Genomic DNA, 144,179 nt, shown 5'->3' with positions numbered 1-144,179 from the left:
CTGGGGTTCTTGCTCCTCGGCTAGATGCCACAGAGCAACTTGGATGGCCTCCTAGTTAGCTCGAGAGTAATCCTCCGCCAAGATTGTGTAATCTGCACAAAATGCCAAGTGTTAGATCGGAAAAAAAGATCAAATACAAAAATTCAAACCGTGTTAGGCTGCTTACCAGCGCTCCCGAAATTTTTGAGTATGTACCAGCCCGGTATGCTCGCCTCAGTGTCCTCATAATTGTCGAACACCCATAGAAAGTCGTCGTCATTTATTTCTTTGTCTGGGTTACCCTCAATGAGTTTTGCTTGGCCCTTCCTAACTTTGAGGTACCAACAAAAGCCACCTTTATTTTTGCTAAGTGTATACTGGTGGAATATCTCGACAAGGCCAAGGTTCAAACTGAGGATCCGATTCAGCAAGGCTATGTCATTTATTATCTTATAAGTATTGTTGGACACTTGGGTTGGACACAGCCTAGTCTGCCTTAAAAACTCGCAGATTAGGGGTTGGACCGGGAAGGTCGCCTTCCACAATGGACATGACCGTGAAGGGGCAGGCATCTAATTTGCCACAGGCAGTGTCTCCTTTCTTGGCCAGCTCGAAATGGACATCATCTGGAATGTTGTATTCTCGACGGAACTCGGTAATTGCCCCAAGCAAACTAACCATAAAGCAGTATTTCCCCATTTATCCCGGTTTTATTTCGTATGGTAAATTTGATAGTAGCTCGGTCAAAATTGAGCAGCTCAGGTGATTATTTGCTTGATCTTTGAGCCTTACTGATGTTGATGTTGAGGCGTGCTTGGTCTATCCTAATTTCTACATTACTAAAAAATAAGTGCAAGTGTTAGCACGGCATCAAGTGTGCAGCTACCAAAATATGCCTAGCTTCACTAAAAAATCTCAGCTAAGCTATCAGTTTTATCTCAATTATCGTTTTATCTCGGTTATGAAGCTTAAGATGTTAGGCCGGCTCTAGGCCTGCGTCAGAAACGGTTGGCACTTATCTCTATTTAACACCCCTACTGGTTTCTATCGCGGTCCAAATCGTTTGAAAGGACCGCAAACACATCTTAGCTCAATTTGGAGCATTTTCAAGATCCAAAACCGAATTTTTGCTTGGTTTTGCCCAAGAATTACGTTGTTCATCCTAAGTACGAAGTTTATATACTAGAAACAAGGGGAATGAGGGGCATGGGGGCCCCATTCATGTTTGTGGCGCCGATTTTACTTAGGTTCTATGAGTGTCTATCAATTTTGCCCCATGAGAGGGGCGTCGACAGTATATCAATAGTCACAATGAAGAAAAAATGAAGAACTTGAAGAACAACGGATAAGGGAAGTGAAGAGGATTCAAAAAACTTACCAAACACAGTGTGGAACCTTGATCCGTATAGATGAGGAGCTTCAACAAAGGATGTCGAATCCAATGAAGCAAGAACAACAGCTTGGAGCGTGAGCAACAGTGACGGCAATGGCAGCGGAAGCTCAGAGGATTAAGGTTTCGCTTGAGAGAGAAGATGAACAGTGATGAGGGTTTTTGGGCTTCTTGCGCATATATATAGGGGGAAAACAAAAGGGCAACAACCTTTTGAATTTTCAGCATAATGATGACAGCAATGAGGTTGCACGGAGCGAATGGGGAAACACCACGTGGCAAGGAGATGATTGGTTGTCAGTACGATCAATGGGTTATCAGTACGGCTGATTAATTGATGAAAAGACAACCTGCACAAGTCTCAACAACCGGCCAAAATAGATAGCTCCATCAGAAAAAGTAATCCCACTCACGTTCAGCTCAGATGGGATTAAGGCGCAATTGAGAGGGAGATTTGTGCCGAACAGTGGGCCAAGCTTGCCCAACACGGAATATGGTATTGGGCCAGGTGAGGAGAGCCTGGGACACATCATTGGGCCATACTGGGTCCGCGCTAAATACGGTGCTAGTGCAGGACTGAGGTTATCCGAGATGTGTTTGGCCGAGCTGGACCAGTACAGAATATGGTGTCGAGACGAGCTAGACCTATACAGGATATGGTGTCGACCAGACCCGGCCAAGCTGGCTCAGTCGATGGGTAGAACTACCCCAGCATTAAGGCCCAAGGTAGCAGAGTCACGTGACGACTGAACTGCAGACTCTTCGGGCTACTGTTATTGAGGTAGGCGGTCTGTGGGATCGCGGTGTGTAGTAGAGATGTCGCGCAGCGCACCTACCTTCTGTCGATGCCAGGTGATTAAGGCTTTGGCTAAGCATACTACTTTTGATAGACTGGTCTGATTTAACCCGACATAAAAGAGGTCGACGTAATGCTGGTGGTTCACAAGCAATAGCCCAATTGGGTATTCCACGTGAACCAATAAAGAGTAGAGAGAAATCCACTCCTGGTATGCGTCGATATTATTTGGTGGTGCGACAAACACTGTTTGGAGGTTTTGGCCTCTACACGTGTAAGAAGTGTAGAGGAGAGCACAACCGCTTGTCTAGAGAAGGACAACAGAGGTAGTGCGCCCACAATCTCTGAGGCTGTATGGCTAGCCTTGAAAAGGAGAAACATGCAGACGTTAGAGGTAAGCAATTTTGTGTAACTCTCTCTCTCTCTCTACAGTGCCCTCTACCTTCTTTTTTCTCTTAGAAAGCTAATTTGACCGTCAGAGGGGTTTTCTGGCAAACCCACCCACTGGGTAGCTCACCTTGATTTTGTTACAATGCGACGAAGTTCCAACGGAGTGCGATGAGCTTGTAAGCAAGGAGGTACGGAGCGGGGCGAATATTTCTCTTCCGTACAATTACGGAGCAGGGTAAATATTTCTCTCTCGTACAATTCAAATTCATTTAAGATGTATGTTTCAATTACACATTATAGTCTTTTTAAATGTATTTTTAAATTTTGTACAAATATTTTTACTGTTTAATTTTATACTATATTTTGAGTTTGGATTTGCTAAAGTTGAAAATCTCAACTTCACGGTGAAGTTGATCTATTATGGGACTGACTTGAACCTATTTTGGTAATCTAAATCGTTCATCTCATACAATCAATTGAAAAAAGTATCCATTCAAAAAATCAAATTGATCAAATATCGATTGTCATACCATCATATCATTGTTATTCATACGGCACATATATTTTTAAGAGTAAATTACACTTTGTACCCTTGCACTTTGCACCAAATCTCACTTTAGCCCTTACACATGAAATCATGAAAGTTAACCTGTCGTATTTCTTGTCAAATCTCACTTTGGTCCTTACACATGAAATTATGACAGTCAACCTCCTGTACTTTTAGTAAAATCTCACTTTGGTCCTCATATGAGAATCAATGTCCCCTTTCTGTTATTCAATTGTTTAAATCATTAACAGAATCTAATCATATGATAAGAATGTGACTACGACATGACGGTAAGAAGAAAAAATCATCTACTTTTTTCACCAATACACACCTGATCTCAAAATTTACATCTAAATATGACTGTATTAAGCTAAAACAAAACACAGATTGTGAACATTTAAGAAGATGAACGCAGATTCTATAAATTGGAATCATGAAACTCTACTTTACATGGTAACACAGTTTTCTTCCTATTCATCTTTCTTGCTCTTTGATTTCTTTGTTGCATTTTTTTTATATTTCAAAAGTTCTACTTTCTTGCCTTTTCATCCCAATTTTTGCCATATGAATATATATATATATATATATATTATAACTTTCATGTGTTCATCACATAGGACAAAATGTATTAGTGGAAAATATAGATAATTTTTATCTCGTACCCTCATTTCGTTGTCACATTTTTGTCACATGACTGGACTTTGTTAAAGATTTTAAAATGAAGTAACAGAAGAGGGACATTGACACTTGTGTAGGGATCAAAGTGAGATTTGAGTAAAAGTGCAAGGGTTGACTATCATGATTTCATGTGCAATGACCAAAGTGAAATTTGACTAGAAGTGCAGGAGGTTGACTGTCATGATTTCATGTGTAGGGACCAAAGTGAGATTTTGGTACAAAATGTCGGGGTGCAAAGTGTAATTTACCCTTTAAGAATAAACCATCCATTTATTATAATATATATGTTATTTGAACAATTGATTGCTAATGTCTGATCAACCGAATTTTTTGCATGTATATTTTTCTTAGTTTATCATTTGAGATGAATGATTCAGATAATTGAAATGAGTACAAATTGGCCCATAATGAGCCAACATCACATGTAAAGTTGAGATGTTCAATTTTAGCAAATCAAAACTCATTGCATGGCAAGGAACTCAAGATCTTAGGGACATAAAAAGTTTTAAAAATAAGGTATAAAAATACGTATATTTTTTTTATATTCACATTAAATTACAAAACATAATAATTGTAAGATAATTTATTTATTAAAGTGAAACAATTTGAGTTATGTTTGATATTTTTTATGTAATTAAAAATATCTATAACATAATCAATATTAAAATCCAAAACAATTTATTTCTCCGTAAATATGGATAATTAACAATTTATTTCTACTTTCAAGGTATAACTTGTGATCAATCCTAGTTACAAGATATATATATATATATATTTTTCGGTTTAAATTTTTAATTTTATACTTTGATTACATCTTTTATAGACATAAAAAGGGACAACCATTTTAATTTTTTTTAAATAAATAAATAAGAAGATAACCCACTTGTCCCTTTAGGTCCATAATTGTTGTTAAGTATTTGCCTTCACTGTCCCAAAACAATCACAATAAAAAATTATACTGATTGGATTATGTTTTAAAAAAATTATACTCTAAAAAATAATAAATAAATAAAATGAAGAATGGAGAATCAATCGACAGCTTGCATTTCCTCTAGACTTGACTTAACCCTCTAAAAATAATAATAATAATAAAAAAATAAGACTTGACTAACTGATGACCTTAGCGAGTCTACCACCTTGACCAGATCAGAACTATAAGGTAAATTTTGTCTGATTTTCACCCGCGCACCTAATTCACATCATCAAGCGGAGACGGGACGAATGGGGAGGGGTGGTGGGGGAAAGATGACAGTGCCGGTGATGGTGGTGAAGGGCTGGGTGGAATAAAAAATTATGCATATATCACTTTCATCCCAAATTATTTGTTCGGTATTAAAATAAAAACTTAAAAATAATATATATTTTCTTGTTAATTATTTTTAAAAATTTCAATTTATGGATATATTAATTATTGGAATATTTCTAAATAAATTCTATCTCACAAACAAGTATTTCAATTAGTTCTAAATTTTTTCTATTAATCTGTTAAATCCTATTAATAGAGAGTTTCTTTTCGTGTGGTCCTATTTCAATTTTGGAAATGTTTTAATTGACGATTATACATTTTTTTGATGTAACACTCCAATGTGATAGGTATTAATGTGACACTCTAACTTAGCGGGTATGATGTGACAGTCCAAAAAAATTAAAAATTCCTTAGTATACTTTTTCTAAATGTAATAACGTGGCGGATATAATATAACACTCCAAAAAAATTAAAAACTCCTTAGTATATCTTTTCTAAATGTGACAATGTGCAGGTATATGATGTGGAACTTCAAAAAAATTAAGACTCGTTATTGTATTTTTTCCAAAAGTAACATGTGACACTCCAATGTGACGGGTATGATGTGACACACTTCAAAAATATAAAAATTCCTTAGTATACTTTTCTCAAATGTGATAACATGGCGGATATGGTGTGACACTTTAAAAAAATAAAAATTCCTTAATGTACTTTTTTCAAATGTAACATGTGATACTCCAACGCGATGGGTATAATGTGGTACTCCAAAAACACTAAAAATTATAATGTGATACTCTAAAAAACCTAAAAGCTCCTTAGTATGTAATTTTCTTAAATGTGACAACGTGACGGATATAATGTGACGCCCTAAAAAAGCTAAAAACTCCTTAGTATACTTTTTTTAAATGTAACATGTGACACTCCAACGTGGTGGGTATAATGAGATGCTCTAACAACATTAAAAACTTCTTACTGTACTTTTCTCAAATGTGACACTCCAACGTGGCAAGGATGATATGATACTAAAAAACTCCTTAGTATATTTTTTTCCCTAAATGTGACACTCCAATGTGGCGAACAAATGAATCATTACAGATTCAAAAGAATCAAATGGATCACAAGAAAAAATATGGGACTCTATGGGTCATAAATTCAAAATATGGAACTTATTAGTCAATCTCCCTATATTATTTTTAAGTTCTCATTTTTTGTATTGGACAAACAATTTGAGACTATTTCAATATTAAAAAAAAGGTTAGATTCTTTCCCAAAAAAAAAAATCACATGATAATTGGACTATTCATGATCAGATTATAGTTGAATCTGTTGGAAAAGCAGTTTGGAAACCATTAATAGGTGAAGGAGAAATTGACTTCAAAGTGCACCATTTGAGTATGATATAAAGACGAAATTTATTTAATTTAAAATTAAATTTATTTGTTACTTATTTGGGTCAAAATTCACTACAAGAATTTACACTTTTGACGACTAAATTTTTAGTTGCCATAAGTCATCTTTTAGTCGCCGAAACTTTTTAGCGACTAAATTTTTTGGCCGCAAGAGTAGTCGCTGAAAGATTGTCGGGAAAGATAATTGGCGACTAAAATTATTTTAGTTGTCAAATGTACTGAATGCCGATTAATTTTTTAGTCACCAAAAGTATTGAAAAAAATTACATCTCACCTTTTCAGCGACTAAAATTATTTTGTCGCGAAAAATCTTACTTATATCTCGCTACTAAAGATTTAGTAGCCAAATTTTTTTCGGTTCCTCCTATTATTTTTTTAGCTACTAAATATATTAGTCACCTAAAGTGTGATTGTGTTTTAGCTACTAAAAGTTTAGTCACCAAAAGTCTCAATTTTTCGCTCCTAAACTTGTAGTCGGCAAAAGTTTTGTTGTTGTTCATCAAATTTTTTTGGCTACAAAATATTTTATGTGACGACCTAGTATGCCATCTGTCTCTTTTCCTTTGTTTAACCTCGGATTTGTCACGTTAGTGTGTCGGGTCTTACTTGAAGCCTTATTAATCATCTGGGTTGTTGCGCTCGAAAGTTATTCTCGAAATTCTTGTTCTTGTTTCTTTAGTGTTGATTCCTACTTGTTTCGGAGGGTGCGAGGTCCGGTCCAAGGTGCCTAGAATTGAGTGAGGAAAATTCTGGGCTGGAAACCAGGGGCCGCACGTGCGAGGCCTTGGCCCGCACGTGCGGGAGAGGGGCCATACATGCGGGAAGTGAGGCCGCACATGCAGATCCAGGAGAGGTTTGGGGCTACACACTGCAATATATGCAGGTGCTGGAGGAGATGCGGCAAGGGAAGGCCGCACGTGCGGGGCACGTGCCGTCCGAAAACCTTATTTTTTTTTATCTTTTAGGGCTGAATGTATCTCATTGTTTTCAACACCTCTCTCTCTCTCTAAAAACATTTTTACTCTTCCTTCTCTCCAAAAACCCTCATCTAGCACTCAAAATCTTTGATTTCTTGTGATGCTTTGAGCCTAGAGTCATCATTGCTCACTAATCTTGAAGATCAAAGCTAGGGCTCCTCTTGGTGTAGTGGAAATTGAAGAATCTTCCATCTTGACTCTAGGGTTTCATCTCTTTCATCATCAAACATTGAGGTAGGGACTTCCTTGAGTTATATATACATGTTTTGCTAGATTGATGTTGATTTTAAAATTCTCTTGAAGTTATTTTGAAAGTTTGGTTTTTGGCTCAAGAGTGCAGAGATTTTTCAAAAGAGGGTTTAAAAATGTTTCAAAGTTGATCCTTAAGGGTTTCACTTTCATTAATTTAAGGAAGATGTTTTGGGTGGGTTTTCACTAAAGAAATGGGGAAATGTTTGGTTTTTAATGAAAACCCGTAGAAATTTGGGGTTTTCGAAAAATATGAAAAAGTTTATGGATTTATTTCTTTTCTTGTGATAAGAGAATGAATGAGAGTAGGTTTCATAATATGTTTTGCTAAATAGCAATCTTCTTGATATATGAAAAATGAGAAATTATTTTAACATTATTGCTAAATACTTGAACATGTATTGTTATGAGATGGGAAATGGTTGTGTACGATGGATTGTGAGAATTGTAAAATGTTGGAGATTAATGTTTGAAAACATCACATGAAGTCTTGAAGATACCAAATTGCTAAGAATTGTGCATGATGAGAAATTGTTGTTGCGTGTTGATGGCATATGGTTATTTTGCGAAATAACATTGAAGAGAGGAAATGGGAAATGTATTTGTTTTGATATTGTTATCAAGATACTTGAAAATGGAGAAATGCTACGAGGCAAGGAAGATCACTGCATTGCATTCGCATGAAATTAATTATTATGCATTGTGAATTTAGATTGGAAACATTTACTTCAAGAAAAGAAAATACATTGTAATAAGAACTATGGAAATGTGTATGGGGTAAATACGTTGGTAAGTCCGGTTAGGAGGTGTAGATGAGTTGATAAGTTGGCCTGAGTGTCCGGGTGAAAGACCAAAAACACGTGCGGAGGAGGTACCACTTCCCTTCCGGTTAGCAATCGGTAAAGTGGGTTATTGGTAATACTTGTTGAGCCTACTTGCAGACACCAACTTAGGGATTACCTGAGTCGTATTTACCGCTCCTAAGGATTAAAAAAATTGGAAGTTTGAATTTGATGAGATTGCAAAATGTTAATGAAAACATGGTGGTTTTCAAAAAGAGCATGAAATGAGATCATCTTTGAAATGGCATTGCATGGCATTTGCATTTGCATTAAATGTTGGAAAATTTGCATAACTGTATATACTTTGTAAGGATTTCTCTACTGGGCTTTATGCTCACCCCTATGGGATTTGGTACAGGTAAAGATATGGTGATCTCCCCAACTTGATGGCGTGGGCATATTTTTGTGAAGGGTAGATGACTCTATTTTGTTGTATATATTTTGCTAGCCAGGGGCTATACATGTATAGGCCCGAGAGGCCACTTTTGTGTAACCAGGCTTAAGCCTTGGAAGTTGTAAGCCTATGGAGGCATTTTATTTACTTTTGAGATTTGATACTTCACATGCTATAGATTCATGTGTTTTCATACCATTGAATGTATAAATCACATGTGGAACTTTTGTAATAACTTTTTTGATTTATGATGTAAGGGTTAGAGTTTTGCCATTATTATTTAGTGGATGTGGGTTGATGTATTGTGTATTTGGATTATTTTGGGGCGTTACATTTTAGTCGCCAAATGTCAGATTGTTTTTGGCTACTAAGGTTTTACTTGCCTAAAGTCTGGTTTTCTTTTTGGCTACTAATTTTTAGTCACTAAAACTCTGACTTTTTTGGCTACTAAGCTTTTAGTAGACAAATATATTGTGTTTTGCCTACTAAACATTTAGTCGGCAAAAGTCTCACATTTTTCGCTACTAAACTTGTAGTCAGCAAATGTTTTTTAATTTTTTGGCTACAAAATATTTTAGTTGCCAAATGTATGATTATTTTTTAAGTTTTAATGTCTGCCTTTTGTTGGCACAAAGCTTTGTAGTCACCATAATTGTTTCCCGAAATCTTTTTGTTTGGTTTTAGCTACTAACACTGAAATATGTATTTCCTTTTTTACTACAAATTGTTTAGTTGCCAAAAAATGCTCTTATGTTTTATCGCAAAATTCTAATTTCTCCACGAGATGTCTATATTTCGTGCACCTATAGTATGTATATAAACAAAACAATATATATTTTATCAATCATTCCACAATGTAAAATTATCAATCATTCCACAATCCATATTACTTCCAACCACCCAAAAATGAATAACTTTAAATGTATATATTCTATACAAATCAACTATTGTCCAAACTAAAATTATATTTCCATACAAAAACCCAACCCCTCCATATACAAAAAATATATTTACTACCATGCGATATGGCCATTTGGCGTGGTACAAATTACCATCGTAATCTGTACCATGACAAAAGGTGATCTATATGCCATGCGAACAACTATCAGTTGGATTACAAAAGTTATATGTATCAATAATACTAATCTACACAAAAGCAGAGGACGACATAGTTAGCAGGATTATACAAAAGTGTCAAGTGTCCTTCATAAATAAAAATATAGGCTATCCACAAGTCTACGCCAGCCATCTACAAAAAATAAAATAAAATAATTGCACCCATTACAAAATATCAATTGATTCACACATAGGAAAAAGGTTGTAATAACATGCATTTAAAGTAGAACAATCCATAAAAGCCTTTTTCATGAAAGATTTATTCCAAACTTGATTTCGATTTACAAGAAATACAATTTTTAGGAGCATACCTCTTCATAAAATAAATGCTTATTGCTAAAATGTTTTGGCTGTAAATTTATTTTAACTCTTCTCCATTCCCATTTTCTTAACACATTTACCACCCAAATGACCACCTTATATGATGAAACAATGGCATCATTTAAAATCAAAATGTTGAACAATTATTAGATGTCAAACTCTCCCTTTTTCGAATAAGTTTATGGCATTTACGGCAGTAACTCCCAACCTACGCATGCTAATTACATTTCTTCTGTTGTCAAAGGTCCTATTTGTCACGAGGAAGCAGGCCATGACATTTCTACGGTGGTTCTGGGGCTGTTTTGCATTTTTGCCTCCTTAACGCCCTTTTTCGATTAAGTTTTAGGCGTTTTCGACTCTAATTCCTAACCTACACTACAACAAAAAAGGTCTATGGTGACAAAAACGCGTGACGAAAAAATAGTTCGTCTCCAAATATACATGTTTTAGTGATGAAAATAAGATTTCGCCTCCAATTGTACTATTTTTAGAGACGAAAACCAAATTTCGTCACCAAATGCTTAAAATCAAATAAAACAATAGGTGACGAAAATTTTATTCGTCTCTAAATTTTATTTTTCGTCACAAAATAATTTCCCGCCCTTGGAAAATTTGGTGGAAAATTTGGCGCCATTTTGGAGATGAAATTTGTCGTCACCATTGTAAAAAAATTTAGAGAGGAAATAATTTCGTCTCCAAATGTATTATTTTTAGAGAGGAAAACCAAATTTCGTCACCAAATGGTTAAAATCAATAAAAAATACAAGAAATCTAAGCTATTGTGACAAAATTTGGTGACGAATTTTTTTATGTCTTAAAATTTAAGCCAAAGATGACGAAATATTAATTTTGTCGTTTGTTTTAATTTTTCTCAAAAGTATAGGTGACGAAAATAAAATTTTGTGTGCAAAAATGAGGCGCCAATTTCATTTGCATTGGCGCGAATTATTTTAGCTCATTGGAGACGAACATTTTTTGTCACAAAATATATTTTTTTTTGTGACGAATGTAATTCGTCGCCAATAAATTCCATACCTATTAAACGATGTCGTTGCATATTTCCATTTATTAGGCGACAAATATATTTTTGTCTGGGAAGGATAAGTTATGGAAGACGAAAATATTTCGTCATCAATAAACACTCCATCATGCAGACAATGTCATTTCATCTTTCTATTAAATAGGCGACAAATATATTTTTGTTTCAGAAGAATAAGTTGTGGGAGACGAAAATATTTCGTCACTAATAAATTCTAATTGATTGCGTGACGAATACATTTTTCATCTCATAAAGTTAAGTTGTGGAAGACAAAAATATTTCATCACCAATAATAAATTCTTTGTTCTGGTATTGAAGGATACAAAAATATTTTATCACTAATCATTTCTCTTTATTAAAATGCCATGGTTTTGTGTTTCGAAGCATTGAAACTGTGACCCCAAGAGATACACTCTAACGCTTATCACTCATTTTCATGTACACGGACCTTGAAGTCGTGACCCAAGAAGACACTTTCTACAAACCCTCATTTCTCTCTCGCACTTGAGTCTACTCCTCTCTCACAAGTATTGAAGTCGTGACTCAAGAAGACACTCTATAAACCATTTCTTCTATTTCGCGCAAAAGCCCCTCTCTTCTGTCTCACACTTAAGCCCTTCGTGCATGCCAACATTGAAGCTATTATCCAATAAGGCACCCTATGTACGCAAGCACTTTTTCTCATTGTCTGAACCAACTCTACCCTTTCCGTCTAGAACACCTATTTCAGAAAAATCAAAGGTCAAAACCTCTCTCCACAAAAAAAAAAAAAAAAAAAGATAATTAATGTAGCTATTTTTTTGTGAGAAAAAATACAGAGAAACAAATAATAAAAAATTTTTAATTTTCAAAATTAATAGAAAACATTATCTTATTTAGTATGGAGTTTTCAATAATTAATTTTTAAAATTTGGTGATAAAATTTATTTTCGTTTTAGAATGTAACCCAAACATGACCAAATATTACTTTTGTCGTTTCTTTTAATTCTTCTCAAAACTGTAGGAGACGAAAAAATAAATTCATCAGAAAAAAAAAGAGGCTCCAATTTTTTTTCTTGTTGGCGCCAATTATTTTAGCTCATTGGAGACGAACATTTTTGTCACAAATTTTAAAGTTTTTTGCGACAAAAGGAATTCGTCACCAATAAATTCGAAACTTATTAGACGATGTCGTTTCATTTTCTTATTTATTTGGTGACAAATATATTTTTTGGCTGGGAAGGATAAGTTATGAGAGACAAAAATATTTCGTCACCAATAAACTCTTCATGCTCATTTTATCTTTCTGTTAATTAGGTGACAAATATATTTTTGTCTCGGAAGGATATGTTTTGGGAGACGAAAATATTTCGTCGTTAATAAATTCTCCATGTGTCGTGTTGCATTTTGAGTGATTGTGCGACGAATATATTTTCGTCTCATAAGGTTAAGTTGAAGGAGACGAAAATATTTCATCACCAATAAATTCTCCATCCCTACACAACATTGTTTTTGTATTTTTGTTGATTAGGCAACGAACATATGAGTTTGAGATGAAAATATTTTATCCCTAATTATTTCTCTTTATTAAAATGTCGTCAGAAACTAAGAGATCACTCTCACCTTAATCACTTACTTTCACACACACACAAATACTAAAGTCGTGACCCGAAAAGACACGTCTACAAACCCTCGTTTCTATCTCGCACTTGAGTCTCCTCTCTCACAAGTATTGAAGCTGTGACTCAAGAAAATAATCTCTATAAACCATCTCTTCTATTTCGCACTAAAGCTCCTCTATTCTCGCCGTTTGTGCATGCAAACATTATTATCCAAGAAGACATTTTGTGCAAAGCTATTATTCTTTCTCATAGTAAACCCCTCACCACAATATGAAAATAATAATAATAATAATCAAACAAGGAAACAAAATACAAGAAATCTAGGCTATTGTGACAAAATTTGGTGCCGAAATTTTTTTTGTCTTAAAATTTAACCCAAAGATGATAAAATATTAATTTTGTCGTTTGTTTTATTTTTTCTCAAACGTATAGGAGACGAAAAAAATTTTCATCTGCAAAATTTAGGCGCCAATTTTATTTGCTTTGGCGCGAATTATTTTAGCTCATTGGAGACGAACATTTTTGTCACAAAATATATATTTTTTTTGTGACGAACGTAATTTGTCACCAATAAATTCCTTATCTATTAAACGATGTCGTTGCATATTTCCATTTATTAGGCGACAAATATATTTTTGTCTAGGAATGAGAAGTTATGGAAGACGAATATGTTTCGTCACCAATAAACACTCCATCATGCAAACGATGCTGCTTCATCTTTCTATTAAATGAGCGACAAATATATTTTTGTCTTGGAAGAATAAGTTGTGGGAGATGAAAATATTTAGTCACTAATAAATTCTGATTGATTGCACAATGAATATATTTTTCGTCTCATAAGGTTATGTTGTGGAAGACAAAAATATTTCATCACCAATAATAAATTCTCTGTTCTTGTATTTAAGAAGACAAAAACATTTTTTCACTAATTATTTCTCTTTATTAATATGCTATGGTTTTGTGTTTCGGAGCATTAAAACCGTGACCCCAAGAGACACACTCTGACCCTTATCACTCATTTTCATGTGCACGGACACTCAAGTCGTGACCCAAGAAGACACTTCCTACAAACCCTCATTTCTCTCTCGCACTTGAGCCTACTCCTCTCTCACAAGTATTGAAGTCGTGAAGCAAGAAGACACTCTGTAAACTATTTCTTCTATTTTCGCACTAAAGCCCCTCTTATACGTCTCACACTTAAGCCCTTCATGCATACCAATATTGAAGCTATTATACAAGAAGGCACCCTATGCAAAACTGACTATTCTTGCTCATAGTGAAGGCGCCTCTTGCATAAGCACTTTTTCTTATTGTCTGAACCAACTCTACCCTTTCCGTCTAGAACACCCATTTTAGAAAAATCGCAGGTCAAAACCCCTCTCCACAAAAAAAAAAAAAAAAGAAAAGAAAATAATTAATGTAGCTATTTTTTTTTGTGAGAAAAAGAAAACAGAGGAAAAATTAACAATATTTTTTTAATTTTCAAATTAATAGAAAACATTACCTTGTTTAGTATGGAGTTTACAATAATTAATTTTTTATTTTTAATCTATATGTTTTTAGTGAACATTTTTTAATATTATAATTTTTTGTTCTTTTTTTTTTAACTTTTTAAATCCCTTTAATTTAGATGAGAGCAAATTGCAGCAGTTGTCCCGGTACTTTAGTCATTGTGTCATATAAATGGTATGTGCCATATCTATATCTATCTATCTATCTATCGATCTATATCTATCTATCTATCTATCTATCTATCTATCTATCTATCTATCTATCTATCTATATCTATTTATTTATCTATATATATATATATATATATCTATCTATACTATATATTAAGCAAAAGGGGGTTTTTAACCCCAAGGCCTGTGGGAGTTTCAATCTCCTAATCCTAATTTTCTAATTTTTTGATTTAAAAAAAAAAAACCTCAACATTTATTGACTTCTCCCAACCCAACCTCCGCATTTATTGACTTCTCCCAACCCACAATCCCTTTTGACTTCTCTCATAATTATTGCAACACCCTTTTCAATTTCTCCCATATACTATGGTTACACACAAAAATAAAAAATAAAAAGATAAGAATTTAGCTATAGATCTCAAAAAGATATAACATCTAAATTTGAATTATGATTTAATAATATAATTATGTATTTTTTTTTATGTATATCTATCAAAATTTTAAATCACTTAATAGGACAAATTAATCAATTTTCCAAAATTATTGATTTTTAATTTACAAAATAGATTAAAAAAAACTATTGACTAATTTATTTATTTAATAACAAAAATATTTCATAATCTCTCCCTCCTAATCTCTCTCACAAATTTTCAAAAAAAAAAATATTAAAACTTGCATTCATTTTCTCTTCCCCAAAAAATCAGATAATATTTTCTTTTAAAGTTGTAGATATCTACCTATATTTTATATATTACATTATAACATAACCAAAAAAACTAAAAAACTAAAAAAAAAAATCTTTAAAGTTTATCTAAATAAACTTTAAATCAATAAAACTTACATGTCTATCACATATCTAACTCACATCATAACTTACCTAAATAATAATAATTAAAAACAAATGAAAATCACAGATAAATTAAATTTAAAAAAAAAGATACCCACAACTCCATCTTAAATAAATTAAAAAAAAATACCCGAATAGAAACCACACAAAAATAAAAATAAAAAAAGAAGAAGATATATATATCTATCTATCTATACTATATATTAAGCAAAATGGGGTTTTTAATCCCAAGCCTTGTGGGAGCTCCAATCTCCCAATCTAAATTTCTTGATTTTTTGATTTAAAAAAAATAAAAATCTTAGCATTTATTAACATCTCCCAACTCCCAAGTTTTACCCTCATAATAACACTTTAATGCATTAAGAACAAACATAAAAAAAAACTTCTTTAAAATCCAACACATATGAATTCCTTGAAAAGTTCCAACACATATGATTATTATCCCTCATAATAACACTTTAAAGCATTAAGAACAAACATAAAAAAATTTCTTGAAAAGTTCAACACATATAATTATTATCAAAATATTAAACTTTAATATAATATAATAAAAAAAAGACATTTAATTCCTTGAAAAGTCCAACACATATGATTGTTATCAAAATATTAAACTTTAATATAATATAAAAAAGGAAAAAAAGAAGACATATAAAAAAAACATTTAAAAATCACAATTCACATATATAGATAATTATAAACACAATAAAATAAGAGGGCATTCATGTCTACACTTTTTTTTATAAGATCTCATCCAAAATATCTAAAATAGACATAAATTTTTATTAAATCTATCTATCTATCTATCTATCTATCTATCTATCTATCTATCTATATCTTCTATATATTAAGGAAAATGGGGTTTCTAACCCCAAGCCCTGTGGGAGCTTCAATATCCCAATCTAAATTTCCTGATTTATTTATTTAAAAAAAAAAGCTCAGCATTTGTTGACTTCTCCCAACCCACTTTTTGACTTCTCCTATATCTACTCCTACGTCCTTTTCAACTTCTCTCATACACTATGGCTAGTGACGAGATTGTTAAATTATTTTTATAAAAAAATCTTTAAAAAAATAATTTGTATATTAAAAAAATATCTAAAACAAACATAAATTCTTATTAAATCTATCTATCTATATCTATATATTAAGGAAAAGGGGGTTTCTAACCCCTAAGCCTTGTGGGAGTTCTAATCTCCCAATCTAAATTTCCTGATTTTTTGATTTAAAAAAAAAAATCTTAACATTTATTAACTTCTCCCAACCCCAAGCCTTACCCTCATAATAACACTTTAATTCATTAAGAACAAGTATAAAAAAATTTTTTTGAAATCCAACACATATGAATTTCTTGAAAAGTCTCAACACATATGATTATTATTCCTTATAACAATACTTTAATGCATTAAAAACAAGTATAAAAAAATTTTCTTGAAAAGTCCAACACATATGATTATTATCAAAATATTAAACTTTAATATAATATAATAAAAAAGAAAAGACATTTAATTCCTTGAAAAGTCCAACACACATGATTATTATCAAAATATTAAACTTTAATATAATATAAAAAAAAGGAAAAAAACAAGACATTTAAAATAAAAAAATAAAACATTTAAAAATCACAATTCACATATATAGATAATTGTAAACACAATCCGTTCATAGCACGGGTGATATGCTAGTCTATACTATATATTAAGCAAAAAGAGGTTTTTAAGCCACAAGCCTTGTGGGAGGTCTAATATCTCAATCATAATTTTTTAATTTTTTGATTTAAAAAAAAAACCTCAGCATTTATTAATTTCTCCAAATCCCCATGTCTTTTGGGAGATTTGGTCAAAACCCCCCCTCATAATTATTTAATCGTTTTATTTACTATTTTAATGGTTCTTCTTTACAATTTTTTTTTATTATGAAAAAAATATTATTGTAATTAGATAGCATAAAAATATTTGTGATTTGTATGATTGAAGTTATCTCATTTTTTGATGTATTTGGTCTAGCAAAAAAAAAAAAAAAAATTATAATTTGTATTTGGTTTAGCAATTTCTTCTTTTGTGTACTATTTTAATGGTTCTTTTGATTGAAGTTATCTCCTTTTTTTATTTGTATTTGGTTTAGCCAAAAAAAATTATAATTTGATTTTTTAATATGATTGAAGTTAGATAAATATAAACACTCACAAAGAGAAAAATGTGTTTGTAGTTAGTTCAACAGTTCTTTTTTTTTAATGTGATTATAGTTAGTTCAATGGTTCTTTTTTTTTTTTTTAATGTGATTGTATTATAATTAGTTTAATGGTTCTTTTTTTTTCATTTATTTTTTTTATTATGGGAAAAATGTGATATGATTGTAGTTTGTTCAATGATTCTTTTTTTTAATGTGATTGTATAGTAGTTAGTTCAATGGTTTTTTTTTTCATTTATTTTTTTATTGTGAGAAAAATATGATGTGATTGTAGTTTGTTCAATGATTTTTTTTTAATGTGATTTAATCATTTTAACGATTCTTCTTTATAATTAATTTTTTTTATTATGAAAAAAATATGATTGTAGTTAGACAGCATAAAAATATTTGTGATTTGTATGATTGAAGTTATCTCCTTTTTTTATTTGTATTTGGTCTAGCCAAAAAATAAAATAAAATTGTAGTTTGATTTTTTAATATGATTGAAGTTAGATAAATATAAACACTCACAAAGAGAAAAATGTGATTGTAGTTAGTTCAATGGTTATTTTTTTTAAATGTAGATTGGTCAGAAGAATGTCTATACCTTTCAAAAGGTTAAAAAAAGGGGGTAAATTGCATTGACACCCCCTGAGGTTTATATTTATTACACTTCTTCCCCTCACCTTTTGAAAATTACATCTCCCCCCTGAGGTTTAAAGTTTCATTGCAGATTCCCCCTCAGCCCTTTCAATTTTTTTAAATACCAATTTTACCCTCATTGGGTAAATTACATTGACACCCCTCACATTTTAGAAATTATAATGCCCTCCTTAAGGTTTAAAGTAATATTACCAATTGCCCCTTGGTTAGTATTAGTTGAAAAAAAAATTCATTGAAAAAAAAATTAATTGGGAAAAAATTAATTGAAAAAAAAAATTTGTTAGTAAAATTTTTAAATTTTTGTTTAAAACCAACGTAAACTCATTTTTTGAATTTACGTTTTTTTCTCAAATTTACAAACTGAGACAACCATTTATAAACCAAAAAAATTATCAAACAAGTTTTTATGACAGTTTTTAAAATTTTTATAAATATAAATTGAAAATTGAAAACGAAATGGTTACCAAACAGGTTTTAGATGGTAAAAATGTCATAAAATTAACAAATAATTAAATTAGTTATCAACATAAGAAATGACTTATCAAAATATTCTTAGGCTATGTATGGTTTGATTTTTCGAAATTTTTTTAAAAAATTAAAAATTAATTTGGTTAAGAAATAAAAAAATAAAAAAATTATTTTCATTTTGTTTAAAAAATAATTTTTTTATTTCTTATTTCTTAACCAAATTAATTTTTAATTTAAAAAAAAATCTAAAAATCAAACCATACCTAGCCTAAGAATCTTTTGATAAGTCATTTTTTACGTTGGTAACTTATTTAATCATTTGTTAATTTTACGATATTTTTACCATTTGAGACCTGTTTGGTAACCATTTTGTTTTCAGTTTTCAATTTATATTTACAAAAATTTTAAAAACTGTCATAAAAGCTTGTTTGATAATTTTTTTAGTTTATAAATGATTGTCTTAGTTTGTAACCTTGAGAAAAAAAACGTAAATTCAAAAAATGAATTTTCGTTGGTTTTTAAACAAAAATTTACAAATTTTTCTAACAAAATTATTTTTTCAATTAATTTTTTTCCAATTAATATTTTTTTTTTATGATTTTTTTCCAATTAATAATAAAAGTTTGTATGACGTGTATATGGCGTGCCGTTAATACATCAATTACACACGACGCACATACGATAACCGTAAAAAATATTACACTTTTCACAGCGCACAAAAAGTCAGTCGTTAAAAATATTAAATTTTTCACGACGCACAAAAAGTCAACCGTTAAAAATATTAAACTTTTTATGACGCATAGTCTAAGTCGTTAATAATAAGATAAAAAAAATAAGCGCGAAAATATAAATTTTCTCCAAAAAAAAAAATGCGGCAAAATAAATTCTCTTATACGCTTTTTCCCCCAAGAATCTCTTTGGCTTCTAATTGGTTCTAATTTGGAAAGGGAACGTAGAGAGGGAAGGGTTTCAATCTCTGTAAGACCGAATCGATCTCTCTTGTGTATCTGAAATTAGAGTTAATTTGGAAAGGGAACGTAGAGAGGGAAGGGTTTCAATCTCTGTTCTAATTGGTTCTAATATGTCTATAGCTATCTATCTATCTATCTATCTATCTATCTACCTATCCATCCTATATATTAAGCAAAATGAGGTTTTTAACCTCAAGCCATGTGGGAGCTCCAATCTCTCAATTTAAATTTTCTGATTTTTTTTATTTAAAAAAAAAAAAAAAACCCTTAGCATTTATTAACTTCTCTCAACCCCCAAGTCTTACCCTCATAATAACTCTTTAATGCATTAAGAACAAACATAAAAATTTTTTTGAAATCTAACACATGAATTCCTTGAAAAGTCTCAACACTATGTGTGCTAATGACATTTCGACTGTTGTCACAGGTCCTATATGTCACGAGGAAGCTAGTCGTGACATCCACACGATGGTTCTAGGGCTGTTTCGCTTTTTTGCATCCTTAACGCCCTTTTTCGGTTAAGTTTAAGGCGTTTTCGGCTCTAATAATCATAGAGAGAAAGAGAAGTGTCATTTGGTTATTATTTAGCCCAGCTGTGCCAAAAGAAGAAGAAAAACCTATAACAATCAGGACATAAAAGATGTCTTGAAAGCTAGAAAATAAAGAACATGTGATAAGTTAAAACGTGCAAGTTTACCAGTTGTTATGAGGGCAGATCCTATCATAGCATTGCTCCAATCAGGGTGTATGGCTTTGATGAGTGCAGCTATAACAGCCACATGAGGGCAAGCCATGAAAGTTCTAGAGTCAAAGTTCTCCATTCACAAGGTTCTGTAGAATCAACCCAATTCCTTGGACTCTTTTGACCTCTAAGCCTTTCTCAATATTATATGAATACCCACTTAGACACAAAATAATTTTTCCTTTCACAAGCTCCGGTGAGAAAGTACCATCAAGGCATTGTCTGTAAAAATTCAACAACTCAAATTCAAATGATTCAAAATATCAATTAGGACTTCAACATGTCCAACATAAACTAGTTGATACATTTTGTCCAGCTTGAAGAGTGTCACTGTTTGTCTCTATGTATAGATTGAGGAGAAAACATTATGAATAAAATTCAATATAAGAAGAGTATTGATATTCAGGCACAAAAATTAGACCCAGTGTTTTTTTTTTCCTTGATGTAATTAATTATGATGGGAACAAAGATACAAGGCAAATGGATTAAACCTTTGATTCATTAAAAAATTTTGGGTACCCAAAAACGGTTAAGAGTTTCACAGTCATGCATTGTTTTTCTGTTTTTAATCAATATTCATAGATTCTATAAGCAAAGATGGGCCTGAACCATGCACCTTTCCTTGCAAGATGATCTAAAACTAAATGGGTGATCTTGTAAAACTATGTATAGCTATTTTGGAGTACAATTTGCTGCATCAAGACTGCCAAAATACTTCTGATAGATATGTTGATGACATTAACAACATCATTGTTCAGCTGCAAAATCAAACCAGCAATAGATGTCAGCAACGGTGAATTAAAATCCCAAACAAAACAACAGTAGAGAGAGAGAGAGAGAGAGAGAGAGAGAGAGAGAGAGAGAGAGAGAGAGTTAAGTTGTTAAACAGCAATCTTCCCAGTGTTATACCAGGCCACATGGCATAAAGAACTAACTTCACTTCTCAGTCATACCAAAGAAAAATGGATACCTGGTAAAAATAAAGAATTGAAATAATAATTTGTGTTGGTCACCTACCCATCGGAATCCTTCTTTCTCTTGAAGGGAAGCACCTGTCACACTTTCACCAGGATTAGCAATTTGGGAAGCTACAACATAAATCACAGCCTCAGGTCCATTATCAGTTTTCCAATTATTTCAAGAAAAGGAAAAATACATATTTGGTCAGATATCTTTGAGGTAGAACACTATTTAGGCCTCAAAAGTCTAAGAAAATGTCCACCACTGACTCTAATCAATAAACAAGTAGAAATACCAGACTTTTAACATTATCTCACATAACAGCCAAAACAAACAAACAATAAAAAATCAAAATTGAACAAAAAAAGAAAAAGGCATAGCAGAACCAAAGAAGAAACCAATCAAGTGATAAAAAATAATACAAATTGCAGAGACTCGAAAATCCCTAAGCTGAAAGCATTTGATATACATGCAAACACATTCCCAGTTAATGGTCTGCAAAGAAATTCGATTCAACCCCCTTGCATATAAATAAAATATTTATTTTCCTGATAATCAAGCTAACTTCAAAGTTTTCAGTGGAGAAAATGTTGAACCATGAAACCATGAGCATCTAAAAAACAGATAAAATCTAAAATCCCTACAATGGATTAGGGCTTTGAAACTAATGAGAGATAAGGGAAAAAAAAGGGGAAAATGTATCAAACCACTAAAATCAAACCCATTTTGGACATTAAACCCATAAAACTTTAGAAATCAAACCACTTCAACCAAACCCATTTTTCGAAATCATCACGAAATTAAACTAAAGAAATCATAAAAACCCTAGAGTAAGATTCAGAAATGAGGAAATAGAGAAAGAGGGGGGAGAGAGAGAGAGAGAGAGAAAGAAAGAGAGCGAGAGAGAGAGAGAGAACGAGAAATAGAGAAAGGGAGAGACAGACAGAGAGAAAGAGAGAGAGAACATGTGAGGATGCAGCAGTGCTGGTGGTGATTTGCTGTGATGGTGGTGGTGGTGGTGGTAGTGGCGAGAGACGGTGGTCTACGCTGAGGTGATGTGGGGTATGGTTTGGTGGTCATAGAGAATTTGTGTGTGAGAAAGAGAAGAATCAGATGTCTAAACATAGAACAGGGTGCCAATATTAAAATTCAGTTCCCTTTAAAATGAATTATGCCTTTAGCAACTAAACTAGCTATTTGTCGCCAAAAACTAATATATAATGACTAAAAATTTTGTAGCCACTCTTCATGTTTAGCTACTAAAATATTAGTCGCTGAAACTTGTAATTTGGCGACTAATTTTTTTTTTTTTTTTTGTCAAAAAAAATTGAGTAAACCACGACTAAATATGTTTTTGTCACCAAAAGTGGACATTTGCCGACTAATTTTTTGGTAGCCAAAGAGTAACGTAAAAATATGGCTGTTTATTTGGCGACTAAACTTTTTTTTGCCGACAATAATTAATATACAACGACTAAAACCCCATTTAGTAGCCTAAAATCTTGACTTACGCAGACTAATATTTTTTTAGTTGCCAAAAGGTGGCATATTCAACTACTAAATTTTATTTTAGTTGCCAATAAGTAATATATCTCGGCTAAAAAAATTTAGTAGTTATAGCCTAAACAAACACCGACTAATACATTTTTTAGTCGCCAAAAAGTTAACCTTTGGTGACTAAATTCTTTTTAGTCGCCAATTTTGGTCGCCAAAAGTGTAAATTGTTGTAGTGATTGAACCGAATTGGATACAAAATTCGAATTTGTTTGAAAGAACAATCATGTCGGTTCTTTGCACCTATTCCATGGAAGAGTTATGTCTCTTTTCTGCACCTATTCTATGGAAAAGTTGTGTCTCTTCATAGATTTGTCTCTTCAATGAAAAGTCATCATAACTTTTCAAAGAGTCACTAATTCACCTATATGCATAGACCTCCATTGCATTCATTCATAAAATTGGATTCATCTTGTGTTTCTTTTCTTCTGCACTCTGTCTTTTCTGTAGGAGAATTCTGCACAGTAAGGTTTTCCACACTTGCCGTGGTGGTGCTTCTTTTGTAAGGTTCGATCGTTGTATCTTGGGAGACGAACGTCCAATAAAAACTCGTGAGCACCACAGCAGGAGACGAATTTGTCTTAAGGAAATTGTGTCTAACACAAGCCTCGATCACATTTGGTTTTGTTTCCAGATTTTTACAATTTGTTTTGTAAGTTTTCTACTTCTCTGTAAGTATTTATGGTTCTTTTTGGTTTGGTTTTACCCAACCAATTTATATTATATTCAACTTATATTTTTTTTTAATATAATTTGGTAATATATTTGGTGCAATGATTACGTGTTTTACACCGTACACATAAGGAGTTTTTTCTTACAACTTAAGACAAATTCGGTATTATATTTTTACAGATTTCAAGTTATTTGGTTAAAATCTTGTTTCAATTTTTATATAGACTATATTTTCTGGTTTGATTTTTTTTTTAAAAAACTTTTATTTTATAATTCAATTAATTTGTCATGTACTGTGTGTTATCAAATCTGTTTGATACAGTCAGTTTGTGATTTCTTTCAACACCAAATGTGAAACGTCACCTACCATCAAAGTAGGCCATTTATAACTTTGACTCGTGGTGTTCACGAATCACGGCGATTATATGAAACACTAATAGTTTTGGTTTTGGTTTTCATGCATGTGTTATTTTCAAGGGGAAGTTATTGATAAGTCCAGACACAAAATTCAAAATCTATCTAGTCTCAAAACAAAATACTTGTACCAATTAGTCATATATATTTTTAATTGTTATCAAAAAAAATCTTATTTTTTAAAAAAATAAATAAAATAAAGATACTCTTACATCCCACCACCGTCGGACTTCTGTCAGACAACCATCAGAGACTGGCCAGAATATTCAACATCACTAGAAAAGTCAGTGGAATATCACTGAAAATTCACCGAAGGATTGTCGAAATATTCTAAATGTCACTGGAAGTCATCGGAATGTCTAGAATATTCGTTGGACGTCAAGAATGTCACTGGAGGCTCACCAGAATGTCTAGAATATTGTCGGGGGAAAAAAAGAATAAACTAAGAAATTAAAGTGAAAAAACATAGCAAAATGTGCTAAATACTGCTAAAAGAAGGGGGAAAAACAATCTAAGAACAACAAACAGCAACAATGAAAAAAAAATATATGTTATTCTCAATTTTTGTAGGGTTTAAGCAAATAATTTTTAATATTGATCAAACTGAAAAGCAAGTTTTGAAACTGTAAAATGTTACAGTTTCAAAGTATGATTTTATTAAGTATTTATCCTTATTAATCAAACTGAGAAATATGTTATGAAACCGCAAAATTTTATAGTTCTAAAGAAAAGTTATGAAACTGCAAAATTTTACAGTTCTACAGAATGATTCAATTTAGCACCAAAAAAACTAAAATTGTAAATTTTATAGTTTTTACCGCTTGTAATTAAAACTCGAAAACAACTTATTCAGAATTTAAAATTTTTCCCATTATAATATGAAGATAGAAGTGTATAGTACAAAAAAAGTATGAAAACTAAGAGATCGAAGGAAAAAGACAGATATAGAAAGATGCTTGCACTTCGACAACTATTTTTTGGTTTAGATCTAGCCGAATCTAACGTAGATTTGAGTAGATCTACATATCTTCTTTGTCAAAAACTCATCTCTTTCGCCGTCAGTGGTTTATATTTTTAATTGATTTAATTTTAGATTTTTGCCTCAATTTAGTTCAACTTTTTAAGAAAAATTTGATTAAGGTTAACCCACTGAGTTAAGTAAATTTATAATTTTGTTCTTAAAAATATGGCACATGACACTTACGTGTATATTTTTCACACACAAAAAAAAAAATAATCTAAGAGTTATAATCAATTGAACCAAATTAAGACAAAGTCGAAAATTCATGATTAAAATCGAACCAATTGAAATTAGAGTGACTAAAATAACATAAGGATCAAAGTATATGGACTACCGTCATAATTTGTCAAAGCAAATATTCTAATCTTTAAAAAAATATAAGATTATCCTTTTTTTTTTGATAAATATAATCTGATTATGTAACTATATGTCTGATCACATCTTTCATGTAGGAATTAAAATAATAATAATAAAAAATCTATTTTTAAATAGGGAAATAAGAATTAAAATTTATTTGGGTAGACAGATACATCCATTCATACAAGCCTAGCTAGCTAGGAATTCATATTCCAACACATAAAACTAGGCCTCCTTCCTTTATTCTATCATTTCAAAATTCTTAAAAATTTCTGACAAGTACATACTCAGAAATTCTTAACAATTTTTCTAGGTAAATAGCTTTACTGATTAATTAACCCACATCTTAATTAAAAGTAATATGGTACTTAGGCTGTTTGTTGGGGTAGAAAAGCCCAAAATTCCTCTCTGTTTCTTCTCCAGTTTTGTTGTTCTCATCAAACATAGCAAACAAGTAAACCACTATAGCCTTTCCAGGCCTCTTTGGAGTTCCACTCCCTACCTTCACATGCTTAATCATATTCTGATAGTAAGTCTCTGCATTCTGCTTTGTAGCTCCCTCATGGCCTTGAGACGGCCACCTGGTCTCTGATACCACGATCTCCACCCCGGGTCTGCCTGCCTTCTGGATGGCCGAGTACATAGCAGCCAATAAGGCATCAAAAAGGTTCTGGTAACCAGACGGATCACCTGAGCCAGTGAACAGGGCATATGGAAGAGTATTGTGTTGTGGATCACCAGTGTATGCAAAATAAGGGTATATGTTTGCTAGCAGTGGAGACTTATAGGCGGCTAGGAATTGAATGATCGGTACCATGAACAACTTCACACCACCATCGAAAGGACCTTGCGATGGTGGGTATGGGTTGCTGACTAGTGTCGAGTATGTTGCAGTTGAGACCTTGATTTGGTCCTGTTTTATTCAACAAAAAATGTGAACAATAAAACTATATTAATAATCTATCGATTAATATAATTGACATTAAAATTCTAAATAATATTTTTCTCAATAAATATGATCAAATAACTTAGTTACTTTGTACGAGCACGAAATAATGTTCTCGTATAATCCTGTTGATCAAGTTTGTGTTCCTCCAAACGTCGTCGATTTATTCCCTGAAAACACAAACATGAGCTAGCCGGCGGGTGTGTGCCGGATACCTTTCCGATGCCTAAGTCAGCAAAACAGACAAATAGACAAAAGCTCTGTGCATTCTGAAAATCAAAGTTGTGTTACCTCTACATAGGTTCTGTTGAGAGCTTTTATAGTTTTTGCCTGGCACAATCCTAGTAGGACTCTTGCTCCTCAATGTAGAGTCTTCGTAGGAATCACACTTGTAAAAGATAATGCTTATCCCTTAACACCCTTATCACTGCTTTAACCAAGTGAAATGGTTTTAGCTTAGTAGTATGACAAAACGACCAAGCTAATATTGCCATGTTCAAGTGGTAGAATTGACCGAGCTTTACCTAGCTCATATCTTCCCTTCATTGCCTGTACCTCGGTTAGGCATACTCCAACTGGGCTATTTACTTAAGACCGAGCTAACTATGCCCAATGGCGACCTTAGCTCAGTGCTATTACGCGTGATGCTTAGCTCGGTCTGAACTACACCTTGGCCCAACTCATTAGCTCTAAGATCGAGCTATATCAACCCTTACCCTGGCCCATTGTGTGGCCCAACTTACAAGGAAGGCCCTTCCTTAGCTCGGCCCAATTTACTTATAAATTACCCTCTCAATTGCCCCTTAATCCCATCTGAGCAGCACGATTGGGATTATTTTCCTCCAGTCGAGCTAAGAACATTCAATCCAACCAAACTCATATTCTACCGGGCTATCAAATAGTCCGGTCTATAAACGTCCTTTCAATTGCTTCTGCACATCTGAATCGCTTTCTATTCCATGGGCACGTGGCTGGCTCTCATTGGCCTAGCATAGCTATCACCACCGTTTTTGTACTCCGAAAAATTTGAACAGTCCCGCCTTTTTCACACGCTTTATACAAAAACCCTACATTTTGAACCAATCACTTCTACTATTCATCTTCTCTCTCTTGCCCTCTGAATCTTCATTCTTACAACCCTAGCACCCGCCAAGCTCGTGTTTCTGCTGGTACTGTTTCAATCTTCGGTCTCTCCATTTTGAACTGGTACGTGGCTCAAATCTTTTCTTTTTTCTTTGTTCATTTCACGAGCACGCATAGTATAGCAGTTTATACACATGTTTTCTGAAACACATTCTTGTAGTTTGAATACAAATCTTCAAAACCCACATACCCAGACTTCTTAATCACACTTTATCTGGATATTGCAATCAATCTGTTTATGAAATCCCTTTGATCCAAAATATTACTCCGACCGTGATAGGAGCTGGCTTGCCATAGGTGCATTTTAGACCGAATTAGAAGCCTCACCCATCGACTGAGTTTAAACTTGGAACCATCCCTTGCACTATGACTGAACTAAAAAACCATCATACCAATAACCGAGCAAAAAACTAGGAGCCTCTTCTTGTGCTACGACCGAACTAGGAACCCGTTTGTATTAGGTGTGCACACTACTGAACTAGAAAGCTTTAACCAATGACCGAGCTATAACTTGGGGCCAATCCGGCTCTCTAACTTAGTCAAAACCGAACTAAGAAGGGGATGCACCCTCCCCAGCTGAACTAGGTTTTTTTGCGTTGATTTTTCTTTTTTTTTTAGCCCGGTCCAGTGATCTAGGCATAACACTTGTTATTTCCACTTTGCAGACTTGTCTAGGCTGGCCAGGCACGCCTTTGCACCCTGCCCCTAGGCAGCTCTGCTCAACCGAACCAATCAAAGCCCCAGTCACACCGAGCTAGGCTTAATTTATTCACAGCTTTAAGTTAATCATGGGGAAATACCGATTCCTAGTAAACTCACCAACGGCTATTGCCGAATTCCACAAGGACTACAACATCCCTGATGACGTCCACCTTTCTCTAGCCGAGCTAGATACAACTCCATGGGGAAAACAGGGCTTCGTTCCCTTCACCGTCCTTTCTATCTTAGAGGCCAGACTCTGATTCCTTGTTCAGCCACTTTTATGTGAATTTCTTAGGCAGACTAGACTATGCCCAACCCAACTTAGCACCAATTCTTACAGAATAATAAATGGTGTCGCCGAGCTAAATCGCCGGCTTGGCCTCAACCTCGGTTTAGCCGAGCTATTTCACCAATACTCACTTGGCCAGAATGACGACGGATGGGTATACTATTTAAGAATAAGACGCCGTCGAGAGAAAATAATAAAAAACACGCTGGATAAAGACTTAAACGATGACGACTTTTTCTGGGTTTCTGGTAACTTCGAGGACCAGAAAGCCCAAATACCGGGATACCGTATTAACTGGAATAAAGGAGTAGTCGGTATGTATAGAGTAGCTCAGTTTTGTGCTTTCTTTACTCGGTTTAAAAATTTTGCACCGTGCTAACCGTTGCCTTTTTCTTTATGCAGATTTGAACCAGCTAAAGTTACAGTACCAAGACCCCAACCTAGAAGCTCTCCGCGTCGCACTTCGACATCCTGACCGAGGTTGGGCCGAGCTACTTAATTTTGAACCAACGTACAGATACAGCAGTAAGAGGAAGACCAGGGTGACAGATTTCCTTTTGGAACCTTCACCAGAACTAGATCCAACCCTTCCACAAATCAACCTTATTCCACTAACCGAAGAACAAGAGATGGCGAAGCGCCGAGCTGTGTGAGCCCTAATCACCGAGACAACTTCAATTCCAGACGGCGGAGTTCAGACTGAGACAACTCCAGCTGGTCAAACAATTGATACAGTGGTGGCCCTCCCAACAGCTCAAGCTTCGTCATCCCAGTTGAGGAAGCATGCTCACACTCCCTCAACTGAGCCACAACACCTTGTGGATGACGACGACACCTTGCTCTCGCAATCTACGCGACCGAGCCCAGAGCCCGTGGGTTCTGACCGGGATAGCCCTTCTAAATGGGCACCAAAGATAACATACAAGAACCGGCCTATTTCCAGCACCGATTCGGTGGTAGCAGACAAGGACCACTCGCTTGCTTTCAATCTTGCAAAAAGTGTGTGTCTGCCCGCCGACATGGAGCATCACAAATACCTCACCGAGCTAAAGGCCATCCGCTCGGCAACAAAGTCGATGGTGTTGGTAAGTTCTCCCTTTGCTAGTCTTTCTAGTTTACACATCTGTTTGCATGGTTTTAGTCATAATAGCTCTCTCCTTTTGCAGGCTATGCAGAAGAATCACATTGCTCATCAGCGCGTGCTTGAGCTCCGTAAGACAGCACGGCTGGCTGTTGCAGACGCCAATACCAAAATGGCCGAGCTGAATGAGGCCAAGAAAAAAATGACCGAACTTGAATCTGAAATAGAACGACTCACCGGGCTGGTTAGCTCGGCTGAAGCAGATAAGCAAAAGGCCCTGGCCGAGCGGAAAGACAAATATCTGCGCGAGCTAGTCAAGCTTGAGAAAAAGAAGGATGTAGAGATCGCCGAGCTGAAGAAGAGCGCGGATGATGCTGAGGATCGTGGTTATAAAGAAGGCGAAGCCACATATGTCAAGCAGTGCGAAGCTACGAAAGACATCTTCTTTAAATACAGCTGGAAGGCTGCTATTGCACAGCTCGGCCTAGGTCCAGAAACTGAGGTCTTTCAACACCCTCCTCCTCACTTTATCCCGGCTTATATGGCGGCATATGCCAACGCCATCCAACAAAAGTTTCTCCAGAAGGGGGAGGAGGAAGAAGGGCCGCCTGAGCTAGACAATGCTTTATCTGTCAACAAAGATCGCGGTCAAACCGGACAGACTGCCTAAGTGGAGCCACTAGTTCCCAGAACGGTTGACGATGCGCCTCTGACCGACGTACCTGCTGAAATCGGGCTACAGAGTGGCGAGACTCGAGTTGTTCTGGATGCAGATCTGGATGACCTCTTTGTTTAATTTTTTCTTTTACTGCCAAGAATTTGTAACTGGGCTAAAGTCCCACTTCTTGTAACTTTGTTTTGAATCTTTAAATGAAATCTTCTTCTTTTTGCTCGGTTTATTCCATACCAGCATTTATTTTTCAACTATGATTTGCATAAAGTTTAGCATTCTCATTTCTGGCTGAGATACTTATCTCGGTCTTGGAACCTTATAATCTGTTTGGTCATACCTGCCAACTCTCTATAGCCTAGATCCTTATCTCGGCTGAAGAGAGATAAATGTAAGGTATTCCTGCCAAACTCTTCAGCCTAGATCCTTATCTCTGCTGAAAAGAAGTAAATGTTGGTTATCCCTACCAACCTCTTCAGCCTAGATTCTGATCTCGGCTGAAGAGAAATAAATGTTGGTTATCCCTGCCAACCTCTTCAGCCTAGATCTTGATCTCGGCTAAAGAGAAATAAGTGTTGGTTTTTCCAGCCAACCTCTTCAACCTAGATCGTGATCTCGGCTGAAGAGAGATAAGTGTTGGTTTTTCTAGCCAACCTCTTCAGCCTAGATCCTGATCTCGGCTGAAGATAGATAAGTGTTGGTTTTTCCAGCCAACCTCTTCAGCCTAGATCCTGATCTCGGCTGAAGAGAGATAAGTGTTGGTTTTTCCAGCCAACCTCTTCAGCCTAGGCTGAAGAGAGCTCAGTGTTGGTTATTCCGGCCAACCTAGAGCCAAGTGTTTGGTTATTCCTACCAAACTTCCTCAGCCTAGATCTTGATCTTGGCTGAAGAGAGCTCAACGTTTGTTATTCCTGCTAACCTTCTTCAGCCTAGATCCTGATCTTGGCTAAAGAGAGCTTAACGTTGGTTATTTCTGCCAACTTCTTCAGCCTAGATCCTGATCTCGGCTGAAGAGAAATAAATGTTGGTTATCCCTGCCAACCGCTTCAGCCTAGATCCTGCTCTCGGCTGAAGAGAAATAAGTGTTGGTTTTTCCAGCCAACATCTTCAGCCTAGATCCTGATCTCGGCTGAAGAGAGATAAGTGTTGGTTTTTTCAGCCAACCTCTTCAGCCTAGATCCTGATCTCAACTGAAGAGAGCTCAGTGTTGGTTATTCCGGCCAACCTAAAGCCAAGTGTTTGGTTATTCCTGCCAAACTTCTTCAGCCTAGATCCTGATCTTGGCTGAAGAGAGCTCAACGTTGGTTATTCCTGCCAACCTAGAGCGAAGTGTTGGTTATTCTGGCTAACTCTGCTTTCTTTACCCCTAGCTCACTAAAACAACTTTTACAGAGAAAAACAATTATGCTAAAAAGGAAACTACTTGTTTTATTTGAAAAAAGAAAAATTACAAGTATTTTAAAGAAAAGCTAAAAATAAAATAGTTTGAGATTGACAGTGTTCCATGGCCTGGGAATGGCCTTGCTGTCTCCATCTTCCAACTGATATGCCCCATTTCCTGCTAATCCAATCACTTTGTATGGTCCTTCCCAGTTGGGTCCCAACTTGCCATCTCCGAGTACCAAAGTGTTTCCCATTATTTTGCGCAGCACCCAATCTCCAATCTTGAATTGCCTTGGATGTACCGTTTTGTTATATTTTTTGGATAACTCCTGCTGGTATGAGGCAATGTGAACTAGAGCTTTTTCTTTTCTCTTTTTTGCTAGGTCAAGTTCTAAGGTTATGGCATCTCCATTCAAGTCTAGGTCAAAATTTTCACTTCTAATTATGGGGAGACCAACTTCCAGTGGGATTATTGCCTCTATGCCGTAGGCTAAGGAAAATGGCGTTTCTCCAGTTGACCGTTGAGGTGTGGTGCGGTAAGCCCATAGAACATGAGAAAGCTACTCAGCCCACTTGCCTTTTGCTTTCTCCAGCCGTTTCTTCAATCCATCTAAGACAACTTTGTTTGATACTTCCACCTGACCATTTGCTTGGGGGTATGATGGTGTAGAATTGTAGAATTCTATCTTGTACTCCTCACAAAAGCCTTTAAAAATTTTGCCGTCGAACTGAGTGTCGTTGTCAGATATTTGAGCCTTAGGTATGCCGAACCGAGTGATGATATTCTGCCAGACGAACTTCTTCACATCTTTCTCCTTTATTGATGCGAGGACTTCTGCCTCCACCCACTTTGTAAAGTAGTCTGTTGCTGCAAGAAAGAACTTTCTGTTATCGGGTCCCATTGGAAGTGGTCCTACTATGTCCAAGCCCCACATCGCAAAGGGCCATGGGCTAGTTAGTGGTAGAAGCTCTCTGGCTGGTTGATGTATTTGGTGTACGAACTTCTGACATTTCTCGCACTTCTTGACATACTTCTCTGAATCTACTTGCATGTAAGGCCACCAATATCCTTGTGAATTTGCTCTGTAGGCCAAAGATCTTCCCCCTTGGTGGCTTCCGTATACGCCTTCGTGTATCTCGAACAAGAATGTCTCGACCTTGCTAGGATGGACATATTTTAAGTAAGGTCCTGTGAAGGATTTTTTGTACAAGGCCATTGATGGGGAGAGCCAAAATCGCTGTGACTTTGCTCTTATTTTGTTGGCCTCTTTCTTCTCTACGGGTAAGACGCTGTCTTTTAAGAATACTATAATGGGATCCATCCATGAAGGGCCTAGTTCGGCGCAACATACCTCAGCTACTTTGGGTTCTTCAATGCTTGGTCTTGGTAGGAAGTCGATCAGTAATGGATGTGGGATGAATGTATCTACCATCGAAGCAAAGCCTGCTAGTTCGTCTGCTCTACTGTTTTCTTCTCGGCCGATCTGTTCTATTCGCACTACATCGAATTGCATGATTTCCTTCCTGACTAACTCTTGGTACTTGGCCATCCTTTCATCTTTTGCCTTGTAGTCGCTTGAAATCTGGTTTACTACTAGCTGAGAGTAACTGTAAACCATTAACTCAGTGGCCTGCATGAAAAGTGCTGATTTTAGGCCTGCTAAGAGTGCTTCAAACTCCACCTCATTGTTTGATGCTGGGAAGCCCAGGTTGACTGCTTGTTCCACTATTAGGCCATTTGGTGAGATGAGCACTATGCCAAGTCATGCACCGTGCCTATTGGATGCTCCATCCATGAAGAGCTTCCATATCTCTCCAACAAATAGCTTCCAGCAAGTGGAGGGGTCGGATGATGTCTTGGGGTCATGAGTGTTGATTATGTTTTCTTCCAAGTCCATGCTTACTGTTGGGGTTTGCTCTTCACTATCTAACTATACCAAGTTTTTACTTGTTGATGAGTCTTTGCTGGGTATAGCACGGCTTGCCTCTTCCTCCCTTTCTTTAATCTGGTATGCCTTGGGATGTGGCTGGGCATCTTGTTTTGGGGGTTGCGCAATTCTTGCGGCACTTTCCATCCTCTTTTCTGTTGTACCAGTCAAGTCAACAGGGCAGATATGATGACTTCCTGGTGTGAACTCTGCCACAAAGTCTGCCAAAGCTTGGGCTTTTATTGCGGTTCTAGGTTGAAACTTGATATCAAATTGTCCTAATTCCACCAACCATTTCAAGATTCGCCCAGAAAAGTTTGCCCTCTCAAACAAAGCTTTTAATGGAAAAGCTGTTAGGACGATTATGGTGTGGGCATGGAAGTAATGCGACAGCTTCCTTGAGGCCATCATCAAGGCTAAGGCCAGTTTTTCCAATGGTAGGTACTTGGTTTTTGCGCCCAGCAAGGTTTTGCTAACATAAAAGATAGGCAGGTGTTGGATTCCTTTCGCTCTAACCAACACTGCGCTGACTGCGTGCTGTGAAACTGTTAAGTACAAAAAGAGCTCTTCTCCAGGTATTGAGGTTACTAGCAACAGTGGAGAAGACATGTACTCTTTTAAGCTTTCTAGGGCGCGGTTGCATTCTTCATCCCACTCAAACTTGGCCTTTAATGCTTGGAAGAATGGTCGACATCCGACGACCGACTTATGAACCGGTTGAGTGCAGCAGCTAGGCCAGTGAGATGATGCACCTCTTTTACTGTGTTGGGCCTTTCTAGATCCTGGATTGCTTTGATCTGGGAGGGTGTACTTCTATACCTCGGTTGGTCACCAGGAAGCCTAGGAATTTGCCTAATCCTACACCGAACGCACACTTGGATGCATTTAGGCTCAACTTGTTCTTCTTCAGGATCTGGAACATTTCACCAAGGTCCTTGAGATGGTCCTTCTCATCCTTGCTTTTGACCACCATGTCATCTATGTAAGCCTCTATCGTTCTGCCTAACAATGGTTCAAACATCTTGGTGACCATTCGTTGGAATGTTGCCCCTGCATTTTTTAGGCCAAAGGGCATGACCTTGTAACAATATAATCCTGTAGGAGTTGTAAAGGATGTGACCTCCTGGTCTGGTTCATACATAGCGATCTGATGGTAACCTCTATACGCATCAAGGAAGCTAAGTCGATTGTTGCCTGCCGTCAGGTCTACCAGTTGGTCTATCCGTGGTAGGGGAAAACTGTCCTTTGGGCATGCCTTGTTGACTATTTTGTAGTCCACGCAGACATACCATTTTTCGTTCTTCTTTGGCACTACTACGGTATTGGAGATCCACCTGGGATAGTGCACTTCTCTGATAGCTCCTGCCTTCAGCAAGTTTCTCATTTCTTCCGCCACTATCTCGGCATGGTGGAGTGCTGATCTGCGAGTACGCTGTATAATTAGTCTGGCAGTTGGGTGGACGTTCAGTTGGTGACAGATGAAGTTTGGGTCAATGACAGGCATGTCATACGGCATCCAGGCAAACACTTCGATGTTAGAGGTTAAGAATTCCATGACCTCTATTCTCTCAGTGCTGGACAAAGACGAGCCGAGCAAAAAGAACTTCTTTTTGTTCTTTTCATCTATCCTTACCTCTACCAAGTCTTCCACTGCCTTCTGATCAGCTGCCTTGCCGACATCTGCAAATAGTTCATTGCTTTTTGGCTCTTCGACCATCTGTACATACCCTTTTGCAGCGGCTGCCATTTACTGTGATGAAGCACTGTTTTGACATAATTTGGTCTCCAAAGACCTCTTTAATTACTTCTACTTTGTTGGGGAACCACAACACTTGATGGTAGGTTGATGCTACCGATCGCATGGTGTGCAACCATGTCCTTCTAAGATTATGTTGTAAGTGGAAAGGACTTTCAATACCCAGAGTTCCACCTGTTTCGTCATGGTTCCTGCCTTGACTGGGAGGATTATCTTGCCCACTGGCCACTCTAGCATTGAGTTGAATCCAATTAGGGGAGATGTTGCAGGTGCTAGGTCTTTGTCCTCCAATTTCAGTTGTTTGAAGGTTTCGTAATGCATTATCTCACATCAGCTTCCTTGGTCAATCAAAATCCGCCTGATGTCGAAATTCTTAACGCGTAGAGTGACAACCAGTGCATCATTGTGAGGGCAGTATATCCTTGCTAAATCTTTGTCTGAAAAATATATGACATTTGTGGCCTCTATTCTCCCCCTTTTGATGGTAGGTTGTGCACTTAATACCTCCCTTAAGTGCTCAACCTTTTTTATCATCCCCTTGAGCTCACATACCCGCTCAGGTTCGAATATCCCATGTATTACGTTAATTATGCCTTGATATGGAGCGTCGACCGGCATCCCATTTGGGTTGTTGTGGTTCTGGGGGACTGGTTGTGTCCCTCATTCTATGTACTGGTCCAGGTGCCCAGCTGCCACTAACTCCTCCAAATGTTGTCTCAACGGCGTGCAATTTTCAGTGCGGTGCCCCTTTTCATCATGGAAGGTGCACCGAGACCTCTTGTCATAGTCTTTTTGTGCTTCTCCCAACTTAGCTGGCCATCGGATGAAAGGTTCATTATGTATCTCACTGAGAATCCGGTAGATTGGTTTTTTGAACACTATGGTAATGGAAGTGCGAACTCTTAACCTCCTTTTGTTTGGGTCTTCTCTGTTGGCCCACCTACCTCACCCATTCCTGCTTGGTTGTTCTACTGTGTTGACTTTTGCTGTAGTCTTTTTATCTGGCATTGCTGTTGTGCCAGATTTCATTTTAGCATGGATATTATCTTCCTCCACGCGAATATGTTGATGCACTCTCTCCATTAAGGCCTCCATCGTGAGGGGTGGCGTCATTGTGATTGAGTCCCTTAGTTTGTTACTGACTGGCAGGCCCCATTTGTATTGTGCAATGGCAAGGTTTGTAGGGCAATCCCCAATCTGGTTGAAGGTTTCCCAGTAGCGACTGCTGTAGGATCACAACGTCACCATGTCGCCCATGTCAATGAAGAGTAGCTGATCGATCTCCATTAGTGTCTTGGTGTTCGTTCTGAACCTAGTCACGAACGCCTCTGCTAATTGTGCCCAGAAGGCAATGCTGCTTTCTGGTAGCCTTTCGAACCAGGTTAAACCTAGGTCGCCAAGGCTGGATGGAAATATGATGCACATTAAAGCCTCGTTTCGCCGGTATACTGCCATAACCTGGCGAAAGTGGCTTAAGTGCATGTAGAGGTCTATCTTCCCCTCATAAGTGGTGAATTTGGGCTGGTGGAAGCTTGAAGGTAGTGGTGCGTTCTCAATTGCCGGAACGAACGGCGAGCTCTGTAACCTTGCTAATACTTTGTCTGTTGGTTCGTAAGCAAGACGCGACATTGGCATTCCTACCTCAACATTCCCATGCGTCCGAGGGGCCAACCGCTGAAGGACTGAAACTCTGCGCAGGTCACGTGCCCTAGTATCCTCCTTCCATCGGTCCCTTTCTTCAAGCACAGTTCGCAAGTCAGATGATCTAGGCAACTCCGTATGCCTAGATGACGTCTGGTGTGTGTGTGTGAGGGCCGATAGGTGCTTCCCTCAGTATATAACCTCTCAGTTTTCGTTCTCTCAGACCTAGAGTAATGAGTCCTGGAAGTCTTTGATTGAGTGTCGCCTGTTCTAAGGCTCCTACTTTCTGCTTGCGATGGTGTGGTACGCCTATCACGATCCTCTGAGTGGCGAGGGGACGTGTTGCCTTTGCGCCCTTCTCTTGTCGCCACCCCTTTTCCTTTTATCTGGCGCTTCATGACTCCATGTCTGTCGCCATCCTCCTTCTTAACTCATCCTGCTCCTTCACGCGATGCTCCAGAACTTGAGGGTCCATCCTCCGCCTCTGTCTTTCAGGACTTTGAGAGTGACGGGAGCTGCTAACACGGCTCCCCCTTGCATCCCTCTGGGGGTTCTGTCGCTGGGGTTCTAAATCCACCATGGGAGGGATAGAAGGCAAACCTTCACGCCTCCCACCCCCCTCCAGGGTTTGCCCATCAATAGCTGATTGCATCAAGTCTTCATTGTGCGCCATTGCTTCCAACTAGAGAGAAAAACTCAATCAAGAGGTTTTGTTCTTTCTGGAATTCCCACAGAAGGCGCCAATTGTACGAGCATGAAATAATGTTCTCGTATAATCCTGTTGGTCAAGTTTGCGCTCCTTCAAACGTCGTCGCTTTATTCCCTGCAAACACAAACGTGAACTAGCCGGCGGGTGTGTGCCAGATACCTCTCCGTTGCCTAAGTCAGCAAAACAGACAAATAGACAAAAGTTCTGTGTATTCTGAAAATCAAAGTTGTGTTACCTCTACATAGGTTCTATTGAGAGCTTTTATAGTTTTTTCCTAGCACAATGCTAGTAGAACTCTTACTTCTCAATGTAGAGTCTTCGTAGGAATCACACTTGTAAAAGATAATGTTTATCCCTTAACACCCTTATCACTGCTTTAACCAAGTGAAATTGTTTTAGCTTGGTAGTATGATAAAACAACCGAGCTAATATTGCCATGTTCAAGCGATAGATTTGACCGAGCTTTACCTAGCTCGGATCTTCCCTTCATTGCCTGTACCTCGGTTAGGCAGACTCCAATTGGGCTATTTACATAAGACCGAGCTAACTATGCCCAATGGCGACCTTAGCTCGGCGCTATTATGCGTGATGCTTAGCTCGGTCTGAACTTCACCTGGGCCCAACTTGTTAGCTCTAAGACCGAGCTATATCAACCCTTACCTCAGCCCATTGTGCGGCCCAACTTACAAGGAAGGCCCTTCCTTAGCTCGGTCCAATTTACTTATAACTTAGTTACTTCTTCTTTAATTGTATCTTATTCTCTGTAATTTGATCATACTAGTTATGAAAAACTAATTTCCTTTTTGTATATAATTTAAATTTTTTTAATATGTTTTATAGATATAAAGAGGACCACTACTTTAATTTTTTAGAAAATGAATCAACTCCTCGTATTGGACTACAAGGCCCAATAGAACCTCAACTATCCATCTTCTAATACTCTCTAAGTAGATGATTCATATTAGTTGAGCAAATATCGATAGTTATGTAATTGAATCAAATTTATTTTAAAAAACTAAACTCTCCATATAATTTCAAAATATACCATCCATTTTTTTAAAACCAATGCAATTCAATTATGTGACTATTGATCAAGTTAAATTTTTTTTATAGTAGTAAGTAACTTGCAAGACACTAAAAGATAAGTGATTCAGATTACCGAATTAGGCCCGGAGTGGGCCCACATCACATAAATTGACCCTTTAGTCCAAGGAAACTTCTTTATTTAAAAAAAGAAAAACCCTACATGATTGAGACTACATAATTTTGAAATGAGTAATGTTATTATGCTAGGAATCGCAAATGATTTACCAAAATTTCTACCAAATCACTCGCATGCCTCTAGCATTTTAGTTTAGAAATAAATGCTTGCCTGTAAACCCAAGGCTGCTATTGCATTGTAGACGCTTTTCATGGTAGGGAGGACGGATTGAACATTAAAGCAGTGTTGGCTTTGTTGGGATCCACTTCGTTTCCCACAGCGATGTACCGGAACTTGACGCCCGAGAAATAGTTTCCAACATTGTTTTGGACCCATTGTGATACGGCCGAAGGATTAGACCTGAGAGCTTGAGTTGGGGCATCGAGGACTAATTCAATGTTGGAGCCCCTCAGGGCTTCAAGGGTCGATGACTTTGGACCGTACATTCACATCCTTCCAATGCCGTTGGATTGGTAGAGTTGTACAACTTCTTGATCCAATGGTAAGTTGTCGCCCTGTTGTCCATTACACACTCCTATGGATTGTGCATCTGCAATGGTGACATTTTTGTGAGAAAAACGTTAAATATACCACAAAAAAAATTGTACAAAAAAATCATAAAAAATGATGTGGCAGTGATTTTTTGGAGAATTATGAAATATAATGTTAGGCATTTTGAGTTTTAATGAATGAATAAAAACAGGTTATCTCAGGTGTTATTGACTTAGACTCTATTTCTCATTCACTAAAATAGCATAAGCTTATTATATAATTTGTGCCATTCACTTTTTACAGATTATTTCAATATATACATATCTATGATACTGAATAAATCCACTTTGAAAAAAATTATATTTAACAAAAATGTTGACACCTGAATTTAAGATAACCATCCCGATAGCATCCCATTTGAAGAAGAAGAAGAAGAAGAAGAAGAAGAAAAGGCTCCAATGTGGAGGGACTAAATGGATCGAATATTCAAGATCAAGAAGGCATACAAACATGCCCTTAAACAAACAAATCTAAAAGATGGATCATTAAACGAAAATATATAAGAGAGTAATGATATACAAATAAAAATATTATATACAAATTGTATATAGAACGATGTGGTAGAATTATAAATTTAACTCTTTAAAATAAAAACAAAAAAATCTATTAAGATGCTTATTAATAACTAGGTATCCGGACTCTGAAGTTAACGGTCAAGTAACCTTTCAGTGGCCCCTTTGAGTTTGATGTTAAATCTTATTCTTCAGTCCTTACCGTTTGGCCAAATCCATTAGAACCATTACTAACATATCATTTTAGTGAATGTTTTTATATGAAAATTTTGAAAGAATAATATATTTTCCTACAGAAGATAATATATGTGTGCATGAAGTTAGCATTTTTATTATGCACTTCATAGTTCATATAGAAAAATGTTAGCATTACTATGCTTATGCTCGTATGTACGAGAGAGAGAGAGAGAGAGAGAGAGAGAGAGAGAGAGAGAGACCTATCATATAAATGGTAGATGAAAACAAAACAAGTAGCAATACAGAAACCAGAAAAAGTTCCATTTTTAAAAGTGGAAAGGAACAACTAAAACCACACTTCAATTATTATTATTTTTTAAATGGAAGAAGATGTAGAAAACACTACAATCTCCCCTATGTTATATAGAAAGCCAATTACTACTACTCTGTCTGGAGGACCAAAACTGTTGCCCTTTTCAAAACACTACTTTGAAAAGTAAAACTTCAATATGGTAGGTCAGTTAGAACAAGTCCAACAGAAAAACACTACACGAAAATCATTTGACACCATTTCTTATTATTATTATTGAGAGGGTAATTTACAAGTAAATTGGGCCGGGCTGGGTAATGGGCCGTTGTATGGGCCACAGTGAGAATGGCTGAGTAAAAGGGCCTTGTAAGTTAGCCCGGTCCAAAAGATCCTTGTAGTTAACTCGGTCACTGCGGTCAGAGTGATAGCAGTTAGCTCGGTCATACCCTTCTAAGCCAAGGTATTTTGAGCTTTCCTCAGGACCTTGCTACGGATTAGCTTGGTCCAAGCTCGTTATGGTTAGCACGGTCTCAGCAGGAGAAACCGAGGTACACGCAATGAGGGGAAGAACCGAGCCAGTTAAAGCTGGGTCATTTCAGCCCGTTTAGCATGGCTATGATAGCTCGGTCGTTTTGTCATACTACCGAGGTAAAACCATCTCACTTGGTTTAAGCAGTGAGGGGGGTGTTGAAGGATAAGCATTATCTTTCAGGAGTGTGATTCCTAAGAGGACTCTACATAGAGGAATAAGAGTCCTACTAGGATTGTGCCACACAGAACCTATAAAAGCTCATAACATCACCTATGGAGAAGTAACATAACTTTGATTCCTGAATTCACAGAGAGCTTTGGTGTCTATTGTCTATTATGCTGACTTAGGCATCGGAGGGGTTTTCGGCACACACCCGCCGATTAGCTCACGTTTGTGTTTTCAAGTGGAAAAGTGACGACGCTTGGAGGAGTGCAAGCTTGATCAACAGGATCATACGAGAAGAATTATTTCGTGCTCGTACAATTGGCGCTGTCTGTGGGAATTCCACAAAGAACAAAATCTCTTGATCAAGCTTTCCTCTCTAGTTGAGATCAATGGCGCATAATGAAGACTTACCGCAGTCCACTATTGACGGACAAACCCCAGAGGGGGGTGGGAGGTGCGAAGGTTTGCCTTCTATCCCTCCCATAGAGGATTCAGAGCCCCAGCGACAGAACCCCCGGAGGGATGCAAGGGGAAGGCGGGGTAACAGCCCCCGTCACTCTCAAAGCCCCGAAAGGCAGAGGCGGAGGATTGACCCTCAGGTTCTGGAGGATCGCGTGAAGGAACATGATTAGTTGATACGAAGGATGGCGGCGGACATGGGGTTGATGAAGCGCCAGATAAAAGGCGAAGGGGTGGTGATAGGAGAGGGGCGCAAAGGCAGTATGCCCCCTCGCCACTCGGAAGGTCGCAATAGACACACCACGCCATCACAAACAAAGAGTAGGAACCTTAGAACAGGTGACACTCAAATAAGGACGTCCAGGACTCGTTACTCCAGGTCTGAGAGAACGAGAACTGAGAGGTCATATACTGAAGGAAGCACCTATCGGCCCTCGCGCACGCACCAGACGTCATCCAGACAGACGAAGTTGCCCAGATCGTCTGATTTACGAACTGTGCTTGAAGAAAGGGCACGGTGGAAGGAGGATGTCAGGGCACGTGACCCGTGCAGAGTTTCAACCCTTCAGCGGTTGGCTCCTCGGACGCACGGAAGCGTCGAGGTAGGAATGCCAATACCGCGCCTTGCCTACGAACCAATGGACAAAGCATTAGCAAGGTTGTATAGCTCGCCGTTCGTTCAAACAATTGAGAACGCACCGTTACCTTCCGGCTTCCTCCAGCCTAAGTTTACGACTTACGAAGGGAAGACAGATCCCTACATGCACCTAAGCCACTTTCGCCAGGTTATGGCAGCATACCGGCGGAATGAGGCTTTGATGTGCATTCTATTCCCATCCAGCCTTGGCGACCTAGGCTTAACCTGGTTCGAAAGGCTACCAGAAGGCAGCATCACCTCCTGGGCGCAATTGGCCGAGGCATTCGTGACTAGGTTCAGAACGAACACCAAAACACCAGTGGAGATCGATCAGCTACTCTCCATTGACATGGGCGACAAGGAGACGCTGAGATCCTACAACAGTCGTTACTAGGAGACTTTTAACCAGATAGGAGATTGCTCCACCAATCTTGCCATCGGGCAGTACAAAAGGGGGCTACCAGTCGGAAACAAGTTGAGGGATTCAATAACTATGGCGCCACCCCTCACAATGGAGGCTGCACCAGCATATTCGGGTGGAGGAGGATGGCGCCCATACTAAAACAAAATCTAGCACAGCAGCGATACCAGATAAAAAGACTACGGCAAAAGTCAATACGGTAGAACGCCCCAGCAGGAATAGGCGAGGCAGGCGGGCCAACAGAGAGGACTCAGACAAAAGATGGTTAAGAGTCCGCACTGCCATCACAACGATGTTTAAAAAACAGATCTACTGGATTCTCAGTGAGATAAGCGATGAACCTTTCGTTAGATGGCTAGCTAAGTTGGAAGAAGCACAGAAGGACTATGATGAAAGGTCCCGGTGCACCTTCCATGATGAAAAGGGGCACCGCACTGAAAATTGCACGCCGTGGAGACAACACTTGGAGGAGTTAGTGGCAGCTGGGCACCTGAACCAGTACATAGAAGGAGGGACATAACCAGCCCCCCAGAACCACGACGACCCAAACGGAATGCCGATCAACACCCCACCTCCAGGCGTGATTAACATAATACATGGGGTATTCGAACCTGAGCAAGTATGTGAGCTCAGGGGAATGATCAAGAAGGCTGAGCAATTAAGGGAGGTACTAAGTGCACAACCTGTCACCAAAAATGGGAGAACAGACGCCACGAATGTCATATCTTTTTCAGACAGAGACTTGGCAAGGATATATTGCCCTCACAACGATGCACTAGTTGTCACTCTCCGCGTCAAGGATTTCGACATCAAACGGATTTTGATTGACCAAGGGAGCTCATGTGAGATAATGAATTGCGAAACCTTCAAACAACTGAAACTAGAGGATAAAGACTTGGCACCTGCCGTATCCCCCCTGATCGGATTCAATTCAATGCCAGAGTGGCCAGTTGGCAAGATAATCCTCCCAGTCAGAGCAGAAAGCATGACGAAACAGGTGGAATTCTGGGTATTGAAAGTCCATTCCACTTACAACATAATCTTGGGAAGGACATGGCTGCATGCCATGCGATTGGTAGCGTCAACCTACCATCAAGTAATGTTGTTCCCCAACGAAGCCGAAGTAATTAAAGAGGTCTTTGGAGACCAAATTATGTCCAAACAATGCTTCGGCACAGTAAATGGCAGTCGTGCTGCCAAGGGATATGCACAGATGGTGGAAGAACCTGAGAGCAATGAGTTGTTCGCGGATGTTGGCAAAGCTGCTGAACAGAAGGCAGTGGAAGACTTGGTACAGGTAAGGATAGATGAAAAGAACCCAGAAAAGTTCTTCTTGCTCGGTTCATCTATGTCCAGCATTGAAAAAATAGAGGTCATGGAATTCTTGACCTCTAACATCGAAATGTTCGCCTGGACGCCGTATGATATGACAGGCATTGACCCAAACTTCATCTGTCACCAATTAAATGTCCATCCATCTGCCAGACCAGTTATACAGTGCACTCATAGATTGGTACTCCACCATGCCGAGATAGTGGCGGAGGAAGTGGGAAACCTTCTAGAGGCAGGAGCTATCAGAGAAGTGCACTATCCTAAATGGATATCCAATATAGTGGTGGTGCCAAAGAAGAATGGAAAATGGAGCGTTTGCGTGGACTACAAAACAGTCAACAAGGCATGCCTAAAAGATAGCTTTCCCTTACCTAGGATAGACCGATTGGTAGATCTTACAGCAGCACACAACCGGCTTAGCTTTCTTGATACGTATAGAGGTACCATCAGATCGCTATGTATAAGCTAGACCAGGAGGTCACATCTTTTACAACTCCTAGAGGGCTGTATTGTTACAAAGTCATGTCCTTTGGCCTAAAGAACGCAGGGGCAACATTCCAATGGATGGTCACCAAGATGTTTGAACCATTGTTAGGCAGAGCAATGGAGGCTTACATCAACGACATGGTGGTCAAGAACAAGGATGAGAAGGACCATCTCAGGGACCTAGATGAGATGTTCCAGATCCTAAAGAAGATCAAGTTGCACCTTAATGCATCCGAGTGTACGTTCGGCGTAGGATCTGGCAAATTCCTAGGCTTCCTGGTGACCAACCGAGGTATAGAAGCAGACCCCTCTCAGATCAAAGCAATTCAGGATCTAGAGAGGCCCAACTTAGTAAAAGAAGTGCAGCATCTGACTGGCATGGCAGCTGCACTTAACCGATTGATAAGTCGGTCGTCAGACAAATGTTGACCATTCTAACAAGCACTAAAGGCCAAGTTTGAGTGGGATGAAGAATGCGACCGCGCCCTAGCGAGTTTGAAAGAATACATGTCTTCTCCACCATTGCTAGTAACCCCAATACCTGGAGAAGAGCTCTTTTTGTACCTAGAAGTTTCACAGCACGCAGTTAGTGCAGTGTTGGTCCGAGCGGAAGGAATCCAACACCTGCCCATCTTTTATGTCAGCAAGACCTTGCTGGGCGCAGAAACCAGGTACTTGCCATTGGAAAAACTGGCCTTAGCCTTGATGATGGCATCAAGGAAGTTGTCGGATTACTTTTACGGCCACACCATAATCATCCTCACAGCTTTCCCATTAAAAGCTTTGTTTGAGAGGGTGAACTTTTCTGGGCGAATCTTAAAGTGGGCAGTGGAATTGGGACAGTACGATATCAAGTTTCAACCCAGAACCACAATAAAAGCCCAAGCATTGGCAGACTTTGTGGCAGAATTCACCCCAAAAAGCCATCACATCTGCCCAGTTGACTTGACTGGTGCAACCGAAATGGGGATGGAAAGCGCCGCAGGAAGCGCGCAACCCCTGAATCAGGATGCCCAGCCACACCCCAAAACAGATCAGACTAATGACGAGCAGGAAGAGGCGAACCATACTGCACCAGGCAAAGACTCATCAGCAAACAAAAACTTGGTTCAATCAGATAGTGAGGGGCAAACAGCAGGTGTGGACTTGGAAGAAAACATCAGCAATACTCACGACCCAAAGACATCATCCGACCCCTCAACTTGCTGGAAGCTATTCGTTGGAGAGATGTGGAAGCTCTTTGTGGATGGAGCATCTAACAGGCACGGTGCATGACTTGGCATAGTCCTCATCTCACCAGATGGCCTATTAGTGGAACAGGCAGTCAACCTTGGCTTCCCAGCATCAAACAACGAAGGGGAGTATGAAGCGCTTCTGGCAGGACTAAAATCAACACTCAATATGAAGGCAACCGAGCTAATGGTTTACAGTGACTCCCAGCTAGTTATAAACCAAATTTCAGGTGACTACGAGGCAAAGGATAAAAGGATGGCTAAGTACCAAGAGTTAGTAAGAAGGGAGATCATGAAGTTCGAAGTAGTGCGGATAGAGCAGATTGGCAGAGAAAAAAATAACAGAGCAGATGAATTAGCAGGCTTTGCTTCGATGGCAGACACATCCATCCCACATCCATTGTTGATCGACTTCCTACCAAGACCAAGCATTGAAGAACCCGAAGAAGTCGAAGTATGTTGTGCCGAACTAGGCCCTTCATGGATGGATCCCATTATAGTGTTCTTAAAGGACGGCATTTTACCCGAAGAGAAGAAAAACGCCAACAAAATAAGAGCAAAGTCACAGCGATTTTGGCTCTCTCCATCAATGGCCTTGTACAAGAAATCCTTCACAGAGCCCTACCTGAAATGCGTCCATCCCAGGAAGGTTGAGGCATTCTTGTTCGAGATACACGAAGGCATATGCGGAAGCCACCAAGGAGGAAGATTGTTGGCCTACAGAGCAATTTCACAGGGATATTGGTGGCCTTACATGCAAGCAGATTCAGAGAAGTATGTCAAGAAGTGCGAGAAATGTCAGAAGTTCGCACACCAAATACATCAGCCAGCCAAAGAGCTTCTATCTTTAACTAGCCCATGGCCCTTCGCAATGTGGGGCTTAGACATAGTAGGGCCACTTCCAACGGCACCCGGCAGCAGAAAGTTCTTTCTTGCAGCAACAGATTACTTCACAAAGTGGGTGGAGGCAGAAACACTCGCATCAATAAAGGAGAAAGATGTGAAGAAGTTCGTCTGGAAAAATATCATCACTCGATTCGGCATACCCAAGGCTCTAATATCTGACAACGACACTTAGTTCGATGGCAAAATCTTCAGAGGCTTTTGTGAGGAGTACAAGATAGAATTCTACAACTCTACACCAGCATACCCCCAAACAAACGGCCAGGCGGAAGCATCAAACAAAGTCGTCTTGGATGGATTGAAGAAAAAATTAGAGAAAGCAAAAAGAAAGTGGGCTGAGGAGCTTCCTCATGTTTTATGGGCTTACCGCACCACACCTCGGCGATCAACTGGCGAAACACCATTCTCTTTAGCCTACGGCATGGAAGCTGTAATCCCACTGGAAATTGGCCTCCCCACCATCAGAAGTGAAAATTTTGACCCAGAGTTAAACGGAGAAGCCATAGCATTGGAGCTCGACCTTGCATGAGAAAGAAGATAAAAAGCATTGGTTCACATTGCCTCATACTAGCTAGAGTTATCCAGAAAATATAACAAGACAGTACATCCAAGGTAATTCAAGATCGGAGATTGGGTGCTGCGCAAAGTAATGGGAAACACCCTGGTACCCAGAGATGGCAAGTTAGGGCCCAATTGGGAAGGACCTTACAAAGTGGTTGGATTAGCTGGCAAAGGGGCATACCACTTAGAGGATGGAGATGACAAGACCATTCCCAGGCCATGGAACACTGCCAATCTCAAACAATTTTATTTTTAGTTTTTCTTTTAAGTACATGTAATTTTCCCTTTTTTTCAATAAAACAAGTAGTTTCTTTTCAGCGCAATTGTTTTCTGCTGTAAAAGTTGTTTTAGTGAGCTAGGGGTATTATATGCAGAGTTGGCCGGAATAACCAACTTAGCGTTCTCTTCAGCTCAGATTAGGATCTGGACTGAAGAGGTTGGCTGGAAAAACCAACACCTCTCCTAAGCTGAGGATAAGGATCCAGGCTGCAGGAGGTTTGGCTGGAAAAATCAAACACTTCGCTCTACGTTGGCCGGAATAACCAACCTTGAGCTCTCTTCAGCTAAGATAAAGATCTGGGCTGAAGAAGTTGGCTGAAAAAACCAACACCTCTCCTAAGCTGAGGATAAGGATTCAGGTTGCAGCACATTTGGTTGGAAAAACCAAACACTTCGCTCTACGTTGGCCAGAATAACCAACCTTGAGCTCTCTTCAGCTAAGATAAGGATCTGGCCTGAAAAGGTTGGCTAGAAAAACCAACACTCAGTACTTTTCAACCAAGATAAGGATCTAGGCTGAAGAGTGGTTGGCTGGAATAACCAACTCTTAGTACTCTTCAGCCGAGATAAGGATCTAGGCTGAAGAGTGGTTGGCTGGAATAACCAACCCTTAATACTCTTCAGCCGAGATAAAGATCTAGGCTGACGAGTGGTTGGCTGAAAAAACCAACTCTTAGTACTCTTCAGTCGAGATAAGGATCTAGGCAGAAGAGTGGTTGGTTGGAAAAACCAACACTTAGTACTCTTCAGCCGAGATAAGGATCTAGGCTGATGAGTGGTTGGCTGGAAAAACCAACTCTTAGTACTCTTCAGCCGAGATAAGGATCTAGGCTGACGAGTGGTTGGCCAGAAAAACCAACACTTAGTACTCCTCAGCTGAGATAAGGATCAAGGCTGAAGAGTGGTTGGCTGGAGTAAACAACTTTTGGTAATCTTCAACCGAGGTAAAAACCTAGGCTGAAGAGGTTGGTAGGTATTATTGGAGATTTCAAGGTTAAGACCGAGATAGGCATCTCGACAAGAAAATGTTATACTGCATTAAAGATTACAATTGAAAAGTAAATACAAGCATAGAAGCTAACCGAACTAACAGTTGAAACAACTGAAGATTTCATTCCAAATTCAAGTCAAAGGTACAAAAGTGGGGCCTCAGCGCGGTCACAAACTTCATTAGCAGCAAAAGAAGAAAAATAGAAAAATCAGAAGAAAAGGTCTTCTAAGTCGGCGTCCAAATCAACCCGATCTTCACCCAGAGGTAGCTCGGTGGAGACAAGCACACCTTGGTTGAGATTGGTCGAAGGCATCGCAGCAGTCACGACAGTTGAAGGTGGAATGGAGTCTACTGGAGTGGGAGAGATAGATTGGCGACCGAGCTGGGTGTTGGCTTCAGGAGCTTGATCCTCGTCGTCCTCCCCTTCTTGAAGAAATTTTTGTTGAATGGCTTGAGCGTACTCCGCCATGTAGCTCGGTATGAAGTGTGAAGGAGGGTTCAGGAAGACCTCGGTTTTAGGACCGTGACCGAGCTGTGCCACGACCGCTTTCCACCCACACTTGAACAATATATCCTTAGCAGCTTCGCACTGCAGGATGTAGGTGGCTTTACCTTCTTTGTAGCCGCGGTCTTCCGCGTCTTCCACCTTCTTTTCCAACTCTTTTATCTCGGCGTTTTTCTTGTCCTCAAGCTTGACCAGCTCACGCAGATATTTATCTTTTATCACGGCCGCAGCCTTCTGCTTGTCCGCCTCAGCCGAACTGACAAGACCGGTCAGGCGGGCCACCTCGGTTTGTAGCTCGGCCATTTTATTCTTGGCCTCCTTTAGCTCGGTTGGCCTCTGCCATGGCCTCCCTTGTGGTTTTTCGAAGCTCCAACATGCGCTTGTGAGCAACGTGGTTCTTCTGTAAGGCCTGCAAGAAGAGAGAAACAATTTTGAGATGAACCGAGCGAAAAGATGTTGAAATTTGGAGGAGGAAAAGGAGAACTTACCAACACCATTGATTTTGAAGCTGAGCGAATGGCCTTCAGCTCGGTAAGATGATCGTGGTGATCCATATCGGTTGGAAGGCAGACGCTCTTGGCCAGATTAAAGACCAGCAAATGGTCCTTTTCCGCGACCACTGAGTCGGAGTCAATGATAGTGCGGTTCTTGAATGTGACCTTAGGCACCCACTTGGAGGAGCTATCTCGGTCAGAACGCTCCGGTTATGGGCTTGGTGGTGTAGATTGGAGAAGGATGGTTTCATCTTCGTCGACAAGGAGTGGCTCGGTTGTGGAAGTCCGAGCACGCTTGCTTGGGCGGGATGATGAAGACTGATGGGATGGTAGGGCTACCTTGGTTTCCTGAGTTTGACCAGCTTGTGGTACCTCGGGCTGGTTCGTCTTGGTGATGAGGGCTCTAACAGCTCTTTTTTTTGCCATCTCTTGCTCTGCTGTTAATGGAATGAGGTTGATTTGTGGAAGGAAAGGATCAAGCTCAGGTGAAGGCTCCAACAAGAAGTCTGTCACTCTGGTCTTCCTCCTGCTACTGTATCGGTATGTCAGTTCGAAGTTGAGCAGCTCGGCCCAACCTCGATCAGGATGTCTTAATGCTGCATGGAGTGCGCCAAGGTTGGGGTAGCTGTACTGCGACTTTAGAAAGTTTAAATCTGCATATAGGAAAATTGCAAGGATTAGTGCGGTTCAAAACTAACAAACGGAGTAAGAAGGAAAAAAGTGAGCCGAGGTAATTATACTGGCTACTCATTTGTTCCAGTTAATCCGGTCTCCTGGTATTTAGGCTTCGTGATCCTCGAAGTTACCAGAGACCCAGAAGAAGTCGTCATCGTTTACATTTTTGTCAGGGGTGTTTTTTATTATCTTTTCTCGACGTGTTCTTATTCTTAAATAATAGACTCAGCCATCTTCGTTCTGGCAAGTGAATACTGGTGAAATAGCTCGGCTAAACCGAGATTAATGTCAAGTCGGCGGTTTAGCTCGGCGATGCCGTTTATTATCCTATATGAATTGGTGCTAAGCTGGGTAGGGTAGAGATTTGTTTGTCTAAGAAACTCACAAAGAAGAGGTTGTACAGGGAATCTAAGTCCGGTTTCTACAATGGAAAGAATGGTAAAGGGAACGAAGCCAGGATTTCCCTAGGGTGTGGTATTTAGTTCGGCTAAGGTAAGATGGACATCATCAGGGATATGGTAGTCCTTTCGGAACTCGGCCATAGCACCTGGTGAGTTTACTAAGAACCTATACTTTCCCATGTGGGTTTAAATTATGTATAAATTAAACTGAAGTGTTAGCTCGGTGCTGAGATGATATGGAATATCTCGGCTGAAGCGTTCAAGGGAGTGCCTGGCCACCTAAGTCTGCAAGGTAAAAAGGAAAAGTGTTAAGCACAGACCAGTGGACCATGCTAAAAGTAAACAAAGGTAAAATAAATGTTGTATTAAGCTCGGCTACGTGGAATAATATCTGTTCTTAGCTCGGTTTGAGCAGGAGGCTTTAGCTCGGTTAAGTTAATGAGAAGTTCGTAGCCCGGTTGTAGCTTATGGTGCAACATTTTTAGTTCAGTTTTGACTAAGTCAGGGAGCTGGTTTAGCCCCAAGTTATAGCTCGGTCAGTGGTTGAGGCTTTCTAGTACGGCATTGTGCAAACCTAGTACGGTTCACTAGCTCTGCTAAGTTAAGCAAAAGGTACTTAGACTTATTGAAACTACAAGTATGGCATGAAGTTTTAGTTCGGTTGTTTGGTTTGGCTAAGCTTGTACCTAATACAAACAGTATCCTAGTTCGATTGGAGTATGATTTTGGATCAAAGGAAATTTTTTTCAGATTGTTCGTGAGTACAATAGTTTTATTATGTGGGTTTTTTCCAGAAAAAGGAAGCAAAAATGGTATATGCTTTGAAGAACATACAAATAAACATGCTGTGTGTTGCAAAACATGTGCGAAATCGATGGAAAGGAAGTAGATTTGAACCACTTACCAGTTCAAGATGAAGGCACTGAAGACGGAAGTAGCAACAGCAAGAAACACGAGCTCTGCAAATGTAAGGTTGAGGAGAAATGGAGGTTCAGAGAGAGAGAGAGACGAAGATGAATAGTAAGAGTCTTTGATTCAAGAAATAGGGTTTTTTGTATAAACCTTGGTTTTGGGCGGGACTGTTCAAATTTTTCGGAGTACGAAGACGGCGCAATAGCTACGTTGGGCCAATAAGAGACTGCCACGTGTCCATGGAACTGAAAGCGATTCAGTTACAGCGATTGAAGAGACGTTTTGATCGGACAGGGTAGTAGCCCGGTGTGAATTTAGCTCAGTTAAAAGGCTAAAGGTTTTAGCTCGGCTGGAAACACGTAATCCCAATCATGCTGCGCAGATGGAATTAAGGGGCAATTGAGAGGGTAGTTTATAAGTAAATTGGGCTGAGCTGGGTAATGGGCCGTTGTATGGGCCACAGTGAGAATGGCTGAGTAAAAGGGCCTTGTAAGTTAGCCCGGTCCAAAAGATCCTAGTAGCTAACTCGGTCACCGCGGTCAGAGTGATAGCAGTTAGCTCGGTCAAACCCTTCTGAGCCAAGGTATTTTGAGCTTTCCTCAGGACCTTGCTACAGATTAGCTTGGTCCAAGCTCCTTATGGTTAGCACGGTCTTAGCAGGAGAAACCGAGGTACACGCAATGAGGGGAAGAACCGAGCTAGTTAAAGTTGGGTCATTTCAGCCAATTTAACATGGCTATGATAGCTCGGTCGTTTTGTCATACTACCGAGATAAAACCATCTCACTTGGTTTAAGCAGTGAGGGGGGTGTTGAAGGATAAACATTATCTTTCAGGAGTGTGATTCCTAGGAGGACTCTACATGGAGGAATAAGAGTCCTACTAGGATTGTGCCACGCGGAACCTATAAAAACTCATAACATCACCTATGGAGAGGTAACATAACTTTGATTCCTGAATTCACAGAGCTTTGGTGTCTATTGTCTATTGTGCTGACTTAGGCATCGGAGGGGGTTTCCGGCACACACCCGCCGGTTAGCTCATGTTTGTGTTTTTAGGTGGCAAAGCGACAACGTTTGGAGGAGTGCAAGCTTGATCAACAGGATCACACGAGAAAAATTATTTCGTACTCGTACAATTATTATTATTATTATTATTATTATTATTATTATTATTATTATTATTACTATTATTATTATTATTATTACTACTACTACTACTAAGTAGTTTCCATCATTTTTTTTACACTAAATAAGCTCAAAAAAACTTTTTTTTTTCTTCACTTTCCACCACTTTTATCCTAAATAAATTCACCTGTACAAATTTAAAATTCAAACAACACATAGGCTTAATTAGCCACGAATAAAATAAAATAAAATTTTTAGATGAACCGTGGAATTTAGTTCCATCACTGATTTTACCGCAATCTGTGGCCTATTTTGACACCAATTTAAGTGTTCAACAATGTTTTTTTGATTTTTTTCTATGTGCAGAAGTCTTAGGTTTTCAATAAATTTTTTAGGTTTTGACACCTTACACGGCACATCATGTTTCTAATGAATTTTTTTAGGTTTTGTTCCAAAAAAAAGAATTTTTATAGGTAACTAAACCAAAAAAAGATTTATTTTTTTGAAAATTTCTTTTAATTTTCTTCTTATTTTTCTAACATTATAAAAAAAATAATAATAATAAAGCAAATTTGCTTCTGTTTTTTAATTTTTAAATGGTTCCAGTTGGGCATCCAATTGAAGAGATGTTGGCTTAGTAAGCTCATTTCAAAACTCACTTTAGTGATTTGAATTGTTCATCTTGTAAGGTCTAATAAAATGATTATTTATATGAACAATTAAGTTGATTGAAAATTGATAACTATATAATTGAATCACATTAACCTTAAGAAAATGAACAAGTATAATACACTATTCATTTTTTGTAAGGCAAATGTGCTATAAATGTGTGATTAATGATATCTAATCTTTTTCTTTTTCTTTATTTTTTTATTTTTTTAAATTTTTTACATGAATATCCTCTTCATCAGTCATAAAAAAATGAATTATTCAACTTATTGAAATAACCCACAAAAATAGACACACCAAGCCTACAGTCCAATTGTGACATGAGAAAATTCAAACGATTATATTTGCCCATAGTTTCTGTTTAATTTTGAACAATGCTATATAAATAGAATTTGTAAAAAAATATTTATAATATTTAACATATGATTCAAATTCATTTAAGATGTATGCTTCATTTTATTTTATTTTTTAGAGTGTATGTTTCAATTACACATTATTATCTTTTTAAATGTATTTCTAAATTTTGTACAAATATTTTACTGTTTAATTTTAGACTATATCGTTTGAGATTGGATTTGCTAAAATTGAAAATCTCAACTTTACAGTGAAGTTAACTCATTATGGGACTGAATTAAACCTATTTTGGGGATCTAAACCGTTCATCTCATACAATCAATTGAAAAAATTATTTATTCAAAAAATTAAATTGATCTAATATCGATTGTGATACCATCACATATGCTTTTAATAATAGACCATCCATATATTTTAATGTATATGTGATTTGACCATTTGATTACTAATGTCTGATCAACCTAAGTTTTTGCATGTATATTTTTTTCAGTTAATCATATAAGATGAACGGTTCAGATAATTGAAATGGGTACAAATTGGTCCATAATGTGCCAACTTCACATGTAAAGTTGAGATATTTGATTTTAGCAAATCTAAGCTCATTGCATGGTAAGGAACTCAGGATCATATAGGGGCATAAAAAGTTTTAAAACAAGGTACAAAAATATGTACATTTTTTTTATATCCACATTAAATTACAAAACATAATAATTGTAAGATAATTTATCTATTAAGATCATCTCCAACGTATCATCAATTCTTTTATCAAATTTAAATTTGATGAAAATTCATCATTTTTTCTGCTCCAATGGTTTCATCAGATGAGAATCAAATTGAGGAAAGGGAAGAGAAAGCAAACTCAACGATTTATAGTGGTTCGGCACGCCGAGCCTACGTCTACTCTCCAAGTATCCTCCTCAGAAATTTCTCAACTATTCTTCAAATAGTAATTACACCACTAGTGTAACAACCCTGAACTGTGATTAGTCACTAAACCATGATTAAGAATACCTAATAAATAATTAAGAGGAAATTTTGAGTTAATCGCATGTGAATTATGTTATTTGTGTTTATATCTATCTGACGTAGGAATATTTGTTCGTCTTTCTGTTTTAGTATGTGAATTGAAGGCCTTATCGACATCCAATCACGAAATTGCTTAGATTAATGTGTAATTTGGAATTTGTAGGAATTTATGATAGGTTTAATTGAAATCTGATTCGAAACCAAATAATTAGAATAAAATAATGTCAATTGATTAGTTGTAAGTCTAGCTTAATTAAACTTCTTAATCAAGCCTATATAAGGCTTACAAACATTCTAGACTCATCGTTTTTCATCCTCCTTGAGACAAAAACATGAGGGAGAGAGAGTGAGTGAAGAGAAGTTTGAACTCAAGAGAGGAAAGCAGGCATTTGGAAGGAACTTTGGAAATTTGACCTTCTAGCTCAAAGGCATCTTAAACCCAATTGAACACCTAAAGTAAGAAATCAAGCATTTAGTTTTGTAACTAAGTTGGTTCATGCATGAATTCAAGAGAATCGAGCTAAGAGATGCAAGAACTAAGCTAAGAAGTGGAAATGAAGATCAATTCATACGTGCATGTGCATTTTATTGCATTTGGAGCATGTTTTCTAAGAAATTCTCGTGTGCATGTAACAAGTTGAACTTAGTTGTGGGAATTCATCGTGTTTTACATCATTTTATCTCATTTGATCATGTTTTGGAAGGTTAGAGTTCATATAAACTCATGCATGTTATGTTTTCCAAGTTTGAAGTTTGAGTTTGAAAAATTGGCATGCTTTTGGGTCTTGATTTTATGAAATGATCTTTAATTTATGATGTTATACAAATTTAGGCATATTTTCTCAAGTTTTGGGCCCAAAGGATGTGTTTTGAAACTTTGAAGTCAAGTTTTGAACTTGAGAAGTAAATCTGGAAATTTCAAAATTTGCACTTTTCGCTTGAGCGGTAGAGTCTACGCTCGAGCGAAGAACACAAGCTCCTAGTACTTTTGCAGAGTTGAGGGTTGGCTCGAACGGCAGAACCTAAGCTCAAGAAACCACTCGTATTTTTGAGCTATAGCTAGAGCGACCAAGGTTGCGCTTGAGCGTAAAATGAGAGCTCCCAGAAATTTTGTAGACCAAGGGATCTGCTCGAGCAACCAAAGTTACGCTCGAACAAATTACCCCGTTTCAGAAATTTTGACAAAAATTTTAAATGTACATTTTGGCATCCTCATTGCATCTTAGGCATTCCTAAGCCTTAATTAAGACATAATAATAGGGATAAGGTATAGAAACACACCGAGATAAAAAGGTAATAAGTTAAGCACCAACAGAGCCCTTGTTTCATTGTGTATCTGTTACATGTTTGTGTAGGTCACGCGCCATAGTTCGTCTGAACTATGTGATCCGTCTGTTTTGCGTTTGGACTTGTCTATGAGTAATAACTCTGTAAAACTATGTTTAACTTTAAGTATTTACTGAATAATATGATATAATCTGTTTTTTGAAATGCTATCGTATGATTAAATGAATAATTGTTCGAATTTTTGAAATGTATTCGTGGTATCCTTAGCATCATGTGATATTTTACATCCCTTTTATGGGTCATCAGCGAGTGAATCTTTATGAACGTCTCTGTGCACATGAGTCATCGAAACCATGTCCTATATAATTATAGGTCATCAGATTTGTTAACGCTAATGAATATACCACGTATGATCATATGCGAATTCTAAACGTGAATATGAATATGATTATGATTATGAATATGAATTTGTTTTTGAATCTAAGTTCTAATTTTTGAATCTGTTATGGACATCATTCATAAAACCTTTACTCTATTACTATTCACTGAGCTCCAGCTCATTGTATTATTTATGTATGTAGGTGATCAGGCGCATGACCAGGCTCTGGGTTGATTGCTTGGAGTTCTGTTAGGTCAGCCAACCACTGTGCCTCCCGAGAAGGTTTCTATTTTGAAATGGTCAAGTTTTGTGAACTATGTTAAGACCTTTGTTCTTTTGTTTTAATCTGAACAAGTTTTTGTATATTCTGTGTATTGGGATGAGTGCCATTTTGGTTTTATCTGCATCTGTGTTGGATGTTTAACTAATGTAAATATGACATCACATGTACATATTTAAGTTTTAAATTTCCTGTTCCATGTATGTCTGCACAACAATATGGACATTGCTTTTGATATTTGCTTCTGTTAGCCCCTTAATTTTGTTAATCCGTTCAGAGGCCTTTGGTAATTCCAAGATTACTGACTGGTTACGATGCTAAACCTATGGAGGCGGCTTTGAATCGTGACAACTAGCTTCACGGGTGCTAGTGAACCATTATAGACTGGTTTAGAATTCGGTGCCTAGTCACACTTGATTAAGTGATCTATCACAAAAACCACTAGAAAAAATAACCCAACTGGTTTTGAATTTGGTGTCTAGTTTCACCTAACTCAAGTGATTTTATCCCAAAAAATCACTCGCAAAAACTCTCTCTCTCTCTCTCTCTCTCTCTCTCTCTCTCTCTCTCTTTGTACAAGAATAATAAGCATAAGGGATAGAAAACCCTTCTACAATTTTGCTCAATTTCTCAACAAATTTTCTCACAGAAAATACAATTCAATGAAGCACAATAATATTTTGAGAACAAATAAATATCATAGATTTTTTTTTTCTTCTCTTCTTCAACACTTATTTTTCTCCAACCAAAATACTTCTTATATATCGTAAAATTATATCCGTTAAGGAAGAGAAAAGACGCTCATATCTGTAGACCGCCCGAAACTCTACTCCGCGCGCATGGGCGCGAATTGTTGTTCTTAGCTACTACAGTTCGGACTTGTGTCACGGTTCTGAATCTAATCTTACAAAGTGCAATGTAAGACTGATAAATCACCAAAGAGTCCAAATCCGACAAATCGTTTTGGAAAATCGATTTTAATCAAAAAGCGCCAAACATGGACTGGTTTACCAGATTTCAGAGTCGCCACTTAAATATTTTATTTTGAAAAAATTTAGGAAACCCTGACTCATGCCTAACGCCACGTGTCCGTCATCACCAAAGTTGTCTGGGCTCGGGAACTTGGGTACAAGAGGGGAAGGTCATGCAATGAGCACCCCCGCTCGCCCGATCAAAGGATCGGCCTTTACTAACACGATATGTTGTTTTTGAAAACACATGCGTTCTTATTCCGGTTTATTAGCTAGTTTACTATGTGATGCGCACAGCATACAAGTGTAGACTAAATCGCTCAAGTTGGAACAAAACATCTCATGTTTATTTGTTTGAAAATGGTTTGATAATGCTACTCGCAAGTAGGCTAAGACGCGGATTTGCCACCCTCGAGTGGGCTTAGAAAACATGATTTTGCCACTCCGCAAAGTGGGCTTAAAACTCGTATTTTGATGAATTGTTCCAATTCAAGCAACGAAGCCTTCATCTATAGGCATTCATGCAGTTAATCACTTAAGCAGTTAGCCTCATGGCAAGCATGCTATCATGGCAGTCACTTACACACATGCAATGATGCTAAAGCGTAAACACTCACAATGTACTCCGAGCCAAAAAAGAAGCTAGTTAGTAATCAATGTATGATCCTAGCTATGTCAACAATGCCTAATGCAACACATGCAAAATGCAACTAAAGATAGGCTCGGCTATTCTAAGATGTCATGTGAATGTAACTTGATAACATGTATTCAAATTGGTATTGAAATACAATGCAGTTTGTATGATGCGCCGAACCCGGTGCATGCAAGACAAATGAATGAATGCAAACATACGAAGCATAAGGATACTAATTGAAATATGCCCTAAAACTAACCATTGAAAGCAGATAAGTAAAAGGGAGAAAGAAATGGGGGTTGGAAGACATGCATCACACACACGCACACTTATTACAAAATTTGTCCTCTCGACGGAGGGTCCGAATAAAAGCTAAGCTATTCTAAGCTAAGCTACTTAAACTAATTATTACAAAACAAAGCTAATTAACTAACAAGTTAACTAACTAGTTATTACATTACAAATTGATAGCTAAGTGCATTAACTGCTTAAGTACAAAACCAAGGTATAAGCTAGCTTAAGCAAAGCAACTAAGTAAAGCAAATAAAAGGGGTCTCGGAGCGAAAAGCGCATGCATGCTCGGTCGCCTCGTTCGGAAATCCATCGCGATGCCCCAACTTGCCTCTGTTTGCACTTGTTCTCAGAACACTGTACAAGCTTCTAGATAGCTTCTACTCCATCATCGGAACCTCCAGGAGCATGGCCGACCACTTAGTGGTGTTGCCAACCACTTGCCGACCACTTGCCTTTGCTACAGACCAGAAAAAGTGATCGGCTAGCCACTTTTACTGGTTTGCTGACCAGAAAATGCTGTACTTCTTCAGTTTGCTGCAACAGAGAACAAAAAGGGGCATGACAATGTATTTGCAAGATATGTGTGCACAACCAACCTCCCTATGATTTCAAGGGAGTGCGGTTCTCAACTCTCGGGCCACCAACCGAGCATCGCAATGCACGATGACTGACTTGCCAAGATTGCACAATTCAATGTCAATGAATGCACAAATAGCACATAAAGCCTTAACCGCTATCATGCATGATCAAGAGGGTCGGCGACCGAGAAATGAGGCACATTTCATCACTTCAAGTATGAAACGTCCCTTGTTTCTCGTGTTTGGACTAACACCCTATCCAAACACAATGCAATGCAACATGATCAACCTATCAAAGCTAATGGCATGCAAACAATGCTAATGCAACATAATCAACCTAGTAATGCTAATGGCATGCAAACACAATGCAATGCAACATAAGCATACAAACAACAATGCAATATAACAACATGCAAACAACATGCGAACACAATGCAATGCAACAACATGCAAACAACATGCTATATGGACTTAAACCGAATATGGACAGACCTCAGTCATGCCCAAAACAGTGGCCAAAATGCTGAAATGATGGCATGAAATGTAAGATAATGTATGCTCATGCCTTGGCTCACCAATTAAGCATAAGAGCACAACTCTCAAACATGAAGGAGTGACGAATATGGAAGTGTGACAACATTACAATCTCTGAACTCATGTATGAAATGATGTCAAATCATCCAAACAACATGAGCATAGTATGCTAGGAGGCCTAAGGCACAAGGCCACCAAAGGAGACAACACAAGGGGCATCCAACACATGGCATAAATGAAGGAACCAATCATGAACAGAGCTGAAATAGGTCAAGACAAGGACCAAAACATGCTGAGATGGGAGCTCAAAGGTCTAGGCATGCATGCATACAAGCTAGGCCACAAACAAGGCAATAATGCATAACCCTTAAAGGCACTCAAAGAGTGAAAGAAGTGGGAGTATGGCAATACTATATGCTCTAAAATAACATGGTAAATGATGCCAAATCATGTACATGTCACAAATGAAGCATGCTAGGAGGCTCAAAGCTTGAAACTAGCATAGGCACTTGCACTATAGCTATGCAATACATGAAGCATATGACCAATGCAACCCAAAACAGTCCTAGAGCATGCCAAAACAATGCTAAAACATGTATGGAGCAAAGCCAAAACAAGCTAGCATGAAGGGTCAAAACATGGAGTATGCAAGGCCAATAAAGGGGATTGCACTACACCTACCAAAACCAAGCATAAGATGACTTTACCAATGAAAATTAGAGTTATGGCATGTCAAATTAACACCAAAAATGGGCTAATACCAAGTCAACACATGCTAGAATAACAAGCTCACTCACTAGGCATGCAAGGCTAGTAAAGAGGATTTACACTACAAGTGTAAGAAGAAAATGAGGGATGCTCTAACTAACCAAAAACAGAGTTGTATCATGGTAAAACATCACCAAAAACACACTGAATTGGTAGCCCAAAAGCCTAGCCAAGATGGCATACACGTGGGCTCATTTTTAAAGCATAAAGAACCAACCCTCCAAAGCATTGAAAGAGTGAAAGATGTGAGGGCATGACCACACTACATGCACTAAAATCACATTCCAAATGATGCCAAATCATTCAAATAGCCCAAGCAATGCATGCTAGTGACTTGGAAGCTCAAAGCTAGTGAGCTAGAATGCACTATGGCTATACAAAGCATGACATGCATGACCAAAACAACATAAATCAGACCTAGAGCATGCTGAAACATGGCCAAAAACTTGCTGAAGTTAAGCCAAAATCACACTAGAATGATGGTCTAAAGCATGATGCATGTTAGGCTAGCATGCAAGATTGCACTACAAGTGCGTGGAGCATGCAAGAGGCTACCAAACCAAACCAAAATAGAGCTAAGGCATGGAAAAATAACACCAAAAACATGCTGAGATATGGCCAAAACATGCTAGAAAGACATGCTCAAACATGAGGCATACAAGGCAAGGAACCAAGATACAAGGAGAGGGGATGACCCCCTCCTATTTGGGACCTCAAAACACATTTTCCACCACTGAAATTCCTCTGAGGTTTAGTGGTGAGAAGGCATGAGAAGTCCAAAAAGAGGTGGTCCCAATAGCTTAAAAGGATAGCACAAAAACAAGGCCAAACAAGGCACAAGAGGGGGTAAACCACCCCTCAACACCAACAAGGCCTTAAACAAACATTTCAAGCATGTGAAATCAGAACTTTTTGTAGTTAAGAGTTAGGCCTAAATTAGCATGAAAATAGGGCCAAAAGCTTAAACAAAATCCAAGGTTTAAGGGGGTAGAAACTTACCCTTGAAGAACAACTTTAAGGAAGCAACTCCAGCAACCTTTTTGGATCAAAAGCAGTCCAAAAACTCCAAAACCAGCTTCAAGGTACCTCAGCTCCAAGAGTATGGTGTTTCACTATGTGTTTGTGTGAAAAAGTATCAAGAAAAGGCACTTTCTAGCACAAATATGAAGAGAGGAGCAAAATAGAGATAGATGTGTATGTATATCTCCTAAGCAATTTTCTGAACCTGAGGCAAGAGGGGGGAGGTTCCCTCTTATAGAAAAACAAAGTTCAAGCTTCTTGAACAAGCTAAGAGCTTGGACCAATCCATCTATACACGTGTATGGAGGATGAGTTCTGTGCCCAACAGCTGCCACAGCTGGCATCCACAACACCTACAAAAACTCCAGGAAAGCTGCTGACCAGTTGAAGTGGTCGACCAGCTACTTTTTCTGGTTAGCCAGGACAAAAAGTGGTCGGCAATGGAGGAAAGGTGGTCTGCACAGAGATAGGAAGGTAGTGGCATGGCTGGAGACCACTTTTTCTAGCTGCAAACCACTTGTAGACCACCAAAAGTGGTCTACAAGGAAGAAAACTGGCTGGCAGGGAAGAAAAGTGATTTTCAGGGAGAGAAACTAGTCTCCAACTCTTATTCCACCCTCCAAGAAAGGAAAACAAGGTTTGTGCCAAAAGCAAACCAAAAATGATGAAAGAAGAAAGTCCGCGAGTCAAGGCGCGCAGCCGGAAGCCTCGAAAACTAGTCTGCGAGCACAAAAGTGGTCTACGAGGGAAAAGTGGTCTACGACCACAAAAAGCGGTCTCCCAAACCTCAGTGTCACTCTAGACCAAGGCAACAAGGCATGGTCCGAAAACCAGGCCAAAAGGAGAACGTTAAGCGGTCCCGAGACAAGGCGCGCGACCGAAGGCTCCAAAAATCGGAAACTAGTCTCCAAGAGGAAAAAGTGGTCTACGACCACAAAAGTGGTCTACAGATCTCTCTCTCCCTCCAGGGAAAGGGAAAAAATGTTTGGTTCAAAACCAAACCAAAAGGGAAGCAAGATAAGGCGCTCGGTCGAAGGCTCCGAAAATCGAAAACTGGCCTACCAGAGGGAAAAGTGGTCTACGGACCTCTCTCTCCCTCCAGGCATGGGAAAACAAGGCATGGTCTACAAACCAAGCCAAAACACAAAGAGTTCACAGGCTCGGAGGCAAGACACTCAGCCGAAAACCCCGGAAACTCAAAATGAGCACAAACATGCACAATCATCGAGCGCTCAAACGACGACGTCTGAGTCTTAAGGTCGGTCAAAAATGAGGTATCTACAATATTTGTTGGAGGAATGCAAAGAAATACGGAGCACAGGCATTAATTTCTCATTTTCAAATTTAGCAGGTGAAGGAGTCGAAAATATAGCCACGTCGCTTTCGATGAATAGTGAGACGCACCTTAATTTACTAATTTTGTTCCAAACCTTACGAATTTCAAAGGTACACAGTAACTTTTCTATTAAAAAATATATGATACACAGTAAAATCTATTTAAATAATGTTTATAACAAATACGACATACAACATATATTTTAACAGATAATATTTTGTGTCAAATAATGTAAAATACGCATATTAAAAAATCACAATTTATCCCATAATATTTTAGTCATCATCAAAATTAAACCATATGATTAACAATCTTCCCCTTTTTGATGATGGCAATCTATACCTGAATTTGACACAAAATTTCACAGAATAAATGCAACATAAAAAATTTCCACAATCATAATATAAACATTTATTTGCATTATATTTTCTCCTCATTTATTATCAATTCTTTGTCAAAAAATTTATATAAAAATCATTTTATATTTCTTCTTCCCCCTTTGACATCATCAAAATAAAAGGTTAATAGACAAATTATTTATAGAGAATGAAAATTTTTGGTGCCCAAAATGAAAATCATGTAAACACAGTTGATTAATGATAAAAGATATAGAAAATAATCTGAAAAGAATTTCTTTTTTTTATTTCTCCCCCATGATCGTTATCGAGATTCGCTAAAACAAATCATGCAGCGGTGCTTATAATGTTGACAAACAAGATATTTGAGCATATATGCATTGATGATTGTAGCTGTGATGTGTATAAAAAGTGACATAGATAATGTGTAAAGACACAAAACCTTCAAGTATTCTTAGAGAAAAAAATTTGTTCACTATCTGTGTAATCATGTCATTCCTTACCTTAGCAATCAATGGTTCTGACATGAATGAGGTGCCTGAGATTCAGGCAAATGAAAGGTTACCCATAGTGCATTCGCACGTTATTTCGGTAACTGAGAGTCCTAGTGTATTTGGTAATCATAGTGATACAGAGGCTATCTGTTTGGTTTTTATTCTTGGTAATCCCGTTTGACAAAACTCTTTTCAGTTGTAATTGTATTCGATCTTTTATTTCAGTGAGGCTATGAGTTTTAAATACGAATCAAACCCGAATTGTGCCTATGCAGAGGAGTTTGTGATCTTAATCCTATCATGTTTGCCATTTTGTTGTGTATGTCGGGGATCAAGTTGCCCAATTAGCTCGCGGGGGTCGAGGGGCAGCGCCCCCGATGCAAAAAGCAAAATTGCAGTCGAAGTTGTTTGTCCGCTCGAGCGGCCATTCTTGCGCTCGAGCGGAGATCGCGACCTTTTAGAAGTTTCACTCGCATGTAAAAGTACTGGGAGTTGTTTTCCATTCCTACACTCGAGCGTAGATCCGCTTGAGCAGCCATTCTTGCGTTCGAGCGGAGATCGCGGATCTGTTTTCTATAAATATGTGTTTCAGTTCGATTTTAGGGTATGACTTCCAGATCTTCTTCTTGGGTATTAGGGTTTTCATCTGGAGCTTCTTTACTTGTTTTCTTTGATATCTGTGAGAGTTTAATCATGAATTGAGTGAATTATATCAAAGGGTTTGTTTTGTTTGCTTTATTAAAAAAATAGAGAGTTGTTCTTCGGTGGATTCCGTGGAATTTGGGCCTAAAGCTTTGGTGGATTCTGGAGTGGCTCATCGTTGTGGATTCGATATCGACGTTGTGGATTCAACATTAGGCAAGACAATTCCAAGGTAAAGACTGTGGTGGAAGAGGCATATAGGAGTCGGTTCAATTCGGGTGTGGATTCACTAGGTAATTAAGAGTACACTTGTGTAATTCCTTTTGTCTTCTTAATGGATTGTTTTATAGCTTTGGCCCGTGGTTTTTTTATCACAATTGAAGGCGCTCCAATTTTGGTTTTTCCACGCTAAAACTGTTTTGATTGTTTGATTGGGATTGTTATTTACTGTTTAAAATTGATACATAATCACAAATCAATATCTAGGGGATATCTATATTTTTTCCCTATCAATAACACTATGGCTCTTAGTACACGGGTGATGACTGCAGTTTCCAATATGGCTCAATGACTATAAGCAAGAAGCCAAGAGAATCAACAATTAAAAGAAGATATGATCTATTTAAACAACAACTTATTGAAACTCGTCAAGCAAAGAGAATTATTGGGAGTAAAAATTCACAGTTGGAGAGTGCAATATTACGCAACCGTTATAATGCCAAGACTCATAGAGGTCAAAAATAGAGAAGTTCAAGTTTGAGAGGCTCATGAAAAACTATTAAGAGAAGTTAAGTGCAAAAAATCTGCGAAGCCTAGTAGAACTAACATGTAATCTCGAAATATTTTCTCCTTCTGTAATAAAATTATTAGCATTTCTCTTTATCAAAACTTTTCCTTCTTTCTTATAAAAAGAAATTTTGGTGATGATAAGGAGTAAAATAAAAATATAAAGTAATTTTAGAATATATCCTTTTTAAAAAAAAAAAAAAAAAAAAAACTCCCTCTAAGATTATACATGTGATCAAAAAATAATTTTCTATTCGGTTAAAAGTCTACCTTCTCTACTTTTAAGGTATAACTTGTAATAAGCCTTAGTTATGAGAATTTTTTTTTCTTCTTTTTTTTTGGTTCTATTCGGTTTAAATTTTTAATTTTATACTTTGATTACACCTTTTATAAATATAAAAAAGGACAACCATTAAATTTTTTTTAAATAAATAAATAATAGTTAATTATACTTAAAAAAAAATACTTTTGCAACCATCACAAGCCATTGCAAATAACAAAAATATAGTTGTAGGAGATAACCTGCTTGTCCCTTTAGGTCCATAATTGTTGCATTGCACGGGTATTTGTGTTAAGTCTTTATTTTCTTTGTCCAAAACAATCGTAATAAACAATTAGGTAAATTACAACACACTTTTTAAGTTTTTACTTTAAATATGAATTGTTTCATGTGATTCTAAAAGTCATATCCCGTCCCTTCAAGTTTATAATTGTATAAAAAATGATTCATTTTATTAATAAATTATCAAATCAATTAACAATTTTTAATGATATTATAAATATATTTTAATTAACAATGCAAGTAATAATATTGTTGTATAGTAGAGTAGTTGAGAATTTTATTTTATTTTTTGTTACTTCAGTCAAATAAAAAATTTTAACAAAAATATTTGTAATTTTTAATAATATAAGAAGTAATTTGTATTTTGAATAAATCTAAATAGTATTTTTGTAATTTACCTTAAACGATTATAATGATTGATTGGGTTATGTTTCAAAAAATTATACTATGAAAAAAAATAAATACACAAATAAAATAGAGCATCTTTTTCTGGTTAATATATATATATATATATGTCATTAATTTGGTCACAAAGACTTGACTAACTTATGATGACCTTGGTGAGTCTACCACCTTGACCAGATCAGAACTACCACCTGTAAAAAGGTAAATATTGTCCGATTAGATTCACCTACTTACCCATTTCACATCATTTAATGAGTAATGCTGGGGTGCTCGAAAATGAGCTCCCCCGAATAACCCTAATTTTATTTATTTATTTTATTTTTTATTTTTATTTTTATTTTTTTTTTTCAGAAGCAGAGAAGGAGAAGAGAAGAGAAGGAAGGAGGAGGAGGAGGATGAGGAAGGAGGAGGGAGGAGAAGGACTGGAGGGGGCCATAACCACAGGGGGAGGAGGAGGCGGAGGCGGGGCTGGAGTTGCGACGAGCTGACGGGCTGCGACGGGCGACGGGCTATTGCTGCGACGAACGGGCTGCAACGAGCTGACGATCGGTGATCGGAGCTGTTGCTGCGACGACGGCGGTCAGAGGTGGTCGAAGCTGCTGCTCCCCTCTCTTCTCTCCCTCTCCCTCTTTCTCTTCCTCTCCCTCCCTCTCCCTCTGTCTCGGACTCGTTGAAGAAGAAGAGGAAAAAGAAAAAAAGAAAAAAAAAAAGAATGTCCAAAACGACGTCGTTTTGGGCATTCGGGGATTTTTTTGGGGGGGGGGGAAATTCGAGCGACGAAGCTTTATTGTCATTTAATTTGTCTTTTTTCATCCTTTATTTTCTATCCCTTTAAAAATTATGATGTTAGGCAGAACGGTGATGGCAATGATGGTGATCTCGAAAGGGTGGGTGGAATGAAAAATTATAATTTATAATTTTAAGATATGAGAATTTTTTTTAGTAATTTTAAATAGGAATAAAATTTTAAAAAATAAAGGTGTAATGAGATAATTTTATGATACAAATAGGGGAAATTCTATTTCCACACACATACTTATTTCCGTGCACACATTTAATGATTTATTTTTTTATTATAGTTTTGTCCTAAAATAAAATTACTAAGGTGTCCTTATCTTCTCCACCAAAATCCTAGTTTCTTTAAGTCGTGCTAAAATCATTCATGCTCCAATGTAAGTTATGCTAAAATCGAAGTAAAATCTGCAAAAAATTCAGTTGCATGTATTAACAATTGTTGAATAATCTTAGATCGAAAATAAAACTAGAAGGTGCACAAGAACAAACATCAAGTGCGCACGATTGTTTCCAAGCTTTCAATCCAAATGTGGGGAAGTTGGAGAATCCACATTGTTCACCACCAGAAAAGAACCATTGGAAGAGACCCCACAGAAAACTAATCGAAAAGAACTTCATGAACCCATGAACCTGCTTCCTACAAAAGGATTGTTACTAATCGCCCACATCCACTAGGGTTTCAAGAGGGATATTTTTGGTAAAAAGAGTTATGCATTGAGTAAAATTACAAAATTCAAAATTAATTGGTGTGTGTATTGAGAGAGGATTACATCAACGAAATATCTCACTCCACATCCTCCAAAATATCTCACACCACATCCTCCAATAAATAGGTTAGGATTACATCAACGATTTATCATAATAGCCGTTGTTGGATCCGCATTTACAAATGTACCATGATGAAATGTACAAATGTATTTTTATGATAAAATTATCGATATCTTATTAACTTAACTTTTTATAAATATATTTTATTCGATATTTTTTAAAAATTAAATTATTCAAATGATTAAAATAGAACTCAAAATGAATTTCACAAAGGCACAACAGTTACTTGTGCACTGCGGACAATAGACCCCAAGTTCTTCGAATGTGAGATGAGATATGCAGGCAATTTTCACAAGAAAAAAAATAATAATAAAATAAAATAAAAAATCAACACAATGATGAAACATTCATCTCATATCAATAATTAAGGTGTTGTTTGGTAACACTTACGTTTTCAGTTTTCTGTTTATATTTACAAAAATTTAAAAAACTCAAATAAAAACTTATTTGGTAAAATTTTTGATTTATAAATCTGTGGTCTCAGTTTATAAATTTAGCCAAAAAATGAAAACACAAAAAATGTGTTTCCATTTTGAGTTTTCAGTTTTTTTTTTATCACCCAACATTAGCCACCACCCGCCACCATTTTCCACCACCGTCTTCCGCCACCACCACCCACCCTCTACCACCACCTGCCACCACCACTCACCACCCACCTGCGACCACCAACCACCACCCGCCACCACCAGCCACCTGCAACCCACTCGCCACTACCACCCATCCCTCGCCGCCACCACCACCACCACCACCATTACCACCACCACCACCACCCACCTGTCATCCACCCACCACCTGCCACTACCATTCACCACCCGCCGCCACCACCACCCGTCACTTACTTGCCACCACCACTCACCAGCCACCCACCACCACCAGCCACCTGCCACCCACCCGCCACCACCACCACCATCACCGTCACCCACCACCCACTCGCCAACACCACCCACTCGCTACCACTTACCACCCACCACCGTCACCCACCCACCCACCCACCACCACCACCACCTGCCACCACCCGCCATCCGTCACCCACTTGCTACCACCACTCGCCGCCGCCATCACTACCACCACCCACTCGTTACCATCCATCACCCGCCACCGTCACCCACCCACCCACCCACCCACCACACCACCCACCCGCCACCACCCGCCATCCGTCACCCACCCGTCCCGCCACCACCCACTTGCTACTACCCACCACCCGCCACCGTCACCCACCCACCCACCACCACCACCACCACCCGCCACCTACCCGCCACCCACCCGCCACCCACCATCGGCCACTCACCACCCACCACTTGCCACCTACCCGCCATCCGCCACCCACCTGCCACCACCACCCATCGGCCACTCACCACCTACCACTTGCCACCTACCCGCCATCCGCCACCCACCTGCCACCACCACCCATCGGCCACTCACCACCCACCACTTGCCACCTACCCGCCACCCACCACCACCCGCCATCCGCCACCCACCTGCCACCACCACCCATCACCCGTCACCACCACCTCCCATTCACTACCACCCACCACCCGCCACCGTCACCCACCCACCCACCACCACCACCCACCCGCCACCACCCACCACCACCAGCTACCCACCACCTACCGTCACCACTTTCCACCACCGTCTTCCGCCGCCACTTGCCACCATTTGCCATTTCTCACTCTTTTTTATATTTTTAATATTTTTTAAACATTTTGTCAATTACCAAACGCGTTTATAGTTTATGTTTTTCTAAAAATAAACAAAAACCAGTTTATAAAATTTTTGTAAATATAAACTAAAAACGTAAACGATACCAAACACACCCTAAATGTTCATGATGCTCATGTAGGTATTGTGTGACGTTATATATAATGATTGTGTCACATTATATAAATAAAACAAAAAAAAAAATTAAAAATCAAGAAGCAAGTTTTGGTCTTATTATTTTAAAACAAAGAATCTATCGGAGTAGTTTAAAATTTCCAATTTGTCACTGACATATCATTTTGATCATAAATTCAGTAAAAATAAAATTTTCCTATGTTCTTAAATTTACATTTTTTTTTTTAACAATCAAAGAAAAAGATATTATAAAATATACCGTTGCTCATAACAAGTAACATGTATTTATTAGTAGGAAATAACCTTTTAAGGAGATAACTAAACAATCTTTTGATATTGGAATCAAAATTTATAGTAATGCTAACTTTTTTTTTTTTTTTTTTCTTTTTAATTTCTTGATAGGTAGATACAACCATACAAGCCTAATTAGGAATTCTTATTCCAAAAATAAACCTAGGCCGTCTTATTTATTATTTTTTTTGAAATTCGACAATCATTAGAATAAATCTGCGAACACGAAAGGCATAAAATGTGTATGAAATTTCAACCATCTCAACTAATTGAAAGCAATTTGGTACTTACGCTGCATGTTGGGGTAAAATAGGCCAAAATGTTGCTCAGTCGCTGCTCCATTATTTTTGTTCTCATTAACATAGCAAACAAAACAAGTAAGTCTCTATAGCCTTTCCAGGCCTCTTGGGAGTTCCACTCCCTCCATTCACATGCTGAATCAAATTCTTATAATAAGTCCCTGCACTGCCCAATGTAGCTCCGGCACCGCCGCCATCAGACGGCCAGCCACTCTCCGACACCACGATCTCCACCCCAGGTCCGCCCGCCTTCTCGACAGCCCAGTACATAGCATCCAACATGGCATCAAAAAGGTTGTGGTAACCAGACTTATCACCTGAGGCAGTGAACAGGGCATATGGAAGACTAATGTCTTGTTGATCACCGTTGTAGGCAAAATAAGGATATATGTTTGCGAGCAGTGGAGACTTGTTGGCGGCTAGGAATTGAATGATCGGTTCCATGAACGACTTCACACCGTTGAAAGAGCCATTCGATGGTGGGGATGGGTTGCATACTAGAGAGCCGAGTATGTTGCAGTAGAGACCTTGATTTGGTCCTGTTGTATTCAACAAAAAAATGTGAATAATAAAACTATATTAATAATCTATGGATTAATATAATTGACATTAAAATACTGAATAATATTTTTCTTAATAAATAAGATCAAATAACTTAGTAAACTTCTTCTTTAATTGTATCCTCTTCTCTGTAATTTGATCATATTGGTTATGAAAAACAAATTTCCTTTTTGTATATACTTTTAATTTTTTTAATATGTTTTGTAGATGAAAAATGCTTGGGAGCACTAATTAGTGCTCCCACTAATTAGGTGGCAGTGGGTCCCGCCATTAATGATGTGATGTTTTGGTCTTGGAGTTGTATTTTTTTTTTTTTTTTTTACTTTTTTAATGCATTAGTGCTATTAGTGGTGATATTTTTAGTGGGATGAATCATTGTTGTTTATAGATATAAAGGGGACGATTACTTCCATTTTTTAGAAAATGGATCGACTCCTCGGATTGGACTAAAAGGCCCAATACAATCTCAACTGTCCATCTTCTAATACTCTCTGAATAGATGATTCATATTAAATTGAGTAAATAATTATAGTTATGTAATTAAATCAAATTTATTTTAAAAACCCTAAACTCTACGTATGATTTCAACTTATACCATCCATTTTTCTAAAACCAATGCAATCCAATTATACTCTTATCCCCATGTTTAATAGATATAAAGAGGACCACTACAATATTTTAGAAAACGGATCAACTCCTCGGATTGGACTAAAAGGCTCAATACAATCTCAACTGTCCGTCTTCTAATATTCTCTAAGTAAATAATTCATATTAAGTTGCGCGAATATCGATAGTTATATAATTAAATTAAATTTATTTAAAAAAACTAAGCTTTATATATGATTTTAAAATGTACCATATTGATATCATAACAAGTTAAAATTCTTTTACAATAGTAATCAACTTGCTAGACATTAAAAGATAAATTATTCGAATCACCGAATTAGGCCCAGGGTGGGCCCACATCACATAAATTGACCTTCCAGTCCAAGGAAACTTCTTTATTTAAAAAAAAAAAAAAAAAAAAAACCTCCATGAGTGAGACTACATAATTTAGAAATGAGTAATGCTATTATGCTAAGAACCCCAAATGATTTATCAAAATTTCTACCAAATCACTAACATGCCTCTAGCATTTTTGTTTAGAAATAAATGCTTGCCTGTAAACCCAAGGCTGCAATTGCATTGTAGACATTTTGCATGGCAGGGAGGACAAATTTAACAAACTGAGAAGTGTCGTCTCTGTTGGGATCCACTTCGTTTCCAACAGCGATGTACCGAAACTTGACACCCGAGAAATATAGTTTCCAACATTGTTTTGGACCCATTTTGATGCAGCAGAAGGATCAGACCCGAGAGCTGGAAGGTCGGGGTTGGGGAAGTCGAGGAGTAATTCAATGTTGAAGCCCCTCAGGGCTTGGAGGGTCAATGGATTTGGACCGTACATTCGCATCCTTCCAATGCCTTTGGATTGGTAGAGTTGTACAACTTCTTGTTGTCACCCATTTGTCCATTACACACTCCTATGGATTGTGCATCTGCTATGGTGACATTTTTGTGGGAAAAGGCTAAATATACAAAAATTTTGTACAAAAAATTAGTACAAAATTGTTGGTATTAAAGACACCCAAAAAATGATCTATAAACAATCACACATACAAATATTTACGTCGTTCGGCCCAATGTCTACGTCCACGGAAGAAAAAGAGAATGCACTATAACAGAGCAAAAATACAAAACAGGAGAGGAGGAGTATTTCACTCTCTCTACTCAACTTAGAGCTCTCATACATTTCTCACAACCCTCTCTTTTTCTTCACTAATAATCCACTCAGCTCACAACTCTCCCTATTTATACACAACAGGACAGCCAAGTTCATCTGTATTTTTGACAGGTTTGACAGTATCACCAGTAACAAGACGCCACAACTTCTTCCTTTTGAGAAAACTAGACATGGCTTGAGCCCAAACAGTGTAATTAGAACCATCAAGAATGATGGAGACTGGTTGGGCCATGTCAGAACGATCCATAGAAAGCAACAGAAAAAATAAAAAGGTTTTTTTTTTTAAGGGGAAAATTAAATTTAACAGTAGCAAAGAAATAAGAGAATGAGTGGGGTTCATCAAAGCAGCACACATTAGCAGGAAAGGCGCAGAATATAGCTGATGTGGAAGCTGACGGCGCAAACATCAGAGAGCAGGAGGCTAACACGTAGGACTGACGTCAACAAAAGGACAGAGGTACGCAGAGAAGGTGCGTGCGGCGCGTGGAATTACGCGCAGAAGTTGAGGCAGCGCATGGGAGCTCGTGAAGGGTCAGTTGGCCTTGATTTTTGCAATGTTGCACTCCTAGTAATGAGAGGAAGAGTTTGATGTATTCAAAAGTTGATTTCAACAACTTTGGTTACTGGGCAGGTTGAGAAGCATAAAGACGACGTGTTGCTAAACTATGTGTAGTAGATGGAGCAGTATTTGTGTACTGCACGAATCAAGAGGATCAAGGATTTTGACCTAACTTTGATACCATGAAAGCAGAATATTCATATGAGAAGAAACAGAAGAGAGAAAAGAGATTGTATTCAATTGATGTCTTTACAACACAAAGCTATGGGTATCATAATTCAAAATCGGGGTATCGGGTAACGTAACGGTATCAATCGCAGAGTATCGGTATCAGTAGTATCGACCTGTACGTATCGGGTATCGGGCGTCGCGGCTGTGAAATTTCAAAAATCATTAGCAATCTCTCTAAAACTCAATTTTATGCATTTTTTTTTTGACTCTTTTAACCTTAATTCATCACATTTTAATCAAAATTTTGATATATAGAGGCACTTTTGACTAATTTTCAACTAAATGATATGTATTTATTTTAGTCTCAAGCTTTTATTTGGCATATATGTTAAACTTTCAATATAAAATTGATGTGAAAATATTTTTTTACTTATTTTCAACAATGAAATACTTCCACATGCACAACAAATTAATAAGAGAAAGAGGGACGTGAAAATAAATCATTCGCTTTAGTCATAATCGCATACAAACAATCTACTACAAATCAACAACTCTAAAACTTAGTAATAAAAAGAATTATGTGGTGGTATAGAAGAATCTCCATATCTCACATCACTTTGATCATCACTATGAATTGGTTGGCCTATTTCTCCATATTGATATTCCTGGTAGTAGTTATTGAAAGTGCATTGATCATAAGTAGTGTTGTTGCTGCCACTGCTACTTAAAAATAAAAAATCTAAAATATTAAACCTCTTTAAAAAAAAAAAAATTGAACAATCAAACTATTGACAGACAAAAGTTTTGAAAACTGTAGTGAAAATCAGTCAAGCAGATTCAATACATGAGCCTAATTATACACTGCTACCTACCACTTAATTTATTGGTTTTAATAGGTCCATGAACAATGAGTCTAATAACTTAAAGGAATGAAGAAGTAAAATAAATATAAAACATACTCTATAGGTACATTGCTAAGAAAAAAAATATATATATATATATAAAATTATGTGCATTTAAAATATATTGAGCTTCTAAACTTATATATTGTGCATTTAAAAGCAATTGCTCCTCAGTTCTATGCCGATAAAGTTAAGGTACTAATACAATATATATATATATATATATATATTGAAGAATCATAAATATATAAAAATAAATATATATATAAATATATAAATGCTCCTAATATATATATATATATATATTTGAAGAATCATAAATATATATTAAAATATATCTCATTCCCATACCATACCAGAATATGAATAAAAAATAACCACAGAAACAGAACAAACAGAGGCAAAAATATATATATATATATATATATAAACCGAATACAACTTAACAAACATGACCTATTCAACCAAAGGAAAAAAAAAAACAGAGCATGACTTTATACAAACAGAGCAAACATAGGCAAAAATATATATATATATATATATAAACCGAACACAACTTAACAAGCAAAACATGACCTATTCAGCCAAAGGAAAAAAGACAGAGCATGACTTTATACAAACAGAGCATGAGAGAAACATACCTTCTTTTGCAGGTGCTTTTCCGGGTGCTTTGCTTTGCTCAATTATTTTTGCAGGTGCTTTGCTTTGCTTTGGTCGATTATTTTTTGCTTCGTACCGGACTGTATCAGAAATATATCGCTCACGTATCGGATTCAGGCCGATACGTAGCGGGAATCGGCTGCTACGGACGCGAAATTCATTCTCACCGGTATACCGGTGAGTATCCGACTCGGCACTCCAATATTCCGGTACGAACCGGCCGGTACGGAACGTACCAGCCAATATTTAGAACCTTGATGGGTATATATATAGGACTATGAGGAGTGTTGTTCAAGGGAAAGAATAAGAAAAGGAAAGAATAAGGGAGAGAGAGAATAAGGCAAGATTTGAACACACCTAATAGGGAGGAGTCTATAATCTAAATATGGAATACAAAGAATAATATATATATATATATCATATATTAACAATCAGAACCACCTCTTGTAAAAAGGTAAATTTTGTCTGATTTCCACCCACTTACCCACTTCACATCATTTGTCTCTTTTCATCCTTCATTTTCTACCCTTTTAAAAATTAATTAGGATGTGGTGGCAAGCGGTGGCAGGATGAGAGGAGAGGGGTGGTGGGGAAAAAGATGGCAGTGATGATTGTGGTGGTGAAGGGCTGGGTGGAATAAAAAAAATTGCATATATCACCTTTGTCTCAAATTATTTGTTCGGTATTAAAATAAAAATTTAAAAATAATATATTCTCTTATTAAATTATTTTTAAAAATTTCAATATACGGATATATTATTTATAAGTTTTTATTTTTTGTATTGGACAAACAATTTGAGACCACTTCAGTATAAAAAAAGGTTTGATTCTTTCCAAAAAAAAAAAAAAAAAAAAATCACATGATAATTGGACTATATTCATGATCAGATTATAGTTGAATATGTTGATTAAATAGTTTGGAAACTATTAATAAGTGAATGAGAAATAGACTCTAAAATACACTATTTGAGTATGGTATTAAGACGAAATTTATTTAATTTAAAATTAAACTTATTTGTTATTTATTTGGGTCAAAATTGAACTGGATTCAATACAAAATTCGAATCTGTTTAAAAGAACAATCATGTATGTTCTTTGCACCTATTCCATGGAAGAGTTATGTCTTCTTTCTGCACCTATTCCACGGAAGAGTTGTAACGCCCTCAAAATAAACCCAATATATGTATATCATCAACATGCATTATTTAAAGAAACAATCTATTAATTCGTTCATCAGAGTATTACTAAATAAAAACATTACATGTAACATCAAATTAAATGCCCTATGGGCTTACATCTTTCCAAGCCAACACTTGGACACAAATTATGAGTTCTAACTCAAATACAATTAAGGCCCTAGGCTTGATTATTTATCAAATAAAAACAAGTAACTAAAGATAGTCTTCAAATTTTAAATCCTTCCATGCTAAGTCCTGGGAGGTAGCTTATCACCTGGACCTGAAAATGATGTTCCCATAAAGGGTGAGCCACAGCCCAGTAGAAATATACTAAACCACATATAAGCAATGAATAAAGTAATAGCATTCAACAGATGGTTAACCAAGGTAATCAATTACTTCATTTTACAGTCTCATGACACTATTGTCTAAGATACGTTTTACTTTCCAACTTTATCAACATGGCTCAGAACCTGGCCAAACTTACAACAGTGAATTATATATATATCATATTCATATCCTTCCAATATCAACAAACAAATGAGACTCAAGCTCAAATCAAAACACTTCATACTTCCAGATTGATACACATTTTAGTGCTGTATCAATAAAAACACTTCTATATAAATAAGCACACGTAAAAGTGATGCTAATGGAGTCCATCCCCTATCTCCTCCCAAACAAAATTCGGTTTAGAGGTCCATCCCCTATCTTCCCCTAAACCGTGGAGTACATCCCCTATCTCCTCCCACACAAAACAATGTATGCAAATGCAATGCTCAATCAATACACGTATTTTCTGTATCAATGCAATAGTCAAAATTAATGACTTAACCAATGTGATTAGTTTCAGTTATTCCTAATCCACATGCAATGTCTACAACAATCACGACTATCCTCCACCGATAGCCCAAAACAGTTATTTCTAAACTGAAAATAACTATGTCAACAATTGAATAGACAAATGATTCAAATTATCCAACTACGCCATTTAATCAATGAATTCCCCAATTCCATGAATTTAACCATCTTTTCCCAATTCCATGAATTAATTATACAAATTAATTTAATAATACAACTAGGGTTTTCCCAAAATTCACCAAAGTATCCCCAACATATCAAAATACCAAAACTTAGAACAAAACCTATAAAATGGAGTAGGAAATCCCTACCTCGAAGAAAACAACCCAAATGGTGAAGACAGAGATGAGTGCCCAAATACCAATGTGCTCCAAATCGCCAAATGTTCAGATTAAATGAAAGCCCTCGACTCCCTCTATATTTTTAATAAAGCAACTAGGGTAGAAACACCCTCTAAATAGATCAAATCTAAGAAAGAAGGTGAGTAGGGAGAGAGAGAAGTCGGACCTAGGGTTTGGAATCAAAAGAAGATGAAAAAGACTGATCAAAACCCGCTGCTGTGTATATAAACTGGACAGGCTCGCTCGAGCGAAGACTTGGTCGCTCGAGCGACCAGACACAGAGAAGCTACGCTCGAGCCAAGGAAGCCTTGCTCGAGCCAACAACCCAAAAGCTCGCTCGAGCGAAAGAAAACTCGATCGAGTGAAGAACTCAAACCCTCAGGTCTGTAACCAGACACACGCTCGAGCGAAGGAACTATCGCTCGAGCGAAGAACGAACTAACTCGCTCGAGCGAAGAAAAGCTCGCTCGAGCCAAGAATGCAAAGCTACAGGTCCAAATCAGACGCAAACTCTCGCTCAAGCTACCAAACCCCGGCTCGAGCGAAGAACCAAAAATAACAGCTCGCTCGAGTGACAAACTCCTCGCTCGAGCGAAGATCCAAAATTCTGGACAGGAACACTTGGTTTCTAAACCCAACCAACCTGAAACAAACCTGCCCAACACATCCTATAACTCCAACTAAGAAAATATGGGACAACAACAACAATTATATAATGACAGAATCTACGGAACCTAAGTCCGGATACAGTAATCAAATGGGAAAAGACCGGGGTCGCTATAAGAGTTGTATCTCATCATAGATGTGTCTCTTTATTGAAAAGTCACCATGACTTTTCGAAGATTCACTAATTCACTTACATAAATAGACCCTCATTGCATTCATTCATAAAATGGAATTTATCTGGTGTTTCTTTTCTTCTGCACTCTGTCTTTTCTGTAAGAGAATTTTGCACAATAAGGTTTGCCAAACTTGCCGTGATAGTACTGTTTCTGCAATGTTCGATTGTTGTATCTTGGGAGACGAATGTCCAATAAAAACTCATGAGCACTATAGTCGGGGACAAATTTGTCTTAAGAAAATTGTGTTTAACACAAGCCTCGATCACATTTGGTTTCGTTTTTAGATTTTTACAATTTGTTTTGTAAGTTTTCTACTTGTCTGTAAGTATTTATGGTTCTTTGCATGTGATTTGGTTTGGTTTTACCCAAACAATTTACATTATATTCAACTTATATTTTTTTTTATATAATTTGATAATATATTTGGTGCAATGATTACGTGTTTCACACAATTCACATAATGAGTTTTTTCCTATAACTTAAGACAAATTCAGTATTATATTTTTATAGATTTCAAGTTATTTGGTTAAAATCTTGTTTCTGTTTTTATACAGACTATATTTTTTGGTTTGATTATTAAAAAAAATCTTTTATTTTATAATTCAATTAATTTGTTGTATACTGTGTGTTATCAAATATGTTTGATACGGTCAATTTGGAATTTCTTTCACCACCAAATGTGAAACATCACTTACCATCAAAGTAGGCAATTTATGTTAGCGATCCCAAATATTCGACCACACTTTTCACATGAGTGTGGGACCCACACACATTTGAATTTGTGTAAATCCTGTTAGGCATTCTTCACTGTATTTAAATTAATTAAATTCTGTTGTATACTAAACAACAACCAGAATATAAAGAAATAAAGAAAAGGAGAGAATAAGTTTGATTACAAAAATCAAACTCGAAATAAAAATAAATAAATAAATAACAGATTTTATTTTGTTACAAAAACAAAATTAAAATCTGAATAAATAAACAAATAAAAACAACACTGAAAGTAATTAAATAACTTACTTGATTTAATTTCTTCGAATTATTTTTCTGATCAAGTCCAGTGTTTAACACTGTGTCCTTAAGACAGATTCGTCCTCTCCACGGTGCTTTCAGAATTTGGACGTCTATCTCCCAGGATGAAATGATCTACCACAAACAATAGCAGCACTACTAATTGTTTGCCTTACGAACACACTAAGTGTTTACACTCTTTCTTTTGGAAATAAAATGCAGCAAGATGAAGAATAGAATTAACAGAGGTGAAATATGAAATTTCTGAATGCAAAACATCAAATGAGGGTGGTCCTATTTATAGATGTGAAGGTGGCTCTAGGATTTGAATTAAACAGGTATGTAACTCTTGGTTTTGAATTGAACAGGTATCATACCTGTTGGGTTTTGAATTCAAACAGATTTGAATTTAATTCAAACAGATAGTAAAACGGGAAGGGCCCTGTTTGGGTGTGCACTAATTCCAAAACAGTTTATTTCTATTTGAAACCGGGAATCCAAACCAATTTAATCTGAATTATGGATTTTATTTTAATAAAAAATAAAATTAAATTCAAATGTTTTTGGCCCAAAAAGATTAGAAGCCCAATCCCACACACCACGCACCCGCGCCCAAGCCCAGGCCCAGCCCAGCCCGCCCGACCGACCGACCGGACGGACGGCGGCGGCGGCGCGCGCGCGCGTGTGGTGATTTTTGGGTCCAATGGGTCTAGCCCATAACCTCTCCCTCTAAAACACTTGGGTACCCCTTGGGGCACACCCCAAGTATCTCACCCTAAGCCTTATAAACCCTTTCAAAACTTCCCACCAAATCAATGTGGGACAAACCAATTTACAACCTTAAGGAATTTCCACCAAAACTCCATTTCCATGGAGCACACTTTGGCTTCAATTTCCCATTCACTCGGTAATGGTTTTGAGCAACCAAATATACCACGTGAATCACAACGCGGCATAGAACGCGTTACCACTTTGACCCGAGTAAATCGACACTCGGGGCCTACCTAAAAATTAGACCGAACTTAGGAAAAAATTCTGGTTTTATCCAGAATTTTATAACCATTTCCAACAATCCCCCACATGAATGGAATTTGATGACAACGGAAATGCAAAAATATGCAGGCTTTAACGAAAGAGTATAAGTCGAAAATATCTTGCATCAGGATAGGTAGTTTTCGGCTTTGAACCTTCCCTAGTGATAACCTATCGGACTTACTGGCTAACCAATGGACGCGATGCCTTGAATTGTTCAGCCGTTTGTGTAAGCCAAGACAATAGATTTCACACAAAATATCCTCTAACACATCGTGGTTCTCACTGTTGTGTTCATTTTGGCCTTGAACGCACCTGGTTTTCATAAGTGTTTCTAGAGAATTTAGCCTTTTCATTCTCATAGAACCGGCCCCAGTTCAACACTCATATAGGTGATTCTTATTGTGAGTATCTCTTTATACTCGTCTTGATTTTATGCCTTAATCAAGATATAAGTAATCATTAAAAGCAAAGCTTATCCTTATACCCCTGCAGACAACATATGTTGCAGATATCACTCTCACCATAGGAATGGGTAGGAATTTTAATCCCTTGGTGATTTCTAGTGAACCATACATAACTTAGTTGTCCCTTTGAACTTAGTTCTTGGGATCTCCAGTCATATAAGTAGGGTTACCATTATGACGACTCTTATGTAATAGGCTTTAATCCCATCCCCTTCGATGAACTATACACTAGCTCTTTTGTCAAACCTTTTGTTAACGGATCCGCAATATTCTCTTTAGATTTTATATAATCTATTGAGATTATTCCGTTTGACAACAATTGCCTTACGGTATTATGTCGACGACGAATATGTCGTGACTTACCATTATACATATGATTCTGTGCCCTGCCTATTGCAGATTGACTATCACAATGAATGCAAATAGCTGGCACAGGTTTTGGCCACATTGGAATGTCTTCTAAGAAATGACGAAGCCATTCTGCTTCTTCACCTGCTTTGTCTAAAGCAATGAACTCGGATTCCATTGTGGATCGTGCGATGCACGTTTGTTTCGTGGACTTCCAAGAAACAGCAGCGCCTCCTAGAGTAAAGACATATCCACTAGTGGATTTTGAATCTTTAGTATCCGATATCCAATTGGCATCACAATAACCTTCGAGTACTGCTGGATATCGAGTAAAGTTCAAACCATGATCACGAGTAAATCTTAGATATCTAAGAACTCGAATGATCGCTTTCCAATGGTCTTCTCCAGGGTTACTAGTGTACCTACTCAATTTACTTATAGCATAAGCTATATCAGGACGAGTACAATTCATTAGGTACATTAGGCTTCCAATGATTTGGGAGTATTTTAACTGAGACACTGCATCACCTTTATTTTTTGATAAATAAAGACTGATGTCTACAGGTGTTCTAGCTAAATTCAAATCATCCTTGATAAATTTATCAAGAATTTTCTCAATATAATGAGATTGAGATAATGCATATCCGTCAGATGTTTTAGTAATTTTCATTCCTAATATAACATCTGCGACCCCCATATCTTTCATATTAAATCTTTTGTTAAGCATCTGCTTAGTTGATTTGATCATGTTTTGACTGCTTCCAATGATAAGCATGTCATCCACATAAAGACAAACTATGACATATCCTTGGTCAGTGTTTTTAACATAGACGCATTTGTCACATTCGTTTATCTTAAACCCATTAGTAAGCATTGCATGATCAAATTTTTCATGCCATTGCTTAGGTGCTTGTTTTAATCCATAAAGGGATTTTACAAGTCGACAAACTTTCTTTTCTTGCCCTAATACTACAAACCCTTCGGGTTGTTCCATATAGATTTCTTCATTTAGATCACCGTTTAAGAAAGCTGTCTTAACATCCATTTGATGTATTTCTAAATTAAACAACGCTGCTATAGAAATAAGCATGCGAATGGATGTTATTCTTGTCACAGGGGAATATGTGTCAAAATAGTCCAGACCTTCCTTTTGTCTGTAACCTTTAACAACAAGTCTTGCTTTATACTTGTCAATTGAACCATCTGCTTTCATTTTTCTCATTTATATCCAAGAGGTTTAGAACCTGGTGGAAGATCCACCAATTCCCAAGTATGATTCTGCATAATGGATTCAATTTCATTATTAGCAGCCTCTTTCCACAAAGGTGCTTCAGGACCTGTCATTGCTGCCTTAAAGCTTTGAGGTTCATTTTCTAACAAGTATGTCAGAAAATCTGGACCAAAGGATTTTGATGTTCTTGCTCTCTTACTTCGCCTAGGTTCATCATTAGTTAAATCCTGTTGGTCGAGACTATTACTAGTCTCTTGTGTTTGATTGTCATTAGTCTCTTGACTTTGTGTACAATCATAAGTTCTTTTCTGTGAACTTAATTCCTGTCCTTTCTTGTAAGGAAAGACATGTTCAAAAAAACACAGCATTCCTTGACTCTATAATAGTGTTCACATTTATATCAGGTATATCTGATTTATAAGTCAGAAACCGATATGCACTACTATTCTGAGCATAACCAATAAACACACAATCTACTGTTTTTGGTCCTATCTTAGTCTTTTTAGGAACAGGTACTTCAACTTTTGCCAAACACCCCCACACTTTTAAGTATTTGTAGGAAGGTGGTCGACCTTTCCACAATTCATAAGGAATGCTTTTGGTTTTCTTGTGGGGTATTCTATTAAGAACATAATTAGCAGACAATATTGCTTCCCCCCACAAGTTCTGTGGTAAGCCTGAACTTAGTAACATGGCATTCATCATTTCTTTTAGGGTTCTATTCTTCCTTTCAGCAATTCCATTTTGCTGTGGAGAATAAGGTGCTGTAGTTTGGTGAATAATGCCATGTTGTGCACAAAATTCATTTAATGGTGCATCATATTCACCACCCCTATCACTTCTAACCATTTTAATGGTTTTACCAAGTTGATTTTCAACTTCTGTTTTGTAGAGTTTAAACATTTCTAAGGATTTATCTTTACTTCTAAGTAAATAAACATAACAATATCTTGTGCAATCATCGATAAATGTTATGAAATACTTTTTGCCACCTCTAGTTTGAATAAACTTTAAATCACATACATCAGTGTGAATTAATTCTAGAGGTTCGGTTTTTCTTTCAACCGATTTAAATGGAGCCTTAGTTAGTTTCGCTTCTACACAAATTTCACATTTATGATTAGGATTAATTTCAAACTTTGGTATATAATCTAAACCAATTAATCTACGCAAAGCATCAAAATTCACATGTCCTAATCTACCATGCCATAAATTTGACTCAAGAATATAAACAAAAGATGTGTTATTCTTATTCATAGCAACTTTCGGTACAACTGTCATTACATTTAACTTAAAGAGACCATCACTCATGTATCCCTTACCAACATACATACCACTCTTTGTTAATACAAACTTATCAGACTCAAATACAAGCCTAAAACCATTTTTACTTAACAAAGACCCAGAAACTAAATTCTTCCGGATGTCAGGTACATGTAGTACGTTGTTGAGGGTCAATTCTTTCCCTGATGTCATCTTCAAGATTACTTTCCCTTGTCCAGCCACAGTAGAAGTAGAAGAATTTCCCATGAAAAGTTGTTCACCATTTGCTGCCTCATTGTAGGTAGTGAACATCTTCTTGTCCGCACATATGTGACGAGTTGCTCCAGTGTCAACCCACCACTCTTTGGGATTTCCAACCAAGTTAGCCTCAGACACCACAGCAGAAAGGTTGATGTCATTCACTCCGTCAGAGATGTAATCCAATTCTGTTACATTGGCCTGATTGGTGGTCTTCTTACTTGTACTTCCATGATTCTTTTTAGGGCGGCGGCAGTCAGAAGCTCGATGTCCAGTTTTGCCACAGTTATAGCATTTTCCTTTGAACTTCTTGCTACTATCGCCTTGTTTAGGACCATCTCCAGTAAACTTCCTCTTTTTGTTATGTGGTTTATGAACTTGTTCAACCACATTAGCCTTGGATTCAATGGGATTTTTCCCATTCCTCTTTTCAGCCTTTCGGTTATCTTCTTCAATTCTTAATCTTACAATCAATTCATCCATAGTCATCTCTTTGCGTTTATGTTTTAAATAATTTTTGAAATCTTTCCAAGCCGGTGGTAACTTTTCCACTAAAGCAGCGACTTGGAATGACTCGCTAAGAGACATACCTTCTGAATGAATATCATGCAAAATTATTTGAAAACTTTGAACTTGAGATATTACCGTTTGGGAGTCTACCATAACAAAGTCCAGAAATTTACCGACGACAAATTTCTTCGTGCCGGCATCTTCTGTCTTGTATTTCTTCTCCAAAGAATCCCACAATTCTTTTGCTGTTTTCAGAGGACTGTATACATTATACAGCATATTGTCAAGGCCATTTAGGATGTAGTTTCTGCACAGGAAATCTGAATGTTTCCAAGCATCTACAGCGGCAACAACTTGCCGATCACTTTCACCCTCTTTAAGTGCTGGAGCCTCTTCATGGAGAAACCGGGCCAAATTAAGAGTTGTAAGATAGAACAGCATCTTCTGCTGCCATCTCTTAAACTCGGTACCATTAAATTTTTCCGGTTTTTCTCCATGATTGATTGGTACATGAACATGGTTCTGGATAGGGACCGATGTAGGTGTAACAATAGGAGTACCACTGCCAGATGCAGTTTCAGTTGTAGTAGCCATAATCTCTGATTACAAAAATCAGAAAATATTAAAACACAAATTAATTTTCTAGTTACTAAAACCAGAAAATAATTATAACAACAAAATAATTTTATTTTCCTTGTTACTAAAACTAGAAAAATAAAATATCACAAGAATTTTCTGTAATACCAAATAATATTCTGAATTGTTAATGACACCAGTATCGTACTACTAGTAGTTGTCAAAGAAAAGAGACAGTATATTACTACTATCTGTCAAATAGCATAAATCACTATTTGTTTTTCCAACCAGAATATTAATTTGAAAACACAGAAAATTAAATACAATGAAGATACCCAAAAAGGAGTCTGTCTTAAGATTGTAGGACAATCTTCACTGTATTTAAATTAATTAAATTCTGTTGTGTACTAAACAACAACCAGAATATAAAGAAATAAAGAAAAGGAGAGAATAAGTTTGATTACAAAAATCAAACTCGAAATAAAAATAAATAAATAAATAACAGATTTTATTTTGTTACAAAAACAAAATTAAAATCTGAATAAATAAACAAATAAAAACAACACTGAAAGTAATTAAATAACTTACTTGATTTAATTTCTTCGAATTATTTTTCTGATCAAGTCCAGTGTTTAACACTGTGTCCTTAAGACAGATTCGTCCTCTCCACGGTGCTTTCAGAATTTGGACGTCTATCTCCCAGGATGAAATGATCTACCACAAACAATAGCAGCACTACTAATTGTTTGCCTTACGAACACACTAAGTGTTTACACTCTTTCTTTTGGAAATAAAATGCAGCAAGATGAAGAATAGAATTAACAGAGGTGAAATATGAAATTTCTGAATGCAAAACATCAAATGAGGGTGGTCCTATTTATAGATGTGAAGGTGGCTCTAGGATTTGAATTAAACAGGTATGTAACTCTTGGTTTTGAATTGAACAGGTATCATACCTGTTGGGTTTTGAATTCAAATAGATAGTAAAACGGGAAGGGCCCTGTTTGGGTGTGCACTAATTCCAAAACAGTTTATTTCTGTTTGAAACCGGGAAGGGCCCTGTTTGGATGAACAAAAAATCCAAACCAATTTAATCTGAATTATGGATTTTATTTTAATAAAAAATAAAATTAAATTCAAATGTTTTTGGCCCAAAAAGATTAGAAGCCCAACCACACACCACGCACCCGCGCCCAAGCCCAGGCCCAGCCCGCCCGGACGGACGGCGGCGCGCGTGGTGATTTTTGGGTCCAATGGGTCTAGCCCATAACCTCTCCCTCTAAAACACTTGGGTACCCCTTGGGGCACACCCCAAGTATCTCACCCTAAGCCTTATAAACCCTTTCAAAACTTCCCACCAAATCAATGTGGGACAAACCAATTTACAACCTTAAGGAATTTCCACCAAAACTCCATTTCCATGGAGCACACTTTGGCTTCAATTTCCCATTCACTCGGTAATGGTTTTGAGCAACCAAATATACCACGTGAATCACAACGCGGCATAGAACGCGTTACCACTTTGACCCGAGTAAATCGACACTCGGGGCCTACCTAAAAATTAGACCGAACTTAGGAAAAAATTCTGGTTTTATCCAGAATTTTATAACCATCCCACCCCATGTGAAAGGTTTGGTAGAATATTTGGGATACATAGCATTTTTCAACACGAATAGTTTTGGTTTTGGTTCTCATGTATGTGTTATTTTCTATAATCACAATTATATGAAAGTCACACTACGCATACTTTTTTGCAAGTATTTATCCCGTAGTTGTAATTGGAAGAACCATTTTTAATATATTTGTGGCAAACCTTAAGGATTGATTTGAATCTATGTATCAGAATATGAGTTTACAAATTTCAGTATTTTTTGGTTAAGTTTATAGCAACAAAAATTTCGTATTTACAAATTTCGTGTTTGTTTATGGGTTTAACATTTTTTTTTTTTTAATCTGTTGAATAAATTGTGCATGTTATCGTCTAATATTGGTTAGTTTTTCTATGATTAGTTTGATATGACTTGCAGATATATGAAATTTTGATTATAAATATTTGTAGTGATTGTCTTACAGATGGTAGGCATTGTTTTGAGTGATAGAATTTTTATAAGAATAGTTGCAACTACTCTATTCGTGACTTTTGAAATTTTCAAATTTAGACTATTTCATGTTATTGGGAAAATTGATATATTGGCTCTGTAAATGAATTAATTTTAGTATTTTTAATTAATTTGGAATGAGTTTTTATGACATTATGTTGCCATAAAATTTTTAGAAAGGAAAAAAAAATTCTGACTGATTTAATTTCAGTGCTATGTCTAGGATTTAAATAAAATTTATTTAAAAGTTTGTAAAATTGTTAAGTAATTTGATTGTGATGATGATATTACCGTTGAATCACTCCTAGAGTATTATATGAAAAGGTATATTTCATTTGTAAATATTTGCATATAGTCATTGTAAACATGATGATTTAAGTAGTGGTGTTGTTCCATTTAATTGGAAGTAGATTGAGAAATCTTTTGTATTGACTATTCTTTTATTAAAAATCAATTTGAAAGCTATTTTTTAAGTAACTTTGAGTATTGTGACATAAGTTGTCATCAATTATTATAAAACTTGTGAAGTAGAGTTGGTTTATATGTTTTAGTGAGCAGTCAAGTATGTCAAAGTTACATAAATGTTTGTTGCACTAAGAATTAACCAAAAAGGAAGAGTAAATAGTTACTCATGTGTGTGTTTCTCTCTTGGATTTGATGAGATAATTTAATTTTCTTTTGCCATAAATATAATAAATTTTCTTAATCTATTTGCATCGTTAGAATAGTCACCGTCACTAAAAAAATTTAAATATGATGATTTAAACAGTAATTTTGTTTATTCCACGAGTCGTAGTAAACAACAAGGAATAATGCATGGTGAACGAAATATTATTTGACAAAAGTATTGTGAGTAAGTTATAACATCTAAACAGTATTTTAGACAAATTAAGTTGAGATTGTAACTGTAAATCAAAGTATAAAAAATGCAGCGGATAAAATATTTAGATCATACCTTTAGATGATAGAATCTCGTGGGTAAATCACGTGCTTCCAGAATCTTTAGATGAACCAACCCAGCAGTGAAGTGATATTATAGAATGAATATCACCCACACAAATCACAGTGCAAATGACTTGATCGTTGTTTTGGTGAGAGAGTCAGTATATGGGTAAAACTCAGATCATACGTTGTTTAACTCTTAATCACCCATAACCCATATACCAGATATATAATGTATTATTATTATCTATCCATATCAGTTAATGGAGATAATGTCTGTATCCTGAGTGGTTATCCTAAATAGGTTTGAATTCAATTTCAAAACCTATTTGGATAAGGTTCAAATTCAAATTCAAATGTTCATGCCACATGGGCGCCCATTACTAACATCTCCCACTCGCACATGAGTTGGCATGACACTGCCACATCTCTATCTCAATCTCCCCAAAAATGAACAATCTCATACTAGCCACTGCACCGTGCGACTGCTGAGAACACCTGCATGTGGGAGCTCTGTACTAGAAACTCAAAATGAGCCAGCATAGAGACATCAACCCAAAAAGAACAGAAATAGTGTCTCATATACCCCAGACCTATCTAATTACACCGGTCCAAAAAACATCTCTAATCCCTCAAAAAGAGCATGTTTGACCCTCTCAATTCTTGCAATATATTCACACTCAATTCGCCTCTCATACAGAGCGATATGAGTTGCCGGCAGTGAATATACAACAGTGGTGTAATACTAGATGATCTTCCCTTTGTACTCATGCCATTTAGTTTAGGATTGACCGCTTTCCCAGTGATGTCCCTTAAGACCGAATCATGCATGACCGCAGGCAACATACCAAAGTAGCAGAACATCAACCCCTTACCTCATCTTGGTTGTAACCAAGGCGACATGTATAGTGGATTATTTAAGCCTCTCTTGGCTCCAAATAAAAATAAACCACTAGTCTCAACCTTGCTCGCTCCTAAGCGCCAAGGGCGATTGCTCGTGTGAGTGAGCCAATCTTGCCTGCTGACATCATCATCTGCTAATCATTATGACACAAACCATAATAGTGTCAACATCCCATCATCTCAAAATAAGTGATCGATTTAAAAAAACGACCACAGCTTGCGCAATTATAGATTCCAAACATAAGCCATATCAGCACCTCTTGCGATAAGTATATACAACGGAATCCACCATGTGCGCCTCACATGAAATGATTTAAGATCACTACCTCTTGTGCAATAACCTCTCTAAAGATATTTTTGGTGACCAATTTGCGTTCATTCTTAATGCGCCCAACTAGCGCAGATGCGCCTAACTAGCGCATTGAATCTTACAAGGAGCAAATTAATATGCTTCTAGTAAAGCATTTTATCCACAGTCTAATGAGCAAGGTCAATGTCTAAACAACTCAGTTAACCATTTATCAAAGATAACACTTATCATGCCGAATACGCCCACATAGCGTACTTTAGGCTCCCACAACAAAGAAAAGATCAAGGAATATAGGTCATCTGTTTCTCCCAAAGACAATCTAAGGATTCACTCAATAGCTAAGGCTCTGGCTTTTACCGATAGGTAAGTCAATGGGTTTGCAATTTTGCATCTAGAATCATTCTAGGATATTCCTTATGTAAGTCATCGAAGACAAACCGAGAATTTTCCTAAAACAATCCCTAAGGATCGTACATCCGAGCATATGAATTACATCACCCATGTCCGTCATATCTAAAATGGAGGACTGTCCACCCTAGGTGGCGACAACCTTTTAAATTCCTGGCTCATAATGACTAAGTAAGGAAAAAACTTCTTTTGGACTATTGATCATGCCTCAGTGGTCTTCATCGATCATCGTTGGCCTATCATGGCTTGACGAAATCTAAGAACCACTGTTCGGATAACTGCTTTAGGTTGTAAAAGATTTATTGGAACTAGCAGCCTTTTTGCGTTCCTAACTTTTCACCATAAAAGCAGAAGGTAAATCCTTACGGATCTACTTATCCAATTCTCTAATGAAAAATCGGGTCACAATGTCCACAAATCAATGTTTCGAACTTATGTCAATCATAGCCTAAGTCAAAATAACCTCACTCCCCAGGAGGAAGTCTTCTCATGGTCTACACTTTCCTCAATGGTGCGACCATTCGGTATCTAGTGAGCCTTATGCCTCAACAATGACTATCCAAATTACGCATAACTTTATAACAGTTTTTGCGTCATAATGGAAAGTCAACCAAATTATAAAAATGGTTAATCCTCAAAGACTTTGTCTTTAACTGCGCAACATTGATCCACTTTCTAAAAACGGGGGACTAGAGCCTTTGGCATTATCCTAGGCTCTTTATCATCTTGCGGAGCATTCATGAATGTTTCCCTCTCAATCACCCAGTGATGACGTGGAAAATTTTCACATTCGCTACCACGCAACTAAGAATGTAGAGTATTTTTCTCTAATGGAGTAATCCATTAGTAGGCACATCGCTCCCACTGTCCCTAGGATATTGGAAATTTCTTTCCATTCTCAACTAGGCTACATAGAGCGCTATGCTTGGAATTCTCCATCTTATAGAGTTCCAAAAACTCTATTCACATCACCTTTACTAATAAAACTTTATATGACTTAGTTACACTACCACAAAGCTGCTTACCTATATGCACATGACCCGGAGGGTTTGCATGACCGCATACAATAATGCGCCACACGACCCTTTGTGTTTACATGACAGCATACAATAATGTACTATAGAACCCTAGGTCTGAACTTCGCAATCTTATGAGAAGTAAAATAAAGATAAGTTGCTTAACGGTTACAGATCGCCCATAGATGGCTCTCCGCTAACCCATTACTCAAATGGAGTGTAAAATCTGATATGGAGGGCACTTAGTTAGGGATATAGGCAACAAACTAGTGCAATTTCCAATTGGGAAACATTTTGCGCCATTATCCACCTAACATTAACAATATTTAATTCCTTATCTCTACTAGACAATTGTGTTGTTGAGTACTAGGAATAATCAATTTTCTAAGCATCCATCTCTCTTCACAGAGTTTTCTAAAAAAATAACTCAAATAGATACTCGCCACCTTGGTCAAAACTAAAAGCATGAAAGCTGTTATCTAATTGATCTCAACCTCATATGTGCAATGTCAAAAATCATCTCAAAACTTTTGACTTATGGGAGATCAAATAGTCTTGACTCAGATGCGTATCGTAATCTATAAATGTGTCGAGATTGAGGCTTAGCTATCATACCCTCACACATATCTAGTCACAAATATCATAGTGGACTAAATGCGCCAATACAAATGACCTTCTACGGCTTTCCTACTTACTTGTGTGCACCCATTGCGAACAAAGTTACACATTCACATGAGAGCAGGATGTCATAAGCGAGTGGGCTCGAGAAGGCCTACTCAAACCATCGTGTCATCATCTCATTAATGTGATTAAGTATAATAAGCCACTGGTTCATGACCAATGTCATAAACTAATTCCAATCATCTTAATGTGTGAGTTCTCGAAGACAAGTTTTAAAAAGTTTAGGCCCAACTAGGTAATGACTCACAACTAAGTCATATTCACTAGATCATAAAAGGGATGTCATGGAGATATCAAGTGCGCCTAAGTCGCAAATTTAACTAGTAAGTGCTAATCCCCTGCACCTTCAAGTCAATTTTATTCTCCATACACTTTACTGCATCTAGTTGAAAGATGACGATACTCTTCTTGCCATCTCTATTTCTCGCTTCATAGTTACTTGCAATTAATTCTACTATCCACTAGAAGGAGAGAATAAGTTATCAATCTATGACAGCTCCTGAAGTAACTTAAACGCGAATTAGGCTGAAGAGTCTAATTCAACACAATGCTCTCACAAGCGATGCGTCAAATTTTTAGAGTCATAACAACCTTGTCAGCCTTGACCTTTTCATTACTATGCTGCAACGTTTGCGCTTAGTGGTAAATGTTATTCAAAACGTTAGCCTAGCTAAGGAATCATACAAAGAAGCCCCTCTTCATCTCTCACACTTCAAGTGTGGAAACAGTAAGTGTCCTGACTAAGACAAGTCGGCAATGCTAATAGATTTTGCAGCCACTAAGCGCTAATCTTTTCACTTAGTGTTAATAGATTTTGCAGCTTCTAAGCGCTAATCTTTTAACTTCACGTGATATTTCAACGCACACTATTATAGTGCATGAAATTTTGCTCCATCCATTCTCAATAATTGGGTAGAGAGCAAAATACTGCTCATACTGGCTACTCGTCTTACACTTAATGACTAATTTATTTAAGCTCGCATTTCTTGGATGAGGTGACTCTTAAATGTTACTTCATCCAATGATGTAACATTATTTACAAGTCAAATTACAAAGTCAATCCGCGCAGCTCAATAGTCAAGATCATATACAGATCTATTGAGGGCTTACTAATTTTATAACTCCAAAACTCGCCAACCAAAACTACGTAGCGTGCCGCTAACCATAGCGCACACATTAGTTTTTATTATGCCAAATAAGGCAACAAAAACACGGCGACTTTGAGTCATGTTTCCTTACTTTGGCTCAATTAAGACTTGACCTAAAGTCTCCAAGACTTTTGCTCATCTAAAGAATGGGATTATATTGTTCACATTAGAACATCTTTACTAAGTCTAGGTCAACCAATTAACTTCCATAAGCTAAGTCAATTTAGAGAGAAATTCGCATTGGGATTAATTTGATTAGCATAATATAATTTTGCCACAAAAATCTAAATTAAATAGTGACAATATTACACAAGTCGCAAGATCGAAAATCCGCTATGCTCGTAATCATCTCTTGCGCCACATGTGACAATTATCCAAAATTTAATTTAATTCATGCGCAAAATATTGGTTTTCGGGAGTAAACCTACGAAGATTTCTCTCAACCGAACAACCTCCCACTGATTATGGCATGTCAAAGCATGATAAATTCCATACAATAGCATCTTAATGTAAATTTACAAATAACTCATGCTATATTCATTTAATAATGGAATTCAAATAAATAAATAAATAACTAATCATGCTTTTCTAATTAAAACATATTACAAACCCAAAAAAAATATGCTGTATTTAATATTCAAATTATGCCATAACAGAAAGTATATCATACTGAAATTTTCTGGAATTTTCTGGTATTTTCTGGAATTTTAAATAACTAATAAACACACATAAAATCAGAAATAAATATTCCAGAATCTGATAAAATGTTATAACTATACCAGTAAATAGTAAACTACATCAATAGTCTACAATAAAAAATTCAGCCCCAGAAACTTAATCATGCAACACCAGATGCATTTTAAATCAGAAATAATGAATTATTATTTCAGGAAAAATATTTTTTATTTTTATAAAATTTTCAAAATTTTACAGAAGATAAAAAAATTAATTCTGAGTCTAACGGTACCAACTATGCTTAAAACAAAGCTATAACGAATTAATTATGGCAATTTAACGCGATTCAGAATTAAAAACAAAACAAACAGCGCCTAACACATCAGCAGCCAAGCCAGCCGAGCCGGCGGAGGAAAACGGCGCGGCATAACGAGCCCAGCTCAGCACGCGGCTCGGAGCGCGGCTCAGCCCACGGCTCAGGGCACGGCGCGCGTGGATAGCGTCGCGGACGCGCGCGTGAGGGCGCGTGCAGGCGCGTCAGGTGGCGCGTGCAGACCACGCGCTGCCTTCCAGGGTGTTTTCTGGTCCGATTTTTGTACTGTCGGACTCCATTTTTCACAATAAAAACATTTATGGCATTAAAAATGACATTTAAACAACATAAAAAAGAGGTATATCACTCTCTCAATCTAATGGAGTTAAAATGCAAAAAACCGTGCACTTCATCTTCCTCCTCTATTAATATTCATGCATATATCATGTATATATATTTATATAAAAAATATACACATATTTTAATGCATAAAAATAAGCACGAAAATACCCATATTTATGGCTCTGATACCAATGTAAATCAAAGTATAAAAAATGTAGCGGATAAAATATTTAGATCATACCTTTAGATGATAGAACCTCGTGAGTAAATCACGTGCTTCCAGAATCTTTAGATGAACCAACCCAGCAGTGAAGTGATATTATAGAATGAATATCACCCACACAAATCACAGTGCAAATGACTTGATCGTTGTTTTGGGGAGAGAGTCAGTATATGGGTAAAACTCAGATCATACGTTGTTTAACTCTTAATCACCCATAACCCATATACCAGATATATAATGTATTATTATTATCTATCCATATCAGTTAATGGAGATAATATCTGTATCCTGAGTGGTTATCCTAAATAGGTTTGAATTCAATTTTAAAACCTATTTGGATAAGGTTCAAATTCAAATTCAAATGGTCATGCCACATGGGCGCCCATTACTAACCGTAACATTTGTTGTCACAATTGTAGCGATCCTAATTTTTCGTAAGTCATTATTTATTATTATTATGATTATTATTACTTTATTTTATTTTTGACTTTATTAATTGTGTAGTTACATAAGAATTTAATGTGGTATTTAATTAATTTAATGGGATAGTTAATTATATGTAATTAATCCGAATACTGATATATTTATATTTTTTATAAAAAAAAATGTTTATATATTGACAAAATATATATCATGTTTATATCTATTTATGTTGTATTTTTATAATATAAATATATTAGTAAATTAGGTATATATAATATACTTAGACCTAGTAATCACAAAAGTGTGTGTGAAAGTTCTCCAAGAAAAGCAGCAGCCGTGAGAGAGAGAGAGAGAGAGAGAGAGAGAGAGAGAGAGAGAGAGGTTGATTAACCAAGAAAGAGAGCCGAGAAAGCGAGAAACAGTGGGGAGAGAAAAAGAAAAAAGAGAGGAGAAAAAAGAAAGAAAAAGAAAAAAGAAGAAAAGGGTTAAGGTTTTGTTTTGGTGGTTTCAGTAATCCTCTAAATATTTCTTTGATCTTCAAAAAAGTGAGTACAAAACCTACTTTTCTTGATTTATGTTTAATTCATTGTTTTTATTTATTTATTTGATGTTGGTTGGATTTTGTATTTGTATGTAGATGATAGATTGATTTTAATTATTTTGATTAGTTGTGTATACCAGGTTTAGGGTTTTTATATGTATTTGGTATTTGTGTGAAGATGATAGTTTGATTTTAATTACTTTAGTTAGTTGTGTATGCAAGTTTAGGGTTTTTGTATATATTTATTTTGTGGATGTAATCACACTTATGAATCTATGAAATTAAAATAAACTTGGAACCCATAGATAAATTCTTTATACTCCACCATGACTCTATGGATTGTTGTTTTATTTGAGTGACGGTGAGAAAGAGTGTATAAGAAAAAAAAGTGAAGATTATGAGATATATTTGAATGCCTTAGGCTTGGCATTGTTATATTTGTTCTCATGAGTGAGATGTTTTGTATATATATTGTTGCCTCGGTCTCAGGAGTAAACGAGTACTTTGATTTACGCGCGTACGTATATGCTAACCATTCGGGGAGTGCGGGTCAAACTCGCAGACGATATCCCCGTGCAAGCTTAGCTTCGGAGCTGTCACGACCCAAACCCGCCCCTGTAGGTTTAGCATCGTAACCGGCCAGTAATCCGTGGATTACCAAAGGTCTCTTAACAGATCAGTACATAATAAGGGGCTGCGGAAGCAATTATACAAACTAGACAAGGTCCAATGAGCTGTGATAACATACATGGGACAGAATATTTCAAAACTTATATATACACATCAGCGTGTCGGTTGAAGGATATCAATATTTACAAAACATTTACAAAAGTGTAATTCCCAAGACCTGACTTTACCAAACAGACTGAGACTAGCATAAGTACAAAAATAGCCATGTAACTAGACTTCGATCGGAACCTCCTTGGGAGGCACAACGGTTGGTTGACAAAAACAAAAATGAAGGCCGTTAACTCTGGCCTTGATCACGCGCCGGCTCACCTACATACATAATATAAACCGTAAGCGAAAGCTCAGTGAACAATAACAGAGTAAAGGGGTTTTAATGAATGAGACCGTACAGATTCAGAAATCATAATTTAGTTTCGTATCAAATTCATAATTTTTCCAGATCATATACATAAATCATGACATATGCTTAAGTATACGTGATACATCCATTAGCATTAACAGAACATATACAGAACAGATACAGACACGTGAGGGTTACGAATAACCAGTTCCATAAAGGAACCTCCAGATCCGGGTAACAGAGAATAAACACGCTGAGCCCCATGATGGAGCCTCCAGTACGGGTAACAGAGTGCAGACATATTAAGTTCCATGATGGAACCTCCGATACCGGGTGACAGCCAACAGATATCACATGATGCTAAGGATGTCACGATTACATATCAGAAATTGGACAATCATTTATTGTACAGAATATAGCACATCAGAAAACATATCCTATTTTATCACACAGAAAGTAAATACAGTTGAACATAACTTTACTAAGTTATTACTCACAGTTGGCCTTGAGACAGACAGACAGAGTAAATTGGTCAAACGGTACGCGGCGCGTGACCTACATAACACATAACAGACACACACTTGAAACACACGTTCTAATTGTACATAACTTACTTCATTGGCTCTCAGTGTGTTTCTAAGCTTTAATCCTCATTATGGAGCCTTAAACGTGGCCTAGGAATGCCTAGGATGGAATGAGGATGCAAGAATGCATTGGAAAGTATTTCTTGAAACTTGCTGAAAATAAGGTCCACGCTCGAGCGTGGCTTTCCCCGCTCGAGCGGACATGTAGACAATGAAGCTCTGCTCGAGCGTGACTTTCCCCGCTCGAGCGGACTGTAAACTTTTGAAAAAGTACTGGATGCATGATTTTCACGCTCGACGGACGCTCGACCTTCGCTCGAGCGTGAGACTCAGACCCTCACTCGAGCGTAGATTCCCCCACTTGAGCGGACTGCAAAACACAAGAACTTCTGGGTATATGCATTCCACGTTTGAGCGTAAAACTCGACGCTCGAGCGGAAGTGCATGTACTCAAACTGCACGCTCGAGCGTAAAGTTCCACGCTCGAGCGTGGATCAAATTTCTGGAATTTCCAGATTTGATCACTAAGCTCAAATTCGACCTTTGAAACATCAAACTCAATTTTATGGGCCTATAATTTGAAGAAATACACGAAGACTCATAACACAACATGTTTAAAGAATCATTTCAAGAAATCATGGCCCAAGAGCAAACCAATTATGCACAAACTCAACTTAAAACTCAAAATTAATTCATGAACATAACATGCATGTACATTTTTGAGCTAAGGCTCTCCAAAACATGATCAAATGCTATTAAATAACATGAAACTCAATGTGTTTCCAAAATTAGAGTGAACTCAACACATGGATGAAGGAATTCTTGAAAATCAATCTTCAAAATGTGATGAAACATGCATGCATGCATGGATTGACCTACTTCCCTACTCCTTAAGCTTGATTCTCACATCTTATAGCTCAATTTACATGAATTCATGCATGAACAACTTAAATCCACAATTAAAAGAATGAATTTCCTACCTTAAGTCTTGAATTCCAAGTATGCTAACTCAATTTTGCAAGTTCCCTTAAATTCTTCTAACTTCCAAAACCAACTCTTGTTGAATCAAAACTTTTCTCCTACTCTCCCTCTCTCTCTCGGTTTGGTCTTGTGGATGGAGAAGAGTGGTGAATCAAAGTGTATGAATTAAGCCTCAAACAATACTTTTGAAAGTGGCCCACTAATGGCAAGAATAAAATAAACTCAAACTAATGTAATTTAACCTCATTTATTCTAATTTAATCATTCCAAATCAGATTTAAATTAAACCTACCATAAAATTCTATAAATCCTAATTAGCACATAAATCAAGTCAATTTCTGATTCGAACGCTGATAAGGCTTTCAATTCGCAAATCGAAACTAAAACATGAATAGATCTTTCTACGCCTAATAGATATAGACAAAAACAATGCATCACACACATGCAGTTCAATGAAGAATTCACCTTAATTGCTAATTAGGCATAATTAATCATGGATTAACGTTAATCAGAGGTTGGGGTTGTTACAGGAGCGGTGTTAGGTATACGGGAGGCACATAGGATATATGTGTAGGTCGGAAGTGATAGACCGAAGTGGTGGAGTTAAGGTACAAAGAATTAAATATAAAATTATTGTTATAGTGTGAATTGTATTGATTTGTACATCTTGAAAAATAGCAAACAACCCCGATAAATTATGAAATTTGAGCAGAGGCATGTATACGTGATTCTAGACAACTTTTGTGTTTTAAATTTTTATTAAAAAGATCAATTAAAACTTATAATCGGATGATCTTGGTTATAGTAGTTTTAATTCATTTTAGCAATGTAGATTTTATAGGTTGTTTTAACCCACGGAACGAGGTCATTTTTATTGATTTCGCTTAAACTAAAGTAAAACATTATTCTGAATACTTTTCGTGTTTTGAACTTTTCCGAAAAAATTCATCTTACAGAAGTTTTTTTTCGTTTTCAGTTATAGATTTTTCGATTGAATTTCGTTTAAGATTTTCTATTAAGTTTTTCTCTCAACCTATTCAATTTCTACCAGAAATTTGATTCTGTACAACTTTTGTTCTTTGAGTTTTGGTCAATTCGAATTATTTAAGCATGAAACAGTGCATTTTTATACTTATTCTGCAAGTTACTTATGATTAAATTATACTAACTTTAATTTTTTTTGCGGAATGGTGGGTCTTACTAACTTTTTATGCAGGGCTGACCCCCCATATTTTTATTTCTATTTTGTTTATTTTATACTCAATTTATATTTCGTTGTGTACGGGTAAGAAACTAAATGCCATCGTATCTCGAGACACTACACATTCGTCTCGATGCGGATGGAACTACTTGTCTTGTCTCATAACAAGAATTAAATGTATTTTTGTTTGTGTCTGATGGACACATGGGTGTTAAATCTTATACTCATACTAGTATACCTGTATACTGACCCGTTTTGTCTCTTGGCAACTTGGGTGCCTTCTGTTTGAGCGCAGCCGAACTTCCTTTGCAAGATTAGTTGGGACTATAGTGGCAACAAGAAATAACTATGATAGTAGGACATGTCTTTTGAACTTTTTTTGGTTTTCTTGAGCTTAGGGTTGATATTAGTTTATGTATTTATTATTTTTTATGACCTTAGTATTTTGACAATTTGGCATTGTGGATTGTTTTTCAACGTTACATTATTTTTGTTTTGACTAGTTGTTGCTACTTTAATGTTGGAGGTATTTGATAGTTATGAAATTATAGTGGATGGTTTGGTTAGCGTTTTGTTAGTTTTTTTTAAATCCTTTGTTATCTTTTGAGTATGAGAATTTATTTAAACCTTATGGAGACTAGAATATTTAGATTTTGTTTCACCCCTAGGATTTGGATGATAGAATATTGATTGGCATTTAGTCCTAATTTAATATTTAATTGTTCAAATTTTGGGGCGTGATAGTTTGGATTGTAAGGTCCCCGTGTCCTACATCGAGAATGGAATGGGAGTTACTAGATTATAAAAGTAAAAATCGGGACCCTTATGTAGCATAGAGGCCTTTTCCAAGTGGTGAAATCCCTAAAAGAACTCCCCAGTTAAGTGTGCTTAGGCTGGAGTAGTTTTGAGATGGGTGACCCATTGAGAAAAATAAATCCGTGCGGATGTGGCCCAAAGTGGACAATATCGATGACATGTGAAGGGGTTGGGCCGTTACAAATGGTATCAGAGCCGACTCTCTAGAGTACTGAGTGTGGGCCTCTAGTGTCTCTCGGTGCATGTGGGCGGGCTTGTGAGCTGGCAGGCTACTGCATGAGGACGTGCAGCACTAGGGGGGGATTGTAAGGTCCCGGTGTCCCATATCGAGAGTGAAGGGGGAGTTACTAGGCTATAAAAGTAAAAACTTGGACCCTTATGTAGCATCGAGACCTTTTCCAAGTGGTGAAATCCCTAAAAGAACTCCCCAGTTAAGCGTGCTTAGGCTGGAGTAGTTCTGGGATGGGTGACCCACTGGAAAGAACAAATCCGTGCGGGTGTGACCTAAAGTGGACAATATCGATGGCATATGAAAGGATTGGGGCGTTACACAAGTACTTTTATATGTTATAATAGGTATCCAACTATTTTTACTGAATAAAAGTCGCCTATTGTGTTTAGTATAAACTCGTAATTCAAGAGTAAGCAGTTACTTTTCATGAGGGTTTATTTACGCATTATAAAAGTGATGGAATGATGTAATGAGCTATATGTCTTGCATCAAATACACATTTGTCATGAGTATGTATTGATAGTTGTAATAATGGTACTTGTTCGAAAATGAGTTATATTTTTTGTGTTAATTTTTGCAGTATCACAAATGTGTGGGAGAGAAGTAGAGTTGTCTCCTAATCATTCCACAAAAAATCAAACAAGAAATACTTAAATTCAAGAAGTAGAATATTAATTTAGAGGTATAAGTGTTCTTCATTGAATGCATTAGAAGGATTTATACAATTCCTTGAATGCATACAATCAAATGAGGTTTTTGAGTTGTTTGGTTCTTAAGTGAAATCTTTATGATGATATGATTTTCTCATAGCATTAATTGTGACTTATGTAGTCATAATTATTTCAAATTTTCTATTTCTGATACCTGAAAGTAATAAGTAAGAAATATTATATTCTGATTTATATCAAAATTGTGGGGGTGTATTGATACTTTTGCAAGGTTATGCGCCAAGAAAGAAAACGAGGTTTTCTTAAATACTTATTAGTGTGGAGGTGTTTGGAGGATTTTACTAAAGTAACGGTTCCGATGATAGGTCCACAAAGGATCTCAATTCTTTATCTAAGACAAAGTTTGAGGAGAAACAAAAATGACTTTGTTAACTCTTAGGGAACATCTCTATATGTCTATTAATTGATTTTAGATATGAGAGTGACACAGAGTAACGGTAAGTCTCAACTTTTTTAAAAATTTAATATCGTAAGACATTTAATCTCAGTTGTGAGTATTGTTTGAGAACAATATAATGGATCCACTAACTATTCAATGATATATAATTGAGAAGGTTAAAAAAAAAAATAGCGGCAGCTAAACAAAAGGTTTGATTAGAGAGCAAATGAGGGAAATTTCATCAAGGGGAATGTGATTAAAGCCTATTAAATTTCGAGTCTCCATAATGGTAACCCAATCTAGCTAACTAGAGATCCTAATATCTAGGTTTAAAGGGACAATCGAATTATGGATGACTCACTAGAAATCATTAAAAGAGAGTCCATCTCCTATCCATTCCTAGGGTAAGTTATGCTTTTAATGATCACTTATATCTTGAAAAACCTATAGGGGTATCTTTCAAAAAGAGAATTTAAGAGACTTGAAATAAGGATCACCTATATGAGTGTGAAGGGGCCACTTCTTTGAAAATTGATAATTTGAAAATTAATAAGGCTAAATTCTCTAAAACACTCATAAAACACCAGGACATGCCCAAGGCCAAAACGGGCACAACCGTGAGGACTAAGCTATGTCTGGAGATATTTTGTATGAATTCTATTCTGAACAGTTCAAGGCATCGTGTCCACTGATTAGCTAGTAAGTCTAATAGTGTTTCGCTAAGGACGGTTCAAAACCAAAAGCTACCTATCCCCATGCAGGATATTCCCAATTGAATTCTCTTTGCGTTTGCATTGAGTCTTGCATACTTTTCCGCCATTTCATTCATATGGTGGATTGTTGGAAAAATAGTTTGGAAATCATTAATAGGTGAATGAGAAATTGACTCCAAAGTGTACCCTCTGAGTATGGTATTAAGACGAAATTTATTTCATGTAAAATTAAATTTATTTGTTATTTATTTGGGCCAAAATTGAATCAGATTCGATACAAAATTCGAATCTGTTTGAAAGAACAATCATGCATGTTCTTTGCACCTATTCCATAGAAGAGTTGTGTCTTTTCATAGATGTGTCACTTCATTGAAAAGTCACCATGATCTTTCAAAGAGCCACTAATTCACCTATATAAATAGACCCCCATTGCATTCATTCATAAAATTGAACTCATCTTGTGTTTCTTTTCTTCTGCACTTTGTCTTTTTTTAAGAGAACTCTGCACAGTAAGGTTCGCCAGACTTGTCGTGGTAATACTGCTTCTGTAAGGTTCGATCGTTGTATCTTGGGGGACGAACGTCTAATAAAAACTCATGAGCACCATAGTGGAGGACGAATTTGAGTTGAGGAAATTGTGTCTAACACAAGTCTTGATCACATTTGGTTTCGTTTCCAAATTGTTACAATTTGTTTTGTAAGCTTTCTGTTTCTCTATAAGTATTTTTGATTCTCTGTATATGGTTTGGTTTGGTTTAGTTTTACCCAAGCAATTTACATTTTTTCAACTTATATTTTTTTTTATATAATTTGGTAATATATTTGGTACAATGATTATGTGTTTCACACAATACAAATAAGTTTTTTCCTACAGAGTCAATAATTAAAAATAGATATTAAGGAATTAATATATTACAGAATTATATATATATATACATACATTTTTTTGTCTAGGGCCTAATTGGAGTTGTGTCACCCGTCCAATAAACCACTGGATTGGCCCGGTTTTTTTAGTTTTGGTTTGGTCTTAGGGGTGTTTTGGGAAGTTGGTAAAAAGCTAGCTTTTGGCTTTTTACCAAGCTTTTTAGCTTTTTGGAAAGTGATTTGGAAAGTTGGTAAAAAACTGGCTTTTGGCTTTTTGGTTTAATATTTGTTTATGATGTCAAATCAAATTAAAATGACCAAAATACCCTTACCTAACATAAGAAATTTACTTTTTTACTTTTTTGTCATAGGCCCCAATTTGTAATTTTACCACTTGCGTTTTTATCTCTCCCCAAATGAATTTTGTTGCGTTCTTTGCTGCCAGCTTTTTTCCCCTTAGATAAAAAACGTGGCTTTTTACAAAACTTCCCAAAACGGCACTTAGTTTCGAAAATGTTAGAACTATTCAAATTAGTTTTGGTTGCAGTTTTATGGCTTCAATGATTTTAAATTGAATCAAACTGTGATATATTTGTTTGTCACTTTTTTTAAAAAAAAATAATTTTGTATTTAACTACATGAGGGAAAATATATATGTATATACTTGTGCATATTTTGAACCTAGACTTGATTGTGAAATTAGCAAAAAACTCAAATTCACTAGTTCTAAGTTTATTTACTATTATAAAATATATATTATATCTCTTGTTATATAAAATTTTTGAAATTGTAGAATCGAATTGAACCAAATTAGATTTTATAGTTTAATTTAGTTATGAATTCAATTTTTTTGGAATGTAAGAACCATTTTAGTTCATGTTTAGCTCTAAACTTAAGCTAATAAATAATGAAAAAAAAATATTTAGTACTAGTGTAGTAACATATGATATTGTGTTATGTGGTACTCCAATCAAATGAAAAATCGCAAAACACACACTAATTGATGAACCAGTGAAATTTATCATTTGTCTCTCAACTATCTAACTAAGGTGAGTTGTCATGTCAACTCATAAAAACTTTCACTACATGATTAGTTTGAAACACCATATAGACATTGTTGAAAGGTGCTCCGGGATTATTAAATTATTGTCCAACAATGAGAATACTCAAAATGTAATATAGGAACTTGAACTTCAATGATTTGTCATTACAAAAATACAAATAAAAAATATTACCATGACTGAAGAATATATGTTACATAATTCACCTAATATATGAATGGTAATGAATTACAATATAGAAAGGATTTGAAGGAGGCATGTATATTTAAATATAATGAAATAGTAAAACATGAAGAATTTGGGAGGGCCCAAATAGAATTATATTGTTTCAATTCCAAATATTTCATTACATATGCAGGAAAGCTTGAAAACTTATCAGGCAAGGGCCCCCCGACCCCGTTCACTCCATCCCTGATGGCGGGTACGAGTGGCTTACAACTGCCATGGATGTTGCAGTTGAGACCTTGATTCGGTCCGATATCCAGGAAAATGAATACACAAGTATATTTTCTTATATTGACGTTGAATTATAAAAGATATAAATGGTAAGACAAGTTAAAGTCAGCAATCAATACTTGTTATGAAAAATTAATTTAATTTTTTTAATTTTATATTTAGACCCACTTAGATTTTTTTTTTTAATTTTAAGATTAAGAGATGCCGACCAATTAAAATTTAAAAAAATATATATATCTAAATAAGAGCCTACATAATTTGAAAATAATTAATAATTAACAGTACTACAGTAAAAGTATTTTTTTTTTTTAAACTGTAATGGTTGATCGCCTCCTCTCGCCACTCTAAGTCAATCCTTACCTGTAAGCCAACTGCTTTAAGCCTATGTTTGGGAAGAAGGTTTTGTGGCCTTTTTTGGCTAAAATAGCCACAAAAAACAAAATAAGCTTTTTAGCCTAATAGGACAAAACATCACATCTAACCCATAATCATTGCATTCTTTCTCTCACAAAAAAATCAAAAAAGCTAAAAGCCCTTCCCAAACTAGGCTTTTTAGCCCTAGGCTAAAATAGCCAAAAAAACTAAAAACCCAAAAAGCCAACCCACTACCCAAAGGAAGCCTAAGTGCGTTGTAGATGCTTTGCAAGGTAGGGAGAACAAACTGAGCCATTTGGCCATTAGGATCCACCTCGTTTCCTACGCGATATACCGAAACTTAACATTGGGAAACTAATTTCTCACATTTGTCTTGGATCCATTTCGTTGCCATCGAAGGATCGGAAGCAAGATCACGAAGCTTGGGGTTAGAGACATCAAGGATGAATTCAATGTTGGAGTCCCTCAGAGCTTGGAGAGCCGATGGGTTTGGACCGTACATTCGCATCCTTCCAATGCCGTAGTCTTTGTAAAGTTGAACAACTTCTTGTTCCCATGGTAATTTGTTGCCCAATTGTCCATTTCACACTCCTATGGATTGTGCATCTGCAATATTGATTGACAATTTCTTTTAATTTTCTTCTCATTTTTCTAACTCTATAAAAAAATAAATAAACAAACAAACAAATTACCTTCTATTTTATTATTAAAATAGCTCCAATTGGGCATCCACCGGAGAGATGTTGGGCTTGCTGAGCCAATTTCAAAGTCCACTTTGATGGTCTGAATTATTCATTTTATCTTCCAAACTATCACTCGTTTTTCACGCGCATCTCCATACTTCCATTTATTTCAATTTAGTACCTAAACTTTTCACAAATTGATCAATTAGACCCCTGCCGTCACCTTCTATCCACAATTGGACGGAATGTGATGAGTTGTTCCCCTGACTATCTTTTGGAGGGAATATAAGAGGGTTTCCTTACAAAATAAGTTGGTTTAGTAGACAGTTCAATTAAGGCTTCGTTGGGATCAAAATCGGTTTTAAGGTTTTCAAATTCGTGATTTGAAATCGAAATCAAAGTTCATCAATGAACGAATGGCATGTACTAACATTGAATCATGGGTTGGGTTCGAAGAGAGAAGGATGGCAAGAGAAGAAAGCGACCAATTGTTTATGGTATTTACTTTTAATATTTGTTTAATTTTGAAGCTAATAATTATGAAAAATCGATTTCTGATATAATACTATTTTGATTTGGCATTTTTTAGAATACATCTTTGTATGTTTGTCTTTGAAAAGGATTTTTTTAATCGTAATTGTTTTACTTGAATAGTGTAATACTTGATTAGTTTTAGTTTAATCAGTCCTTAAAAGAAACTCATTTTTATGTAATACTTATTAAAAATCAATTTAGTTAAATCATTTTTTAGAATACAATTTTTTTTTTTAATGTATTCATACATGGATTTCTTCAACTGGAATTGTCTTATGGTAATAGTAGTTTAATAAAAAATTTATTTATTTATTAGTATAATTAGTCCATAATAGCATATTTTTTCATTTAAAAATGCAGAGAAAGGATCTTGTTATTTCACAATGAAAATGCATCATGGGGGTTTGGTTAGTTATAATCCTCAGAGGGTTTATAGTGGTGGATTGATAAGTTATTTTGACTTTTGTAATTCTAATGAAATATCACTTGTGGAGTTGGATAATATGGCCAAAGAAGTAGGCTGCATTGGATGTAACATCTATTACTATAAGCTTAATTATTGTGCTGGGTTAGAGTTGATTAACACTGATGAAGATGTGATGAGGCTGGAGACATTTGTGGATGGAAACAGAGTAGTAAAGGTTTATGTAGGTTGTTTAGGAATGGATGGTGTTATAGGGTCAAGTACAAAAAAAAGTCAGAGAAAGGGAGTACTTGTAGATATACATGTAGCAGAAGAGGAAGATAGTAATGACTATGATCCAAAACCCTCAGACTCTTCATCATCTGATGAGTTTGAGAAATATGAGGATAGTGACTATGGATTTTCTGATGATGATGCATTGTATGAGGCTAATGTTGAAAAAGAGCTAGAAGTTGTTGGTGTATGAAGTAGTAAGAATGCAATGGCTGAGGCAGTTGATGACCTACAAAGCCTTGGAAGCTTCTCTGATGAGCTAAGAAGTATTGACAACTCATTTGATAAAGGAAGTACTTCTCATAGGAGGTAATACCCTGTTTTTAATGTTCACTCTGATATGCACAATCCTCAATTCAAACTTGGTATGGAGTTCAAGAGTCATGATATGTTTAGGGATACTGTGAAGGAGTATGCAATTAAATAGGGCAAACATATAACATTTACCAAGAATGACAAACAAAAGGTGAGGGCGGAGTGCAAAGTTGGTTGTCCTTGGGTTTGTTATGCTTCATATGTAAAACATGATGGGTTGTATAGAATCAAAACACTTGTTGATGAGCACACTTGTAATAGGTCTTTTAATGTGGCACATGTGAGTTCCAAATGGATTGTCAATAGGTACTTTAAAAGAATTAGATTAAATCCTACATGGCCAATTCAGTCATTGGCGGACACTGTTTCAAGTTAGCACAATGTGAATGTTGACTTACAAAAAGTGAGAAGGGCAAAAAACAAGGTGTTGACAGAAGTAGAGGGTACTGCAGCTGAGCAGTTTGCAATGTTATGCAGTTACATTGAGGAGATTAGGAATACCAATCCTGATGCAATAGTCTGCATGAAGGTGAAATAGATTCCAAAGGTTAATGAAGGGAGTAATCCAAGGGTTATTGATGGGAGCAATATAGAGTCAAAGTTCAAAAGGTTGTGCTTGTATTAGGGTCCATTGAAGAAAGCTTTTATGAATGCTTGCAGGCCAGTCATAGGAGTTAATGAATGCCATTTGTATAGTGATCCCGATTTTTCCTTCCTTTGTTTATTGTATTCCGGACTTGGTTCCGTGGTTATGTTGTTGTCTTATTCTCATTTTCATCCTTTACTCTTTATATTTGAGTCTTGGGTTGTGTTGGGCAGGTTTGGAATAGGTTGGTTGTGTTTAGAAACCAAAGGTTGTTGCCTAGATTTTGGCCTTCACGCTCGAGCGGGGCTTTTGACGCTCGAGCGGGCGTTTTGACGCTCGAGCGTGAATATTCATCTCCCAGTATTTTTCTCTACAGGTCGTCGTACGCTCGAGCGGGGGTTTTGACTCTCGAGCGAGCCCTTTTGATTTTGTTCCTCTACTCGAGCGGGGAGTCTGACGCTCGAGCGGGGACCATGGTCTGCAAAACTTCTGGAAGTGTGCATCCGGCACTCGAGCGGCGCTTTTGACGTTCGAGCGTGAGTCTGTGTCTGATGCTCGAGCGGGGAGTTCCATGCTCGAGCGGGGCGACTCTTATATCAGTCCGAAAAGTGACATTTTGGATCACTTTTTGACTTTTTTGCTCTCTCTTACTTTTTCAAAACCTCCATTGGAGAGCACCTCATTCTAAAACTCCAACTTCTCTCTAGGGTTTGATCTAGTAGGAGTGATCTTCTATCCTTGGGCCTTTGTAAAAAGTGTGGAGCTTGTTGAGGGCTACATTTTGATCCGAAAAATATTGGGGTTTGGAGCACTTTCAAATCATGTTGAAGTTGGGTATCTTTAGGTGTTAGGGTTTCAATTGTTTAAAGAGGGGTTTTGTTCTTTGGGCCATTACATGTGTATTTTGGGTCTCAAATGAGGTCATTGTTGATATTCAAGCCTTTTGGTCAATGTTGAGAAAGATGGGAGAAAGCCCTAATTTTTGTTATGAATTAATTTACATAATTAATTTGGGAATGTTATAGAAATATGAAATTGAGTTGGGAATAATGAAATTGGCTCATTATGTAGTAGAATGGTGGAGTTGGATTTAATAATCACTCACCTTTGAGAATTGTTGATAATTTATCTGTTGATGCATTTATTATCAGTTTAGAAATAATTGTTTTGGGCTATCGGTGGAGGATAGTCTTCATTGTTGTAGACACTGCATGATGATTAGGTGAATTAAAACTAATCAAGTTGAGTATGTCATTGAGTATGACGGTTGGAATAATACAGCGAATATGTGTATTGTTTGGTCATTGTATATGATAAGTATTCGAATACATGGGTGTCAAGTCCCGCGGATGAAATTTTCGTAAAATGGCAAATTTAAAAATATTAGACATAGGTGCTGAGTCCCGCGGATGAAATTTCCGTAAAATGGCAAATTCGAAAATATAAATACATGGGTGCCGAGTCCCGCGGACGGAATTTCTGTAAAATGGCAACTAGAAAATAATTATACATGGGTGTCGAATCCCGCGGACGTAATTTCCGTAAAATGACAGTTTGAAGTATTGTTGGCATGAGATGTAGTCTCATTTAAGTTGTTTGGCCAGGTTCTGAGCCGTGTTTATAAGTTGAGAATTGGATAAGTAAAGGATTATGGAACTGGATTGTACTGTATGTTGGTTTTTATCAGTTAAACATTTATCAAATACTAATGTTTTAGTTATTGCCCATATTATGTTTAGCATATCTCTACTAGGCGTTGGCTCACCCTATATGGGACATTATTTTCAGGTACAAGCGACATGCCGCCTCCAAGGATGTAGCTTGGGAGGTTGTGGGAGCTGAAGGCTTCCTTTTTGTGATTAATTGTGTATTGCATGTAAATCAAGCCAAGGGCTTATTTTGTATTAAGAGTTAGTACTCTTCTTTTGTAACCAAGTGTTGGCTTGGAAAGTTGTAAGCCCGTAGAGCATTAACTTTTGATGTCAACATGTAATACTTTTGAAATGAATACTCTGATGAATGAAATAATGCTTTACTCTCTTACGTCTAATCATGTTAAGAATGTATGATTTATGGTTTATTTTGAGGGCGTTACAATTTGAAGGGGTCACATGGTGGTATTCTCTTGACCGTTGTTGAGATAGATGCAAACAATTGCCTATTTCAATTTGCCTACGCAATTGTTGAGAAAGAGAAGAAAAAAACATGGTTGTAGTTTCTAGAGCTGCTAGGACATGATTTGAATATTGTAAACTCTCATTGTTATACCTTCATGAGTGATAAACAAAAGGGTTTGATTGATGCAGTGGTTGAGTTGTTCCCAAATGCTTCACACAGGTTTTGTGTGAGGCATTTCTACAACAATTTTAAGGGTGAACACAAGGGGTTGGTTCTAAAAGATCTATTGTGGAAGGCTGCAAGAGCAACAACTGTTCCTGCATTTACCAGAGTGGTGGCAGAGATTAAAGAAGTTGATTGTAAGGCATATGATTGACTAGTTGACAGACCACCAATTCATTGGAGTATGAACCACTTCAATACTTTTCCAAAGTGTGACCTTTTGCTAAACAATCTATATGAGTGCTTCAATGCAAGCATCTTGGAAGCTAGAAGTAAACCTGTTGTTACAATGTTAGAGAAGATTAGGTTGTTGTTGATGGAAATAGTTCAAAAAAAAAGATATGCAATGTAAAGACACAATGGTCCTATATGTCCTAAGATTCAAAATCATTTGGAGAAAATGAAAGTGGATGCAGGTGGATGGATTCCTAGATGGAATGGCAATAAGAAATTTGATGTTGTAGGGCCATATGGTGAGCAATACAAGCTGGACTTGCAAGCTTGGACTTGTGGCTGTAGGAAGTGGGATCTGTCAGGCATTCCATATGCCCATGTTGTGGCTGCTACAAATTTCTTGGGTCAAGAACCAGAAAAATATGTTCATCAGTACTATAAGGTGGAGACTTATCTGAAGATGTATGACAACATGTTGACTCCTATTAATGGTAGAGAAATGTGGCCAAGAACTAAGTATGCAAAGATGTTGCCACCTGATGTGAAAAAGAGAGCTAGGAGGCCTAAACAAAATAAAAGAGAGGAGACTGAGGCACCAATTCAAGGCACAAAGCTAGGAACGCAGGGCACTAAAATGACTTGTAATAATTGTGGGAATGTGGGGCACAACAAAAAGAGTTGCAAGGTCAAGGGCAAATTCAGATACATGCAAGCAAGCCAACCTTAGGGGAGCCAAATTGAACCAAGCCAACCTCAGGGGAGCCAAACTGAACCAAGCCAACCTCAGAGCCAATTAAGTGTAGAAGCACCTGAGGTCAAGAGACACATGAGACAGAAGAAACTGGCTGTCAGTGTTCTTCCTTCTTCTGTTTTTAAATAGTAACTTAATTGTCCTATATTTGATTGTGTTTAATTGTGAATAATTCAATCTTATTGTAGGTTAAAAGGAGAGTGCTGCAAGGAAGTCAGTCAACTCCATCTCCGATGAGTTCAACCAGCACACCAAAGGAGGATCAAATGATGTGGAGAGACAAGCTAGTGTACAATGCTAGTGGCATTAAATCAACATCCATTAGATAGAAAGAGAGAGCACCTGGAGCATCCACTTGATTTTATTTTTATTTTTTTTGTTGGATAGAAGAAGGAAGCATCTACATGACTTTCTCATTGGGGCTTTTTGTACATGTAATGATTTTTTGTTTGGCATGGTTGCCCTTAACTTGTTAACTATGTAAAGGTAGTATTTTGGTTGTCACAAACAATTGTGTGTTTTGAAAACTTGAATGACAAATTTATGACTGTTGCTTTTGTGCATGATGTTCTATTTTAATGGATGGTACTCCTCATTTCTATGTAAATGTAGCTTGTGTTGGTTTTGGTTGCCATTACATGGATGGATTCCAATTGTGTGTTTCGAATGAATGCCACTAATAGGTTTTTATTCATTGAATGAATGCCATTTGATGGATGGATGCTAGTGATAGGCTTTTTATTCATTGGTTTCCATTTGATGGAAGGATGTCAGTGATAGGTATTTTATTCATTGGTTGCCAAAGGGCCATTCAAAGAGGCACCAATTAGTTATTTTGATGGATGGATGACAAATAGTTAAAGTAACAACTTTTGTTTTTTTTTTTTTTTAATTACATGATGATGCCCTGTTTTTGTAAGGATGAACACAAATTGTTTTTTAAGGAACAGACAAAGGCTATGATGCTCTGTTTTTTTTTAAGAGTAAAACCTTATCACAAAATCTGAATTTTTCATTCAAAATACTTTCCTCATTACATTTCATTCATAATATTTCCCACCATTACATTTATTCATTCATAATAGTCCTTTCCTATTACATTCTTTCTTACACTACATTACAAACCACATTGATAAAATGATGCACCATGAGGCAGCCAAGCATATTCATAGCTTTCTCTCTCTTCTATTCCTTGTCTGCAATCTTGCTTTTAGCTTGTTGACCTTCTTCAACAGCCCAGGGATGATTTGCACTTCCCGTGAGCACATAGGTGGGTCTACCCAGGTAAACTGATTACAACCATTTGTGGGACAGCTAAGGAACCTCCTACCAGGATTTGCATCAGTCCATGATGTTTGTATCACCCTTCGTCTTCCACAACAAATGCATCTCAGGTCTTCCATGTCACTTGCACTCCATCTTCCTTCAGTTGAGCTCGATCTTCCCAAATTTCTTAGCCCTCTATTCTTCATTCTCTCACCACCAAACACCAAACAGATGCTCTGTTTTTTTTTTTTTTTTTGGTTGGGAGCTTGCCTTTGTTATATAGTAGAATGGAGAGGTTGCATATGGCGGGAAACCCACTTGTATTCCCTCCAAAAGATAGTTCAGAGGGACAGCTCATCACATTCCGTCCAATTGTGGACAGAAGGTGACGACAGGGATCTAATTGATCAATTTGTAGAAAGTTTAGGTACTAAATTGAAATAAATAGAAGTATGGAGGTGCGCGTGAAAAACGAGTGATAGTTTGGGGGGAAAATGATATTTACTCAAAAAATTATTCATGTAAAAAATTAAATTGATTGACTATCAATAACTAAATAACTGAATCACATTGATCTTAAGAAAATGAACAAGTATAATACACCATCCATTTTTATAATGCAAATGTGCTCTAAACGTGTGATTAAATGATGTCTAATCTTTTTCTTCTTTTTCTTTTGTTCTTTTTTGTGCATAAAAAAAAAAATAAAAAATAAAAAATAAAAAAAAAAAAAAACCATTCAAATGATGATGATGCCGAAAGTGTGGATGGAATGAAAAATTAGAATCTATAATTTCTAGGATATGAGTATTTTTTAATAATTTTAAATAGGAATAAAATTGTAATAAAATTTTAAAAAATAAAAGGTGTAATGAGATAATTTTATGATATAAATAGAGGCACCCAATAAATATGTTAGGGATACATCAACGATTTATCATAATGGTCTTAGTTGGATTTGCATCTGCAAATGTATTATAATGAAATGTACAAATGTGTTTTGATAAAGATGTTATTAATAGCCAATCAATTTAATTTTTTATAAATATATTCTATTTGATATTTTCTAAAAATTGATTTGTTTGAATGATCAAAATAGAACTCAAAATGAGTTCTACCAACCAGCAACAGTCACTTGTGCATTGCGGACAATAATGACCCCAAGTCCCAATGCGAGATATCCAGGCAATTTTCACCAAAAAAATAAATAAACAAAATCAACAAAGTGATGATACCTTCGTTCCATATCAATAATAAAATGTTGAGGACACGTTATTCATGATACTCATATAGTTACTGTGTCACGTTATATATAATTATTTTGTGACATTATACAAACAAAACCAAAAAAATTAAAAAAATCAAGCAGCAAGTTTTGGTTTTATTATTTTAAAACCAAGGATTTATCAAAATAGTTTAAAATTTTAAATTTGTCACTATCATATCATTTTGATCATAAATTTAGTAAATATAAATGTTTTCAAATTTGCTTCTTTTTTGTTTTAACAACCAATTAACGAAAAGGATATTATAAAGTATAACATTGCTCATAAGAAGTAACATGAATATATTAGTAGGAAATAACCTCGATGTTGTGTTTGGTTGTGAGGATTTGAGGAAGGATTTAAAAAAGAAAATGGAAAAGATAAATGAAATGTGAATAAAACATACTTATATTTTACCTAGTTCCACACACATTTTTCCTTTTATTTTTCAAATCCCTCTCCAAATCCTCAAACCAAACATAGCCTTAAGGAGATAATTAAACAATCTTTTTTTATTGGAATCAAAATTTATATAGTGCTAACTTATTGATCTCTTAATTTCTTGATAGGTAGATACAATCATACACGCCTAGTTAGGATTCTTATTCCAAAAATAAACCTAGGCCGCCTTATTGATTTTTCTTTCAAAACTCGACAATTATTAAGTCAGCTAACACAAAAATTAATTATGGAACTAGACATAGAATGTATATAAAAAATTTAACCATCTCAACTAATTGAAAGCAATTTGGTACTTAGGCTGCTTGTTGGGGGAAAATAGGCCAAAATGTTGCTCAGTCCCTGTTCCATCCTTTTTGTTCTCATCAAGCATAGCAAACAAGTAAGTCTCTATAGCCTTCCCAGGCCTCTTGGGAGTTCCACTCCCTCCATTCACATGCTGAATCAAATTCTTATAATAAGTCCCTGCGTTGTCCAATGTAGCTCCGGCACTGCCGCCATCAGACGGCCAACCACTCTCCGACACAACGATCTCCACCCCGGGTCCGCCCGCCTTCTCGACAGCCGAGTACATAGCATCCAACATGGCATCAAAAAGGTTCTGGTAGCCAGACTGATCATCTGAGGCAGTGAACCGGGCATATGGAAGAGTAATGTGTTGTTGATCACCATTGTATGCAAAATAAGGGTATATATTTGCAAGCAGTGGAGACTTGTTTGCGGCTAGGAATTGAATGATCGGTTCCATGAACGACTTCACACCGTCGAAAGAGTCTTGCGATGGTGGGTATGAGTTGCTTACTAGTGCCGAGTATGTTGCAGTTGAGACCTTGATTTGGTCCTGTTGTATTCAACAAAAAAAAAAAAAACGTGAATAATCACATTATATTAATAATCTAAATAAATGATTCATATTAAATTATCGATAGACATATAATGGAATCAAATTTATTTTGAAAATCTAAATCCTACATATGATTTCAAAATATACCATCTATTTTTCTGAAACTAATGCAATCCAATTATGTGACTACTGGTATCTAATTAAGTTAAAATTCTTTTACAGTAGTAATCAACTTACTAGACACTAAAAGATAAATGATTCGGATCACCAAATTAGGCCCAGAGTGGGCTCACATCTCATAAATTGACCCGCTAGTCCAAGGAAACTTCTTTATTTAAAATAAACCCTACATGAGTGAGACTACCTAATTTGGAAATAAGCAATGCTATTATGCTAGAACCCAAATGATTTACCAAAATTTCAACCAAATCACTCATATGTCTCTAGCATTTTTGTTTAGAAATAAATGCTTGCCTGTAAACCCAAGGCTGCAATTGCATTGTACACGTTTTGCATGGCACGGAGGACAAATTGAACATACTGAGCAGTGTCGGCTTTGTTAGGATCCACTTCGTTTCCAACCGCAATGTACTGGAACTTGACGCCCGGGAAATAGTTTCCAACATTGGTTTGGACCCATTGTGATGCGGCCGAAGGATCGGACCTGAGAGCTGGAAGGTCAGAGTTGGGGACGTCGAGGACTAATTCAATGTTGGAGCCCCCCAGGGCTTGGAGGGTCGATGGATTTGGACCGTACATTCGCATCCTTCCAATGCCGTTGGATTGGTAGAGTTGTACAACCTGATCTGATGGTAAGTTGTCACACAGTTGTCCATTACACACTCCTATGGATTGTGCATCTGTAATGGTGACATTTTTGTGAGAAAACGCTAAATATACACACACACAAAAAAAAATGTACAAAAAAATCGTACGAAATGATGTGCCGTGATTTTTTCGGGAATTATGAAATATAATGTTAGGCATTTTGAGTTTTAATGAATGAATATAAATAGGTCATATCAGGTGTTATCTACTCTGTCTCCTTTACTAAAATAGCATAAGCTTATTATATAATTTCTCTCATTCACTGTTTACACTATTTCAATATATACATATCTTTAAATTTGAATAAATCCATTTAGAAAAAATTTCATATGTAACAAAATTATTGACTCCTGAATTTAAGATAACTAAACCGATAGCATCCCATTTGAAAAAGAAGAAGAAAAGGCTCCAACGTGAAGTGAGTGAATGGATCAAATATTCAAGATCAAGAAGACATACAAATATGCCCTTAAACAAACAAATCTAAAAAGTGGATCATTAAACAAAAATATACAAGACAGTAATGATGTACAAACAAAAATATTATATACAAATCGGTGGTGCTACATGCACCAATTAGTGTACAAACTAATATACTAACTAGTGTTATGCCACCTATTATAAATACAGAAAACCATTAAAATTATGTCACATCATCTATTAGTGCATTAGTTAATATATTAATTGGTACATGTAACATTATTATATACAAATTAGATATAGAATGATGTGGCAGAATTATAGATTTATCTCTTTAAAACAAAACAAAAAATCTATTAAGATACTTAATAACTAGTATCTGGACTCTGAAGTTAATTGTTAGGTAACCCTTCAGTAGCCCCTTTAAATTTGACCTTAAATCTTATTGTCAAGTTTTGATCGTTCGGCCAAATCCTTTAGAATCCTTACTAACACATCATTCTAGTGAATGTTTTTCTATGAAAATTTGAAAGAATAATATATTTTCCTATAGAAGATAGTTTATGTGTGCATGAAGTTAGCATTTTTATTATGCACTTCATAGTTCATATAGCATCACTATATGCTCTGTATGACATGTAGGGGAGAGAGAGAGACCTGTCATATAAATGGTAGGTGAAAACAATACAAGTAGCAATACAGAAACCAGAAAATTTTCCATTTTTAAAAGCGAAAGGAACAACTAAAACCACACTTCAATTGTTTTTTTCTTTCAAATGGAAGATGATGTAGAAAACACTACAATCTCCCCTACTTTATATAGAAAGCCAATTACTGCTACTCTGTCTGGAGGACCCAAGCTGTTGCCCCTTTCAAAACACTTCTTTGAAAGTAAAACTTCAATATGGTATGTCAGTCAGAACAAGTCCAACAGAAAAAAAACTATACGAAAATCATTTGACACCATTATTTATTATTATTATTATTATTATTATTACTACTACTAAGTAGTTTCCATCATTTTTTCACACTAAATAAGCTCAAAAAAAGCTTCTTTTTTTTTTTTTCTCACTTTTATCCTAAATAAATTCACCTATACAAATTTAAAATTCAAACAACACATAGCCTTAATTAGCCACGAATAAAAAATAAATAAAATTTTTAGACGAACGGCGGAATTTAGTTCCATCTCTGATTTTACCGCAATCTGTGGCCTATTTTGACACCAATTTATGCATTCAACAACTTTTTTTTTTTTTTTTTTTTTTCTATGTGAAAAAGGCTTAGGTTTTCAATATTTTCCAAACCATTTAATTGAGCCTTGGACCCGGACCCCGCTCTCTCTCTCTCTCTGATCAAACTCAATGGACCGAACTTGAAGATTAGTTCTTACCGACGAGTCAATTGGTTGGGCGACAATCACTCAACAATCAGCTTACACCGCACATCATGTTTCTTCTAAATTGAATAACTAATAATACACAATGAATATGTTTATAGGTTTAGTTCAAAACAAAAAAAAAAAAAATTTATCGGTAACTAAACCAAAAAAAAAAAAAAAAAATTGAAAATTTCTTTTAATTTTCTTCTTTTTTTAACACTATAAAAAATAAATAAATAAATAAAGCAAATTAGCTTCTGTTTTTTATTTTTTAAAATGGTTCCAGTTGGGCATCCAATTGAAGAGATGTTGGGCTTGATAAGCTCATTTCAAAGCCCACTTTAATGATTTTAATTATTCATCTTGTAAGGTCTAATAAAAAGATTATTTATGTAAAAAATCAAATTGATTGAAAATCGATAACTATATAACTGAATCACATTAATCTTAAAGAAAATAAACAAGTATAATACACTATTCATTTTTGTAATGCAAATGTGCTATAAATGAATGATTAATGATATCTAATCTTTTTCTTTTTCTTTTTTGTTTATTTTTTTATTTTTTACATAAATATCCTCTTCGTCAGTCATAAAAAAAAAATGAATCATTCAACTTATTGAAATGACTCACAAAAATAGACACACCAAACCTACAGTCCAATTGCGACGTGAGAAAATTCAAACCATTATATCTGCCCACAGTTTTCGTTTAATTTTGAACAATGCTGTATAAATAAAATTTGTAAAAAAATATTAATAATATTTAACATATGATTCAAATTCATTTAAGATGTATGTTTCATTTTATTTTATTTTTTAGAACATATGTTTCAATTACAGATTATTATCTTTTTAAATGTATTTCTAAATTTTATACAAATGTTTTACTGTTTAATTTTAGACTATATCGTTTGAGTTTGGATTTGCTAAAATTGAAGATCTCAACTTTACAGTGAAGTTAACCCATTATTGGATTGAATTAAACCTATTTTGGTGATCTAACCGTTCATCTCATACAATCAATTGAAAAAATTATCTATTCAAAAAATTAAATTGATCCAATATCAATTGTGATACCATCACATATGCCTTTAATAATAGACCATCCATTTATTATAATATATATGTGATTTGATCAATTGATTACAAATATCTGATCAACCTAATTTTTTGCATGTATATTTTCTCAATTTATTAAATGAGATGAACGGTTTAGATAATTGAAATAGGTACAGATTGGTCCATAATGCGCCAACTTCACATGTAAAGTTGAGATATTTATTTTTAACAAATCTAAACTCATTGCATGGCAAGGAACTCAAGATCTTAGGGGCATAAAAAGTCTAAAAAACAAGGTACAAAATTACGTACATTTTTTTATATCCACATTAAATTACAAAACATAATAATTGTAAGATAATTTATCTATTAAAACCATCTCCAACGTATCATCAATTCTTCATCCTTTTTCCTACTCCAATGGTTTCATCAGATGAGTATCAAATCAAGAATATCATAAATCTTTTATTATCCCAGGAAGGCAATCCAAGAGATGGGGTGAATTGGGTTATCAAAAATAATTTCACAATATTAAAAATATTAACCCAAATAATAAATAAATAAAATTTCTCAACAATATAAAATAGAGTAATGAAAAATGAGCAAAGGGAAGATAAAGCAAACTCGATGATTTATAGTGGTTCGGCACGCCAGGCCTACGTCCACTCGTCAACTACCCTCCTTGAAATTTCTCCGTTATTCTTCAAATAGTAATTACACCACTAGTTTCACGAATGCTAATGAACCATTACAGATTAGTTCAAAATCGAGTGCCTAGGCACACCTAACCAAGTGATTTTATCCCAAAAACAACTCACAAAAATAACTCGGCTAGTTTTGAATCCGGTGTCTAGTCTCACCTAACCCAAGTGATTTTATCCCAAAAATCACTCACAAAAACTCTTTTTTTTTTTTTTACAAGAATAATAAAAATAAGGGATAGAAAACCCTTTTGTAATTTTGCTCAAATTCTCAACAAATTTTCTCACAGAAAATACAACTTAATGAAGTACAATAATATTTTGAGAACAAATAAATATCACATAATTTTTATTTTCTTCTCTTCTTCAACACTTACTTTTCTCCAACCAAAATACTCCTTATATATCGTAAAATTATATCTGTTAGGGGAGAGAAGAGACGCTCATATCCGTTGGAGGAGACGCATGCGGAGAAAGACGGAGCACGGGCACAATTTCTCATTTTCAAATTTAGCAAGTGGAGGAGTTAAAAATATAGCCACGTTGCTTTCGATGAATAGTGAAACGCACAGTAACTCACTAATTTTCTTTCAAACCTTACGAATTTCAAAGGTACACAGTAACTTTTCTATTAAAAAATATAAGATGCACAATAAAATCTATTTAAATAATATTTATAACAAATACAACATACAACATATATTTTAACAGATAATATTTTGTGTCAAATAATAAATATGCATATTAAAAAATCACAATTTATCCATAATATTTTAGACATCATTGTTAGGTTTTTGTTATTGGCAATCATGTTTGACAAAACTCCTTTATGTTGTAATTTTATTTGATCTTTTATTTAAGTGAGGTTATGAGTATTTAGATGCGAATTCAACCCGAATTGTGCCTATGCAGAGGAGTTTGTGATCTTAATCCTATCATGTTTGCCACTTCGCTAACTATGTCGGGGATCGAGGTGAAACAAAAAGAAAAATTGCAGTCGAAGTAGTTTTTCCGCTCAAGCAAAGATCATGACCTTTTAGAAGTTTCACTTGCCTGCAAAAATACTGGGAATTGTTTTTTTCCGCTTGAGCGGCCATTCCTGCACTCGAGTGTGGACCCTGTTTAGTCATACACATTGTAGTCACTCTGCTCGAGCAGCCATTCTTGCATTAGAGCGGAAATCGTGGATCTGTTTGTTATAAAAGTTGTTGTTCAGTCAAATTTTAGGGTACGACCGCCAGATCTTCTTTTTAGGTATTAGGGTTTTCATCTGGAGCTTCATTGCTTGTTTCCTTTGATATCTGTGAGAGTTTAATCATGAATTGAGTGAATTATATCAAAGGGTTTGTTTAGTTTGTTTTATTTAAAAAAAGATAGAGTTGTTCTTTGTTGGATTCCATGGAATTTGGGCCTGAAGCTTTGGTGAATTTCAGAGTGGCTCATCATCGTGGATTTGACATCGGCATTATGGATTGAACGTTGGGCAAGACACTTTGAGGTGAAGACGAGGCTGGAAGAAGCACGTAGGGGTCGGTTCAATTCGAGCGTGGATTTGCTAAGTAATTGAGAGTACACTTGTGTAATTCCTTTGTGTCTTCTTAGTGGATTGTTTTGTGACTTTGGCCCATGATTTTTTATCACAATTTGAGGCACTCCAATTGTGATTTTTCCATGTTAAAATCATTGTGTCGATTTATCTTGATTGTTTGATTGGGATTGTTATTTATTGTTTAAAATTGATACATAATCACAAATCAATATCTCCGAAATTTTTAGATTTTCAATTATCAAAATTAAACTACATGATTAACAATCTTTCACTTTTTGATGATGGCAATCTATACATGAATTTGACACAAATTTTCACAAAATAAATGCAACATAAAAAAATTTCACAATCATAATATAGGCATTTATTTGCGTTATATTTTCTCCTCATTTATTAACAAATTCTTTGTCAAAAAAATTATATAAAAATCATATTATATTTCTTATCCCCCTTTAACATCATCAAAATAAAAGGTTAATAGACGAATTATTTATAGAGAATGAAAATTTTCGGTGCCCAAAACGAAAATCATGCAAACACAGTTGATCAATGATTCAAAGATATAGCAAATAATCTAAAAATTTTTTTTTTTTAATTTCTTCCTCGTGATCGTTATCGAGATTCGCAAAAACAAATCATGCAGCGGTGCCTATAATGTTGACAAACAAGAAATTTGAGCGGATATGCATCAATGATTGTAATTGTGGTGTGTATAAAAAGTGACATAAATAATGTGTAGAGATACGAAACCTTCAAGTATTCTTAGAGAAAAAAAATTGTTCACTATCTGTGTAATCATGTCATTCCTTACCTTAATCATCAATGGTTCTGACATGAATGAGGTGCCTGAGATTCAGGCAAATGAAAGGTTACGCATAGTGCATTCGCACGTTATTCTAGTAACTGAAAGTCCTAGTGTATTTTGTAATCGTAGTGATATAGAGGCTATCAATAACACTATGACTCTTAGTACACAGACGATGACTGTAGTTTTCAATATGGCTCAACAATGACAAGCAAGAGGTCAAGAGAATCAGCAATTAAAAGAAGTGGTGATCTATTTAAAACAACAACTTGCTGAAACCCATCAGGCGAAGAGAATTATTGAGAGTAAAAATTCACAGTTGGACAATGCGGTGTAATATTACGCAACCGTTATAATGCTATGACTCACAGACGTCAAAAATAGAGAAGTTCAAGTTCGAGAGGCCCATGAAAAGCTATTGAGAGAAGTTAAGCGCAAAAAATCAGTGAAGCCTGCTCAAAACTAACATGTAATCTCGAAATATATTTTCCTTCTGAAATAAAATTGCAAGCATTTCTCTTTGTCAAAACTTTTCTTTCTTTGTTATAAAAAGAAATTTTGGTGATGATAAGGAGTAAGATAAAAATATAGAGTAATTTCAGAATATATCTTAAAAAAAAAAAAAAAACTCCCTCTGAGATTATGCATATGATCATTAAATAATTTTAAGAAAACTCCCCCTGAGGTTACGATGCTTCATAAAAAAAATTTTATAGAATAGTTTCTCAATCGATAATATAAAGGGCTATTAAGATTTGGCCAAATACAACTGCACCGAGTGTACCAACAAAAAAAGAGAAAAGACCCATGAAACCAAATGCTTCATACCAGGTAGAAGCAGTAGTAATACAATAACAAAGAGTTTATAGCACATGCAACCATAAAAAAATCATTACAAATTGCATAAATAATTTTAGCATTCTAGTGGATGTAAAGATCGTCGACAATAATGAAGATCAGTGACAATGGTGAAGATCGGTGATGATGATGTAGATCTGCGACGATGGAGAGAATTGGAAAGGACAGTGAAGATCGGTAATAGATATGATGTAAATCGGAGATAGATCTTGTTAGATCGGTTTGTGATGGATTTTGGTAGATCGGTGAGGGATTTAGGTGGATGATGATAGTGATGAACTGTGATGACGGAGAAGATCAACAATAATGGTGTAGATCGGCGATTATGATGGTGTAGATCGGCGATGATGTATGTAGATTGAAGATGGATTTATGTATATTGGAGATAGAATTAGATGGATGATGGTAGTGATGGAGTTAGTGTCGGAGGATGATAAGGAACGAGAGCGGGCAAGAGAGAGAAAGACAGAGAACAAGAAAGAGAACGAGACGACGAGTGAGAGAGAGAGAGAGAGAGAGAGAGAGAGAGAGAATTTATATTAAAAAAATGCATCAAAATGGTTTTTTTTAATTAAAAAAATGTATAAACATTATATTGAAATATTTCGACTACTAAGTAAGAAAACAATGAGCAATTACAAATATGTGTAATGGAGAAAAATAATGAGTGATACCAATAAGTGATGATGTTTAAAGATGTTAATTCTAATGATATCCCACATAATTATCCATTAAGCTCATATTAATAATGGGCAAAATAGATAATAACAATATCATATTACAGTGAAAGAGCAAGCTCATATGTTTGATGCCAAATGTCACTAATGTTACTAATACCAATATGCAATCTAAGAGATTTATATCACAAACATTACTTAAATTACCTATTATTGCTTACAATAATTTAAACTCTTTATAATCTCATTGAGCTAAAGTAATTCCATAACTAAGGGATGTCCAACATATAACAGTTCATATCATGAAATCAATAAATTTAGTGCAAACTTAAGCATAAGCATAATTTTCTTTTTTCCTTTTTGGCAAGAGTATATTTCTCCTCATTCATCATCAAAGAATATACATTACAAACCATATGATGCATAATTAAATTCATAAATAATCAGTCCCTTCTATATCTTTGAAATGAAAATGTTAGTTCAAAGGATTTTAAAGAACATATGAAATTTATCACAAGAGCTCAAGAATGTATTAGGAAACATACCTTTAATTCATGAGTTAGAAACTTTTTAGTCTTCCATTTCCTTTCACAAATAAATCATCTTAAAGGGGTTTAACAGATGTGTTTAGAAAAATTATTTCTCCCCCTAAGTTAGTCTCTTTTTTATGGTGATTTTGTACAGATATAGCAATCATAAAACAATCACATGAAACATACAGTATATAAAATATAATCATATCAGGTTAAGTAAGCACATAATAAATATTGTTATATTTCACTCTCTTCTTTTATCTTTAACAAAAATAGATAAACTCAAAATATGAGAAGATTTCAATAGATGATATGATCAATTAAGAGTTTAGAATGCTATTTTCGAATTTTTCAAAATGTAACACATAAAACAAATATTAGCTCACATGATAAGTATCAATATACTACATCATCAAAATCAACTTAATAATAATGTTGCTTAATCAAAATAATTAAAGTTGAAATTAAATCACAATTTTTTTTAAACATTTTTGTGCATAAAAAAATCTCTCTTTTAAAATTAAAAAAAATAGTCAGAATATCAAAATAGTAATAACTTTATTTTCTACTCTTTTTTCCTCTACCTTCACGTGACTCATCTGTGATTTAGTGGCATGGTATGGCAAGTATGCAAGATAAACATGTATGTATTTCAAATATGCAAGAGAGTAAAAATTTTATCATTAATATGAAATATTTTGAGATTTGAAAACCAACTTTTACTGAAACTACCTATACCAATTATTCATTGTTGTTGCTGAAAGTTGCGTGATTATTGTTCATCCGAGAAGATGTGGTGAATATTGTCTCCGGTCATTGTCACGACCCAAACCCGCCCCTGTGGGTTTAGCACCGTAACCGGCCAGTAATCCGTGATTACCGAAGGCCTGCTTAACAGTAATAACAGTAATACAGAGTACAGGGGCTGGCGGAAGCCAAAACAGTAATAAAAGATATCCAATGAGCTGTGACAGTCTGTATGCAAAAAGACTTTTCATATCACATTCACATTCGGAACAAAAGCAGTATGTACATACATATACAATCATCCAGGACAGGGATCTAATCTCTATTAGAACAGTATAGTACAGGTACAATCAATCTATACAAAACCAGAGACAGAAAGGATGAATCTAAAACACCCCCAAAAGCCGTAGCTTGAAGGACTTGGAACCTCTTAGTGAGGCACAGTGGTTGGCTTGACAAAAAGAGAGTTAAACCCAACGCTCCTAGCTTCGATCCGGTGCCTGGACACGTACATCGATATATAAACAGTGAGCTAAAGCCCAGTGAATAACATATGCGTAAAGAGGTTAAGATTGAATGTCCTTTCAGTATTTAAAGCAGTCAGTTATAACAGTATATCAGTCATTCAGTCATAGCAGTCATATGTGGTACATCCTACAGCAAAATAGTACAGTAGGTCTTAACAGACCGAACAGTCTGTTGATGGCCATCATATCAGTAAACAGTAGTGCTCCAACATGGGAACCGACAGAGATCTCTGTAACAATAGCAGTAACAGTACAGTAATAATAAATTGCTATGGATGCCACGAATACAGTTCGCAAATAGGACAAACATTCATTCAATAAGAAATATCATTTCAGAAAGCAGTACAGTTGGTCATTCAAAAAATATTCATGATTGAATATATCTTTACAACATTGTTACTCACAGAGTTCTGGGCTACAGATAAGCTAGTGAGCGTCCTCGGATGCCAACCCTACACAGTTACAAGATGAACACACACTAAGTTGCACGCTTGGGAAACAATAACTTAGTCCCTATCTTGACTTGGTGTGGTTCAACATCAATATCCTCATTAAGATGCCTTAAACATCGCCTAGGAATGCCTAGGATGGAATGAGGATGTAAAGATGCACCTTAAAATACTTTTCAAATTTTTACTGAAACAGGGGTCTCGCTCGAGCGTGGCTTTCTCCGCTCGAGCAGACATGCAGACAAAAGAGTTACGCTCGAGCGTGACTTTCCTCGCTCGAGTGGACTGCAAAAGTACTGGATGCATGAAATTCACGCTCGACGGGCGCTCGACCCCCGCTCGAGCGTGAGACACAAGTCCTCGCTCGAGTGTGCATTCTGTAGACACCCCATTTTTGACCGTCCTCAAGACTTGGACGTCACCGTTTGAACACTCGGTGATCATCCATGTTCGTGTTCGTTTTGAGTTCCCGGACGCCTCGGCCGCGCGCCTTGTCTCAGGATCTCTTAACTTGCCTGTTCTGTGCTTGGTTTTGCACCAAGGACTTGTGTTTTGTGCTTCTGAGGGTGGGAAGAGACTTGTTAGCCATCCCTAAAACCCACCGGCCGTGGCATGATGCCACCGGCCTTGTTTTTTTTCTACCGACCAAATGTTTGGTCGGTCGGTATTCTCTTAGGTGTATCGGCCTTTTTGTGTGGTCAGCCAACCATTCATTTGGCCGATTGACTCCTTTTCTGGCCGATACCTCATTTTCGCCTTTTTTAGGCATGGTGCATGCTAGCTGTGCCAGATGGAGTACACAGACTTGTCCTCCATACACGTGTATGGTGGATTTGCCCCTTTTGCACCCTTTTGTTCAAAGCTTCTTTGAGAAGCTTACACCCTTTGCTCAAGCTTCTTGAGGAAGCTTGGACCTTTGTCTTAGCTTCCTCAAGAAGCTTGGACCTTTGAGTTAGCTTCCTTGAGACGCTTGACCCCCTTGACCCTTTTGTATTAGCTTCCCTTAGAAGCTTAGCCATTTGTCTTCCTCTATAAAAGGAGACCTCTCTTCTCCTTTGAGGAGGTTCAGTAAATCAGATATATATGTGATATATACACCACTCTCTCTCTATATCTCCTCTTCTCTCTTCATTTGTGTGTGTTAGAGGGCCTAAAAGGGTGTTTTGTTCTTAGTTTTGCACTAAGACACCTAGTATTACACCATACTTCAGTTTTGGAGGTGTTGAGAGTTTGTTCTTGGAGTTTTGAGTTGATTTTGATCAGAAGAAGGGGCCTGAGGTTGCTGTTCTTCAAGTGTTCTTCAAGGGTGAGCATAGCTACTTTATATTCCCCATTCTTGCACTAGCTTTTAACCCACTTTGCATGCTGTTTTGAGCTTCGTGTATAACTGATGAAAACTCTGATTTTTCATGCTTAAGATGTTTCATTGAGGTCACTTTGGTGTTGGGGGTCGACCTCCCCCTCTTTGGCCTTGTTTGGCCTTTTTTTGTACCTTCTTTGTTGAGCCTTTGAAACTTTCGTGTGTTGGCCTTCTCACCACTGAAATCCAGAGGATTTTTAGTGGTGAAGAAGAGGTTTCAAAGTTTTGCATAGGGGAGGGACACCCCTCTCCCTTTGTGTCTCATTTGTTCATGTTCTTGGCTCATAAGATTAGCATGCATGCTTAGCTTTGTTTGGTCTTGTTTCAGAGGTTATTTGGAGTTTATTTAGCATGTTTTATCTCCGTTCTATGTTGGTTTATTGACCCCTTGCATGCATAATATACTTGCCTTGTATTCCTCCATTTTGCCTAGAAATGCATCTTGCCTTTAGACCTCCATGCTTGCATGTTCTAGCTTGACTTCATGAAGCTTTTGGTCATATTTCATCATGCTTAAGGTCTGTTGGGTGCTGATTTGATCATGTTAGCCATGTTTGGTATAGCCTCTTTGCATTTTGGCTTGTGAGCCTTGAGTGTGTGAGTCATTAGCTTGCATTACCTAGGCTATTTCAGGGATTTGGAATCATTTATCATGTCATTTCAGTCCAAATTTTGTGCTTACATGCTTGCATTTGCTACCCTTTCAATGCCTTGAAGAGTTGTGGACTTATGCTCCATATTTGGGCTTTGGTGTATGCTTCTTTGTTCAAATCATTTAGAGGACATCTAAGTGGGTTTTGGGGGTTATTTTGGCATATTATAACTCTTTTTTTTTATCACATAATCCATGCCATGTTTGGTTGGAGTGGGTGTGGAGTAATGCTCCCTTTCGTGGCTTCGAATGCCCTTTGTTTTGGGCCCATTTCTTGGCATGTTTTGACCATGTTCCATGCATGCTTTAGTCTTGTTTTGGAGTGCCTTAGGATTGTTTTAATCCATTTTGGTCCTTTGGGGTTTGGTTGACATAGCTATGGTTTGGACCCCTTTATTGGCTTTAAGTTTTGGTCATTATTGCATGCCTTACTTGCATAACACGGTTGATTTGGCATCATCCTCTATGCATTTTCAGAGTTTAACATGTTGGTCTAAGTCCATGTTTATCATCTTTTGAGTGTTCTTGAAAGTTACCTTTTGTGCCTTAGTCTTTAGGCCCATTGGTGTGCATGTTTATATGAGCATTTGTCCATCATTTGCATCATCTTTGGCCACTGTTTATGGCAAGGCTGAGGTCTACCCTTTGCGGTTTAAGTCCACCATTGCATGTTTTAACATGTTGCATTACTTTGGTTTCATGCTTGCATTACCTCATCTTTACACGTTTGCATGTCGTTTAGCTAGTTGCATTCCATATCCTAGCTTGCATGATAGGTTGTATTGCATTGTATCTTGCATGTTTGGCACATTGAACTTGGCATGTTTATTACCTTAGCCTCATATTGCATGCCTGAGACATGTTGCATACTTGAGTCACATTGCATACTTGCATTACATTTTTTCTTGGTTTGGGGTGTCAAACCAAGCATGAGGAATGAGGGGCGTTCGTACTCAAAGTGACGTAACGCGCCTCAATTCTCGGTCGCCGATGTCCTTGATCTTAACATGATAGGGCGTGTAGCACTCATGTGTTTTGTTGTATTCATTCACATTGAAATGCATACTTGACTTCTTGGACCATCACGCATTGAAACGCGCGATTAGTGGTCCGAGGGTCGAGTACCAAACTCCCTTGAGCCCATAGCATGATAGGGAGAGTGGCCATGCACACATTGCTTTGAAAATTCCATACCATGCACTGTCTGTCCTCTGCTGTTGTCAAAATAGGGCTCTGTAGGAAGAAATGGCCGGCCGACCACTTTTTGTGCCGACTGACCATTAGTGTCCAGCTGGTGGTTCAATATTTGGTCGATAAGCCTATTCCCATGGCCGGTGGATTTGAATTGTGGCCGATGATATTCCACAACACTCAAGGAGTGATTCAAAAGGATTTTGGAAACTTTTATAAATTTCAAAGGAGCAAGGCAGTGTAAACAGAGGCAACAGTGGCATGGTACTGGGTTTCCAGCCGAGGCGAACCAAGCATGCATCATCCCATCATTCCGAGGCGGGGCTGCGGCCACTTTCCTGTTGTATTTAATTTGTTAATTAATTAGAAGCCTTGTAATATTTAATTAGCTAGGGTAGTTAATTATTTGTTCAATTTGTATTATTCTTTTGGTCCCTCCGAGCGAGGGCGAATGTGTAATAAGTGTGGGTGTGTGTGTGCATGTCTTCCAACCCCCACTTCTTTCTCCCTTTTACTTACCTACTTTTGATGGTTAGTACTAGGGCATATTTAATTTAGCATACCTTATGCTATGCATGCGTACATTCATTCATCAGTATTGCATGCACCGGGCTCGGCGCATCATACTAATTGCATTGTATTTCAATTCCAAGTTGAATACGTGTTAGTTGTAGCATCATCATATGCCATCTTAGAATAGCCGAGCCTATTGTGGTTACATCTTGCATGTGTTGCATTAGCCATCTTAACATGAACTAGGATCATGCATACGATTATTAACTAGTTTCTGTTTTGGCTTGAAGTACTCGGTAAGCATTTATGTTTTAGCATCCTTGCATGAGTGTAAGTGTTGCCATGATAGCATGCTTACCATGAGGCTATGTGCTTATGTGTTATAACTGCCTGAATGCCTGTGGGTGAAGGTTGGATTGTTTGAGTTGGAACAACTCGTCGAAATCCATGTTTTTAGCCTACTTACGAGTAGCAAATTTCAAACCGATTTCCAAACAAACGGATAGGCGATGCTTTGTTTCAAATTAGGTGATCTAGTCTATACTTTGGTGTTGTGCGCATCACATAGTAAGATTAGCTAATTAATCGGATTAGGAACGCATAATGTTTTCAAAACTAGATATCATGGTTAGTAGAGGCCGATCTTTGATCAGGCGAGAGGGGGTGCTCATAGCTGACCTTCCCCAATCGTACCCAAGTTCCCGAGCCGAGGCAACTTTGGTGATGACGGACACGTGGCCTTAGGCAAACGAGTCAGGGTTTCCTAAATTCCCCGATAAAAAATATTTAGGTGGCGACTCTGTATCTGGCAAAGCAGTCTATGTTTGGCACTTCTTTACAAAAATCTGTTTTCAAAAACGATTTGCCGAATTTGAACTCTTTGGTTCAGATTTAGAACTGTGACAATTTGAGAGTCCAAACTGTAGTGAGCCCATACAAACGACACGGGGATTCCCTCCCGGGACATTTGGGGGGCGTCTACAGTTTCTGGCGACTCTGTTGGGGAGTTAGAGAACTTGACTCGAACTCATGATATCTTGTTTTGACTATACTCATGTGTTTCTTTGCATTGCAAGTGCATTGGTGCGCCTAGGACACCGTGTTTTCCATCTGCTATTCCTGAGCGGTTTGCTGGAGGCTCACTTCAAGAAGCGTGCCATAAGGCTGACCGGTTACGGGCTTTGCCACGATGGGAACACAAACCCCGATTTTTACTGGGGCACCCTTTTCGACCATTCGACCTAGTGCATATCGGAATCCATAGTGACCATCCCAAACTAGGACAGGTTGCTTACCCAATTGTAGGTTGTTTGAAACCGCTGTATGCGTAGTGAAACCCTAGTTCTTGACGAACTAGGACAAGGAAACCCTACCCCAACATAGGGGTGTTTTGGCTCTTACTTGCTTGCTATGTGCTTTAGAGTGTGTCTCTACAGGGAATGCATGTATCAGTTTGCGAGTCCGGGCATTAAGCCTGTGGGCATCAGTATTTGGGGAATCAGTTTTACCTGAGGGTATCGGTTTACAGGAAGAATTTTGGACAGAATTCAGTACAGAGCACAGTCGTTCAGCTATGTGTATACCTGTTCTGGTGAAATCAAGCTAAGATACTGTCTGTTTTCTCTTTTGCAGGACGTGGAACTATAGCTTCAGAGGGCTCCAATATCCCCCGGGTATATTGGATCCGTGTTAATAGACTTTGTCAGGTCAGAGATTCAGTTCAAGGGCAAATCAGTGTTCCTTCGCCAGAGGCAGGGTAAAAGGACCACTCAGGCACAGATCACCAATTCTGCAGTTACCAGATCAGTGGTCCTTATCCACCCCACCAGTGAATAGTCAGGTTGAGGTCTCAGTTTTTACCATAGAGATAGAAATACCGGTCAGTCAGCCAGAACAGCAGAACATAGCAGGGATGGAGGAAATGATGCGTCAACTCCAAGAAAGTATGAAACTCATGCTGCAGGACGCTGTCCACCAAGCGGAATTTGCCAAACAGCAGGCTGCGATCATGGCCCAGCAGGCAGAGCTAATCACCAGGTTGCAACAGCAAAACGGAGCATCTGTTTCGCATCAAGCTCCTCCACCACCAGGGGTTCCGACACCCGGGGAAACACCAAATGTCCAGGAAGGTACGGACATTCCAACAGGGCCGGCTCCGCGCCCCAATCCTACCCCAGCTATCCAAAACACCTACCAATCTACCGGACTCTCCCTTTGAATTCGAGGTGGACCCCACGACATTAAAACTGAACAAGCTTGAAAAGCTGTTCAAGAAATCCCAAGGAGTGAAGTCCATCCCGGACATCAAGGATGGGTATACTGACGCAGCCGTGACGCTGCCGGACAGATTTAAGATACCGCGTATTGACCGATTTGATGGATCCGGATCCCATGGTGCACCTGCGGCTATTTTCAGACATACTAAGGCCGATGGGCCTCACCAGACTACAGAAGCTTTCTTTATTCGGCCGAACCTTGTCAGGTGTAGCGGCCATCTGGTATGCAAAATTAGAAGACGATGTCAAGAGGAATTGGGATGAGATGGCCGAGGCTTTCGTCGTTCAATACTCCTATAATACACAGATCGAGTTTACAACCCGTGATCTTGAGACGACTAGGCAGGAGCCTAAAGAGAGTTTTTCTGACTTTGTGACCCGGTGGAGGGCCATGGGCTCAATGATGACCATTAGGCCAACCGACAAAGATCAGATTCGCATGGTTGTGCGCAACCTCCAACCCAAACTCATGCAAAAGATGATCGTTCTCCCTTTCCCCACCTTTTCAGATTTGCATGAGATGGGAGTACAGATCGAGGATGCTTTGAAACAGGGCCTGATTGACAATGACAGGGAGCAGCCCAAGAGGGCATTCAACCGCAGTTTGAACGCGACCATTAGTGGTGATGCAGCTGCAAGATCTTTTGAAGTTAGAATGGTCACCTCCACTCCCAAAACAGCCACCCCTTTGTTGGTACATCCAATCCAAACCCCCGAACCTCAGACTATCTACCCCGGGGCAAGAGGATTTTCGCCCCGCTTTATATGCCTTTGTCTAAAGCTCTGGGGGTCCTACTCAGGAAAGGACATCTAAAACCGTTAGAACAACAGCCTCTACTCGATCCTCTCCCTCCAAAGCATGACCCGACTAAGTACTGTACTTTTCATCAACAAACCGGTCATGACACCGACAGTTGCGTCCGTCTCCGCCACGAGATACAAAATTTGATTGACAACAAGGTCATTCCCGCACCAGGTCCTGCAAAGTCTATCGACACTTGATCAGTGAACTTGTGGGGGATAATGTGATGTGATCAGGGGATGAACCACCTGCGGGCGGCACTCAGTTTACTCCAGATATGGCGTATGGCACACACTGTTTTGAGCATTTGTGAATGTTGGTTTTTGTACTTTCTGACTCAGGTATTGAGTCAGTTTTGCTATGTCGTTTAGAGTCTGTCCCGTTGTATAGAGTCAGTCTTTTCATATTGAGTCAGTTGGGTCTGTCTTATTGTATCGAGTCAGTCCTGTTTTGTTAGAGTCGGGTGATTTCGGGGGTGTTACCTTGGACATCGCTTGCTTGTTTTGTGTTTGTCTTTTCGTTTTCTTTTGAGTCTGTTTCTGCCTGGAGCCAGTTACACCAACAAATTTGAATGAAACAGCAGTGGTTTTTCATGTTCTTGTGTTTGCTTCTGCCTTGCGCCAGTTGTGCTAGAAGTTTGAATGAAACGACAGTGCATTCCATCTACTCATTCTGTGCTTTTAAGTCATTGCATTGACCTAAGTTTTTCAAAACTTTTTCCAACACTGCGGTAAAAACGAAGAGGAAGAAATTCTTCGGGTTTTGTAAAATTTGATCAATTGAGAAAAAGAGAAGCATGCTAAGCCCTTAATGAGTGAAATCATGTTTGTTGGTCTGTGTACTGAGAAAGATCCTGGCTTGATCCAGATTGGCTCTACACTATCTTCAGCACGAGCGATTTGTCGCTTTCTTAAAAGATTTCAAAAAATGTTTTTGCGCAGTCGTGCGAAGACCTGTGTGGAATCGCTCTTGAGATTGTGCAGCTTAGGATCGCTCTTAGCCTCGAGACCCAAATCCCCTGCTTTCAAACCTTGAACCTTAATTCAGAATATTCAAGGTCAATCACAATGTAAGGCTTGTGTGGCCAGATTTGCAGCAGCCCGTGAATCAGGGACAGGGAAGTCAGATCAAGAAGATCAGATGTCGTCAAAAGAAGCTTGCGAAGCTAGATCAAAAGCCCTCGAACTAAGGGCAAAGATGTCAGATGTGCTCGAAGAGTCAAAAAATTGGGATGTTTCTCAAGCTAACAAAGATCGGCAAGAATGCCAAATCCCAGAAGGGAGGAAAGAAGAAAGTATTACTGAAGGATAACTGAGTTCCTACCCACAACAGTAGGAGCAGATTCAGCCCCCGTTTGGATGGACTCCTACATCGTCAGCAAACAGCAGCCATTCTCCTGGATTCAGATGACTTCAAGATCTCAGAACCATTTGACATGGACAAAGCTACACTTTTACCCTTGAGAGGCTCGCTGGGCCGAAAACCCGGAAGGGCAACCCAGGCAAAAGTTAGAGCAAGAAAAAGAAGAAAAAGAAAAAAAAAATGCAAAGAATGAAGAAAAGAAAAGAAGAAAAATGAAGAAAATAAAAAGAAAAGATGAAAAAAGAAGAAAAGAAATGAAAAGAAAAGAAGAACAGAGCTCGCAAGGTTGAAAACCCGGAAGGGCGGCCTTGGCAAAAGTTAAAGCGCAAAAGGAGAGATTAATACCCGAGTGTACCTTAATCGGAACTACGTAAGGGTTGATTTCCATGTTTGGGATACGTAGGCAACTTCATCCTAAAGTCCAGCCACAAACACTTCCAAATCGATTATGTCCATGTAATGGTTTTGATCATCTTTTCCATCTCTGTATCCGAGAGTTTGGTTGTGTTCGTCACTCTGAGGATTGACTACAATGCACTGTGGTGCCATTCAAACAAGGGGCAACTTTCCGTTGCCATTCAATACGTTGCAGTGCCATTCAAACAAGGGGTAACTTTTCATTGCCATGTAGTGTCCTTCAGACAAGGTGCAATTTTCCATTGTTATGAATCCGAGGTTGTACATCTCGAGAGTAGGTTCCGTGCTCGTCGAGCAGTGGCCGTTTGCGAAAATAGTTTTTGAGAATTTTTACTGAGGTTGACTAATTTCTCGAAAATTATTTCATTTTCCAAAACTGGACCATTTTCTTGGACCCAAAAAAAGAAAATTTTCAGTGCTCATAGCCTAACTTGCATGATTTTAAATCAGAAAATTGAACAAGCATGTTAATCTAACTCTCATTTTGGTCAAAATTGTTTTAACAGAAAGCCAAAAACAAAAAATGGTCAAAATGATGAACTAGGGACACATTTGAGTCAGATGTTCTGTCTTTTCCCCATGGTCAAACATACCTGCCAGAAAGGGCACTCTACCTGCCGAAAAAGGGCACCACTAAAGCTGACCGCAAAAGGGCAGAAAGCTCTCACATCCTCCAAGCAACGAGGTATCAAGCCAAGTGCGACGTACGAACTGGAATAGAGTAGGATATTCCATTTCCTCATCTGGACGGATCTAATCACGTCCAAACTCCCCAGTAGAGCATCGTCAACCAATGTTAATTGCAGATCTGCTACACATACAGCCGCATCGCAACCCCTCTGTGGGAGAAACTCACTGTTGTAAACAAGAAGAAGAATCTAGCGGAATGCTAGGGATAGGAGCTCGCAACTTTCTGCTTATCCATCAACCACCCAGGGGAGGGATGAAAATGAGAGATTGAAGAATAGAGAGATGTGCGACGAGAGAAAAATTGAGAAAAGGGTTTTTTTCAGAAAAATAGAGATTGAGTGCCGGAGTGATGTGAGAATCACAAATGAGAAAGGGTAGGAAACAATACCCAAAGAAACTGGTTCCTCGCGAACTGAGAGGTCTCTCGTCTTTGTAACACGTCTGTGTGTCGTGTCTTTTGTTTTGTTTGTCTCGATTCTTGTTTTGAGTCGTTTCGAGTGTCAATAGATGTGTTTAGGTTGTTTACCTTTTGTTTTCCTTTTTTTGAGTCGTCTTGGCTATGGTCAGTTGTAGGCTCAATACCCGGTTGAGAACCCCTTTTCTCATTTCAATTTCAAAAATAAATCGTTTTGTGCTCAGAGTGCTGTGCCATTCTCCACATTTGTGCAAAACAGAATTTGTTCTTTTATAAAGCCGCAGGGTTCAACCCAGGTCATGTGAAAACCGTAAAACCAGGACCTATCTGAAGCTGTATAGGTTCCAGACTGCAAAGCAAAAGAAAAGAGGGAAAATCAGAGCATCTGAGTTTGTTTCAAATTCCATGATTGTATTCCGGATGCACCTCCTCAGGCCTTGTTAATGCTACCGAAGTATGAGTGCGCCTCTACCTCAAATGTAAGCCTGCTTCAAGTCAGAATGGCAGTCCAAGCAGCACATGTGGTCTTCACATGCAGATGTCATCTCTTGCCAATATGAACAGAGTGTGCCCTTTTCAAGCTGAGTGTGTTGCAAAGTCCTCTGAGAGGTAAATCGGAGGCACCGGAGTACATGTTTGATGCCCCTCTATTGCACAGGATGTGCACTTTCATATACACTTTTGTTACATGCGTGCCGCGCATCGTTATGATTCATGCATAGAATATGCTTGCTTTCGATTCTGCATAGAATATGTTTGCTTTCGATTCTGCATAGAATATGCTTTGCTTTCAATGTTGCATAGAATATGCTTGTCTCATGCACAGAATATGTCTTCAATATTGCATAGAATATGCTTTCCATAGAAAATGCTCCCATACTTGCATAGAAAATGCATTTTATCGCACTTCTTTTGTGCACCTTACTCGCACTATCTTGCGCACCTTACCTGCACTTGTTAGTGCATTGCATTGTTCGCGCTTTCTTGTGCATCTTACCTGCACTTGTTAGTGCATTGTATCGCGGTATCTTGTTCACCTTACTTGTACTTGTTAGTGCATTGCATTGCACTGTTTTGTGCATTTAATCTACATCGCACTGTCTTGTGTGCCTGTATTGCATTGTCTTGCACACCTCTTTAACCTGCGCTGTCACGCACACTTCACTTGCATTGTCATGCACCTCTTTACTTGCGTTGTCACGCACACTTCACTTGCATTGTTATGCACCCATTCCTCCTGCATTGTCATGCACTGATTCGCTTGCATTGTTATGCATCGTTCCACCTGCATTGTTATGCACGTTTCACTCACATTGTTATGCACCCTTTTCAATTGCATTGTTTTGCACGATCTCTTCCTTTCCGAAACACCAGGATACGTCCCTATATTTCTCCTTCCTTTTGAAACATCGGGATACGTCCCTATGTTTCTCCTTCCTTCCGAAACACCGGGATACGTCCATATGTTTCTCCTTCCTTCTGAAACACCGGGATACGTCCCTATGTTTTTTCTTCTCCTTTCCGAAACACCGAGATACGTCCCTATGTTTCTCTTTCCTTTTGAAACAATGAGATACGTCCCTATGTTTCTCCTTCCTTCCGAATCACCGGGATACGTCCCTATGTTTCTCCTTCCTTCCGAAACACCGGGATACATCCCTATGTTTTCTCTTCTCCTTTCCGAAACATCGGGACACGTCCCTATGTTTCTCCTTCCTTTTGAAACAACGGGATACGTCCCTATGTTTCTCCTTTCTTCCGAAACACCGGGATACGTCCCTATGTTTCTCCTTCCTTCCGAAACACCGAGATACGTCCCTATGTTTCTCCTTCCTTCCGAAACACCGGGATACGTCCCTATGTTTTCTCTTCTCATTCCAAAACATCGGGATACGTCCCTATGTTTCTCCCTCTTTGGTTAAGAGCATTCGGAATACGTTCCAATGCTTGAACCATTCTGAAACACTGGGATACGTCCTTCTGTTTCTCCCTCTTTGGTTAAGAGCATTTGGAATACGTTCCAATGCTTATACCTTTCCGAAACACTGGGATATGTCCCTATGTTTCTCCCTCTTTCGTTAAGAGCATTTGGAATACGTTCCAATGCTTATACCTTTCCGAAACACCGGGAGATGTCCCTATGTTTCTCCCTCCTTGGTTAAGGGCATTTGGAATACATTCCAATGCTTATACCTTTCTGAAACACTGGGATATGTCCCTATGTTTCTCCCTCTTTGGCTAAGAGCATTTGGAATACGTTCCTATGTTTGAACCATTCCGAAACACCGGGATATGTCCCTATGTTTCTCCCAGTCCCCTTTCCTCACACGGTTTCAGCGTGTTTGGAATTCATCTTAGGTTGCATTGTCATGCACACCTCTTCACTTGCGTTGTTACGCGCATTCCGCTTGCATTGTTATGCACGCTCGTTTTCAAAACACCGGGATATGTCCCTATGTTTTCCCCCTTTTTTTTTAGAGCATTTGGAACATGTTTCAATGCTTGTGCCACTCTTTTTCCTTTCGCGTGCAGCGCGACGGAATCTTGTTTAAGACCTTGGGTGTCCCCAATGGTCGCTCTTAGTCTTTCCTGCATGCGCATGGTTGAGATTGTATGACTCTCTCACGTCCTTTCTGCATTGCAATGTAGTTTGGTTTTTGCTTGCTTAAAACTGTTGCACATTATGCTTCATTACAACTTTCTTTGCATGATCATAAGTTATGCTCAGCTTTGTGCATTGTCTTGCATCTTGCCCCTGCCTTCGGGCGCATATCTTTGTCTGTTTCTTGCATGCTTTGTCTAAGTCTTTGGCCTCGTCAAAAATGGGTCGTCTCTGGGCTTTGACATTCACTCCCGTCATTGTTATGACTTTCGAGTTCTGTCAAAGAGGGGCAACTGTAGACACCCCATTTTTGACCGTCCTCAAGACTTGGACGTCACTGTTTGAACACTCGGTGATCATCCATGTTCGTGTTCGTTTTGAGTTCCCGGAGGCCTTGGCCTCCGCCTTGTCTCAGGATCTCTTAACTTACCTGTTCTGTGCTTGGTTGTGCACCAAGGACTTGTGTTTTGTGCTTCTGAGGGTGGGAAGAGGCTTGTTAGCCATCCCCGAAACCCACAGGCCATGGCATGATGCCACCGGCCCTGTTTTTTTTCTACCGACCAAATGTTTGGTCGGTCGATATTCTCTTAGGTGTATCGGCCTCTTTGTGTGGTTGGCCGACCATTTATTTGGCCGATTGACTCCTTTTCTGGCCGATACCTCATTTTCGCCTTTATCAGGCATGGTGCATGCCAGCTGTGCCAGCTGGAGTGCACGGACTTGTCCTCCATACACGTGTATGGTGGATTTGCCCCTTTTGCACCCTTTTGTTCAAAGCTTCTTGGAGAAGCTTGCAACCTTTGCTCAAGCTTCTTGAGGAAGCTTGGACCTTTGTCTTAGCTTTCTCAAGAAGCTTGGACCTTTGAGTTAGCTTCCTTGAGAAGCTTGACCCCCTTGACCCTTTTGTATTAGCTTCCCTTAGAAGCTTAGCCATTTGTCTTCCTCTATAAAAGGAGACCTCTCTTCTCCTTTGAGGAGGTTCAGTAAATCAGATATATATGTGATATATACACCACTCTCTCTATATATCTCCCCTTCTCTCTTCATTTGTGTGTGTTAGAGGGCCTAAAAGGGTGTTTTGTTCTTAGTTTTGCACTAAGACACCTAGTATTACACCATACTTCGGTTTTGGAGGTGTTGAGAGTTTGTTCTTAGAGTTTTGAGTTGATTTTGATCAGAAGAAGGGGCCTGAGGTTGCTGTTCTTCAAGTGTTCTTCAAGGGTGAGCATAGCTACTTTATATTCCGCATTCTTGCACTAGCTTTTAACCCACTTTGCATGCTGTTTTGAGCTTCGTGTATAACTGATAAAAACTCTGATTTTTCATGCTTAAGATGTTTCATTAAGGTCACTTTGGTGTTGGGGGTCAACCTCCCCCTCTTTGGCCTTGTTTGGCCTTTTTTTGTACCTTCTTTGTTGAGCCTTTGAAACTTTCGTGTGTTGGCCTTCTCACCACTGAAATCCAGAGGATTTTCAGTGGTGAAGAAGAGGTTTCAAAGTCTTGCATAGGGGAGGGACACCCCTCTCCCTTTGTGTTTCATTTGTTCATGTTCTTGGCTCATAAAGTTAGCATGCATGCTTAGCTTTGTTTGGTCTTGTTTCAGAGGTTATTTGGAGTTTATTTAGCATGTTTTTATCTCTATTCTATGTTGGTTTATTGACCCCTTGCATGCATAATATACTTGCCTTGTATTCCTCCATTTTGCCTAGAAATGCATCTTGCCTTTAGAGCTCCATGCTTGCATGTTCTAGCTTGACTTCATGAAGCTTTTGGTCATATTTCATCATGCTTAAGGTCTGTTGGGTGCTGATTTGATCATGTTTTCCATGTTTGGTATAGCCTCTTTACATTTTGGCTTGTGAGCCTTTAGTGTGTGAGTCATTAGCTTGCATTACCTAGGCTATTTCAGTGATTTGGAATCATTTATCATGCCATTTCAATCCATATTTTGTGCTTACATGCTTGCATTTGCTACCCTTTCAATGCCTTGAAGAGTTGTGGACTTATGCTCCATGTTTGGGCTTTGGTGTATGCTTCTTTTTTCAAATCATTTAGAGGTCATCTAAGTGGGTTTTGGGGGTTATTTTGGCATATTATAACTCTGTTTTTTTATCACACAATCCATGCCATGTTTGGTTGGGGTGGGTGTGGAGTAATGCTTCCTTTCGTGGCTTCGAAATGCCCTTTGTTTTGGGCCCATTTCTCGGCATGTTTTAACCATGTTCCATGCATGCTTTAGTCTTGTTTTGGAGTGCCTTAGGATTGTTTTAAGCCATTTTGGTCCTTTGGGGTTTGGTTAACATAGCTCTGGTTTGGACCCCTTTGTTGGCATCAAGTTTTGGTCATTATTGCATGCCTTACTTGCATAACACAGTTGATTTGGCATCATCCTCTATGCATTTTTAGAGTTTAACATGTTGGTCTAAGTCCATGTTTATCATCTTTTGAGTGTTCTTGAAAGTTACCTTTTGTGCCTTAGTCTTTAGGCCCATTGGTGTGTATGTTTGCATGAGCATTTGTCCATCATTTGCATCATCTTTGGCCACTGTTTATGGCAAGCCTAAGGTCTGCCCTTTGCGGTTTAAGTCCACCATTGCATGTTTTAACATGTTGCATTACTTTGGTTTCATGCTTGCATTACCTCATCTTTACACGTTTGCATGTTGTTTAGCTAGTTGCATTCCATATCCTAGCTTGCATGATAGGTTGTATTGCATTGTATCTTGCATGTTTGGCACATTGAACTTGGCATGTTTGTTACCTTAGCCTCATATTGCAAGCTTGAGACATGTTGCCTACTTGAGTCACATTGCATACTTGCATTACATTTTTTCTTGGTTTGGGGTGTCAAACCAAGCATGACGAATGAGGGGCGTTCGTACTCAAAGTGACGTAACGCGCCTCAATCCTCGGTCGCCGATGTCCTTGATCTCAACATGATAGGGTGTGTAGCACTCATGTGTTTTGTTGCATTCATTCACATTGAATGCATACTTAACTTCTTGGACAATCACGCATTGAAACGCGCGATTGGTGGTCCGAGGGTCGAGTACCAAACTCCCTTGAGCCCATAGCATGATAAGGAGAGTGGCCATGCACACATTCCTTTGAAAATTCCATACCATGCACTGTCTGTCCTCTGCTGCTGTCAAAACAGGGCTCTGCCAGAAGAAATGGCCGGCCGACCACTTTTTGTGCCGACCGACCATCAGTGTCCAGCCGGTGGTTCAATATTTGGTTGATAAGCCTATTCCCATGGCCGGTGGATTTGAATTGCGGCCGGTGATATTCCACAACACTCAGGGAGTGATTCAGAAGGATTCTGAAAACTTTCATAAATTTCAGAGGAGCAAGACAGTGTAAACAGAGGCAACAGTGGCATGGTACCGGGTTTCCAGCCGAGGCGAACCGAGAATGCATCATCCCATCATTCCGAGGCGAGGCTGTGGCCACTTTCCTGCTGTATTTAATTTGTTAATTAATTAGAAGCCTTGTAATATTTAATTAGCTAGAGTAGTTAATTATTTGTTCAATTTGTATTATTCTTTTGGTCCCTCCGAGCGAGGGCGAATGTGTAATAAGTGTGGGTGTGTGGGTGCATGTCTTCCAACCCCCACTTCTTTCTCCCTTTTACTTACCTACTTTTGATGGTTAGTACTAGGGCATATTTAATTTAGCATACCTTATGTTATGCATGCGTGCATTCATTCATCAGTATTGCATGCACCGGGCTCGGCGCATCATACTAACTACATTGTATTTCAATTCTAAGTTGAATACGTGTTAGTTGTAGCACATCATATGCCATCTTAGAATAGCCGAGCCTATTGTGGTTGCATCTTGCATGTGTTGCATTAGCCATCTTAACATGAACTACGATCATGCATACGATTATTAACTAGTTTCTGTTTTGGCTTGGAGTACTCGGTAAGCATTTATGTTTTAGCATCCTTGCATGAGTGTAAGTGTTGCCATGATAGCATGCTTACCATGAGGCTGTGTGCTTATGTGTTATAACTGCCTGAATGCCTGTGGGTGAAGGTTGGATTGTTTGAGTTGGAACAACTCGTCAAAATCCATGTTTTTAGCCTACTTGCGAGTAGCAAATTTCAAACCGATTTCCAAACAAACGGATAGGCGATGCTTTGTTTCAAATTAGGCGATCTAGTCTATACTTTTGTGTTGTGCGCATCACATAGTAAGATTAGCTAATTAATCGGATTAAGAACGCATAATGTTTTCAAAACTAGATATCATGGTTAGTAGAGGCCGATCTTTGATCGGGGGAGAGGGGTGCTCATAGCTGACCTTCCCCAATCGTACCCAAGTTCTCGAGCCGAGGCAACTTTGGTGATGACCGACACATGGCCTTAGGCAAACAAGTCAGGGTTTTCAAAATTCCCCCATAAAAAATATTTAGGTGGCGATTCTGTATCTGGCAAAGCAATCCATGTTTGGCACTTCTTTACAAAAAATCTGTTTTCAAAAACGATTTGCCAGATTTGCACTTTTTGGTTCAGATTTAGAACCGTGACAATTTGAGAGTCCGAACTGTAGTGAGCCCATACGAACGAAACGGGGGATTCCCTCCCAGGACGTTCGGGGACGTCTACACATTCCCTCACTTGAGCGGACTGTAAACACGTGCAAAGTACTGGATACACGCATTTCACGCTCGAGCGTTACTTTCTCCGCTCGAGCGGACTACATGAACTCAGAGTGTATGCTCGAGCGTGGAGTTCCTCGCTCGAGCGTGGATCCAAAATCTGGAATTTCCAGATTTGTCTCCAAGCATGAAACTCAACATTTAAAGCATCAAATTCGATCCTTTTGGGCTAATTTTCTGGAAAACACTTTAAAACTCATAATATGACATGTTTCAAAGATCAATTTGCAAAATCAAAGCCCAAAGGTAGTTCAATTGAACCCATTTCCAAACAAAACTTCAAGAACATGATGTACATGCAACATGCATGAATTTAATCAACTTCAAAGCTTCTAATACAAGAACAAATGAGTCAATCCTTCCAAAAACATGCTGAATTCATGGATCAAAGCTAGAATATGGACATGCATGTGAGGATTTCCCTGAGATCAACCTCAAACCTCAACAATGTATACATGCATGCATGAATTCCTACTCAATTCAACATATTAAGCTAATTCATGCCTTAAATCACTAACCTTACTATGAATCATTCAAGAACAACTCAAACTCACAATTAAAAGGGTGAGTTTCCTACCTCAAGTCTCCAATTCAAGGTATAGAAGCTCAAATTTTGCAAGTTCCTTCAAATCTTCTAAGTCTCAAGCAAATTTTGATGAACTCAAGCTTACTTCCAACTCTCTAGCTCTCTCTCACGTTTTTGGTCTCTAGAGGAAATGAATGGCATATCAAACGTGAGGGAAGTAGAAAAAGAATGGTCTAGGATTGTGCACTAAGTGACATTTTGGTAATAAAGCCAAACTAATGTAATTTAACCTTATTTAATCCAATTTAATCATACCAAATCAAATTTCAATTAAACATACCATAAAATCACATAAATTGTAATTAACATGAAACACTAAACAATTTCAGATTCGGCCGCCGATAAGGCCTTCAATTTACAGTTCGACACTTAAAACATGAACAGATCAATTAACAGTCAAACAGATAGAAATGCGCTTAAACTAATACACTTAATCAATCAATTCAGAATGTCAGTCAAATCAGTTACTTAATCATGTTCAGTTACAGTTTAGCAGTAATCAGTAGTATTATCAGTAAACAGTGGTGCAGGTTGTCACAGTCATATATTTTGAACATCCACTATCCAAATACCATTTTCTTCTACCGAATTTCACCTTGAAGCATACCTACCAAAAAAAAATCAAGTTTTCGATTTTGGTACCCAAACTTGTTTGGGTCCGTGAATGTTAGTTTCAGAATTACTTGATTTTGGAATCCATATCATTTTTCTTCCATGTAATCCCTTTCTAAATTGACATGATGAAATTGAGTGATCATTTCTATTACAATAATGACATACAATATTAGAATTACTAAATGATGATTCTTTAGCAAAGAAATTTTTATAAAACATCTGTTTCTTTTTGGATTTGTACCCAATACTGGCCTTGTCAAAAATACATCTTTGATTTTCAAGTAATTTATTTAAATTTTCTTTCCCTTAAGGGGTTTGTACCCAATAACGAATTATTTTCAATTTTCAAATCATTTGAAAAAAAAATTCAAGAATCATTTTCCTTTTTTAAACTTTTATTTTTAATTTTGAAAGTTTCATTTTCATTTTTAAAGATTTCATTTTCATTTTCAAAAACATCATTTTCATTTAAAAGACATTTATTTGATTTTTCGAGAAAAGATTGTTTTGGAATAATCTTTTGAAAATCATCATGTGGCTCCTCAATAAAACCTAATAATTCCCATGAAACAAATATTTATCACTTCGTTGTCATTGCTTTCTTCCATGAGGTAATTTATATCATTATCATCATCATCTCCACATGCAAATTTTACTTTTTCTGTGATTTCATTCTCTTGAGTCGTGCCTTCGTGTGTGACTTCTAATTTTTTCCAAATCTCTTTTACTATATTACAAGCACAAATTCTATCATATTCATTAGGATCAAGTACACAATATAAAATATATTTTGCTTTAGTATTTATTTGAATGCTTCTAAAATCATCCCCATCCCATTCCTCTTCTTTTTTAAGAATTTTCTTTGTATTTACGATTTTGGAAGGAATAATTGGGTCATTTTTAATAATCTTTTATACCATGTAGTCTGTTGGAAGGTGAGTGACCATCAACAATTTGTGTTCCTATAATAGTTGCCATAGATCAACTCTAACACTATTAGATCAAAAAATAGATAAGAGCTCTTGCTCTGATACAAATTGTTATCTCCGGTAAAGAGCCTAAGAAGGGGTGAATTAGGTTATTAAAAATAATTTCACAATATTAAAAATATTAATCCAAATAATAAATAAATAAAATTGATCAACAATAAAAAAATAGAGCAATGAAATAAAATGAGTAAAGGGAAGAGAAAGCAAACTCAGCGATTTATAATGGTTCGGCACGCCAGGCCTACGTCCACTCCCCAAGTATCCTCCTCAAAAATTTCTCCACGATTCTTTAAATAGTAATTACACCACTAGCTTCTCGGGTGCTAGTGAAGCTTTACAGACTAGTTTAGAATTTGGTGCCTAATCACACCTAATCAAGTGATTTTATCCCAAAAACCACTCACAAAAATAACCCGACTAGTTTTGAATCCGGTGTCTACCTAACCCTAGTGATTTTATCCCAAAAAGTCACTCACAAAAACTCTCTCTCTCTCTCTCTCTCTCTCTCTCTCTCTCTCTCTCTCTCTCTCTCTCTCTCTCTCTCTCTCTCTTTTTAACAAGAATAATAACAA

At 37.2% G+C, this 144,179-nt stretch overlaps 1 protein-coding gene and 2 pseudogenes across 1 annotated transcript; all 3 read right to left on the bottom strand.

Annotated features, from left to right (window-relative positions):
- Positions 1-25,763: 25,763 nt before the first annotated feature.
- On the bottom strand, positions 25,764-39,506 carry LOC114259804 (glucan endo-1,3-beta-glucosidase, acidic pseudogene; annotated as a pseudogene).
- Positions 39,507-69,989: 30,483 nt separating this feature from the next.
- On the bottom strand, positions 69,990-104,604 carry LOC114259796 (glucan endo-1,3-beta-glucosidase pseudogene; annotated as a pseudogene).
- An 8,761-nt stretch (positions 104,605-113,365) lies between these two features.
- Positions 113,366-115,960, bottom strand: LOC114312349 (glucan endo-1,3-beta-glucosidase, acidic-like). The gene is made up of 3 exons (XM_082897950.1): positions 115,841-115,960; positions 114,410-114,795; positions 113,366-113,932 (listed from the first exon to the last, which is right to left on the bottom strand). Exons 1-3 carry the CDS (start codon positions 115,902-115,904, stop codon positions 113,366-113,368), a joined length of 1,017 nt encoding a protein of 338 aa, XP_082754076.1. The 5' UTR covers positions 115,905-115,960.
- Between the last annotated feature and the right edge of the window lie 28,219 nt (positions 115,961-144,179).

Source organism: Camellia sinensis, chromosome 12 (assembly GCF_055761805.1).
Source record: "Camellia sinensis isolate YWXY chromosome 12, ASM5576180v1, whole genome shotgun sequence".
Lineage (NCBI taxonomy): Eukaryota > Viridiplantae > Streptophyta > Magnoliopsida > Ericales > Theaceae > Camellia > Camellia sinensis.
The sequence above is the reverse complement of the archived record's forward strand: the minus strand, read 5'-3'. Positions and strand labels throughout refer to the sequence as shown.

What these genes read in the sequence shown, in the direction of transcription:
- LOC114312349 (XM_082897950.1), bottom strand. Translation starts at nt 115,904, where the DNA reads ATGGAAAATTTTCTGGTTTCTGTATTGCTACTTGTATTGTTTTCACCT. An exon ending in ACCTACCATTTATATGACAG is followed by an intron (nt 114,796 to 115,840) that starts GTCTCTCTCTCT and finishes TCACCATTACAG; the next exon opens with ATGCACAATCCATAGGAGTG. An exon ending in TTGCAGCCTTGGGTTTACAG is followed by an intron (nt 113,933 to 114,409) that starts GCAAGCATTTAT and finishes TGAATACAACAG; the next exon opens with GACCAAATCAAGGTCTCAAC.